The following is a 116,575-nucleotide window of genomic DNA, read 5'->3' as shown; positions in this document are numbered from 1 at the left end:
AATGACGTCCTTGTCCAAGTCCCTGTGTGATGGACTGTATGACAATCAATGACGTCCTTGTCCAAGTCCCTGTGTAATGGACTGTATGACAACCAATGACGTTCTTGTCAAAGTCCCTGTGTGATGGACTGGACTGTATGACAATCAATGACGTCCTTGTCCAAGTCCCTGTGTAATGGACTGTATGACAACCAATGACGTTCCTGTCGCAGTCCCTGTGTGATGGAATGCATGACCTTTCACTGATTTGTCTCCCGTTTTGAGTGTACAAGATTTCTCTGTCTTTTTTAGCGCGTGCAATCTGTCATACCCTAGGGTGTGACAGATTGCACGCGCTCACTTTCTTCACCGGAAGTACTACCGGAACTACTTTTTTTGTTTACATTACGTCGTCTGCTACGTCAACAAACAAATTGTGTACACAATAATACAAAAATCCCCAGCCTCTAAACAACTACAGACAACTGAACAGTTTCCAAAAACAAAAAATGTCTGCCATTCTTTCAAATACAAATGAATCCCCCAACTGTAGGCCTACAACTGAAACTGAGAGCACAGGTGCACCTACCTGCACCGATCGCGACAAAACTGTTCAACTGTCACAAGTAAAAACATCGCACAACAGCATTTCCTTGTGCCCAACTCCGTCCGATGTCACAAGATCGGTGTTTTATGGATCCACAATCAGTGGGGGAACATTTAACATCCATTTCCACAGCCATAATGACAACACAAAGTCGATTTCAAAGCGACCTCGTGTGATTTACTCCGAGTCGGACAGTGATGAGTGAGTGACGTCACCCCACGTGAAATGGATGAATGGAAATGTGTGCATATTTCCCGCGGTTTTTTTGACATGTGTACTTGTTTACAAACAGACGGAGATCGCCGATGGGAAAACACATAAAGAAAAGAGGTGGGAGAAAAATAATCATTCCCTACCTTGAGGGTGTAAAAAAGAAATCTCAACCTTCGGGGGAGATTCTTGAATGTCAAAACCCTCGGCAAGCCTCGGGTTGGACATTCAAGAATCTCCCCCTCAGGTTGAGATTTCTCTGTCACAACCTCAAGGTAGGGAAAGATTCTATTAGTCCAAGTCCCTGTGTGATGGACTGTATGACAATCAATGACGTCCTTGTCCAAGTCCCTGTGTAATGGACTGTATGACAACCAATGACGTTCCTGTCGCAGTCCCTGTGTGATGGAATGCATGACCTTTCACTGATTTGTCTCCCGTTTTGAGTGTACAAGATTTCTCTGTTTTTTTTAGCGCGTGCAATCTTTCATACCCTAGGGTGTGACAGATTGCACGCGCTCATTTTCTTCACCGGAAGTACTACCGGAAGTACTACCGGAACTACTTTTTTTGTTTACATTACGTCGTCTGCTACGTCAACAAACAAATTGTGTACACAATAATACAAAAATCCCCAGTCTCTAAACAACTACAGACAACTGAACAGTTTCCAAAAACAAAAAATGTCTGCCATTCTTTCAAATACAAATAAATCCCCCAACTGTAGGCCTACAACTGAAACTGAGAGCACAAGTGCACCTACCTGCACCGATCGCGACAAAATTGTTCAACTGTCACAAGTAAAAAGATCACACAACAGCATTTCCTTGTGCCCAACTCCGTCCGATGTCACAAGATCGGTGTTTTATGGATCCACAATCAGTGGGGGAACATTTAACATCCATTTCCACAGCCATAATGACAACACAAAGTCGATTTCAAAGCGACCTCGTGTGATTTACTCCGAGTCGGACAGTGATGAGGGAGTGACGTCACCCCACGTGAAATGGATGAATGGAAATGTGTGCATATTTCCCGCGGTTTTTTTGACATGTGTACTTGTTTACAAACAGACGGAGATCGCCGATGGGAAAACACATAAAGAAAAGAGGTCGGAGAAAAATAATCATTCCCTACCTTGAGGATGTAACAAAGAAATCTCAACCTTCGGGGGAGATTCTTGAATGTCCAAACCCTCGGCAAGCCTCGGGTTGGACATTCAAGAATCTCCCCCTCAGGTTGAGATTTCTCTGTCACACCCTCAAGGTAGGGAAAGATTCTATTAGGCCTAGTCCAAGTCCCTCTGTAATGGAATGCATGGTAATCAATGACACTCTTGTCTAAGTCCCAGTGTGATGGACTGCATGACAATCAATGACGTCCTTGTCTAAGTCCCCGTGTGATATGGACTGTATGACAATCAATGACGTTCCTGTCTAGAAGGTATACAGATGTATGATGCAGTTCAATTTATGTTGGTTCTACTGTAACTTACTGTCGATTTGCTTTGAAAGGTGATAATATTTTGAATTGTCTTTGACTGCATTTTTTGTTTTCAATTTGGGAGTAATGACAATATCAAAGCAAATCCATGGACAAGTACAATTTAAATGTATCACATTCAACCATACATGTCTTTATCCTGGTCATTTGAAGCATGGTTTTCAGTTATCAGTCAAACCTTTGATAAAATGTCAGTTTACAAGGGAATACAAATAAAAAAAAAATAATTGGACCCCAACGTCAAATATCAGTACCCTAGTACAATTATAAAGTAATGTCTTAACGCCTGTCAACGCTTGCACCAAAAACTTTTCGTAAGTTTTTGTTCACATAAATATTAATTCAAAATCAATAAAACCAGAGTTAAATGAAATAAATCATACTGTGTTTGAAGTATGGTGTAGCGAGAATTTCAAGTCTTGATCATGACTTGATGAACGTTCTAAATTAACAAATTATCAAAATGAATTTGTTTGAAAAATAACACAAGTTCCACAGCAATATTATATAGAGAATCGATCACACTATTTCAGAAGTTATAAAACTACAAATAACAATTAATGGCTGAATATCAAATTAAAGTGAATATCACAAGTCTTTTTGCATTTGTTTTTAGATAATCCGGATTTCCGTTTTCCGTCTTTGTAAAAAAAATACGTAGGCGTATTGCATAGTAAACGTAGCCATATGTACATATGTAACAGCTGATTTCAATCAGATTGACTTAACATGAACTTAACACCGTCTCAGTAGTTCGTCACAATCGAAAATTTGATCGTGAATTCGGTATTTTGCAAATTCTTTCAAAATACTTCCAGGTAAAGGAAAAAAATGCATATGGTCTCTATACACACACCAAAGATTAATAGATCCTATATTGGGTCCATTCTCTTGTAAAAATATCGATTTGGGTCCACTATCGGCCATTTCGGTAATTCAACTCTAACGACAATCGGGCCGCAATTCGCAAATGAAAAATTAATTTAAAATTCGTAAACCTCTAATATTTTACATATGATACAATTAGGCATTGAAAAACATATATGTGGGTCAATTCTCTGAAAACAATGCCAATTTATATTATAATTAAGCCCCATTTTTCTTCGTTTCGGTATTTGCAAGTCTGCTTCACCTGTGGTCCGTTTCAGTAAATATGTTCGACTTTGCCGAAATAAAAACAAGCTATATAATTGTTCATTTTAAACATGACAACTGCCGACCACACTTATCTAAAAATGTTATTGTTGATATCATCTGAATATTGCCGTAGTTATCTGTCACTTCGATTGTAAACCCATTGCCAAAGTCATGGAAGAATCGACCAATCAAATTTGATTTCCGTAATCTTGCAGTTACCTCCCTTACAACAGTAAATACGTTCCAAGTATCGCCTACAACAACCAATCCCGTCCACATGGCAACAAGATATTATCATTTGCATTTGATTTATTGGTCGTTTTCGTCAAAGGAAAATGGAATATGGAAATCGATGACAATGTTATAACGCTATGACCAGTCACCCTGACCACAAATGCCACCTAGTATCTACCTTTCTCGCAAACATGTACAGTAACCTATAGTATGATACAATGTATCGTCTCGTACCTATAGTAGTATACAATGTATCGTCTCGTATGCCGTTATTGATATTTTTTTTCTCTAAATTATAGAAATACTCATCTAGTTGATAATGATGTAACATTCTAGAATATATATATTACACATTTAAGTAAATCGCGGACATATTTGCAGACCTATGCTATAATGTCAGGCCGTTTTGGAATGAACACGGAAGAGCAAAACTTTCTAAACATGTTTACATAAATATATTGACCTGGAGTTATTCGCAAAGTTCAGGTTCATTTAGTCTTCACATTTCGCTAGCGTTATGTATTTCTCAAATCGTATGCATCTTGAAAACATCTACTGAATACATTTCAACATTTTCGGTAAAACTACTACATAAAACGAAGATGTTTTTGCCAGTAAATTATTTGAAGCGTAAGGCAATGGGGGCAGCCATATTTCATTGAAACAGACAGTAGATGGCGTATTGGTGAATGTGGCTACCAAATATGGTCATATTTCTCAGTCCAGTTCTTGATGGCAATAACCGAACATTAATGTTCGTTTAAAAATTCCCGCCTTATAAATCTGGACCAACCAATTGTACAACAGACATGGAATCAATTAGCACCTTTCAATACAAATTGAAAATTACAGTAGATGTCAACTGCATTGTACTGCCGTTCCGTCTTTCTCTGACTCGTCATCCTAAAGTGTAGGTACCTAGTTGACGATGTCAGCATTTAAATGAATCAAGACCTGGCATGCAGGTTGCGACAATCATCAGGGACTGAAGACCACCAGCATATGAAATCTCAAAGGATTGTACAGAAGATGCAAGATAATAGCAACTTTCCATTTATAGTTGATACAGAGGGATACTTAGATTTCATCGTACAGTTGGTTCATCCTTCTAGAAACACGTCAGTGATGCTGTTTGGGTCTAAATTGTCGATACAGAGGAGGAAACTCAAAATGGACATGAAGAGATAATGCCAAGTTATCAAAGTAAGAACCGGTGTAAAGACAACATAGCCACTAGGTATGATCAACGAGCATCGAACAAGTCTAATTTCTTATAACGTAAGAAACACTGTATAGCTCAACTGCAAGTGAGCATGACGTCATTCCAGGTCATAGGGGTCAAATTGGCTAAATTATTTTAACGACTTATCAATAACCAAGAGGCCCAGAGACCTGATATTGTGGTTGTAGCGTTCTGGGGTGAAGATCTAACAAGTTTGTTCAAATGGACGATTTTGACCTATATTCCAGGTCATGAATCAAATTGACTAAACTCTTTTAAATGAACTCTTCTAAAACCAATTGGGCCATAGACCTGTTTCTTTATTGGGCATGTATCCTGCTGGAGAAAAGAGCTACCAAGGTTGTTCAAAAGAATGACCCTGACCTGATTCAAGGTCACAGGGGTCCAATTAAAATAGGCTACAACCACAAAGTCAGGACGCCTGATATCAGGTCTGTAGCATGCAAGGGTGAATGACTACAAACTAAGACCTTGACCTACAATTAAGTTCACAGGGGTCAAATATGCTGAAAATCATGACTTCCAAATAACCATGAGGTTCAGAGACATGATATCGGACTTGATGTGTGCTTAGATGAAGGGCTACCAAGTTTGTGCAAGTGAATGACCTTGAAGTATAAAAGGTCACCTCCGCGAAATATGCTAAAATCTATTAAACAATTTTTTTCAATAATCTAGATTCTCAAAGACCTGATATTGAGCCAGTAACATGCTAGAGTGATGGGCTACCTAGTTTGTTCAAATGAATGACATTGACTTACATTGAAGGTATCGGGGGTCAAATTGGCTAAAATCTTTAAATGACCTTTTCTCAGTAATCCTTTTCTCAGAGACCTGATAATGGGCCTGTAACATGCTGGGGTGAAAGATTCCATATTTGTTCGAAACAATGACTTTTGACCCATTTTCAAGGACACTGAAGTCGAATGTGTTAAAATCTAAACAACTTCTCAATAACCAAGAGACCAAGAGATTCGATATTACATTTGTACCAAGTTGGAATGAAGGGCTACAGAAATGATTTAAATGTATTGATCTAGTCTATTGTACATGTATTTGAATAGAGTGGTAGCATCTGCATTAATGACTAGATCAACCTTAAAATTGCATTAGAAGCAGGTGATTGATACTGGCCAATTGGGCCTCTTGTTAACATATATAGACGTTACATTTGTATGACCTTGAAAAGGACTGAAAGTGATTAATTTGCTGTTTATTGAAGTTGCTTGTATTTCTGCTTTTTAATATTTTCCTTCTTATAATCTTCACTTCACAATAATTACTAAAATAATTTCAGTTAACCTTTGGTAAGTTCTAGCAAAACCATTACCCTAAACATGTCTGTTGATAAAAATTTGGCATTTTTTCCGGGCTGATTGTCATGAGCTTCCATGAATTATACCGAAAAAAATCTTACTTTATATTATATTATAAACAACCAGAGTTCAAACTACCACTAGCTAGAAAATTATAGTTTTTATTGAAAAAAATATGTTCGAACTATTTGCCTATTCCAACTAAATGTAGGTTTAATGTACTTCTCTTTCCTATTTCCGTTGAAAAAGGTAGTTCTATTGCACTTTGTCATTTCGACTGTTTCAATTACATTTATTTTTTAATATTTCAAGTCCAAATAATGTTGAAATCGTCCTTTCTACGGTTCATTTGATTTTATTGACTTACAGTACTTTCAGTAAGAAAGAAGTAATGACCCAGACAAAGAATGTGACCTTTTGCCCTAGAGGAACCTTGGCCTTCACCCTTGGGTGTATGGGCTAGAAAATGACATGTAACATATTGTCATGCTTTTATTAATGTATCCATGAAAATTCATTACCTACATGTATCAGTGATGAACATGAAGTGAATTTGACCTTTGACATCAAAGTGACCTTAACCTTCAGCATACAAACTACTAATGGTAGACAACAAATGCACATAGCATTGTTGTTGTTCATATATATCGATTAAACTTATTTAACGAAAGTTATGGCATCTCTGGATGGAGGAATAGATAAGCGACAGATAATTGTTTTCCTTTAAACAAAGATTTAATGGTCAGCCTGATCATTACAGAGACTTGCGCTTGGATTTATTTTTTTTCACTGAGGAAGAAGATCGTGCGGGAGATTTAGAATCAGTTGTCACAGTCTTTTTCTGTCTTTTTCCTGTGGTCACCGGAGTTGATTCCTCACCGCCTCCTCTAGCCCGTGTTAATTTTGGAGGCATGGACTGTGCTAACTTTCGTTTTGAAACCCTAATAGCATTTGGGGGTGTCTTAAAACTGATCTCCTCATCTTCACTATCTCCAACAAGTAAAGATTTGTCTGCATTTTCTGGTTCTGATCTTAAAGCCATTTTTGTCTTTGATTTTCCTGACTTTTTAGTCTTGGAATTCACACCCTTTTTAGGCATCAACTTGACAGACGCTTCAGACTTATCCGGTGTTTCAATCATTTCAACGTTATTTCCCTGTTCAGCAGTCTGGTTTGAACTAGACTCTGATTGCTTTGATGCTTTGAGTTCTTCCTTGTTTTTTATAATGCGTGCCTTGTTCTTGGCTCGTTTCTCCTTTATTTGTGTCATCAATGCTTCTTTTGCTCTTCGTTCAAATTCTTCTCTTATCAGCTTCCTGTCTCGATTTCTTTCATGATTTTTTTTCACTTGCACTGCAAGCACCTCGGATTCTTCCTTGAGCTGATCCTACAAGTTAAACAAAAGACAACATAACATCACATATTATGTGGCACAAAGTTCATTTAAGGATTGAATCTTGCTTTAGTGGATTTCATAGTGTGATGAATTGACTTGCTCTTGTGAAAACTTTAATCATCAATTCATTACCCCATGAAATCGACCAAAGCAAGATTAAATCTTTATATTTCAGTTAACATATATTTTTTCCTTAATAATTTAAAGAAGTACAATTCTACAGTTACTAGAACTTGTGCAAGTCTAATGGATTGTGTTGAAAAAGTAGTCTGTCTTGAGAGAGTGTTTTGGATTGCAAAAAAAAATTTGGATAGAAATGGCGGACGAAACACAGTGCTCTGGTCAGATGACCTAAAAAATAATCTTACAAAAAATTACTGAAAATTGGTCTGTTGTTAGGTTCCTCCCCTTCATCTCCAGCGAAAATCTCTAAGTCTATCAAAGTTTCCTACAATCTTTTTATCTTTATTAATTGACAGAAAGTTATGTATATTTACTTACCATGCCAGCAAATTTAAACTCTATTCCTAGAGCTTTGAGCTTCTCTGCCTTTTTGTTATTTTTGGACATGAATTTCTTCATACTCTTCAGCTGATCTTTTTTACATTTGATTTTATTGTAGACATTTGCATCCTTCCTTCTGCTCTGAAATGGCACAACACGCTTACGTGCCCCTTTGAAGGTATCTTGATGTACTCTTTCACTTGGAATAAACTCGCCTGTAATGAGAAAGGTTTATGCTGCTACTGAACTTCAAATCTTCTGTATACTTTTCTCATTGAATACATATATACCATACTGCAAATGTATTTTCCTATAAAAAATTGTACTACAAATGTTGTTTCCCATTGAATATTGTACTACAACTGTATCTTCTGTTGAACATTATACTACAAATGTATTTTCCCATAGAATATTTTACTACAAATTTTTTTTCCCTTTGAACAATGTACTACAAATGTATTATCTTTTTGAACAATGTACTACAAATGTATTATCTTTTTGAACAATGTACTACAAATGTATTTTCCCATAGAATATCGTACTATGAATATTGTTTCTCATTGAATATCGCATTACAACTTCATTTTCTATTGAACCTTGTACTACAAATTATTTTTCGTGGAATATTGTACTACAAATGTTATTTCCCATTCAATACCATACTACAAATGTAAATTCCCTTTGAACAATATACTACAAATGTATATGTATATCTTATCTGAATTTTACATATTTTACAAGCATTTTTTTTTTTTTATATTTTGCATCAATTTTAAAATTGCAATCTCAATAAAAAGTCTGTTGGACAATACTAAATTTTAACATTAATTTCATTAATCTATAAAACATAAATGCTCTGACATATAGGCCGAGTTAAAAATCTGAAATGGATATCTCAAAGGCCTTAAACTGATACATGTAAATAAGCTTAACCAGAATATTGTATAGTGTTTGACAAATTATGCTTCAATCAAAATCTTGTCACTATATATATGGACAGAATATCACAAACGCAAGGAAGTACCCTGGCAGTTATTAATCTACAGTGTATACATACACCTGACAAAAGAATCCCATTGTATGGGAAGATTATAAATAAGATGAAAGGACATTCATACATAGCATACCTACAGTCATCACTTGAAAGGTTAACTTACATTTCAGAAGTCTTTCAAACATGAGGTAGTTATTCATTGTTTCTGCAACAATTTTTGCTACATCTTCGTATAAAAACTCCACAAAGGCGTATCCTTTGCTGTGTCCTGTCTGTAACGAGAAATTTTGCATTAAATTTACATATCCAAATTATGAACTGTGCAGTATTTAAAAACAAGCAAGATTTATTTGTTTTTAGTTGAATGTCATCACAACAGCCACAACTGGTATCCTGTCTTGAAAAAAAAAATTGACCATGAATCTAAAGCCAATTCTTTTATTAAAAACTACACTGTAACAGTATGTGCCAGTACAAAATCAAGGCAATTTCACAGTTTGTTCACTATTTCAAAACAATTTGTCCATCAAATAATTACTTTTTGAGAATTAACCATAACAAAATCAAAGATGTCAAAAAGTGATTCATGGTGGCCATTTCATTAGGCAAACAAAGATGATAACTTGAAAGATGGTTGCAATTGGCTGATAATACTTAAATGCTTTTGAAAAGTCTAGAGTTGTTTTTTTCTTCAAATAAATACAATTTAACTTGTAATTCAAAACTCTGTGATACCTTTTTGCTCCTGGAGAGTTTGAGGCGTGTAACCGAACCAAACTGTTGAAAGAAACTCTTCATCTGTGGCTCATAAAACCCACGAGGAATGTGTCCAAGGTAGATAACTCCTCTGGGGGCCTTACTGTGGTCCTGTAATGGAAACATGAACAATAAACTTGGGTGCTGACTAATCAATTACAGTTGTACATGTGCTGTATTGTAGAAACTGCCTCCTATGAATCTAAGCTTGATATTTGCAATGTACAAGTTTCATTGTGATTCCATCATCAGTAGAGTTGTGTATCGCAAGCTTAAAGATGGGTAGCGTTACGATTCATATCGCGATACAGGGGTCACAATATGACACGTATCATGATATACGAGAAGCTGAAGACCTATCAGATATCTGGTATTCCATGGGCAATGTACAGTAGTCATGTTTGTGTTTGTGGTATTTCTGGAATATTTGAGTCTTTGTCTACAGGTGTTAAAAAAACATATGTTTTGTCTGTTTCCCACAAAGCATTCTTGGATTTATATAATTTGGATTTGGAAGAACTCAAACAGGCAGCTTTATAGGCTGCTGGAACAGCCTTGCAAATTGTCAGCCATGTTGTTTACTACAAAACGTAAGCTAGTCCATGTTGTTTACTACAAAACGTAAGCTAACGTTGGTCAATGGAGATAACTACAAACTTTCAAGTATCGCGATACAAATCAAGGATAGACGATGCATTGATGTACCACTCTGCGATTCAATACATTGATGCATCGGTGACTGAATCGTTTAACCACTTACTAATCATCATGCAGTATACTATAATTAGGATTTAAGGAATTTTTCGATTGCAAAATCCAAATCAATTATATCTAAGAATTTTAGGGAAAGAATGTATTCATTCAACTATATAGCTACCAGACATATTTATTTACTTATATGTCCACTAGCTATAGCAGCTAGCCTCAAAAGCTAATCATGAGTAATAATATCAATACGTTGCCCTATATTTCCTCTAGTCCGACATAGTACACTTGGACATTTTGACATATAAATGTCTGGTCTAGTACACCAGACACATTGAACAATGTTCAAGTCAAGGCATTCTCAATTAGTCCTTCAATGTCTCAATTGCCAACTGAAACAACTTCACTGGGAGCAATATGTGCTTTTATGTTGGTCTTACGCATGATCGGTACTTAACTTTGAGATTGAGTGCATAATAAAACCGCGTTCTTAGATTTTTTAGTAACAAAGCTTTACCTCATTTGGTGTATATATAATAGGCAAGTTTAAATTTGCGTATGATACCGAAGTTGGTGGTTTTCCCCAGTCTGATCAGATAATGATCTAGTTCTCCCTTATCACAGTGCAATTTCCTGTTCAAGTCTGGGGTCAGGGCTAGCGGAAACTCGGGCTAATCACATGGATTCAAACAGACAATAGACATTATAACGAAAAGGTGCGCCAAGTATTCGGCCAGGGTACATCCCTACATGAACAATTCCAAATTCTGCGACACGTTTTGTGTCGAAAATGTTCGACAGCTGACATCAGTCCGATCGGATTTTCGAAAACGGAAAGATAACAGATACTTTGTGGGTTATGTTACCTTTGCTTTGATGTTCTTTACTTTGTTTTCAAATTCGACTTGCTGATCTGCTTCTAAACAAACATTTGGAGGCATTTCGAATATGTTTTCTTCAGGTCCACGTTTCTCAGTGGAGGCTGCCATCTTTGTTTCGTCAAAAAGAACGTGATGCATTGTGGGCGATCTTCTCGCCCAGTCTAGGGGAGACAAATCTTACAGACGCGTCTCTGTAACTTTATGTCCAAGTCTATGACCAATTTAAAACAAAAGGTCGTTGTATAGTTGTATACAATACCCGAAGTTAGAAACGTTATGCTATTACAATACTGCTAAAGTTTCAGCTTCTAATTGTATTTTCAAGTGAAAAAAATGCACAGTAACTCATCTTTAAACGTAATAAAGTAATGTTGTATTACATTAAGATAGTCCAGTCAAGTTAGGGTTTAATCCGAACATAATAAACCTTTGGGAAAAAGCATTTTTCGTCCTAATCAGGGCCAAGAAAATAAGCAAAATTGCTTACTGGATCTACTTTGAATTGTAACAATTAAATCTTGGATATTAATGGGTTTTAGGTGATTGACCAGATTGCAATTAAACCAGTCAATGTATAACACAGATTAGACAAAAAAAATCAATATAGGAACTATATATTGCCTCAAAGAAATAATGCACCATGATTGAATATTGCTAAAAGGCATTCAAATATTTAACATATTGGCTTTAATTGATTGCATTATTAAGACAAAAGATAATCATTGATATAAATACTAACTTGGAATAAATACATTGAAATATGACATTGTATTAAATTTTCTTAAATAAGAGGTTTTGTTTTCCTACAGTGAAATTTATTAACCTTGCAAGTTGGCCTGTGGTGCTGATTTGGAACTGTTTCAAAGTCCATATTGAATGATTTCCCAATTCATGTAACTTGTAAATCAATGATTGCTAAAGCTCACCGGCGCCAGCAAACACACTATGCATTCATTCTTTATGTATGCATAAGCATGTCATTTTGAAATTGTATGTCACATAATATCGCTCCTAGACCTCTAATGGATGTATAAACCAAATAAGAAGGGTGTGGACTTACAAGCTTTCCAAAACTTACCCCCAAAATCTTTAAAGAGGGTTTTTGTGCCAAACAAATTAAGTCCATTAAATGGTAAAATGCCAAAAAAATCACAATTTTTTTCGGCATGATTTTGCCATAACATCACTCCTGGACACCTAATGAATGCATAAACCAAGTTAGAAGGGTGTTAGGTGCATACTTTTGGACTTACCCAAAACATTTTAAACTGGATTTTGGTGCTAAAAAGTTAAGTCCACAAAATGGTAAAATGCGACAAAATCACAATTTTGTTCTGCATGCTTTTGCCATAGCATTACTCCTAGACCTCTAATGAATGTATAAACCAAATTAGAAAGGTGTGAGGTGTATACTTTTGGACTTAGAAGCTTTCCAAAAACTGATCCCAAAAACCTTAAAGTAGGGGTGGGACGCCGACGCCGGGGTGACAGCATTAGCTCTCGGTTACTCGTAACCGGTGAGCTAATAATATGAAAACTGAAAAGATCACGTAACCATTTTCTGTTCATATTCTCCTTAGCAAAAATGACAGCTTGCACAACATATCTGAAAATCATGAAAAAACCATACCCTTTCTGATGTAGATTTGACCGTTCATCAATCTAACAATTTGATCAAACGTCAAACTAATGTTTATGTTGATGTGTGATTATGCTGTGGGGATCTGAACTGCTTCAAAGATATAACCCAGAAACAAAGTCAGGATTCAACATGATTGCATTTAAAGAAAATATAAGTCCTTTGGGGTGGGGAAAGAATCCATGGGTCTATTTTTTTTACATCAGGATTGTGTACATCTCTTGATGCCTAGCAAGACTAATATGATTATGGGGTGATCTGAATGGTTTCAAAGATAAAACAAAAGAAATTAGTCTTCAAGGCTAGAGAAAGACCCCAAACCCCGGGATGTTACCACTGAAATATCAATGTCATACATTGCTTAGTCCCATAGAAGAAGTGATTAATATCAATATTGCCAAATGGACCCCTTTTGGCCCCCGTCAGCCCCACCATTTCTATAATTTTGAATCCCTAACCCATAAGGATGCTTCCAGTCAAATATGAGCAATTTCCATACCTTAGTTTCAGAGAAGAAGTTGTGTTTACATCAATTCAGCCAAATAGACCCCTTTGGGCCCCGCCCCTCAGGCCTACAGGGGGTCAGCCCCACCATTTGTTCAATCAGAGACCTAGTTCTATACTAATTTCCAATTTTGTATCACTAGAAGAAGTCGTTTTATATCAATATAGTTATATTGACCAATTTTGGCCATATTGTATTTTAACTGATATTTTGACATGAACTACCACAATAGTATGGTCCTTGTGATTTATTGGAATTCAGTTAAATTAATAGCTCTTGGCATTAGCAAACGAATATTTTTTCTCGCATTTATGGCCAACAGTAGTCTACAGAGTGCGAGGGAGCGTTATGAAATTGTATGAATATTGAACTTCAAATGTAGTTCATATATTATCTATCAGGTAGATTTGGATTAAATATTAAAATTCTGATTGCTTAATATTGTATTTTCATTTTTATTGGTGTTTTTTTTTATACTGGGGAATAAATCTGAATCCCGGGTCGCAGAGCTCGCTTACGGTTTTTATTTAGTTTATACTAGGGTCGTCATTTGAGGTACCTCGGATTTCTTCATTGGACGAAAACGAAAAATCGAAGTGTCCCGATAGTATGCCTGGCAACGACAAAACAAGATGGCGAAGGTGGTCATTGCGGGTACGAAACTCATTGACATTTCTCTGTTTCTACTATATTTAAGACTGATGATAGACTTCTGTAGGGCAATATTTGAATAAGACTGAGTTCCACTACTTATATTACCGTCTCTTTGACTTTGTTCGTGTTAGTACAGCGTAGGGTGATGTTTGTTATCAATAAGCACAGTCGTCTGAAGTTCTGACAGTAAACTGAGATATAATACCATATAAAAAATAAGAGTATCTACTATAAAAAAATAGTAGATACTCTTATTTTTTATATGGTATTATATCTCAGTTTACTGTCAGAACTTCAGACGCCTGTGCAATAAGACGATTTCATTTCTGTCCGGTCTGTGCTTATTTATGTGTCGGAACGAAAGATGTCACAGCTGTTTTAGAAACCTAAATATTGAATCAAACGAGTTTATCTGAGTTATCATAAATTTTAACGTTACTTTTTCTTACATTTTGCACTTCAATGCTGATATTAGACTCTATGCCTGTATTTGTAATGGGAAGGAGTAACGAAAAACTAGCGAACTCTCCCTCTAACATACACCCTACTAATAGACTAAAGGAATTCTCCCCACTAGACTGAGATAGTGACATGTACTTTCCACTTTTACACTACTCTCTTCCCAAAGTCTTCGAGGAAGCCTCTTAATATCCTATAATGAATATATGTAGTTTAATTTTGATTGGTAAACGGTACCAAATCATAATAAGAAGGAGTAATGAAAAATACACTGTCCATCTACCCGAGTAGATATCCTACCACTTATTTAAAGAGAAATTCCTGCTTGCCTGAGCTAGTAAGATTACCTTATATTCTCCACTTACATACAACGAATACCCATACGCTACCATCTATAATCCCTGCCTTCATTTCATTCCATCCATAAGATTGTCTTCTTGTCTAAATGGCATGACAGTGGTTTTCATTAAAGCATCACTTCAGATATATGAATCATACACTGCAGAGAATTCATTTTTGTCAAAGAATAATTTGTTGCTTTCACTGCTGTCTATATTTGTGCTCATGTTTTCTTATCAATTCCAGGGAAAGCTGGCTGTCCATACTATGCCCGATGTGAGCTCCTTGGAGACAAATTAGCGAGAAACCTCCCAGACTTTAAGCTCCACAAAATTGTGAAACAGAATGGTGAATGGGAGGTGAGATTGTGATTCACATATCAATCAACATCAGTCATCATTTCTGAAGCTCTTTGCTAACATGCAAACATGTCAATGACAAATAATTTCATTCTGGAATTTTCTGTTTCCATTTCAACACTAAGTTATAACATTAAAATATCTAGTGTATATCTTAATTTTCATAGTGTAGTGCAAACTAAATTTTCTATTATGTTGGAAATTCACAAAATGTTAAAGTATTGTTATGTTATTGTATATATATTTATCAGAGACCATTTGCTGCACAAAAGATCATCATTGAAAATAAATTTGAGAGTTTACTGAAATATATGATAAATAGAATCCAACACTAGCATTCATGAAAAAAAACCATGCATTGAATTTGTTTAACTTTATAAAGGCACTGACTCACACAGCAGGAACCTCTCTGACCTTTTACTGATCAATGTTGCATTCGAAATAAGTGAATAAATTGTGTTCTTTTATGACAGAAATGGCTGAAGACAACTTGCAATGAGCGTGGATGGTCCCACATGAAGTCACCAATAGTTTGGAGGGAGTTGATCGATCGTGGCGGGAAAGGTGTCCTGATAGGCGGCGCCAATGAGTTCCAGGAGTATGCTAATGGATATTATGGGATGGAATCGGAACTTCTTAGCTCTGATATGCTTAAAATTTCTAAAGAAAACCACAAATACAAAACAGAATTAGATGAGGAAGATAAGGAAATTAAAGCACAGAGTAAGCCTCTTCATGTATGCATTACTGTAGCTTCAAGCCCTGTGTGTTATGCCATGGTGAATGCCATTGCCAAGGGGGATGTTTTTGGCAGCAAGCAGGAAGTGGCTCTCCATTTATACGATGCAAATGACAAAACGGAAATGTTGGAAGGATTTAAGATGGAGGCAATTGACCTCGCCTATGGACTTCTCAGAGACGTGACAGTCGAAACAAATGTGCGTAAAGCTTTTAGTAACTGTAGTGCAATCATCCTCATGGATGAAGTCATCAAGAAAGAAGAGGAAAGCAAGGATGCATGGTACAAAAGAAATTCAAATCTGTTCTCTGGTTATGCTAAAATTATAAACGATGTAGCCAGAAAGAATGTGAAGGTTCTCCTGACTGGAGATGGACCGGTCAATTTTAATGTGTTTATGATGATTCAGAATGCCCCAGATATACCCCGTCAAAATTTTGCAGGATTGTCCAGGATGCTGGAGAACCACACGAAGGCTGTGATTGCTGAGAAGTTGAAGGTCAATTCTAGCGGTGTCGTGAATGTAATAATCTGGGGCAATGTCAGTGGCGAATACTACATTGATCTTGAAAACAGTCAGGTCCATGGTTACGAGGGGGCTGTTTGGGGACCGCCGTCTTTCTCCTTACCGACAAAAGAGATGATCTGGGACAAGCAATGGATTGCCAAGGACTTCCTTGAACTTGTCACGACAAGGAGAGCTACAATCGAGGGAGAGATGAAGCATGGAATATCCATGTCAAAGGCAGCAGCTATATCCACTATGCTGAGCCACTGGTGGAGCGGGTCTCCAAGTGGACAGACCTTCTCTCTAGCAGTATGCTCTGATGGTAAGTCAAATATGTCGAAATGCTATGTATTTTGAGGGTAAGAATATTAATGTGTGAAAATATGTTAGCTCCGAGGGTAAGTCTAACTGTGAAATGCTAGGTGCTCCAAGGGTAAGTTTAACATGTGGAAATATTAGCTGCTGACAGCTCTGAAGGTAAGTCTAACTATAAAATGTTAGATGCTCTGAGAATAAGTGTTAATGTGAGGAAATGTCAGGTGGACCGAGAGTAAGTCAAACGTATGGAATTTCAGGAGCTCTGAGGGTAAACGAACATACCGTGGAAGTGTTAGGAGTACCGAGGGTAAGTCTAACTTGAGGAAATGTAAGGTGCTCTGAGGGTAAGTCTAACTTGCGGAAATGTTAGGCGCTCCGAGAGTAAGTCTAATATGTGGAAATGTAAGGTGCTCTGAGGGTAAGTCTTACTCGTGGAATGTAAGGTGCTCCGAGAGTAAGTCTAATGTGTGTTTCACTGAGGTTTGGTGATGTAGACTAGATAGAATAAGTGTACTCAATATATGTTTTATAGGACACCTGTTTAAAAAATTGGAAAGTGGAGAAGGAGCCGAGCTATGATCTCTTATACTTATCTTGTGATGCTTTCAAATCCTGATTAATGATTTTCATACCACAGTTAACTTGCATGAATGTCAACAATTTCTGTATTAATTAGAAATATTGTGTTCAATTACATTAAGTTTGATAATTAAGATATATATTAATAGCTCTGTGACCATAGATCTGTAGGTGTAACAGAAATCCCAAACATATTCAGATCAAAATAATGTTGTATAAAGATTTGAGAGATGACCGCTGTTGTTGGAACTTACATGTTTCTCCTTTGTTTGTCAGGTTGGTACGGTGTCCCGGCAGGACTTGTTTATTCCTTCCCGGTAACCATGCATCCTAAGGGTTACTGGTATGTCGTGCAGGACATTGACCTCTCAGACGAGGTCAAAGAAAGACTCAAGGTCGCTGTACAGGTGGGATATTTTATATGTATACACATATATATATATTTACATTGTATATTGAAACAGAATTAACTTTCAAATTACCTATGTTATGTAATTTAAATTTACATTTGAAATCTCTGAAAAAGTAACTTAAGTATTAGAAAACATAAAATTATATATTTTAATGCTTGAACTGATTTACCAAATGTTTCAAACTCAAAGGAAAACAATAATTAACAATTTCTATTGTATATAATTAATAAATTATGAAATAATAATCAAATTCATATTTGATATGCTAAATTAGTACAACTTTGTTTGGTGGAGTTTTTCCACTGACTGTTTCCATCAACCAATTATTTCTAGTAAGGGAAATCATCAATATAAAGACAATCATTATATAAACGGAAATTTGACTTATGATCTGTGAAATAAATAAAATAAAAACAAATGATGGCTGAAACAAATTTAGACATTTACAATGAGTCACAATGCATTTCATTGAAATAATTGCTCCCAGAAAAAAAGTTTTCATGTATTTCATTATGTCAATGTGTACCCAAAGGGGTCAGCTGATGAATGGTATCAAGGGTTTGGTACATTAAATGAGCTTAATAAGCTTTCCCCTCATCTGTTTTGGAATAAAAAAGTGCACCGCTCCACCAGGAATGGCCGAGATTCAGTCATCTTCTGACATAGGTGGTGGGTATGTTAAAGTCTCACATTTTCATCCTTCTGTAATTTAATCAACCTGTTTTTAATTTTCTCTTAGGACTTGATATCAGAGAAGGAAATAATGTACCCACCACCAAAACCTCCAACCCCTTCCCCAGGCGAGGTCAAGGTCACCATTATTGACCCCAAGGAGGAAGCTGCAGCATCTGAGAAAGAGGAAGAAGAAAAGAAAGTTGAGTCAGGAGAGGAAGGTAGGCTCACTGATTAAGACTTCTCAATTCACTAAGATTTTGGTTAAAATTATAAATGTGATGCTTCTTGCTGTGGAACTCTTCTGAACTGGAGGTATTTTTCAGTGATATGATGTAGTAGTCTGTACAAAGATTGTTACTCTGTCTGTCCTACTGGCTTTGATTGTAGTTCTTCCTTCTCAGTTAATCAGTCAGTCCATCCTGCAGCTCTTCGTTTTGTCTGGAGCAAATACATAATTAAATTCAGCTTGTGGGTGCCTAACACAGTAGAGTATTCCATACTGAAATTAGAACTTTTGTTCCATTATTTACAGAGTTGTGGCCCTTTGATGACAATAAATCATTTTGTCTAAATATTCATCTCACTCTTTCACCTATAATAGTCAACGTTAGTACACGGATACATTTACTCATCTCTTGGGATGGCACATTGTGTAACACTGATATCAGCAATTTTTATTATATTACAGGGAGTTATTGCCCTTTATTTCATCAGAGTATTGAATTACTTTCATTAGATTACATTTACTATTCAATAAATACTATTCATGATATACTATAGTTCTGATGATTGTCATAAGGCACCATTACTCTTGGTTTATAATGAATCGTAACATAAAATTGTAACAATGCCAATACTTCTAATGTTTTTTATTAATAGGCAACACAACAGGGACTTCCGATTCAGCTGTAGAGGTAGATTCGTCTACAGAACCAAAGCTGGAGACGATCGTAGAGGAAAAAGGGGCCAATGACAATGTTAATGGTAATGCCGTAGGCAGCAATGAAAATGAAGAAAAGGGAGACAACTCCGGACAGGAAGCTGCACCAACAGAGGAATCGACTGCAGAATGATTAGGCTTCACAAAACAAGCTAAATATTGAGTGTGATACCTGTAAGTGGAGCAGATATTCCCAATCACACTTTCAAGAAGACTTTAAGAAGTTACAATTAGCACCTAATTGACGTGCATGTCCTCGTTACTGTTTTCACCAGACAAATTTATTTTAGAAAGGTTGTTAATATGGAGAAATAAGGTGTGACTTTGCATCGATATTGACTGGCATGCTCAAAGCCTGCATATAGGAGATTGGATACTGTCATTCATATATTCATGGGTAAAGAATTGTTTAATCATGAAATCTCTTTGAGTGTCCTTAGATTGGAAAGATAAAATATGGCATTTCTTCATGTTTAAAACTTGCTTGGTATTGCAATATGAATGTTATTTCGTCCATTAGAAAGGACTAATGCATAGCAGAAAACAAATTTTGTGACATTTTGCTTCTTTTAGAAATGAAAATCATTCTTTCAAACATATTATTTAAGTATGTTGATACTATTGTAAAATAATTGCATATTAAATGTCATGAAAATGAGCAAAGAAAAGAATATACATGAATTGTTGAGTAAATTCCAAACATGATTTTCAAATATAATGTTGAAACTTAAAAAGGGAATTTCATGTTTTAAAAAATGTTCTCGAATTTTTTGTTGTTGAAAATTTGAGAAATATTTCTTTTTTTTTCTGACTGATAAATGTGTACTGCTGCATGTGAATTGTACATCTGTATATAAACTTGTAAGACATGTATATATGTGTACATATAAATGTGTATCTATTGAAGATAAACTTCTCTATTTGTATATTTATCTATACTAAAATCCTAAATGATAAAATTCAAATCTTGTTGATTTTTTTATTTCTTAAAAAGGACTAGTAAGGAGATTTTTTTTTTTTACACAAAATCTGAATAATGATGAATCAACACAATCTAGCTGGCTTTGTCTACATTTCCATATATGGGTTGAGGTGTGGCTTGTTTTTTTTCTTTTTTTTTTTTTTGTGACAGCCATACGTCATTGCCAGTAAGCTAGAGATCAGTTCCAATTCCTATCATGGCACTTGACAGGGAAATATGATTAAATTTAGGGATGTGTTTTCCTCATTCTTTCAAACATATTTCTTCCTCTCTGTAACATGAACCAGCATAAACCAAGATCAGTCTATCAAGTTTTAGTAAGTATTACCAAATTATTGGTAGTTATCTCCCTTTAATAATTCTGTCCTTTGTTTTTAACTGTTACATGTAGCCAATTCTATGCCTAAGATGAAGCAGGTAAAATCTTTGATACAAGGTTGTTATTCAGACATTCTGACAGATGTCTGTTATAGCCTAGAGACATGTATCTGTCAGAAAGATCTGGTGTCATTGTCGGAGGAAGCTCTGGCTCGGATGTAATCGATAGAACTTGACTACATTATAGATTTGAAACAAGTCTTGTGTCATTTTCTTCTGTCAACTGTTCAGATCTCAAAATGTAATACAGTACATCTATGATATTAGCTAAGAATCTTTGATTTATAACATAAAGCAGAGTTGGTTTTTTTTTAATTATTTTATTTCCAAACTATAATTTGTTGAACCATTCAGATATCTGTGATTTACAACCAGAACACAAAACAGTTAAGTACCATAATACATATTTATATATATATTTACATTATATTATATACATGAAATCACATTTTATCAAAATGAATACACAAATTTGACAAGAGACCTACAGGGCCTGTATTGCTCAGCTGGATATAAATGCAATGATAATCGAAAACTGAGAAACACATTTCTACACAAGAGAAAGGATTTCAAAGAATTTGCTCTTTTTCCCTATTGGGCTCGACGTCCAAACCCACTGTTTACAAGTACATGCTTGTACCAGGTATACAAGACTATTTCCCCTTTACTCCAATATGGACCAAATCCTTTCCTTTTCCTACAGAAGAATGATTTTAATATTTTTCTTATATTTTCCATATTGGGCACTGCCGCTCAGGCCTGTGGGAACAGACCCACTGTTTTACAAAAAATTGGTTCCCCTTCATCCAAGAATGCCTCAGACCAAACTTGGTCAAAATCCATTGAGTCGTTCATGACTAGTAGTGAAATAAAGGAAAAATTTGGCAGACACCACATGACAGAATTGCCTCACCATGGCACAAGCACTCGGACAAGTAGGGCAGTCCTACAAGAGTGAGCATGCACCTGTACATGCATTCAAACCCAGCAAGAATTAATCAAAATTTCAAGACCATAAATGCCTTCAGTTAAATAAAGTTACATACATTTACAAGTGTAATTTACATATTTAAGATACTATATATAGAATCATTGTTCACTAATACCATGTCTTAATGTACAAGGTTGTAACATCAATATATAGTAAAGCTCTACCATGTCTTAATGTACAAGGTTGTAACATCAATATAGTAAAGCTCAGTCAATTTTGCCAGGTACTGATTAAATCTGATGAAGGTAACCCTGAACTGTCAAAATTTTGATAAATATTTTCCCTTTAGCCCAATTATGCTACATTGTATAAAAATGGCACTTTGTATTATTTAATGTAATGAGTAGTTATTAACTTAGAAAGACAAGAAAATGTTGATTTAATGAAATTAGAACAGTTAATTGCTCTGTGATTCTGATAATGATTATTTGAAACTAATCAGATTGTTATAGCATATATATATATATAACAAGTGTTTATAAATCATTTTAAAGTCGCTGTATAAATACATTACAGTACTTTCCTAATTTTAGCCAAAACAAAGATATTTTCAAAATTCCTGTACAGAGTCCCTTTTCTGACACAGCTGGCACACTTGTATAAAGACATGTGTTAAGATAAGCTTTGGCCAAAATTATCTATGATTTTTTAAGCATGATTATACTCCACTAAAGATTACCAAGGAATCTTAAGTCTATGAGATTACTGAAGAATACCAAGGAATCTTAAGTCTGTGAGATTACTGAAGATTATACAAAACTAATAATAGAAAAAAAATTCAGATATACATTGTATATTTCAATTAAAATGATGTTGGGGAATCACATGGTCTCCTTTCTGCACTGAGGTGACTGCCATTTTGAGTTTTTGATACTCACCATCTTCAGACCACTTGATTCCCAACCGTTTCCCTAACACATAAGAAATGTGATCAACATCCCTAAACATTTTTGTATGAAATTGAAAAAAAAAACTAGCAAGAAGCTAAAAAGAACAAATTGATTATGAAATCAATTCAAAAATGATCTTCACGCAGAAGAAAAATAAAGAAAAAAAATTTCATACTAAATTTACAAAATAAGTGTAATATTTTGACTGTTTCCTCATGACTCTCTTATAAGATAGGAATCATTTTACAGCCTCTTTTTAATATTAACTGATCAAGATATGTTCGCAAACACTGCAGAAAAAAATGCTATCGACATCATTCTTGAAGTTTGTCATTTTTTTTGGTGATATATATAGGACATATTACATAGTCCTGATGTGGGTATAATCAAAAACAAGAGGCTCATGGGCCTTAACGGTCACCTGAGATTTGAAATATTTCAGTTTATTTAATTGACCCCTTTTGCCCCCCCCCCCATCAAGCCCCTAGGCATCAGTCAGGGCCAACATATGCATATTATCAAACTTTCATTCCATGCTAAAAATGTTAACCAGAATGAATTCCAATAGAAATCAAAAACAAATCAGTCAAAAATGTGATTTCCCTATATAAACTATAGTAAAGTTTAGCCCCACCCCAGGGGCAAACTTGAGACCCTAGGGACTTGAAATTCACAATTTTGGTAAAGAACCTTCAAACCCGGCTATCTATGAAGTGTATTTGATTCCAGTATATCTGAGAGTAGAGAAGAAGATTTTTGAAGTTTAAGTCAATTTGGCCCTTTTTAGCCCCGCCCATCAGCCCCTGGGGGTCAGTCAGGGCCAACATGTGCATGCCATCAAACTGTCATCCCATGCTGACAATGTTTATAAAATTAGAATGAATCCCAATAGAAATAAAATAAATTAAAGTCAAAATGTGATTTCCCTATATAAACTATAGTAAAGTTTAGCCCCTCCCCAGGGGCAAACGTGAAACCCCTGGGTCATGAAATTTACAATTTTGGTAAAGCACTTTAAGACCCTTCCATCTATGAATAGTGTTTGATTCCAGCATATCTGAGAGTAGAGAAGAAGATTTTTGAAGTTTTAGTCAATTTGGCCCTTTTAAGCCCCGCCCATCAGCCCCTGGGGGTCAGTCAGGGCCAACATGTGCATGCTATCAAAATGTCATCTCATGCTGACAATGTTTACAAAATTAGAATGAATCCCAATAGAAATAAAATAAATTAAAGTAAAAAATATGATTTCCCTATATAAACTATAGTAAAGTTTAGCCCCTCCCCAGGGGCAAACTTGAAACCCCTGGGTCATGAAATTTACAATTTTGGTAAAACACCTTAAGACCCTTCCATCTATGAAGAGTGTTTGATTGCAGCATATCTGAGAGAAGAGAAGAAGATTTTTGAAATTTTAGTCAATTTGGCCCTTTTTAGCCCTGCCCATCAGCCCCTGGGGGTCAGTCAGGGCCAACATGTGCATGCTATCAAACTGTCATCCCATGCTGACAATGTTTACAAAATTAGAATGAATTCCAATAGAAATAAAATAAATTAAAGTAAAAAATGTGATTTCCCTATATAAACTATAGTAAAGTTTAGCCCCTCCCCAGGGGCAAACGTGAAACCCCTGGGTCATGAAATTTACAATTTTGGTAAAGCACCTTAAGACCCTTCCATCTATGAAGAGTGTTTGATTCCAGCATATCTGAGAGTAGAGAAGAAGATTTTTGAAGTTTTAGTCAATTTGACCCTTTTTGGCCCCGCCCCTCAGGCCCCTGGGGGGTGGGGACCATATAATTTACAATTTTGGTTGACCTTTAGCCATACAAGCTTCCTGCCAAATTTCATAGAATTTGGTTGGTGGGTTTTGGAGAAGAAGTTGAAAATGTTAATTGTTTACGGACGGACGACGGATGACGGACGACGCACGACGGACGACGGACGACGCACGACGACGGACAAAAGGGGATTAGAATAGGTCACTTGAGACTTTGTCTCAGGTGACCTAATAAAATGTCCATCACATGATGAATAAAAGATAAACCTCATAAACAATTAGAATAAAAAAAAAAAAAAACAACATTTTTACAACGGAAATATCTTTGCATGTAAATGTTAATTACAATTTCAAAAAGAGGAAATTTTTTATGATTTATATCATGATATATATACTGTTATAATACATACATGACTTTTTAGGTTGGGAATATGTGCTGTATGTCCTGGTGATGAGGTCAGACACAATTTCACTTTCATCTGACATATTGTCTTAATTTTCAAATTTTTTCAAATTTTGACTAATTTTTTTTCTTTTTTTTTTGACTGTCATTACAACAATGAAAATTCCTCCAAAAAATTGTTGTGATCTAAATCTAGGATACAATGTAGATAATTTTATTTTATAACTTCACAGTTAAAAAAAAATTATTCTCTGATTCAGTCACCCAAATAAGATAATTACTTGACTTAACGTCTACAGTAATTTTAATCCAGTGGACCGATCAATACCCACATGTGCTGTATGTACATCACGGGGGAATTCGCTTTCTTGCCTGGTATTTGATATTCCTCACTCGATGCGACAAACTCTTTGAAAACATACTCTGAAAAACAGGAAAATATTGGATTGAAACTATGCAAGATATACAATCATTATTCCGTACAGTAATACATGTATACCTGTAATTGTAAACAATAACATATTGTCTGTGCATCTTAATATTGTATCCATGAAATCTGTGTTCTATTTCTCTGAACAGTATCATATCACACAGGTTTTGTGTGGCATCAGAAGACGCCTACAGTACAAATTAGGACCTTATATAGGTCTCTGGCATTTGCAAGTATTTTCAATTTTTGTTTACCGTTTCTTGTCAATGTTCCAACCTTCCATGTCAAGTTATATGTCAACTACCTTGAGCTGTGACATATGTGATATTTGATTTGATATTGTCTTTTCATGGTTACATAACAATAAAATCTGCGAGGTGGATGTGAGGGGGAGGGGAAAGGGAGGGGTCGAAGATAGAGTGACAACTCACGCACAGATCCAGGAAGGGGATATATAAAGCATAATATCTTCAGTAAGATCGAGGTATTTTGTAAAAGGACTGATATTTTTATTACACAATGACTAGACTGTATATACACTGTCAACACTACATCTTAATCAGGTTTTCTCATAAACAATACTAATTAAAAACCACTAAATCAATCTAAATTTCAAACAATCATTACACACACGTCAATCTGTACCATTTAAGTAATTGACAATCAGAAATTATGTAACGTTCACAATCATTCATCAATTCAAAGTTCAATTTTTCCAATTTTTCAACATTATTGATCGGCAATTGTACACATTGATTCCAACAGTTCAGAGACAAGAAATACAAAAATATACATCTTTCATTTCTTAAAACATATTTGCGTTTGGAAAGTTTTATTTAAAGACTCATTAAAAGCTAACCCAATTAATTACACAATTAATTGTATGTACAACTTAAGATATAAGGTATCAAAACAACCAATGACTACTGCTGTTCAGTACAATGCTTATAAATGCTACTATTTCATTGTCCTGCAATAATCCTCCCCACAACCTGGAGTCAAAATTTACATATTGGCCCTGAGGCAAATACGGTTTGCAGACTTTGTGTTTCAGGACAATATCCTTGTAACAGAAGGACAACTGTAATTGTGACTGGTTATATGGAAATCCAACATGGGAGTTTGTCAAAGTCTGAGAAACTGGATGTTATATTCCAATAAAATCTAGTTTTGTAGAATCAGATTCTGTTGTGGACATGTTCCAGGATGAACTGTTAGACCGTGTCTTTACTTTCTGGTAGTACTTTATATTAGCCACGCTGCGAGCCAAAGCTTTGGAAAAGGCCACCTGAAATAAAATCAAAAGACATGCATTCTAAATAAAAATGTTTTTTTTTTTTAATTTTAATTTAAATAACATCCTGTGTTGATTGAAATATATATTCAAACATCTTGTATGTAACCAAGATACCATGACCACAAATCAAACAACTATTCAGCTATAGACCCGCACCGGGTCGCAAACTGTTGTGAGGTAAACCTTGCCAATCTCAACCATGAAGATTCAATAAACACAACATAGACATTCTCTGGCTATAAAGTCAATACTTCTAACGGTTTGATAACTTATTGGAAAGAAGAGGCCCATTGGGCTTGCATCTCTCACCTGGTATTCACATCTTTGATGATTCTCTGCATTTTAGTTAATCAAAAGAACCTTATTCTAGAACTTTCAGTTAATCAGAAAAAGCCCATTGTATGTATTAACAAATTTGACCTCTCTGACCTTGAATATGGTTCAAGGTTATTTCCTTATGCAAATTTTGTGGGACTCCATCCCAGGAATCTATCAGTCAAATATCAAGATTCTAGACTTTTGGGTATGTTAGAAGTTGTTTGAATGTTTAACATGACTCATGCAACCTTGGATATGGGTCACAGCCTTTTCTGTTCACAAATTTCTGTGGGGCTCCAGCACAGAAACCTATCAGTCAAATGTCATGATTATACTTATAGGCCTTTTTGGTTTGTGAAAAGATATTTAAAAAGTTTTTATAACTTTGACCCTTGTGACCAAGGTCAAGGTCATTTCCTTTCCTTTCGCAAAATTGGTTGGGCTCACCCTAGGAACCTACCAGCCAAATATGATTTTTTTAAAACAACAAAGTTGATGCCAGGCGGACAACAGACAGACATCTCACCATGGTGCTAACTCAGACCAATAAAGTGAGCTAAAACATGCCAGTCTGTTCTAGAAGACTTAACACTGATCTCTATCTGCTGTTAAACTTTAAACTTTAAACCACAAAAAACCTCCTTCATTTTTGCATTATCATCAATTTCAAAATAGTAAGCTTAATAGTGGTTCACAAATAAGCCCTAATAATGATATATTTTTACACTAGAGGGTTTTTTTTTTTTGTTTTTTTTTAACGTCCTATTAACAGCCAGGGTCATTTAAGGACGTGCCAGGTTTTGGAGGTGGAAGAAAGCCGGAGTACCCGGAGAAAAACCACCGGCTTACAGTCAGTACCTGGCAACTGCCCCACGTAGGTTTTGAACTCGCAACCCAGAGGTGGAGGGCTAGTGTTAAAGTGTCGGGACACCTTAACCACTCGGCCACCGCGGCCCCTAGAGGGAAGGGGGCTTAGATGTGGATAAGTATAGTGTAGATTGTTACTCTAGACAAGGGAGCTTATTTGAGGATAAATACTGTAAAATGGTACACAAGGGGAGGGGGCTTATTTGAGGATAAATACAGTACTAAACTTTTACACTAGGGGAGGGGCTTATTTGAGGATAAATACAGTACTAAACTTTTACACTAGGGGAGGGGGTTATTTGAGGATAAATACAGTACTAAACTTTTCACCATAGGGGATGAATGGCTAAGTTGAGAATAATACATCTTTAAAGCTTTTGTAAAAGGTAAACAAGTGGGAGGGCTTATTCAAGGATAAGTATAGTAAAAGGTAACGCAGTGGGAGGTGTGCTTATTCGGGAATTAATATAGTCTAAAGGGTTCACAAGGTGATGGCTTTTATTTGAGGATAAACATAGTAAAAGGTACACAAATTGAGGGGGCTTATTTGAGGATAAATAAAGTAAAAGGTACACAAGGAGAGGGGGCTTATTTGAGAATAAACATAGTAAAAGGTACACAAATTGAGGGGGCTTATTTGAGGATAAATAATAAAGTAAAAGGTACACAAGGGGAGGGGGCTAATTTGAGAATAAATAAAATAAAAAGTTACACTAGGGGAAGGGGCTTATTTGATGTTAAATTCATTAAATGTTTACATGGAGGGGAGGGGGCTTATTTGAGGATAAATATCGTAATTTGAGGATAAATAAAGTAAAAAGTTACACTAGGGGAAGGGGCTTATTTGAGGTTAAATTCAGTAAATGTTTACATGGAGGGGAGGGGGCTTATTTGAGGATAAATATAGTAAAAGGTTTCAACACAACAAGGGGAGCTTCTTAGCTGTTGCATTACTACACAAGAATGTAATATTTTTAGATTTGAATGTGTTTGTCTAATACGAATCATCTATATTTAGAAATGATAAATTTAAAAAGCAAAATGTTATTCATGTTGATACGTAAAATAAACTTAGCCTAATGTTATTGTGTTGTGTTACTCAACTATAATAAAACATTAACATATTGTGTTCCATAAAAAGACATCCATCTGACTTATTGTGCGATATAATTTTGCAATTAGTAAAATATTTTAAACAAAGTCATCAATATAATATGCTTGTTGTGATTTTATCCATCATAACAGTAAATATATATTCCTCATTTAACGATTCCAAGTAGTAAATAAAAAGTATAATATTTAGAGGGAAGAACTTTGTCATATTAAGATGCTACTATTTTCATTAGAGACTTGCTGTTACATAAATGTGCAGGTGTACATTTTGAAAAATTCTGACTGCAAGGGGGTTTGTATAAAGACAAAATTCGTCATTTTTTACACATCAGACTTACGTTATTAATAAGCTATGTATATTTATAAATAGATTTATTTTTGATCAATTTAAAACGAAACACCATTTATTCATATGCATAGTGAAATCGACAAAATTATGCAAATTATCCAATACATTAATTTCATGATGTTTTGGAGACACAGTTTATGATTGATGTCCCAGAAAATCTATATATAAAATTAAGATCCCGAACTCATCACTTTGAACTGATGACCACAATCACCTTTTTTACTTTGCCTGTGCTGCGTACTTCATCTTGCGCTTGGTGTTATAGCGAATGTTGTATATACAGCGTGTGAGAGACCTCTGATATTCGTCCTGCAACGGAAACATCGGCAGGTCAAAATCAACGCCAATAAACAACAAACCCTAAAACAACCAACAACAACAACAACAACATTTTCTACCACAATTTATCAACAAACTAAGGGTAGAGATAAGTTTCAATATATGTCGCTCTTTTTTTCATATTTTTCATGATTTCGAAATAAGATATGGTTACATTACTTTCAAAACCTCATCTTTTTAAGTGGTTTATTTGTTCATAAATGTAACAGATAAAAAAAGTACACTCCAGTATTGACCCATTGTAACAGTGATGTGACTGTCGATAAAACAGTGATGTATTCAGTCACAGTGATGTATGCAGATGGTATTTTACTGTGAAATGTTTACAGGGTTTGGGTGGGGGACGACATAATGTCCCAGAAGGTAGAGAATCGTAGATCGAAATCCAGACGAATCTGCCATGGATACATGTGTATACAAGAGGTCTCACCGACAATCCAGGTAATGGGTGTGTAAAACTGTGAACCAAACACAGATACAGAATCACTTGTCGGTCCGATTTAATGAAGAATTGTTGACATGTTTTCAACTATGAAAATGATTTTGTCTTGTTCTTTTTCCCTCGACTAATGATCACTTGAGCATCAATACAATGTACTACACAGTTGTCTGCTTGGCTGTCATGGTATATGGGGATGATTCAATACAAACAGGGGCCAATATTCCTTAATTTAAATAAATTTCTGAACTCTGTAAATCTTTCCTATTGAAAATTAACAAATTTCCCTCAGTAAAAGAATGTTGATGGAACTTTGACAGCTGAAGACACCCAGACCTCGGTCACATTTTACTGACAAGGGCGAACGAGTCAAACGAAGCAAGGTTATGGACGTCGACTCTGTTCCAGTAGACAGAACCCAGCAACTTCCTCACACTTAGGGCTCAACTAAAGGCTAACTCACATGCTGAATCAGGTATACTATAGCATTCCAAAAATTTGTTAACTTTGAAGTAAGACTCTGTATGAAATTTGTTTCTAAGATGATAAGAACTTAGTTCATTGCATTGGTTACCCATGATGCCATCATAAACTATCATGGTTTTTCAATGTTAGAAAATTTCAGACCCATTTTTGTTGTGCTACTTCATTGAATTAAAGGCACAAGTTTGACCATCTTAGCTAATAGGATCCAAGGCAGTGAGAAACACAGTGAAGTACTGGTATACAAATCCTTACCAAGCCAGGGAATACACATCTTTAAGTTTTGGTTTGTGTTGAGAGATTTCCCTTACTCAAAATTTATACGTGTAAGTTGAAGGTGTGTTTCTTATAAAAAGTTTGTTTTTTGTTTAATAAATTTTGTTTACAGAGGTATGAAATTCTAAAGTAATTTGTTTTACATTTAAACACATTCTTTGCGACATGAAGTCTGCAACCTCTGCAGAATCCAAACTTGTATAGTCTATTTGAGTAAGTATGTTATTGAACTGAAGCTCTTTAATCAAATAATTACTTTATACTTAAGATAAAACTACATGAGAATATTAAACATGTATTCTCCTACTCCCACTTTGACAGAAACCATTTCAGAAAATAAACGCAAAAATTAGCCAAAAAATATTAATGTTGAAATTTCTGAAAAACAAAAACAAAATATCCGATCTGACGACACAGCATATAAATATATATATATCCGACTCGTTAAGAATTTCATGCAAAATATTGCATCCTATTATAAATCTATGAATGAGTGATTGACAAACTCTGAATAACTTCTTTAATTTGTGATGTATGGATGGACGAACAGACAGACGGATAAAGGCATAAAGCACTATACATGTACATGTACCTCTAACAAGTTTGTGGTTAGGGACATAAAAACAATGAAAGCAGGCCATAAACAACAAGTTTTATTGGTAATCTGTGTTACATACAGTAGGGGTCTAATACACAGACTCGCCGACACAGAAATAACTACAGCTGGTGTCCATACATACAGTAGGGGTCTAATACACAGACTCGCCGACACAGAAATAACTACAGCTGGTGTCCATACATACAGTAGGGGTCTAATACACAGACTCGCCGACACAGAAATAACTACAGCTGGTGTCCATACATACAGTAGGGGTCTAATACACAGACTCGCCGACACAGATATAACTACAGCTGGTGTCCATACATACAGTAGGGGTCTAATACACAGACTCGCCGACACAGAAATAACTACAGCTGGTGTCCATACATACAGTAGGGGTCTAATACACAGACTCGCCGACACAGAAATAACTACAGCTGGTGTCCATACATACAGTAGGGGTCTAATACACAGATATAACTACAGCTGGTGTCCATACATACAGTAGGGGTCTAATACACAGACTCGCCGACACAGAAATAACTACAGCTGGTGTCCATACATACAGTAGGGGTCTAATACACAGACTCGCCGACACAGAAATAACTACAGCTGGTGTCCATACATACAGTAGGGGTCTAATACACAGACTCGCCGACACAGAAATAACTACAGCTGGTGTCCATACATACAGTAGGGGTCTAATACACAGATATAACTACAGCTGGTGTCCATACATACAGTAGGGGTCTAATACACAGACTCGCCGACACAGAAATAACTACAGCTGGTGTCCATACATACAGTAGGGGTCTAATACACAGACTCGCCGACACAGAAATAACTACAGCTGGTGTCCATACATACAGTAGGGGTCTAATACACAGACTCGCCGACACAGAAATAACTACAGCTGGTGTCCATACATACAGTAGGGGTCTAATACACAGAAATAACTACAGCTGGTGTCCATACATACAGTAGGGGTCTAATACACAGAAATAACTACAGCTGGTGTCCATACATACAGTAGGGGTCTAATACACAGAAATAACTACAGCTGGTGTCCATACATACAGTAGGGGTCTAATACACAGAAATACCTACAGCTGGTGTCCATACATACAGTAGGGGTCTAATACACAGAAATACCTACAGCTGGTGTCCATACATACAGTAGGGGTCTAATACACAGACTCGCCGACACAGAAATAACTACAGCTGGTGTCCATACATACAGTAGGGGTCTAATACACAGACTCGCCGACACAGAAATAACTACAGCTGGTGTCCATACATACAGTAGGGGTCTAATACACAGAATCTCTGACACAGAAATAACTACAGCTGGTGTCCATACATACAGTAGGGGTCTAATACACAGAATCTCTGACACAGAAATAACTACAGCTGGTGTCCATACATACAGTAGGGGTCTAATACACAGAATCTCTGACACAGAAATAACTACAGCTGGTGTCCATACATACAGTAGGGGTCTAATACACAGAATCTCTGACACAGAAATAACTACAGCTGGTGTCCATACATACAGTAGGGGTCTAATACACAGAAATAACTACAGCTGGTGTCCATACATACAGTAGGGGTCTAATACACAGAAATAACTACAGCTGGTGTCCATACATACAGTAGGGGTCTAATACACAGAATCTCTGACACAGAAATAACTACAGCTGGTGTCCATACATACAGTAGGGGTCTAATACACAGACTCGCCGACACAGAAATAACTACAGCTGGTGTCCATACATACAGTAGGGGTCTAATACACAGACTCGCCGACACAGAAATAACTACAGCTGGTGTCCATACATACAGTAGGGGTCTAATACACAGACTCGCCGACACAGAAATAACTACAGCTGGTGTCCATACATACAGTAGGGGTCTAATACACAGACTCGCCGACACAGAAATAACTACAGCTGGTGTCCATACATACAGTAGGGGTCTAATACACAGAAATAACTACAGCTGGTGTCCATACATACAGTAGGGGTCTAATACACAGACTCGCCGACACAGAAATAACTACAGCTGGTGTCCATACATACAGTAGGGGTCTAATACACAGAATCTCTCTGACACAGAAATAACTACAGCTGGTGTCCATACATACAGTAGGGGTCTAATACACAGACTCGCCGACACAGAAATAACTACAGCTGGTGTCCATACATACAGTAGGGGTCTAATACACAGAAATAACTACAGCTGGTGTCCATACATACAGTAGGGGTCTAATACACAGACTCGCCGACACAGAAATAACTACAGCTGGTGTCCATACATACAGTAGGGGTCTAATACACAGAATCTCTGATACAGAAATAACTACAGCTGGTGTCCATACATACAGTAGGGGTCTAATACACAGACTCTCTCTGACACAGAAATAACTACAGCTGGTGTCCATACATACAGTAGGGGTCTAATACACAGAATCTCTCTGACACAGAAATAACTACAGCTGGTGTCCATACATACAGTAGGGGTCTAATACACAGACTCGCCGACACAGAAATAACTACAGCTGGTGTCCATACATACAGTAGGGGTCTAATACACAGAAATAACTACAGCTGGTGTCCATACATACAGTAGGGGTCTAATACACAGAAATAACTACAGCTGGTGTCCATACATACAGTAGGGGTCTAATACACAGAAATACCTACAGCTGGTGTCCATACATACAGTAGGGGTCTAATACACAGAATCTCCGACACAGAAATACCTACAGCTGGTGTCCATACATACAGTAGGGGTCTAATACACAGAAATAACTACAGCTGGTGTCCATACATACAGTAGGGGTCTAATACACAGAAATAACTACAGCTGGTGTCTATACATACAGTAGGGGTCTAATACACAGAAATAACTACAGCTGGTGTCCATACATACAGTAGGGGTCTAATACACAGAAATAACTACAGCTGGTGTCCATACATACAGTAGGGGTCTAATACACAGAATCTCTCTGACACAGAAATAACTACAGCTGGTGTCCATACATACAGTAGGGGTCTAATACACAGAAATAACTACAGCTGGTGTCCATACATACAGTAGGGGTCTAATACACAGAATCTCTGACATAGAAATAACTACAGCTGGTGTCCATACATACAGTAGGGGTCTAATACACAGAATCTCCGACACAGAAATACCTACAGCTGGTGTCCATACATACAGTAGGGGTCTAATACACAGAATCTCTGACACAGAAATACCTACAGCTGGTGTCCATACATACAGTAGGGGTCTAATACACAGAAATACCTACAGCTGGTGTCCATACATACAGTAGGGGTCTAATACACAGAAATAACTACAGCTGGTGTCCATACATACAGTAGGGGTCTAATACACAGAATCTCTCTGACACAGAAATAACTACAGCTAGTGTCCATACATACAGTAGGGGTCTAATACACAGAATCTCCGACACAGAAATAACTACAGCTGGTGTCCATACATACAGTAGGGGTCTAATACACAGAATCTCCGACACAGAAATAACTACAGCTGGTGTCCATACATACAGTAGGGGTCTAATACACAGAATCTCTCTGACATAGAAATAACTACAGCTGGTGTCCATACATACAGTAGGGGTCTAATACACAGAATCTCCGACACAGAAATACCTACAGCTGGTGTCCATACATACAGTAGGGGTCTAATACACAGAAATAACTACAGCTGGTGTCCATACATACAGTAGGGGTCTAATACACAGAAATAACTACAGCTGGTGTCCATACATACAGTAGGGGTCTAATACACAGAATCTCTCTGACACAGAAATACCTACAGCTGGTGTCCATACATACAGTAGGGGTCTAATACACACAAATAACTACAGCTGGTGTCCATACATACAGTAGGGGTCTAATACACACAAATAACTACAGCTGGTGTCCATACATACAGTAGGGGTCTAATACACAGAAATAACTACAGCTGGTGTCCATACATACAGTAGGGGTCTAATACACAGAAATAACTACAGCTGGTGTCCATACATACAGTAGGGGTCTAATACACAGAAATAACTACAGCTGGTGTCCATACATACAGTAGGGGTCTAATACACAGAAATAACTACAGCTGGTGTCCATACATACAGTAGGGGTCTAATACACAGAAATAACTACAGCTGGTGTCCATACATACAGTAGGGGTCTAATACACAGACTCTAACACAGAAATAACTACAGCTGGTGTCCATACATACAGTAGGGGTCTAATACACAGAAATAACTACAGCTGGTGTCCATACATACAGTAGGGGTCTAATACACAGAAATAACTACAGCTGGTGTCCATACATACAGTAGGGGTCTAATACACAGAAATAACTACAGCTGGTGTCCATACATACAGTAGGGGTCTAATACACAGACTCTAACACAGAAATAACTACAGCTGGTGTCCATACATACAGTAGGGGTCTAATACACAGAAATAACTACAGCTGGTGTCCATACATACAGTAGGGGTCTAATACACAGAAATAACTACAGCTGGTGTCCATACATACAGTAGGGGTCTAATACACAGAAATACCTACAGCTGGTGTCCATACATACAGTAGGGGTCTAATACACAGACTCTAACACAGAAATAACTACAGCTGGTGTCCATACATACAGTAGGGGTCTAATACACAGACTCTAACACAGAAATAACTACAGCTGGTGTCCATACATACAGTAGGGGTCTAATACACAGAAATAACTACAGCTGGTGTCCATACATACAGTAGGGGTCTAATACACAGAAATAACTACAGCTGGTGTCCATACATACAGTAGGGGTCTAATACACAGACTCGCCGACACAGAAATAACTACAGCTGGTGTCCATACATACAGTAGGGGTCTAATACACAGAATCTCCGACACAGAAATAACTACAGCTGGTGTCCATACATACAGTAGGGGTCTAATACACAGAATCTCTGACACAGAAATAACCAGTTCCCAGCATCGGGACGACGATATTTACACAGTAATTACATCGCATGTTAATTACATAAGGTGTTACTATGGTTTTCAATGAATAATGATATATACATAATTTTATATACAATATAATGAATTAGGTGGGAATACAACATCCTTTTATAATCAAACTGAGCATTCTGGCCCAGAAGCACCAATCTTGGTGTTTTAACTAAATGCAAAACGCTTTTTAAAAAAAGCAGGAAAGTAAGGTATTATACATCAATTAGCTACGAAATAACATGATGATTGCATCCATCTAAAAAAACTCCACCAATGTATATCAATCAGTGTGAAAGTAACAGTTTGAAAACAAAATAAAACAAAATATTCTTCCAGGAATATAGATTCCCATAGTTTTGCAGTCAACTCAGAATTGAAACAAATTCAGTGAACTTTCTGAAGTCTTTGGATAGATCTTGCATCTAGTTTCACAAATAAGACCCCACATTTTACATAAATTGCTAAGCCATAACTTGGTTGTACAAATGAAATTCTGCCTTTGGAAATAGCTCAGTGTTACAACACTATACTGTAGGTTTACACCAATCTTTACTGTAGGTTTACACCAATCTTTACTGTAGGTTTACACCAATCTTTACTGTAGGTTTACACCAATCTTTGATGTAGGTTTACACCAATCTTTACTGTAGGTTTACACCAATCTTTACTGTAGGTTTACACCAATCTTTACTGTAGGTTTACACCAATCTTTACTGTAGGTTTACACCAATCTTTACTGTAGGTTTACACCAATCTTTACTGTAGGTTTACACCAATCTTTACTGTAGGTTTACACCAATCTTTACTGTAGGTTTACACCAATCTTTACTGTAGGTTTACACCAATCAGTGTTACAACTCTACTGTAGGTTTACACCAATCTTTACTGTAGGTTTACACCAATCTTTACTGTAGGTTTACACCAAACTTTACTGTAGGTTTACACCAATCAGTGTTAAAACTTTACTGTAGGTTTACACCAATCAGTGTTACAACTCTACTGTAGGTTTACACCAATCTTTACTGTAGGTTTACACCAAACTTTACTGTAGGTTTACACCAATCTTTACTGTAGGTTTACACCAATCAGTGTTAAAACTTTACTGTAGGTTTACACCAATCTTTACTGTAGGTTTACACCAATCAGTGTTACAACTTTACTGTAGGTTTACACCAATCTTTACTGTAGGTTTACACCAATCAGTGTTACAACTTTACTGTAGGTTTACACCAATCAGTGTTACAACTTTACTGTAGGTTTACACCAATCAGTGTTACAACATTACTTCAATTAGGGGTTACCTCCTCCTCTACAATTGAGCATTTGTATTGGCACAGCCCTTTAGGCCTTTTGATGTTCCTAAATCTCCTTCAGTCTACAAGGACGAGACAGCTGTTTAATGTAGTTTTATATATGACTCAAGCAATACCAGTATTTGAAGATGCTTTTTGCTGGTGTCTCTTAAACATGTGTAAATGTTTTTAGCCCACTTCAAACAATTCCTCCCAAACGTTAGGTCTTCTGCTACAAAACTCTGTGAAAATTCAGCCTTGAAAAAATCCTCTGGATGACTAACCAACCTTAAAACAGTTGTACTAGACACAATGATGTGCAATGGTCAATGACAATGGCCATTAAAGTGGCACAAACAATTCAATGCTATTTTGAAATGTTACTGTCTAATAACCTTGACCTTTCCTGACTAGTAACCTTGACCTTTCCTGCCTAGTAGCCTTGACCTTTACTGACTAGTAACCTTGACCTTTCCTGCCTAGTAACCTTGACCTTTACCCTAGCCAATGATCATCTAAGGAACATGAGAAAGTGTTTTCATCATGGGTTTTACTCTTGAGTTGCCGTGTTCGTTTATAATAACGTATGTTGTAAGTACACCTTGTGAGCAATCTTCTAAACTCCCCCTGAAAAATATAAGTACCAAAGGTCAGTTGCCAGCAATTATGTAGTCTTACTCAAGTCATAACGAAAATTTAAAAAAATATTGTTTATGTTAAATCAGCACCAATTAATCAAAGTCCTACCATGCAAAGTATTTTCCCTATAAGATGAATAACATTATTTTGATTATTTTTCTTGTAAAAAATTCCCCCACCCTCACCCCACCCCACCTGGTAACAGTTTGTCTCTCTATACCATTATATACAGATAATGAACACTGTATCTACTGCAAGAGATCACAACAGTCACCATGCCCATATATTGATGCATTTTTATATTCCAAGGAAACAGCCCTTGATGGAAAGAGTAATGTCACCCGCACAAATCTTGAATGACATCATATATCACTATACCTCACACAAGAAATAGGGGGAGAGTTCACCAACAGGAATCTATATTGTAATATACCAATATTTTAACAAAACAAATACTGCAATTTTTTAAAGGTAAAATAGACATAATTTAACTAAAGTTTTGTATTGTAGTAAGCATTCAATCTATCATTATGAATCATATTTGACCTCGGGGAAATAATAGTTAACATACAGCAACCGTCAAACCAGAGACTCGAACCCTATTACACTGATAAAGGATTTTACTGGTGCCTTTCAATACTTGCACCAAAACCCTTACATTTAGAAACCAATGCTGAGGCCGATGCCGATGCTGGGGTGACTTCCAAGGTGAGCTTAATGCAATTTTTCTTGATTAAATAGCACCATTGGAATATGTTATGACAAGACCAAAAGTTCTGTACATGACAATTAGCTGATGATACAAACTTGTTGACATTAGTTTGGAAATTTCTTTATAAGAGAATTTAACCACCTGTGATCTCTACATCACTGATAATTAAACAGATCTCATTTCAATTTCACAGGCTTTTGTTTAGGTGTAGAGACTCTGTAATCTTATGGGGACAATATATCAGCCTTGCAATCGCAGTGACATATTCCAAAGTTGTAGGGAGTAGCCCCTGAGATTTTAAAGATGATATCGATGAGTACAGAGCTCTAGTAAGACTTTTGTTCAACAGAACATTGTTTATTTCCTTTTTAAACACAACTAAAATTTGCCACCAGAACTTATTATATACATATACCATTTTTTTTTCAAACGCTGCAATATACCTAATCATGTTGTGGTGTCATCGTTAGTAGCCTCTCAAAACCTTGATTTGTATCAGGATAAAAATGTCCTGAATAGATCTGACTGCCTCAACTGACTGTCAATTTGTATGATAATGGAAAATAACATCTTAATGTCGTCTTGACTATCTGGTAATCAACATGACCAACAAATCCTTCCATCTCGGACTTCAAATCATAACAACCTTGACCTGCAATTCATATGACAAAGGTCACATGACCTAAATTTATGGGATCCAAATTTATATGACAAAGGTCATGACCTAAATTTATGGGATCCAAATTTCTATGACAAAGGTCATGACCTAGATTTACGGGATCCAAATTCCTATGGCAAAGGTCATGACCTAGATTTATGGGACCCAAATTCCTATTGTCATTGACCTTTATTTTATACATCAGAGGCCTTGACCTGAAATTTATGATGACTCAAGTTTTAATTTGATGATTTTTCATGTGGTAATTAATTAGTATTACACATTGAGTAAAACAGGCTCATTGATAACCCAGTAATGTTGGTGTAAAGGCGGATTTGACAGGATAAATTTGATGGCAAAAAGTTGAACATTTACATAAAGTGAAATAAGATTGCTTTGAACAGGATTGTCCATCAGATACCAATCATGAATGATGTTGATAGCAAAACCTTTCTGGCCATCAGAAATATTTTCATCCAGTGAAAAATATGAGCATTTCATTTTAAATTCTTCCAAATCAGAATGTCAATATCATTTTAAGTAGTCTACAATATCATCCTTTTATATACATGTATATTTGTCATGTGGTAGATCTGTATAATATCTTTGTACAAACATATACATTTAATGTATATATATTTTTAATCTGAATCAGCTGATGGAACTAGGTGTCAGTAATAAAGAAAGGGGCGTGATCCTTAAGTCTAAGAGCGGTCTGTGTAGGGTCGGCTTTCACAAAACTCATGTTTAGAGGTGGATGGTCCTTTAAAATCATTTCTTCCGCAGTTTTAATTTGCATCATCATCATTCTATCCACTTTTGGCTTGCTCCTATACCGGATATTTCTCACACAGTGCGAGAGTGAGTTTGCAAGAACACTCTGAAAAATAAACCATAAGGCTTGTTTTACATGTGGGTTGAATGATTATCTAACATGAAGCTACCAGAAAATTAAATAATCTGCCTCAACATGACAGGATTCCTAAACAAATAGAAATAGTTAAGAATGCGAAACCAAACAAGAACATGGACATTTACTGGTCAAAGCTTACGTCGTTATCACATCAAATTGGTACAGCAGGTCAGTGATAGGACATTAATATGGTAAGCCAAAATCATATTAGAAAAAGTAAGTGTTCCTCTATTGCGAACTTCTGCAGAATGATTATTTCCAACCTCCCCCCCCCTATTTTTTTATGCCAGAATACCATGCAAGCCGACCCTACCATTGAGCTTCTAGTTTACTCACGTGACTTGATGGCGTTCGAGATCATTTCAGTAACAAAGACTGACAGACATTTGTATTGTGTTAAAACAGATGTTTTCTAAGATTTACATGAATTGATCATTAGCAAGTGTTTTGCTAATATATTTTATTTCTATAGCTGGTTAAATTTAACGGGGCTAATATTTTGTGGTTGTTCCCGTTAGAACTACCAGGTATCTAATATCTTGTTAGGTCCTGTAAAAATTGTGAATACCTATTTTTGTCACATTTCTCATAATCCTTCAATTTAGCAGCAAAATCATATCATTATATCTTTATATTTATTTCTATCATATACAATATAAACCATAAGTTAGTATCTGTAGTGACTTATACAATAAAAAACAAAGTTCAAAGTTGGACAATACAAATTTAATATTTACAACATCTAAACATTGTATATACAAATAGTATCATAATGCCGAGAAGAAATTCGGGGTCAGAGACATTCTTTCATTATAATTGCACATGTAAAAATAGCTTGAGGACGAAATCTGTAGCTCACTCCAATACAAATATATAAGATAGGTGAGAAAAAAGTCAAATGGCCTCAATAGTTCTTTCCCAATTGTGGTAATAGACAAAAAATCGGATGCAGGGATTGCTGACTTTATGTACATGAATGAGAATCTTCTGTAATCAACATAAAGTATAAGAACTCAGGTATTGAGTATTCTGGAGGGAGTAACAGTATGATGTATAATTTTTGGTTTATTTTTTGCTTTGTTTAACATCCTATGAACAGCCAGGGTCATTTAAGGACGTGCCAGATTTTGGAGGTGGAGGAAAGCCGGAGTACCCGGAGAAAAACCACCGGCCTACGGTCATGTATAATATACGTATATATACCAGATTCAAAGGGCGTAAAAATTATACACTGAACACATCATAATATCTATCTAATCTCCTCTCTTCAAGGAAGAGTGGCTGTATCACGTATAGCGGAGACTCATCTGGATTAAGTATCATATATATAATTGTATACCAGATTAAATGGGCAAATACATTTCACACTGAACACATCACATCAACATTGTATCTATATTCATCCTCCAAGTATTCATAATCTCCTCTTTTGAAGGAATATGCGACCTTTTATTTCACACCCAATTATGTCAATATTGGACGAAACATAGTGCTGAAATTCTGATGCCAATTTAAAATGCCAGAAAACCTCATCAAAATCAGGTTGATCAACTGCTGGGGTTGTTTCAGATAAATGGTACATAGTTCAGAAAATTTGGAGTCTATAAATATAACTTTTTATATTTATTAGATCGAAAAGGTTGTGCCAGACCTCTATTACTCCTGATACAGTTCCTTCTAGTACAAAGCAACATACCTTCTATAAATTAAAGCTCACTGTTTTAATATATATATATATATATATATAAGATCTATATAGGGGATTTCCATATTGAAATATTTGATATCTGCTAAGCAGATTTTTTTATAAGATATCAAATATTTCTGATCCATCAAAGTTCATTACATACTTTTGTGACAAGTCTTTGTTTAGTTTAACATAAAACATTAATGTAAATTTATATATTACAAGTTGAAACTTAAATAGAACAAAATAATATATACACCTTATTCATATTATGTGAAACTTGTAAGAAACAGAAACATAACAGAAATTAATTTAAAATTTTTTTTTTTGAAATTGTGCCTTCCATTCGATCAGTGCCGAGATAATTTGGAAAGGCACTTTTAGGGATTTCAGACAAAGATGCTTTTCTTTTCTTTCAATCATGAAGATTAATTTCCAATCATATCTGATCCAGCTTTATCCAACAGCCTTCAAATGCATGATCAAAGATGTGTCATGCAAGGGGAGATAATTCTTGGATTTTTTTTTTTTCATTTTTTAACATGATGTACAAGACAATAGAAAAAAATCTTTTTATATGTTTCAAATGTATCATATATATAAAGATAGTGGATATATATAACATACCGTCTATTGTATTGTTATTGTATTGTTTAAGCTGTTAATTAAAGTCTTCCTAATTCAATAAAGACAAACTTACACAGAACAATTAGCTATTGTCTCATGATCAGTGAGCGGAATTTTAAACAGCTGTTTTTTAAAATACAATACCGGTTTGGTTAAGTATTGTCCTATCAACAGCTAAGGTCATATAAGGTAGTTAAACTACAAAGTTAACACAAACTTATTGAATGTTGGTTCTTCATTGAATTTTCTTCTGAAATATTCATAGTAAAATCCAATAACTTCATTTTTCAAGTGTCGAACTCACACTGGTGTCAAATCCTATTTGTGTTCACTAATCGTAACTCTCAAACCAGAGTTATAAAAGTTTCCGAAAATCAGGTACTTCTGCCAAAGTTTTTATGTACATCTTGTTTGGAGTGCAACACGGTAAAATTTCTGTGGTCAGTTCGTCATTTCATTTCTTCAATGTATAATGGATTCATTTTGTTATAAACCGGCATTGAGATTAAACTCTCAATTCAACTTGCATTTTCATGACAGCTGATCATGATTGGTCATTTCCTATATACATTTGGACAAGTAGCGGATCGTTTTCTTCCCCAGTCTCTTGAGTGTGGCTTAGTTGTTGTGGAACCTGGGACTCAGTACTTTGCATATGACCTGCTGTGACACCGCTAGCAGCGAGCGAGGGCATGAGAATGTCTTGTTTAGCAAAATTAATCCTTCTAAATTTTTTGCGCAAGTCACGTACTTTTTGTGAGATGCCTCTCGCACAATCCGTCTGAAAAATACACAAGGATAGGAAGTCAGTGAACAGCTTGTCGAGTTTTCTAATCAAAAAGACATTAAAATAAATTAAAACTATGGTCTGTCTTTATTTCCTTCTATCATGCTAATATGTTCAACTTTTGGGGATTCAAAAACAGATAGGTACTTATAAATTATACAGGATGACAGTAAATCATGCTCAGTATTGAGTTTGTGATTTTTTAAGGTATTTCTCATCAATAACAGTTTTTATAAAGAAAGATGCCTATGAATATATATATATTTAATGCAGAGCTATTTCCCTTTTAATACATATTTGAATGCAGAGTTATTTTCCCTTTTAATACATATTTTAATGCAGAGTTATTTCACTTGTAATGCAGAGATATATCCCCTGTGTGATTTCGTTGTACAATAGTATATACATAAAGTAACCCTCACCCCACTCCAACTCTAATATCAATCAACAAGAACAAAATGCTTGATACAATTAATTACCCTACTGATTAAGTAATTCAAAATAATACACAGTGTGCTACAAACAATTGGTTTTTTTTTGTTTTTTTGTTTTTAATCCCCAAATAGTAGAAACAAAATTAGCAGTATTCTATCACACGATTAAATCTATTTTGTTCAAACTCCCAGGAAAATATGTCAGGAAACCTCAATACAACAGTACACAGCATGGTAACAATATCATCAGTCATTATCCATTCTGTTACTGTAGAACCTCGGAGGCAGAGATGAGGATTCTGTAAACAATTCAAGTGAATCAAACTCTGTTGCTTATGTCAACAATCCATATAAATTGGTCACTGTCATTTATGCTGTTGTTTATGTGTTAACTATCCATGTAGATTAGTCAGTTATTTATGACTTAGCAATCCAGGTAAATTGAGTACTGTTGTTTACGATTTAGCAATCCAGGTAAATTGGGTACTGTTGTTTACGATTTAGCAATCCAGGTAAATTGGGTACTGTCGTTTACGACTTAGCAATCCATGTAAATTGCATGGTTACTGCTGTTTTCGTAAGCAATCCATGTAAATCGGTCACTGTTGTTTATGTAAGCGATCCATGTAAATCGGTCACTGTTGTTTATGTAAGCGATCCCTGTAAATCGGTCACTGTTGTTTACGTAAGCAATCCATGTAAATTGGTCACTTTGTCGTTGTATCACCCACTGATAGTTGTTTTCGTGCTTTCCTACGGAAGTTACGCACTCTTTGGGAAACAATTCTAGCAAATTCCCACTGAAATGAGAACAATCCTATCTGTTAGTTTGATAGCCTCCATTTTAAACATTTAACTAAAGTCACTGTGGATCCTAATAGAACTTAAATATTCAGATTAATTTGACATATCTTCATTGAAGATCCTAACTTACATCTCGGACAAAAAGTAATAACAATCAATTGAAAACAATAATTGTTAACTGTTGTATATTTCTGTACAGTACCCAGAAGTTACATACTTTAACCAACTCCCAAAAGGTTGGACGTCTCTTGATCTCATTTAAATTTAAAGTGATGCATTCTCAAACAATCTATTGTAGTCCACCTGGTATTGTTGTTTTCATTTTTATAAACGAGTCATTTTTAGGATGATAATATTATTTTCATTTCTTGGTGTTAGACTGTATTTTCATATTGTCCGTAATATCAGATATATTTCTGTGAGAAGCAGTGTACAAGGTAAATTCTTGTTCAGTATAAAATTTAATTTGTGAATACAATGATTTTTTTTCAAAGAGACCTCAATGACCTTTGACCAAAAAAATCCACTTTAACGTGGAACCCAGACATCAATAAAGAAGCTCCCTGTAATTGGGACAAATGTTATGATCTGCTATTTTAAAACTACCCTGTTACTATTAATAGACTGGCGGATACAGAATTGGACAATAAGCTGGAACACCAAGCGTTTGAGATAACAAAATTTATTCAAAACATTACAAATGGAACAAAATAGGAAACATTTACAATACGAATATTTTTGTCAGTTCACTGTACATTATACAAAGTAGTATACTGTACATTATATAAAGTAGTATACTGTACATTATACAAAGTAGTATACTGTACATTATACAAAGTAGTATACTGTACATTATACAAAGTAGTATACTGTACATTATACAAAGTAGTATAAGATATAGATTATACATGTCAAAACACCTATACATGTAATTTATAACCTTAAATTTTACTCCTGAACTGTCGGCTAAAATAAAACAAAACAATACGTAGATAGTATATAATAACTATTTATATAGTGTCAGATGTCTATGAATGTTTCACATTTTCTTCTTCTGACAAAATTATTTTCTCTATGACTTATATTATATTACAGAATACACTACTAATGATTTGGTGAAGGTTTCTCTTTACAAATAAATATCAATGTTAATAATATAGTTTAAATTTTTCATTTCTAGAATCCTGCAGAACTGTTAATGCATTGCATTGATCAAACCATGAAGTCAAACAACAGTTCTAGTGAACAAGTATACCTTGTACAATTTAAACCTTTCACGTATAACAACAATGAAATCGAGGGAAATGGTCAAATGAATACAACACACAGCAGTAATTTAATATTATTGTCACTATATAATAAGTTATGTTGATATATTTCTCATGTACTCGGATGAAAATGATTAAATGATTAATGTTAAATTAACACTTTTATTATGATTCCTCAATGATCCTGATAAGAAGTCAATAACTGTATACAACGATTAACACCATGCTGGTGATTCATCAGTATCATATAGATATTTAACGAGGATTTCACACAGGTCTATGTGATGATATCAGGCCTGGTAAAATATCCAACACAGATATAGTACCCTGTTTTCATACATCACATGCCTTTGGTGATGAAATATGCATCATCTTAAGAACTTGTCAACTGCACATGTCGACTTAAAAAAAAAAAGGAAAAAAAAATTTGGTATAAAAAAGATGATAATACGTAAGCAGTAACTGATTTCCGTAACGAAAGCCACACCCCTTTTTACTATAGGAAGACCTGTACATACGGAGCAACATGTCATATTAATAGTATTTGATGAGTAATAAAATATATTGTATGTACATGTATACAGTACAAAACCAGACAGACTTAGGACTCTATCTGAATACATCTGGAACGCGATTCGCGATTCTGGGTCAATTCTCTTTCGTCAAATTGCTGCTACAGACAAACTTAATACTTAATTAAATTGTAATAAATTTACTATGTGTGGTATATGGTACACAGATATTTACAATTACGATTACAACTTTACACATAACGTGGATTATTTAAATACACGGCATCTTGTGACATACAATAAATATTTTTCTTCAAAATTAAATATAAAATTAAGAACAGTAGTTCAACTGTCCCATGACAAGGGGTACTTGTAACACCTGTTTCACAAATGTCATCAATAATAATATTTCATTGGAGAATAAATATGATTTGAGTCAGCTTAATTAAAGTTCAAAATGTTTTTACAGGAGTCCTTTGAGGAAAGGGGTGTCTTGGTCAAGTGATTAAAAACTTATCTTATAAATCAAAACCAGAGGGTCTTAACATTTTGTTTAATTTTGTATCATAGATATTCAGATTGTGAATTAAATATAAACCTTAAATATCCACCTTCACACTCAATTACATTACTGGCTGTCATTCCAGAAAACTTCCTCCACATATTACAACACCTTCAAAATCAACTTTCCAAAATTCCAAAATTTTCTTCCCTTTTGAAGTTTGTTGGCCAAATTGCAAAGCCTTTTTCAGGTAATTATTTTGTTATTTTCTGTAGACAATGTAGACATTCTGAGAACTGGGAGCATGCTGACTGTTTCACAAAGAAATCTGAGAATCTGAGAAACTGAAGTCAGGTCGTTTTAAAACTGTACCTATGGTCTGGTTTTACTGCACACCTGCAGAGTCAGCCGAGGCCGAGGTTTCAGGAGTAGTTAAAGATTTGGCCAGATAGTGTTGCCGGCTACGAAATTGCTTACGTAAGTTGCGCACTTTTTGGGAAACACCTTTAGCAAACTCCCACTGCAACGAGAACAGTTCAGTGTTTTAAAATGTGTGCCATATAAATTTTCAGACCAATATATATAAATATATATAGACAGATAGAGAAGAATTTAACCAGTTTCCACTTCATAACATTCTGTTCACCTCATAACTAGGATATTCAGCAGACAGAAAAAATAAAACAGTGTTTCATATTCTATTGAAAAAAAAAAATTGAGATATTTTCAATCCATGCATTTTTCATCAGAGACATCACAATGCATTTAACACAACATTGTGACAACACAAATTCTGAAATAACGGAAACCTACATTCACCAGCTGCTGTTAAATGTCTGTTTCAAGCTTTAAGACGATATTACATTGACAACAGGATAGCTACATGGTCAATATCTTTATGCCATTAACATGTTTAAATGTCTAACAGTCCAGTAAATATTGACTATTATAAAGTGGTTGTATTTCTTTTACTGAATTATTCTTTTTATTATTCATGTTCCTAATGAAAACTGTGTAATTAGAAAACCTGTATAAACCAGACCTTTACTAGGTCACACTGTAGACATTTCTATGTAAACTGAGCCTGCGTAATCAGAAAACCTGTATAAACCAGACATTTACTAGGGCCTTTAGTAGACATTTCTATGTAAACTGAACCTGTGTAATCAGAAAACCTGTATAAACCAGACATTTACTAGGTCCCACTGTACACATTTATATGTAAACTGAACCTGTGTAATCAGAAAACCTGTATAAACCAGACCTTTACTAGGTTCCTCTGTAGACATTTCTATGTAAACTGAACCTGTGTAACATGAAAACCTGTATAAACCAGACCTTTACTAGGTCCCACTGTAGACATTTCTATGTAAACTGAGCCTGCGTAATCAGAAAACCTGTATAAACCAGACATTTACTAGGGCCTTTAGTAGACATTTCTATGTAAACTGAACCTGTGTAATCAGAAAACCTGTATAAACCAGACATTTACTAGGTCCCACTGTACACATTTATATGTAAACTGAACCTGTGTAATCAGAAAACCTGTATAAACCAGACCTTTACTAGGTCCCACTGTAGACATTTCTATGTAAATTGAACCTGTGTAATCAGAAAACCTGTATAAACTAGACCTTTACTAGGTCCCACTGTTTACATTTCTATGTTAACTGAACCTGTGTAATTAGAAAACCTTTATAAACCAGACCTTTGCTAGGTCCCACTGTATACATTTCTATGTTAACTGAACCTGTGTAATTAGAAAACCTGTATAAACCAGACCTTTACTAGGTTCCTCTAGACATTTCTATGTAAACTGAACCTGTGTAATCAGAAAACCTGTATAAACCTGACATTTACTAGATCCCACTACATTTCTATGTAAACTGAACCTGTGTAATCAGAAAACCTGTATAAACCAGACCTTTACTAGGCCCCGCTGTATATATTTCTATGTAAACTGAACCTGTGTAATTAGAAAACCTGTATAAACCAGTCCTTCACTAGGTCCCACTGTATACATTTCTATGTTAACTGAACCTGTGTAATCAGAAAACCTGTATAAACCAGACATTTACTAGGTTCCTCTGTAGACATTCCTATGTAAACCGAACCTGTGTAATCAGAAAACCTGTATAAACCAGACCTTTACTAGGTTCCTCTGTAGACATTTATATGTAAATTGAACGTGTGTAATCAGAAAACCTGTATAAACCAGACCTTTAATAGATCTCACTGTAGACATTTCTATGTAAACTGAACCTGTGTAATCAGGAAACCTGTATAAACCAGTCCTTCACTAGGTCCCACTGTATACATTTCTATGTTAACTGAACCTGTGTAATCAGAAAACCTGTATAAACCAGACATTTACTAGGTTCCTCTGTAGACATTCCTATGTAAACCGAACCTGTGTAATCAGAAAACCTGTATAAACCAGACCTTTACTAGGTTCCTCTGTAGACATTTATATGTAAATTGAACGTGTGTAATCAGAAAACCTGTATAAACCAGACCTTTAATAGATCCCACTGTAGACATTTCTATGTAAACTGAACCTGTGTAATCAGGAAACCTTTATCAGACATTACTCCTTACACATTATATTGATTGATACAACAAATGGAAATAATTCAGCACGTGTCAAAGAAAACTCTATTTTTAATAAAACGTGTTATTTCTCAAATATAATCCAACTAGTCTAGACGTTCAAGATTTACAATGTAACTAAGGGTCGATCACGATCGCATTAAACGATCGCATTAAGTATCACCAATGATTGGGTTCTTGTTTTTAATGAGTCGACTTGGTTGACACCTCTACGTGCAAAACTTCCATCAGGCCCAATATTGGAGAATATATACACCAAAGGGAAGTAATTCAGGATCCGTCATTTTTCAATGAGTAGGTCATCTTCAAAATTAAATCATTGTTTCTCTTTACAATCATTATCTATCCTATCTTCATATACAAGAGTCAAATCTCACAATTCAGTACCAGCAAATGATGCCATTCCTATGGAGTCGACAAAGCATCTCTGGTTTTTTTCCAAATTATCCAGTATCACAATATTTATATGAATCACAAACACATTTTTAATAACAAATCAGTTCAGTTTTTAGGTGTTAGATAATAAATCAACACTCCGTTGTTTCATCTTGCTTCGAAAACGAAGGTTTCTGACTTTTTGGGAGACGCAAGTCGCGAAATGTCTCTGAAAAATAAATAGAAAATTTTTAAGAATACTTTTAATTTAGACACCCAAAATGTTTTCTGTCTAGAGATTCCAGTATATTTGGAAATAACTGCAGCTATTCTAATTTTTACAAACTGTTTTCGTGTATACCCTAAGGTAAATCATTTTTCTTCTAGATCTGGACCCAAGAAAACTTTGCAGTATAAAGTACACCAGCACTTTATCCTGAAGATTCATCTTTCACATCCATCTTAATTTCAAATTTGTGTTTATATCATGTACCAGGTATGTAATATTTTTCTCTCCATGATTAAGTTTCTCTTTATATCATGTATCAGGTATATATTATTTTTCTCTCCATAACTTAAGTTTCTCTTTATATCATGTACCAGGTATGTATTATTTTCCTCTCCATAATCAAGTTTCGCTTTATATCACATACCGGGTATGTATTATTTTTCTCTCCATGATTAAGTTTCTCTTTATATCACATACCGGTTATGTATTATTTTTCTCTCCATAATTAAGTTTCTCTTTATATCATGTACCAGGTATGTATTATTTTCTCTCCATAATGAAGTTTCTCTTTATATCACATACCAGGTATGTATTATTTTCCTCTCCATAATTTTTCCTCTCCATAATCAAGTTTCTCTTTATATATCACATACAAGGTATGTATGATTTTCCTCTCCATGATTAAGTTTCTCTTTATATCACATACCGGGTATGTATTATTTTTCTCTCCATAATTAAATAAGTTCATGTTGTCAATTCTTATTGAAAAAGTCATAAGCTCACTGGTTAACAGGTTTATTGTCAGACAGGCTTTATGTCATATATTGTTAAAATCAGTTTCCCAAAACGATAATAATTTCCCTAAACAACAATAATATTGGTAAGCTTGTAGAAATTGTATCTTCAACTTCCATGAGGACAAAATTAAAAGATATATGAAGAATATATATAATATATTAATGGACTTAAAAGTCTATTTTTACAAAACCATGTTTTCTGATAATGTCACTTTCTCCTTTATATCACATTAAATGTATGTTCTTATTGTCAATAACAGGTTTCTTATAAATCACTGACGAGATCGTTAGTATATATGTTTAAGAAATTTACCTTTCACCTATTTGGGTCATAGAGAAATCCACTGAAGTTTGAAGAGTTGCCGAACTTCGTTTTTTTGAGAAGTACCTAATATCTCGGATTTTGTGGGACACCGATTTTGAAAAAGAGCTCTGAAAAGGGAAAGGGAAGTATATGATTACATATCTACCTTTTTTACGAGAACATTTCATAATCTGACAAAAATGGGAAAATGACATGACGTAGCTTTCAATACATACTGGTATTTTCTGAAATTATATTGCATATAGATATATATTATGATAATCTTATTATGTAACATTTTAAAACTTGCACAGGAACACTAATATACAGTAGAACGCCAGTATACACAGAGTGTTATTTTTACTTCAGCATATTTTAGATAAACATTTTACTACATGACTAATAAGTCAGAGTTTAATTTTTCAAATTCAACTGATGTTCACTTTTGAAGTCATTTGGTGTCTGGACCTGTTTGTTGAGGAGTTTATCATCAAAGCAATGCTCATATCTTGAAAACGTGTCAATTGGTATGACTTTAAAAACTAGATGATAAAATTAAGTCTATCTTAACTTGTTGAATCCAGAAATGGTAGAAACCAACAGCTCAATATCATCAGTCAAGCTATCAACCCAATAAACCATGGACAATATATTACAGAGCTGGTTATAGAAACCAAAAGCTTATAATATCTGATGTCCAACTTTTTAACCCATAAACCATGGACAATATATTACAGGCTAGGCCTGAGAAGAAACCAAAAGCTCAATACATAAATGCCAACTATTAAACCCATAAATCAAACACATTTCAGAATATTACAGGCCTGGGTTTTTTTCAGGCCTGTTTTTTTTAAAACATGCAGATTAACAAATTCTTCTCAAATTCTTTTTTCCCTAAACTTCTTGAACCCACAGCAAGATGTTTTGAATTACACAAACCCTCAATGCTCCACGAGACAAACAATTTATATGCAACAGCACCTGACGTTTTATCTATTGAAATATTTCTCTTTATTTATCGTCATTTCAAGATGATATTTAGACAAATGCTATTATTAATTTTCCGAAATTTTACTTTAAAATAATACCTTTGAAACTTGACCCAGCTAGTACAAATTAATAATGAGAGATTTTTGTTGAATCCACTCTTAACCTTTCCATATGTAAATCTTGTATTGAATTCATCCAAAATATGTCACACATACAACAGACTCTGAAATCAACAGGATTACAGTAATTTTATTTTCAACTCAAGTTTTTTTTTACATACAAACAGTACTATATATATATATATATATACATTTATTTACATTTTACCAGTGAACGATACAGACAATACTAACGATGACAAATGCTTTACAGATTACCAGTAATTAAAGTAAATCAGTAGATTTATTGAAAAGGTAGGTGTTGTTTTCTAGTTCAGTTCAAGTGAAAACAAAATCCAAAGTACTTTAAAACATATACCAGGTGATAGTATTTTCTGTATAACATACAGCCGGGATAACTTGTTAAATGGCGTGACTGAGAATAATAGTGAATATATATCAATCCACAAAATGTCTATAATGCCCTCTGTACTCATGTCAAGTTCATTTCAATGTTTAAGTTACTGGTTATAATATATCCCCCCCCCCCCCCCCCCCCCCCATACTTCTCAAGAAAAAGCTACAAATATTTTCACCAGTCAAAATTAAGATAACTACCGGTCGACCATTTTGTTATCACCCCCGACTCGAAATTGAAGGGGGAAAACCCAGACATATAGAAACCTTTTTTAAACTTTTCTCTGATATTGTTGGATTCAATACAAACTGAAATGAAGCCAAAAATCACACAAAAATGTTCTATAAATAGTAACAGTGACCTTGACATTTAAAACACAAACACATCCGAGGTATTTGTTGTAAACTGGACTAGTACATACAAAAACATAATGGAAAAAGTGATTTTAATTTTGTATAAAATTTAAACGGAATGAAAAGACACACTGCATGCATAGGTCAACAATATTCTGTATTTCTATTTTATCTTCATTTCTACTATCTTACCTTACTAAACAAAACAGAAAGTAATCAGATCATAATTCTCACAATTTCCATTGTTGAAGTGATATATGAAGGACTATGTTCACATGTCGTCATTAAATGATGTCATTTTGTCTAACGTCACTGTATCCTTTACACTTCATGACTAAAATCCCCAGTACAGGCTGAAAAAACCTGACTTACAACATGACGAAAATTCCCAGTACGGGCTAAAAAAAACTGACTTACAACAATCAATGTAGTCATGCTGAATAAAAGATGAATATCCTCATGGTAGAATATATTGATGAAAATATTGAAATAAAACGATGATTTTTGTTTATTTCTACAAACTAAAAACCGAAGACAACAGTTTCACACTTAATTAAATAGCAACAGACCCTTGCATCCACAGATACCAACTCATCTGAGGCAAGATCTGTTGGGGTCACAGATACAAACTCATCTGATCAGGCAAGATCCGTTGGGGTATGTCCCTGGCCCCTTAATTAAAACTGCAGGGAGGACATTTATCATTAGGTCAGCGGCAATAATACCGAAGATTTCATCTTTTTTAAAGTAGAACAACATTTTAACCATATATTGTGCACCAAGAAATCAGTATCACTTTCGTAATTTATCAGAAATTTTACACGTACATGCCTTTTCCCAATCAATGTTTTTTTGTTGTTAATTTCAAAATTTCGGAGCTTTATCATATCGCTGTGCTGCCTAGCTTTCAAAATTATAAAAAGTTCAGGAGGATATATATCAAAACACTACCAGCTTATTACCATTCTTAAATAGATTTTCAAACTTAGGTAATATCATAATATTATTGTCTGACAAATAAATATAAAACATTCACAATTTCAGAAATCTTGGATAAAAATTTAATGCCATATCAGGATATATAAGCATATTTTTCTTAATAAATACAGATTAAAAACCAAAATAGTAATACAATTCAGGATAAAATGATAAAAACATCTTTTTAAAACCTTAAATAAAACACTATGGCATAACTTTCCATAACTCACAAGTTCACATTCATATCATCGATAAAGTAACAGGATGCCACGAACTTCACAACCGCCAGCTGTTATAAATCACATCCATTTCAATACATCATGATTGAACAATCTGTCAGTTTTTTTTATGCTCAATAAAATTGCATACACTACATACATAAATTGCATCAACATTCCTTCAAGATATTTTCCATCGCCACAAATTTACAAAATTTGAATACTTGGATCTAAGATAATCTAACATGGCAGAGTCTGTTGACACCAGCAGGGACAAGAATGGATATCAATATTGTTTGACCTCCAATCAAAATGCGTACGTACTACAACTTAAAAATAACTTCACTTAGGAATCAGTACCTGTGATCAAACAGCACACAGACTATTCCCAAAGGGATATTCACATACTCTATCTCCTCGAGGCTTGGTGAAAACAAAGCACAGAGAAGTCTGTCGAATATTTACAAATGTACACCGACTCAGGAGTTCTGTAACCATTAACAACTACTGGGAGTACGATCCAGATTCCATTTCACCAGAAATAACGTTATCATTATTTTTGAGCAACAAACCCTCCATTTCCACTGCGTTTTGCACCATGATCTTGCATTTCTTCTTGTTGCTATAGCGAATATTGCGGATACTTCGAGAGAGTGTTTTTGCAAAAAAACTCTGAAAAAAACAAAAAGAGTTTTGCACTATTCTTGAAAAACGTTTCTTAACCCGTAAAACAACATTTCTTTTTTTACTCTGAAAAAAAAAATCCCCCATTGCCACTAATTAATTTTATTGTAAGCAGACTAAATTGAACACTGATTTATCATGACAGTGGTTAATAATCATACAAAATTCTACACTCCTCCTAAACAATCAGGTTGGGTAAATATCATCCACATTTCCACCTCAGAAACATTTCATTTATAATACAAACAGAATTGCAATATACCATCATAAGGATGGATCCATATGAGCACTGCATAGATTAATAAATAAATTTCCAATAGTCCATATTCCAGAATGTCCAAATCCTTAACTTCAAAATGTCCAAATCCTTAACTTCAAAAATGTCCGAATCCCAATGTTCAAAAGGTCCAAATCCCAATACTCAAAATGTCCAAACTCCAAAACACAACACATAAATTTTCCTCTAGTACAGACAAATTGTTTAATTCATGGTTCCAATCTCGGGGATATAATTCTGCTGCTTGGCTAATTTCCTTGTTTTCCACCTAAGGTTGCGAACACTTGCGGATATAGATTTTGCCAACACACTCTGAAAGTAAAATAAGAGAGTTTTGGAGAAGAGTGGAGTTGAGCAATCAGAAATATGTATCATAACCTTAACAAGCAGAGCCCTAAATCACAGACAATCCACCATCACCAACAGGAATCAATGCTATCTAGGTATTTACACTGGATGGAGAATTAACACAGGCAAAAATCCACATGAAACAACACGATAGAGACAGAAGATCTGGTGATATCATCGAGACATTTTACCACTATGAGCTGATGGGTTAAAACAAGACAGTATTAAGAAATCTTAAATCTAAATCTGACAAGAAAAATGTTCTGTAAGTGTACATGTGTCACCTTAGAATCATACAAAGTTTACGTGTACATCAGTCAAACATTGAATATACTCTATATTGACCACCTTAACAAAAAATAGTTACGTTTGTTACAAGTTATATTTCTCAAAACCAAACATTGAATATACTCTATATTGATCATCTTAACAAAAAATAGTTACGTTTGTTACAAGTTATATTTCTCAAAAAAAAAAAAAAAAAAATTAAATCTGTAAAAAGTTTTCTTCTGAAAGTATTATTACAATTTTCAGTATTATCATATGATAAATTAAAACCTTGCGATTACCAAATTTACATATCTTTTTTTAAGATTTCATGTTTTGTTTTAAAAGCCACACTTTTCTTCATAAGACATACAAAGGAAGTGACAGCATGAATTCTTATATTTAATTTCTAAAGATATGTTTTTGGAATTTTATAACAAAGGGACAATTGGTACTTCTCTGGGGTTTAGCTAATAACAAATACTTCATTTATAAGAGACAATTAGTACCTCTCTAGAGTCTAGTTAACAAGCAATGCTTCATATGAATTAAGTGCTTTTCTTTTTGCTCTCCATCTCATTTTTCTGACACTTGAGGAAACGGATTTGGCAAAGACACTCTGAAAATACACAAGGATAGAGTGTTTTATTGGAACATCACAATAATTTTATTCATGGAGAAAAACCCTAATTTGGAAGAAGTTTTTTTTAATTTAAACTGTACATGTACCATTAAACATAGTGGGACTCAAAAAGACACCAAATCAGAGTCAGAAACATGAGATTTCTGTTTCTTATGATACTGTCTGGTACATTTTTATGATGTTTTTAATAGTTTAGCTATGATAACTACTGGTCAGTGGTATGATAATATTTTGTTCTAGGGTCAACATTTTGTGCAGAACTTTCTATTTGTAAGGATTACAATTCTCTGTGGGAACAGTGATGGGCATATCCATCATTTGCAGTGCTTGAATCTTTGCTGACAATGTTTCTAAATTATCAACATAATAATGTTTAAGTGAATATTTTTTCCCCAAGACATTAAAAAATATAAACACAAGTATGATGTATCTAAATATATTGTAAATCACAAAGTTGTCTTGGTCAATATCATTTTAAGATGTCTATTTCACCATATATCTCAAACATACTCATTCAGTCACTAACTTCCAACTACATTGTAATTTGGAGTTTGTTTCAGTGGGAGTTGTCTCCTATAAAGACATTGTCATCTTCAACAATACACTGTCATAAAATGTCAATGTCATTGATTATATTTTACACATGTATGCTGTGTAACAACTTTGTGCAATATTGGTATATGATCATATAAAAATCTCATTTCAGGAATGATATCAATGCCAAGTAAAAAAAAAAAGTCTAAAATAACACTTTTAAGAATGTTTGTCTTCAGCCCAAAATTCTCTTCTCACACCAGTCATTTACACAAGACTTTCTTTACTTCATCCATCACTCAGTACTGCACAATATTAAACTGAACATTTAGAGACAATATGAATACTTAACTCCTCAATAATAATACCTGGTAACTATGAAGTAAACAATAAATAAACAGAAATGATGTCATCAAGTGACATTATTTGTCCGAGTCTTCATAGACAATTTAAAACTTATTTCTAGGACCAGTACAGACATGCAGATGTTTTATAAACTACCATCATTTTGTACAACAGAGCGCCACGGTAACACAGATAGATATTCCTTCTAAAGTATCAGTTACTGAAGCCATTCCTTTTCTGCCAGCGGATGTTGCGAATTTTCTGTGACAAGGTCTTAGAAAACAGTGTCTGGAATGAACAGCACAAAAAAGTGGGATCAGTTTGAATTATTTGAAAATTGGAGCGTACATATTTATCAATGTATGAAAACTGAACTTGTAACCAATTGGAGCGTACATATTTATCAATGTATGAAAACTGAACTTGTAACCAGAGAAAAAAGTCATAGAAGTACTTGTATAACAGTCTAAATTTTTAATTCAACAACTGCAGTTACGTGAGCTTTGGAATTCAATCTTTATAATTAAAGGATGGCATGTCCAAAACTGTGTGTCACAATAATTTGACGTGAAAAAAATTGTCACAGTATTCTTATATTGTACCGTATTTGACCTAAGGGCGCAGGGCGCGGGTAATTGACAGTGGGGGCTCCCTTATTAAGATTAGTTATACTGAAGTTTTATGAAACAGACTATACCTTATAGCAGAATACCTATGGCTGTGGAAACGGTAAAATATTTAGTCATAAAAATATTCCAGATGAAAATATCTATTCATTATCATATATTAAGCTTAAACATCACTTGAATATTCCTGTAAACTTGTAAACCATGCCAGCTGATCTTTAGACCAGAGAACGTGTGTTCCACCATTTATGTTCAAATGGAACTCTTTTGTGTTCTATTTATAGACACAGGTGATTTCCCAGATCATATCAGACATCGTTTTCTTTGACCTAATAATTGATTTACAATGTCTTTTACTAGCTTTCTGTTCTGAACAAAAGTTATTTATCAACAAGAATGAAGTCTTTTACTTTATCTTCAAATAAAGATGGTAAGTTATTATTTGTACGTGTGTTTAGTTTCAGGTGCTCTTTGCACTGACATGTCATCTGTAGGAATAGACAAAATGTGGCGAAAACTTGTATTCCAATTACTTAATTTGCTGAAGAAAATTGAACACATAAAGTAGCAAAACATTTCACAAGAACGCCATTTTGACACTCAGTCAAAGATTTATTTCCTTGAAAAAAGGTAGGGGCGCCCTTATTAGGTCAAATACGGTATATGTTTTTATGGAAACATTGCTTAATGAAAAGCAGAACTTGTTCATTTTTCTCTTGTCAGATCTTTTCAGTTTCATTCCCTCAATCCGCAAACATAGTCACTGATGGACATTGTGTGAAGTGTTAGGCATCAGACTGATGGTACGTACAAGTCACAAATATCACAAATCTATAGCGAGTTCTCTAGACGACTATATCCGTGGCCCAACTTAAATGATCTGGAAACCTCTTTAAACCAGGTAAACACTTCACAGGAGAAAACCTTGGTATACATAATGCTATCAGGTAGAGTGAACATCTCTGTGGAAATGACATCACAATCGCGGATTAAAACACATAGCTAGGCAAGAGTTCAGTCCATAGTGACTTCAAATTGTCTCCTAATAATCTTGATTCCATGGAGGTCTGGCTTCCGCACCAACTTGCGCATATTACGAACTTTTTGTGAAACACACTTTGCGAATTCAGTCTGAAAGAACAAATAAGTTCCCTTTACAAATGTACACAAGTCGGAGAAGTAAAAGCCAGACCACCCAAATTTTATGTACCATCTAAAACAGATTTTTTTTCTATTTATAATCATATTCTCAATGAATTTCCTCCAACAGCTTTCATGCTAAACAGCCCACAACTACCTACAGTAGCTATAATACTGGAACTGCCTATAGATCTAAATCTGTGGTCTTACAGGAGAGTCCTGACACATCTTTAATCTTTAGTTACTAGTAATATTTTAAAATTATCAACAGTATCCACTATATATCCTTTTTCTTTTTAATTTTTTCAAAATCAAATTTATTGAATGATTTTTACATAAACTAATATTAATAATTTTACAGAATAAGATTATTGTTCTCTCGTTTTAAGATATTAAAAGGTTCTGTTGTAAATTTTCTATCCAATGACAATTACTGATAGTCATGCAGAAGAAAATGTTCTTATTAACAATTCCACGTTGAATTGATTTTTAAATTGACATTTTGTTACCATGTAAACTCAAGATTGTTTAGCACTTGCTTTGGGTTTAGATTTAACAGAGTGATTTTATTTGTACAAAGTCTTAACCAATAAGATCCTAATTACCCAAGCTTTAAATATTGGTACGTTTTACTATAACTAGTATAATACCCAACCATCTATTGTCCTAATCCTTTTGCTGCAACAGGTCTCTTATTCTGCCATCGCGCAGTCCGAACTTTCTGTGACACAGTTTTTGCAAACACGCTCTGGAAAAAGGATAGAAAAGGATTTTTATGGCTTTCTTCAATTAGATTTATTTTAGAAAGAGTTTAAAAACTTGTTTAAATTTGCGTTAAGAGTTGGGTTTTTTCATCTCAGAACTTTTTTGATCAATTTATATAATCACTTTGATAATATATCCAATGGAACCTGAAATTGCACTCAAAATCCTTTTCTATTTGATAATAATGGAATCACCTTCTGACAGATGCAGCCTTCATAATTATGAAACAATCAATGATTGCGAAAGCTCACCGGCGGCAGCAATCACACTATGCATTCATTTTTTATGTATGTATAAGCATGTCATTTTGAAATTGTACGTCACATAATATCGCTCCTAGACCTCTAATGGATGTATAAACCAAATAAGAAGGGTGTGGACTTACCAGCGTTTCAAAACTAACCCCCAAAATCTTTAAAGTGAGTTTTGGTTAAAAAAAAGTTAAGTCCACAAAATGGTAAAATGCAGAAAAAATCACAATTTTTTTCTGCATGATTTTGCCATAACATCACTCCTAGACCTCTAATGAATGTATAAACCATTTAGAAGGGCATGAGGTGTATACTTTTGGACTTACAAACTTTCCAAAAACTGTCCCCAAAAACTTTAAAGTGGGTTTTGGTGCCAAAAAAGTTAAGTCCACAAAATGGTAAAATGCGAAAAAATCAAAAAATTTTTCTGCATGATTTCATTCCTAGACCTCTAATGAATGTACAAACCAAATAAGAAGGGCATGAGGTGTATACTTTTGGACTCACAAGCTTTCAAAAAACTTACTCCAAAAACTTTAAAAGTTTTGGGGTGGGACGCCGACGCCGGGGTGACAGCATTAGCTCTCGGTTACTCGTAACCGGTGAGCTAATAATTATATCTTTTTTCCACTGCATGCATCATGGTTTTTGATAACAAACAAATTTAATTTGGATTGCCCATGCTACCGTACTGGTCACACCGCTGATGATACATTATTTTGCCTCTGGTTTCACAGTTGAAAATACATTATACATATAACATCAAGGCCTCAATACATCATATATCTTGTCACATCAAGGCACCAATACATCACGTATCTTGTCACATCAAGGCCCCAATATATCATATATCTGGTCACATCAAGGCCCCAATACATCATATATCTGGTCACATCAAGGCCCCAATATATCATATATCTGGTCACATCAAGGCCCCATCACATCAATATCTGGTCACATCAAGGCCCCAATACATTATATATCTGGTCACATCAAGGCCCCAATACATCATATATCTGGTCACATCAAGGCCCCAATACATCATATATCTGGTCACATTGAGGTCCCCAATACATCATATATCTGGTCACATCAAGGTCCCAATACATCACATATCTGGTCACATCAAGGCCCCAATACATCATATATCTGGTCACATCAAGGCCCCAATACATTATATATCTGGTCACATCAAGGCCCCAATACATCATATATCTGGTCACATCAAGGCCCCCAATACATCACATATCTGGTCACATCAAGGCCCCAATACATCATATATCTGGTCACATCAAGGCCCCCAATGTATCTGGTCACATCAAGGCCCCAATACATTATGTATCTTGTCACATCAAGGCCCCAATACATCATATATCTGGTCACATCAAGTCCCCAATACATCATATATCTGGTCATATCAAGTCCCCAATACATCATATATCTGGTCACATCAAGGCCCCAATACATTATGTATCTTGTCACATCAAGGCCCCAATACATCATATATCTGGTCACATCAAGTCCCCAATACATCATATATCTGGTCATATCAAGTCCCCAATACATCATATATCTGGTCACATCAAGGCCCCAATACATTATATATCTGGTCACATCAAGTCCCCAATACATCATATATCTGGTCACATTGAGGTCCCCAATACATCATATATCTGGTCACATCAAGGCCCCAATACATCATATATCTGGTCACATCAAGTCCCCATCACATCATATATCTTGTCACATCAAGGCCCCAATACATCATATATCTGGTCATATCAAGTCCCCAATACATCATATATCTGGTCACATCAAGGGCCCAATGCATCATATATCTGGTCACATCAAGGCCCCAATACATCATATATCTGGTCACATTGAGGTCCCCAATACATCATATATCTGGTCACATCAAGGCCCCAATACATCATATATCTGGTCACATCAAGTCCCCATCACATCATATATCTGGTCACATCAAGGCCCCAATACATCACATATCTGGTCACATCAAGGCCCCAATACATCATATATCTGGTCACATCAAGGCCCCAATACATCATATATCTGGTCACATTGAGGTCCCCAATACATCATATATCTGGTCACATCAAGGCCCCCAATACATCATATATCTGGTCACATCAAGGCCCCAATACATTATATATCTGGTCATATCAAGTCCCCAGTACATCATATATCTGGTCACATCAAGGCCCCAATACATCATATATCTGGTCACATCAAGGCCCCAATACATCATATATCTGGTCACATCAAGGCCCCAATACATTATATATCTGGTCATATCAAGTCCCCAATACATCATATATCTGGTCACATCAAGTCCCCAATACATCATATATCTGGTCACATCAAGGCCCCAATAAATCACATATCTGGTCACATCAAGGCCCCAATACATCATATATCTGGTCACATTGAGGTCCCCAATACATCATATATCTGGTCACATCAAGGCCCCCAATACATCATATATCTGGTCACATCAAGGCCCCAATACATCATATATCTGGTCACATCAAGGCCCCAATATATCATATATCTGGTCACATCAAGGCCCCAATACATCACATATCTGGTCACATCAAGGCCCCAATATATCACATATCTTGTCAAATTAAGGTCCCACTATTTTTTGCATATAATATTGTTTGGACACCAATTGATGTTTTATGTTAAATCATCTTTAAGTGTGTTGAATATCTTAATACACATATCCACATGTAAGATCAACAGCCATGCCTATATCTAATGTAAAACAATAGCTATAGCCTACTAAGTAAAAGTACACACAAAATAGAAAATGGTAACTAAGCCTTCCTGTATGTTCTTTAACATTTAATACCAAAGACCCATACAATTATTTTTACTTCAAAACTTCACAGAATTGTAAGGTCTTCAGTATAATGGATATTCATCATAGAATTGTAAGGTCTCCGATCTCTGGTATAATGGGTATTCATCATAGAATTGTAAGATCTTCGGTATAATGGGCATTCATCATAGAATTGTAATAAGGTCTTCGGTATAATGGGCATTCATCATAGAATTGTAATAAGGTCTTCAGTATAATGGGCATTCATCATAGAATTGTAAGATCTTCGGTATAATGGGCATTCATCATAGAATTGTAATAAGGTCTTCGGTATAATGGGCATTCATCATAGAATTATAAGGTTTCCAGTATAATTGGCATTCATCATAGAATTATAAGGTTTCCAGTATAATTGGCATTCATCATAGAATTGTAAGGTCTCCAGTATAATGGGCATTCATCATAGAATTATAAGGTCTCCGGTATAATGGGCATTCATCATAGAATTATAAAGTCTTCAGTATAATGGACATTCATCATAGAATTATAAAGTCTTCAGTATAATGGACATTCATCATAGAATTGTAAGGTCTTTGGTATAATGGGCATTCATCATAGAATTGTAAGGTCTCCGGTATAATGGGCATTCATCATAGAATTGTAATAAGGTCTTTGGTATAATGGGCATTCATCATAGAATTGTAAGGTCTTCGGTATAATGGGCATTCATCATAGAATTGTAAGGTCTTCAGTATAATTGGCATTCATCATAGAATTATAAGGTCTCCAGTATAATGGGCATTCATCATAGAATTATAAGGTCTTCAGTATAATGGGCATTCATCATAGAATTGTAAGGTCTTCGGTATAATAGGCATTCATCATAGAATTATAAGGTCTCCCGTATAATGGGCATTCATCATAGAGTTATAAGGTCTCCGGTATAATGGGCATTCATCATAGAATTATAAGGTCATCAGTATAATGGGCCTTCATCATAGAATTGTAAGATCTTCAGTATAATGGGCCTTCATCATAGAATTATAAAGACTTCGGTATAATGGGCATTCTTCAGAGAATTGGCTCATAACTATTCCTCAACATCCATTAAAATCTGTACATATCGCAGCAGGCTTTATAACGTATTTCACGTCTTGAGTCCAACCATTGTTGTCTTCATATTAAAAAATTATTATAATATTTATCATATTCATTAACTACAAGTTTACTTTAAATCACTGTCTATGTTAAATAGTCACTCAAAGAAAGGCAAATTCTTTTATATACATAATATTGATTTGAAGCAGTTCATCATGTGTCTGATAATAATGTAGGAAACTTTTTCATGGTCTATGTTATAATCACTCGGTTCATCATTAGTACAAATATCACATCACTCATCAGTGTATTCACAAAGTAAACTTTGGGTGTATAATTACTACAGCTTCAACACTTTTACATTCATGAAGACTGCAAAATACCATGGAACCTTGAAATGTTTTGAAATTTTTTTTTTAGTGGTAATCTCCGAAAAAATTTTAACACTAAACACTGCACAAAATTGATTGTGCAAATAGCAGATTCTTATTGTTTAATTTCTGTTAATATATACATATATATACAGGGATAACTCTGGCTCTTAAAACCTATGGGAGATTTTATGAGATTAGCAAAATTCCTATGAGATTTGTCTGTATAAAGAGGTACAATTTTGAATTTTTAATGAGATTTTTTTGAAAAACATGGGTAAAAATCCTCAAATCTCTGCCCAAAGTGATCCCTGTATATAGCTTAAAATTATACATTTTCTTCAGCACAAAAATCATAGTTCCACTGTATCATTAAAGCATGATAAAACATGTAAAAGTTATTTCTTATAAATTAGTGAATTATTTACATACATTGTATCTCAGACATCAAAAATGTCCGATATACCAGCAATAAAAGCATAATAAGGACCGACAGCTCAACTTCACTGATATCAACTTACCTTGCTTCATATGTGTATGTAAAAGTTTGGAGTGTTGCCAAATATTAACCTTATTTGACAATGCTGAGCGCTGTGTGTGATGTGTGCTATGTAAAGGTAGTTCCCTACTTATTGTTAAATGATTGTATTAGAATAAAACAAAGGGCCATAACTCTGTAAACATATCATGTGCACACTAATTATACTGTATATGCTTGTATACCATATTATGTATACCACACTTTGCCATTCCGAAACGAAGTGTGAGTTTCCAACCAAAATTTGACATTCACAGACCTGTGAAACAGTTTTAAATATATAATGATAGGTGCCATTGCCTTTAATTTCTTGAGCATAAACTTAATGAATAAAGGCCCATAACTCTCTCTATATATATGTTGGTCTGGATTACGACTTCGGTTTGCTACAACATTATATCACAAGTGTTACTGCCAAGGGCTTTTTCTCACTGCTTTGCAAAAGGGCCTTTTTGTTTCATTTGGGTAAGAATTTTGGTCAATTGGGAATGGGCCCCATTAACGGCCCCAAAAAGCCCCCAGAAAAAGCCCTGCTGGTAGACAAAATCTGAATTCGAAGGACCCTTTTAATTACCTATAGACAGAAGATATCTGATGACTAGTGACATGTTCAAACTTTAAAGATATGTGTAGTTAACCTAATTATAAGTCTCTTATATAACTAGAGTATTTTTACAAATTCTAACTATCATAATGTTGATGTTGGTGCTACTTTTGAATTTGCTTGTATGAGAAATAATTTACCATTTAATTTGATTTTATAAAATTGGCATTAAAATTTTGGGCACATGAGTATTTGTTTCTGTTTTTTTTTTTCTTTTGCTAGACCAGGATTCCATTTAATAGTAGCTCCAGTTTATAAATAAAATAACAGATGAATTCAGCTTTATAAGAGTGTATATATAATAACACAGTGAAGTAAAAGATCTGTATTAATGTGTCAATAAATTTAACTACTAAACCAGGTCACTGATGTTAGGCGAGATGCGTGTGTGTGACATGTCACCAACACTAATTACGGTTCTAAGTAAAAATGAAATGTGTGTAAGCCTAAAGCTGACCCTGGATTTTAAGTTTATGGGTAATACTAGATAGGATATATAGATATAGGGAAAAAATTGATTTATTCTATTTCAGAAATATCATTAATTTTATTTTAAGAGTCGCTTTCATAAACTTCTGTTGTAATACCATATTGTATGTTTTCATAAAGACTAACACAGTTATAAACATGAAACAGAAGACTTTGTAATAGGCAAAATACAAATCTACTTATATTATATTGTTATAATCTAAAGGTTTCTCCGGGTCTGTATCAGGCAAACACTATTTACATCTTGTGTATGATTGATGTTTAAGGGCCTCAACTCCGGTCTCCATCATGTATTGAACAATAGCTGTGGTAGTGTATATATATATATATATATAGGTAATTAAGTTATAAAGTTGAACTGCCAGTCCGATCAATTAAACACTAGATATTCCATCAACATATGGGTGTAATTCAAGGTCACATCAAGGTCATTCTCAGGAAAAATCCTTAAGACATTAAACAGCCTGGTACCTTAGTGTATACATTAATCCATCAAACAAAACTATTATTTTTTGCTCTGATAATTATTGGATGGAAAATTGAAGAATTTTTGAAACAGAAAACATAAATTGAATTTCTTATGAAAATTAATGTGAAAATACAGAAAATCACAGATTGATTTTCTGGTCATTCTGAAGTGATTTTATACAGTATTTCAGACATTTTTACATAACATGTACAATAGCATTGCTGGATGACACATGTACACCAAATAGATTCATTTTAATTTATATTTATTCAGTTCTAATAAGATAATCTCCAAATATGGTATCCAGGCTGCAGAATGTCTTAAATTTTATCAGTACAAATATCTTTTTTAACAGATCTAGATCCAACAAAACTTAAAATCCCATGTGCATCTCAGTAAGATTTTCAAATAACAATTCATTCCCTTATTTTTCTTATTATCAGATTACACACCTGTAGAAGAATGTGATGTGACCTTTTGTATTTCATTTCCTCATCTCCACCTATAACCCCCGCCCAAAGACCCAAATATGCTTATTTTAAAAGGTTTTTTTTCAAAAAAATTTCCAAGTTCTGATGCCGACAGCCCAGGTTCCACCTATAACCCCAAACCAAGGTCCCGCCTATAACCTCCCTCCCCAGGTTCCACCTATAACCCCCCCACCCTAGGTTCCACCTATAACCCCCACCCTAGGTTCCACCTATAACCCCCGCCCCAGGTTCCACCTATAACCCCGCCCCAGGTCCCACCTATAACCCCCCACCCTAGGTTCCACCTAAAACCCCCCACCCTAGGTTCCGCCTATAACCTCAAACCAAGGTCCCACCTATAACTCCTGCCCCAGGTCCCATCTATAACCCCTAACCCAGGTTCCGCCTATAACCCCAAACCAAGGTTCCATCTATAACCCCGCCCCAGGTTCCACCTATAACCCCGCCCCAAGTTCCACCTATAACCCCTGCCACAAGTTCCACCTATAGCCCCTGCCCTAGGTTCCACCTGTAAGCCCTGCCCCAAGTTCCACCTATAACCCCTGCCCCAGGTTCCACCTATAACCCCCGCCCCATGTCCCATCTATAACCCCCACCCCAGGTTCCACCTATAACCCCCCTCCCCAGGTTCCACCTATAGCCCCTGCCCTAGGTTCCACCTGTAAGCCCTGCCCCAAGTTCCACCTATAACCCCTGCCCCAGGTTCCACCTATAACCCCCGCCCCAGGTTCCACCTATAACCCCTAACCCAAGTTCCACCTTTAACCCCCAACCAAGGTTCCACCTATAACCCCAACCCCAGGTTCATGATCAACATATAACCCCACCCCAAGTTCCACCTATAACCCTTAACCCAGGTTCCACCTATAGCCACCACCCCTGAATCCACCTATGACCGCCATCCCATGTTTGACAACTTATACATACATGTTTGACAACTTATACTTACATCTAACTACAGAACCAGCACATGTATGTCTTCCTACCATCAAACCCCCAAAAGATTTAGTTTTTTCTTTTAGATTTCATTATAAAATGTTATCAGCACATCATTAGCTCCCTGCTCCCATGTACATCAGTCATAACTTGACAACATGTTGACCTCTGACCTAAAATATCTACTTATTTGAAGTTGTCTCTGAATTTGACCTGGTTATCTCACTATGTAAATTTTCAATCATTTAAGTAACACTAAACAATGACCTTTGACCATGGTACCCCAGAAACGATCTTTTCTCAGACGTGTTCTCATCCTTCAGTATATTGATGAAGTATGTGACTAAAACCTATTACCAAGTAGTTACTGTATAGTAATTAAAATTTTAGCTTGGTATTAATTTTTGCATTATATTTAATTACTTCCAATTTAGCGAAATTAAATCCCTCATGAATACAGTAAATTCCAATATTTTCAATTTCTGCAAAATGCGAATATCCAAGTTACATTTTACTTTAACCAGTGGTTATTAGTGACAATACTATAAAATTTTATTTTAAATGGTGACAAATCCAGTTACTGAACTCCATACAATACAGTGTGCTGGAATGAAATTCGAGTAACACTCACACTAAGTAAGGACTAGTAATTTGACCCCCTATCTGGTGCTCTAGGACATATGTTGATGGAGGTTCTAGTGTTTTACAAGTAGCAAGGAAAACTGTGAAAGAACTTACCCATGGATTAGGCCCTCGATTCGTTCCTATACATGGATATCGCAGATAAAAGGCTTTACTGAACAACTGATAGTCATGTTTGTGTGGGACTCCTTTCGACAGCATATGATACGCACATCTCGTGATAATCTTGGACCACATATGTCGTGAGGGGGCAGCACCGTCTTCTAATACTCGTCGCACTAAGGGATCTTCGAATTTCGGTAAATCAACTTCTTGTTCGCCTACAGTGTAAAGACCTTGACCAAAGCCGAGAGGAGTCATGCCACCAGCGCCGGGGTTCTGTTGTGGGGAGTATGCCTGTCCTTGATTAAAACTTGCTTCGCTGTCCGATAAACTGTTGTCGCCCATCATATACATCTGACTGTTCTGTTCATCTGTACCTGCAATATACAAAGTTTCTATAAGTCACAGGAGGTTGAATTAATTTCTATAAAGTTGCAAAATTATTAATCTGTAATTAAAACCATAATAGCCCGATTAGTGATTCTCAAGCTCATCCAGTAAAAATATCTACCAAACTTTAACCACACAATTCTACTATGTGTGCCTGTTACACAAGAATAAAAAATGTAGAGAACTTCAGCTGAAGTATAACATCAACACAGTAGAATTCTGCTTTTAATAAATTGATGAAAATCGAATTAAATTCTTCATGTACATGAACCTAAATGAACCTATCTAATTGGATCACCACATAAACAAGATTCGATCTGTAAACAAGCAGTGACGTGATTAAGCAGCAGTAAACTGACATGCTTGGATAAGTTTGGTTTGGATTAACATCCATCAACAAAACAGTTATTTAGGGATGATACCTGTTAGGAAACAATCGTCGAAACCGTCGTTAACTTCTTGTTTGATTTCTGTGGTGGATGGATCAATGGAGGAGGAGGTTTCCATAGGTGTTGACCCTCCCGGGTCACTAGGCCTCGCTACATGGAGTGCTACTGGTACAGGCATCGCGACGGGCTGCTCAGACAAACCACTGCTGGATGCTGGGTGGTTCTGAGACATGTTTTGTGACGACTCATTTCTAGCACTCATTAACAATTCGGGTCTAATACTGGGTGGTGGTGGGTCGTAAGATGATTCAGATTCTTCTGGAACTGATGCACGGGATAAGTCAACCATGGCTACCTGTCTTTTGGGTGGGGAATCTTCTCGAGGAGGACGCGAGAATGATTCCTGATCATGTCCCTCCTGTATAAAAGATGACCCTGTCATGCTCCCAGCTGTTATAAAACCATGACTGCTTTCTTGTTTTGATGTTACTGTGGATGAAACTAGAGGTCTACGGTGGCGCTGAAGTCCCCTGCTAGCAGGATGCGTTATCTCTACAACATCATCATCAACATTTGACGAATCTTTGCTTTGAAAAACTTTGTCCATTTCTTTGATGTCCTCTGCTGTTAGGTCGGTAGCAGGTTCTAACGATATAACTTGCGGCATCATGTCTTTATTACCTCCCCTTGAACTGGAATTTTGTACATTGTCCCCTACATTAAGAACTTCGTTTATATATGATTCATTCCCTTGACGCCGAAAATGCAAATTTCTATTTCTTTGTTGCTGCCGCTGAAATGTGTTTTGGTTTCTTCTTTGCTGTATCTGATTTGAGTTATCTGCCCTTGATTGTCCTGGATTGTTAGAGGTACACTTTGGACAGCTTGGTGGCTGAGGGGCCACATCATTGCCCGCATCATTATCATCATCCGGACTTAACCAACGGGGTTTAGTTGTTTTCTCATGATCTACAAAATTCAAACACGCACTTTCATATATCAAATTTAATATTTATCATCAATATATCTGAAAACAAACATTCTTCTTGACAATTAGGAATGGAACCATTTTGTCCCATTTTGGGGGAAAATGACAAATTTAAAAGTAACCTTTCAGGAGTAAACTGAAATGCATAGATATTTATAATTTCCTTTGGAATTTGACCAATATATTAAATTAACCTCAGAAGACTACAGAAAAGACCTTGGAAACAATGTCATTGCTTAGGAAAAAGGTCCAGGTACACGATAAACTCACCTAGCACCATATAGCCCTTAATTTTGTATTCAGACAGTTTAAGGTCGAGCCACATGACAAATTGTGTGAGGGTCCATGGCTGGGCTTCCTTCACCATTAATGAGAAATCCTCCTTAATTTTGGACAAGTCCAACATCTTGTAGTTTTGAGGTTGTATACTGAAGTTAACAAAAGAAAACAATTATTTTAATATGATTTTTGATGTAACATTGACTTCATATAAAATATCATTATTAAGAACAAAATATAATTTCTACATTACTATAGACTACAGTACAACAAATACTTCCATGTTGGCTTTATTGTCTACTCACATATCATATACAATTATTTAGAGCTAGCACACTGTGACACAGGTGTCTGCATCTGGTTAGTACGTATTGATAGAACAATAATTAGCTCCTACTATGATATAGTAGTAGAAGGGGCTAATATTTTTTTATAAATACTGACCAGATGCAGACGACTGTGGACCTAGAATTAAAGGACATTGTATCAGAATATGCAACAGGTATATGTATTCTATATTTTAATTTTAATTCAGTTTCAATTTGTCTTTCCAGTTCAGTTGAATTCAATCCACAAAGTGCAATATCTATATATGTGCATGTATAATAGTATAAGTTTAGTGGTACTGTAGGATGTTCACTCAGATTCCCTGTGCCATTGACCACTCAATTTGTAAGCTGTATTGTTAATTATTCAGCAGTATCTCTTTTAAGTACTACTTTTGACAATCAAATTTCCTCTTTTTGTGTGCGTGTGAATTTTGAATGACTGTTGTGGGATTTTCCCATATTTCCTTAACTGACTATCAGCCCTGTAGAAACATATCCTGATTAATACAACATGGAACATCCAAATAAATTGATTAAATCAGAGGATATGTCAATGTTACCATAGTATGGACTTTATACACTTGAGTTTTGTTTACCCCTACCTGTCACATGTTAGGAGGTGTAAAGTACAGTGATCACCACGGGCTGTTTTACTATGGAGCAGCGCCATAGTAAAATGTCTACCCGCCATAGTAAAATCATGTAGCGCCATAGTAAAAAAAAATCTGCCCCGCCGATCTTCGTATTCAAAACTCTGTTAATCCCGTGGTGAGCCCCAGATACCGCCGACTGTGTAGTGTTTTACTGACTGCAAAGGTAAGAGCTTGAGGCCAGTTAATTACCTGTTCACACGCCAGGGCGACTTTTGACACTTCATTCAATGACCTGGACGTCCAATACCCCGACGAATTAACCGATGTAATTATATCAATCATACCAATATTAATTGATGGCTTAATTGATCAGGCCACGAACCGCGTGTTTGTGTTTTGACAGCGGTCGATCTGTGTCGAATAAAGGCTTCAATGGCTTCGACAATTAAAGTCAAACGCATATATGACCCCGATTACTTTATAACACACGTGACATGGATGTTGCGTTTGTGAAGAAATGAGGAGTTTGCAAAACGAAAGTAACATGAACTGTAGAACAAAAAGACCGATGATTATAATTTCATTCTGTAATCATGAAGCGACAACTAAAGCAGCAGTCTATTGAATCATTTTTCGAGAATTCGCCGAAACGACAGAAGGCTTAGCCCGGTCTGTTCACCGACAAAGTCAAAACACAGATCGTCATTTTTACTGACTGAATGAAGAAATATTTATGGCTAAAGTACCACGAAGATGAAGGTAAGTTATTTAGGTGTCAAATGGTTACTAAAATGTATTTTGTATAATATAAATCTCTTACATGTCATAATAAAAAATATAATTTTTAAATTATTTTTTTTAAATGTTATTGGCTAGTTTGTATATGACTGATTTATAAGCCTGTACATATTTAATGTAAACAAACTTAATAGTTGATATTTGATAAAAAAATGTATTATTTCCAAATTTCACATTAGTGACTTATATACTGACTTTGTTTAATCATAAAACCAAAAATTAAAATTAATTCTTTTTCAATATTTTCAGTGATTAGGTCCTAAGTATTTACCTAGAGTGAAAGTTTCATGTTTAAACATTTCATTAATTTATTTTTATTAACTTTGAATGTTTCATTTGATTTGTAGGCATGTTTTGTAAACAGGACAGCAGACCTATGGACACAGATCAGAAAAAGAAATATCACCATCACCACATTGTTTGATCCTGAGGACAATGAAGTGTGAAGTTGGGCTGTAAAAAAATGGACAATTTGTGTGTGAAAATGACTGACAATTGTGAAATCATATTATATTAGTGCTGTGACATTACATATTGTTATTGTGTTTAGTGTGATATCATAGTGCTTATTATTTTAAGAAACTTGAGCTTTGGAAGTGTATCAGTAACATTTAATTGGTAATCTTAAAGAGAGATAGAGAGAGACCATGAGTCTGAGAAAGTCTGAGTTGGTAAAGAGAATGAAGAATGAGCAATGTATTAATTTAAGGATGTACAAATATGGATGAGTCAGAGATTGGTAAATGCTGTATTTATTTTTCTTACATATTGAATAAATAAATTCATATTACCATGATTAAAATAGTTTATCATTATTTCTCAAAACAATTTCTAAGGGGATATAAATATAACTACTGTTCAATAAATCATCTTCCTAAAAATGAAAAGGGACATAACTCATGTAAACAAATTATCTCCCTTTAATTAATTAATAATGGTCTTGCGGCGCGCTGGGAAAATGTCCCCGCAGGTTCCTCCATAGTAAAATCTGAAGCCATGGTGATCCCTGAAGTAATCGCAGAACTCAAGCGTACGCAAAGCCATGGGTGCCTCAGCAGCTGTGAAGAGAACAGCCAAATGCAGTGGCCATGGAGAACAAGCTAAGTAAGGGTTTGCTGTCCCAACAAGGCATGGTGGTTTTCCTCCATCTTAAATATGGTAAACTATCTAGCTAGCTGGTAATAGTAGTAATGGAAATTGGTTCCAAAATCAGTATCAATCTTTAGTTTCTTATAAACAACTTATCATTAAAGATCAATAATATAATGTAATTACACAATTAATATGGTAGCAAAAACTTCCCAAATATATGGGTTTATAAATCAGACAAAGCAATCAGACAAAGCATTATTAACGGAAAAGAGTTGGGAATTCATGTTCGTATGTATGCAAGTGTCATGTTGTAAACGTATACGTAATGTTGGTAGATTTCTTTATCATGACTTTGGAATTATATGTAAAGTGTAGTTTTAAACATAATTTGTATCCAGTTTATAGTGTTATGTCTGTTCCATTTCCTAATCACTGATGTAGAGCTGCTGATTTCATTGAAAAAACGGTAGGTTGAGTTACCTCCCCCTAAGCATACATTACGTAATGAGGTGAAGATTTGTAAGCGTTCTTAATTAGCAATTGGAAATGTGCTATAAGGGACAAAATTCGTGTTTTGGGGTAAATAAATATTTCATTCATCCATATATGTAAGGTAGGTAATATGTCACACGTCGCCCACTTTATTTTGTTTGCACCAAATAATAGTGACACCAAACAGTGTCAGAGAATTCCACATTTTCATATAGAAGTGCGCTCTGACCCTATATACACCAGACATGTTGTCAGGGCCAGAGGTACTCCAACAATGTTTGAGGTTTTACACGACAAGATACTTCTGACAGGGGTGTGTAACCTCTTACCTGCTTATAGCTGATTTTCCCTGATGCTGACGATGACATTTTCAAAGTTTGTACTTTGAAAAAATATAGTGTGTCAACGGACATTTAAATGATCAACAGGGTCCAATATATATTCCTTTCCATAATTTAATGATTAACCGAGAAGAATTTCGTAGCAAATACACAAATTATCAAGTTTTCTTCTTCCGAAGCTAAGCAGAGCTCAAGTAGACAATACTGCCGGAAGTGAAAGTAAAAATACCATGTGATTTGCCTGTTAATACAAAAATGGATTACAAGATATGCCCTACCAACGGAATAAAATCTGTATCATTTCGCTCTGTTTGAAATACCCTCCATTATCAACCTTTAGGCAGCCATTTTTAAAAACCGACCAGAAAAGTGCTACAACGACATGGACATGTATTTTGTGTGTTCTGTACTGGATTATACTATATATTTGTGTCTGCGACATACAATTGGGATATATATTGCATGCCGTAAAAGGAGAAAAGACATCATTGTAATGACATGTCAACCACTTAAGTGGTTATTTCAAGCACATTTCGTTATTCCAAGAGGTCGCAGTCGGCAAAATCATATCCGATAGAAAAAGTGCCCACCAGCTGCAGCCTCTTATCATGACTTATGTTATATGGGTAGGCCAGAGGAAACTCAGGCTAGACATCATTCCCATTAATATGAAAGGTTTTATGTTAATAACACCTTTCTAAAACTGTCTTGAGGCGATGTATGGGGATTAAGGATAAGTTAGTTAGTTACTGGTTACATGATCGTGGAAAGTTTGGACTACGCGCCCGACAGACCGGCCGGCGCGGGGGAGGTGTGTATTCCACACAAAGAGCTCGAGTAGTTGATTCCGAGACAATATAAAATTCGAAGGGAATCTAAGAAAATCATTTAGCGAAACAGTTATGATGAATAGCAAACTGCATATTACTATTTACAAAACCATTGACTCGGGAGTGCTATGTATCGAAAACTGCACAACGAAATCCGGAGAAAATATTCATGACGTCACTGTCTCATCACGAGGCATGGCTATGTCATTACATCAAAAAATAAACGTATTGTCAGCCATTCCCGCATGATCTTATGGTGCATTGGGGAAAACATATTCTTATAATTCAGCTTACACATAAAAGGTAGACAGATTAGGCACGACTTCCTTGAAAATACCGCTTCTTTGGTGGACTTCCTACAGCGAACAAAAAGGTACGCTAAAAATGTTAATTACTTCCGGTTACTATATAATTCCCAAACCGATAGGTTAGCTTGGTTCCGGAAAATACAGGACCCGCATTTTTTATGGTGTATGCATCTATATTATTTGCTATTCATATTGTATTTTTCATATTATTTCTCTTTATTCTTATATATCTTCATCATTGATACTAACTTTTGATATTGCTGTTGTATAATTGTTATTCGTAGTTAATTGTACAGTATATCAGAGTTTCGACAACATGCTAAAATAAAGTCCGCACCGCGTCATAATAGACCATACTATAAGAATACATAAACAATAATAATAACAAAGATACACTAAGTATATTGAAAAATTCGCTGGGAGAAGCTCTAGTGCATAAAGTGAATTGCGGTACCAGATTGTACATTATCTATTTATATAATATAGGCTCAACATTAATTTGATTGAGAGGATCACGCAAAAGGTTCACATATAGACATGTAACTGGGGATAGTATATCTCTACCATAGTAAGACTTCATTCCTGCTCTCCGTGAATATCAATTAGCTGTCTGTAAAATGTTTCATTATATTTGCTATAAATATAAGTCCTTTGAAGTTTAAATCTTTAATTTGAATATACCCTATATCACTTAACAAGGTTTAAACTTTATTTACTTTACAACAATTGCGAAACAAGTTATATCAACTTATATTAAGCATGCTTGTTGGCCCGGATGGAAGCGCGCGAGGGGTCTTACTGTGGAAGAAAACCCGGGAAAAACCCAAATGGTCGGGCAGGTGACCCCGGTGTCTTCTCACTTAGGCAACATTCTGAATTTTGAGGTATACAGGTAAAGTATTTTGTTGGCCAAGTGATACTAGGTGTGAAAGGTAGAACAATAGGAGATTATTACAGGTAAGGCTATAGACTGCTTCATAAAACTTCAAACTTTAATGAGTATGTCATCGTGATCTATTTCTATTGGGTTATTTCTTATTTATTTCAATTTCAACAGACCAAAAGGTCCAATTACAGCATTGATAACAAATTGATAAAATATACCATAAGAGTAAATAAAATGCATAGTAAGAACAAATACGGTATATAAATATCTTACACATGTAAAACAGAATTAATGTCTTAAATAAATATCATGTAAGACATTAAAAACCTGTCAGAAACATGCCCAAGATAGTTAGAATTAATTTGGACATTTTCTTTATTAATCCGGCATTTACAGGGATGAAGCAGAGTTGAGCTACTCAACCTTAAAAACCGACGTGGAACTAAAAAGTTAATTTCTCCTGTGAAATAACTACAAAGTTCAATCAAGTAGGCTATGTATAGATTTGAATAAACATATAAAATATATGAATTTACGTCTACATTCCAGACAAGGAAAGTTTAATTGTGTACACATTTGCAAGTAAGATAGGCTATTATAGTTTAATTTTGATTTAATGCAGAAACTATAAAAACTTTCTCTGTACTACTTCAACCTGGCGTATGAGTGGTGTTTGATATGGTGACCATATTTCAGAGCAGTATTCAAACTGAATGCGTACCATACTTATGTACAGAGAGCGGATAACAGACGCGTTTGTAAATGGACTGCAAGTACGTTTTAAAAACCCAAATTAAACATGTAATGAAAAGTTCTTCTTCACGGCAACATTGCTTTACTTCATTAAGAAACACGCCCGCTGCTAGTATGATATAATTTTATAAGTACTGGTATGCACGGAATGGATTTCATTTGGTTTCTTTTCTAAATCCTTTATTTGCAGAAAAAAATACGTACACACATATTTAAGGGACAGTGATTAAAGACAATTGTACTTAATACATTTTTTATTAAAAGCACAATTTAAACTAGAAACTAGAGATTAAGCTATGTTTCATAATACATGTCGATTAAATAAAATTGGATTTACCGCAAACATTATGAAGATTTATTATGATAAGTAGCCTACACACATTCATTTAAATCTTTATTATATAAGTCATTTAATTTTAAAACTTTTTTTTAATATTTTCTTTCATGAAAAGTAAGAACATACTATAGCTGAAACTCACTCAGGTGTAAAATTTGACATGTTGGCCAGGTAATACAGGTAAATTTCAGAATGTTGGCTAAGTGAGAATGAACCGTGACCCCATACCTTTTCACGTCATTATGTGATCGGAGAATCGAACCCCGGCCGCCTAGGTGAAAGGCAAGTGTGTTGCCACTGTGCCACCCGATCACCCAAATTCAATTCAATTTTATTCCAGGGGCCTTACAGCCCAAAGGTTTACATTAATGAACATGTTGTAATAAACATAATTTCACATTTGGAGAGTGGTCGATTGCGACGTAAACACAATTTTAAATATATGTTCTTATTAAATATATGTTCTTATTAATTATTCAAGTATTCTTTGAGTCAAAGTATTACACAAATATTGTGAAAGACACCGATATGTATACTTTGCATATAGATAGATATTTATGTGTACAGTCTGCAGTACTTGTTGTTCCGACTGGAATAAACATTACATCAATACATCTCAATAGAAATGAAATATAATATTTGAAATGAACACAAGTATTTACTTACAATGCTTCTGACCTTCGTTTATATGCAAAATGAATAAATTTTCCAAGATTACTTAATTCTTTGACATTTTTCACACTCATGAGTTGAATAAGTTTAAGTTTAGGTGTTTAGCTAAACCACCTGTGACAGAATTATATACTCCGTCAGCTAAGTGCTTCTATCTTCTTAAACAAGTATCCTCAGTAAAAATGATAAACTTGCGAATGTGAGTGATTGGAAGTGTGGACGATTTTTTGTTGTTGAGTGTATTGGTGTAACGGTTGAATGTGTTTTGATCTCAATAAGCCATTTCCCAATGATATATATGTTTTAAGATATATCCACAAATTACAATCACAACATGGGATCATCGCAAGCATACATTAGAGAAAATTAATTTCCAGGATTTCCGAAAGGGGGAGGGGTCCAGTAATTTATTGATAATGCGAGCGCCATAGGCGCGAGTCGATTTTTTTTTGGCGAGGGGCCGCCAGGCATTTTTAAAGCTATAAAAAAAATATGTTCCTCCTCAGGGGGATGGGGGTCATGGGGTCATGGGGGTGAGGGCCCGGGGTGGTCAATTTATTGATAATGCGAGCGCCATAGGCGCGAGTCGATTTTTTTTTGGCGAGGGGCCGCCAGGCATTTTTAAAGCTATAAAAAAAATATGTTCCTCCTCAGGGGGATGGGGGTCATGGGGTCATGGGGGTGAGGGCCCGGGGTGGTCAGGACCCCCCCCCCCCCCCGTTTGATACCCTGACATGATCATTGTGGAAGTCGTCTATCAGATGATATGAATACCTGGATCGCAATGTATTTACATACAACATTAAAACTCTCCCAAAATATATAAAACTAGATTTTTATGGTTATATTTCCGTATGGATATTATTAAATTATTAATGCATTTTTATTTTAAACGCAGTTCTCCCGAAAGCTTATAGTCTAGTTCAATGATGTTTCGTGATTTTGAGCTGTTCAGTTTAAATTCGTTAGTGCTATAAGATTAAATTATATATATTTCCATAATTGTGTACGAGGATTTCGGATGTATCCATGCGGGCTTGCGTTGAATACTGGTGTCCTCCCTTTTCGACATTGTGTATGTTTTGGTTTATTGACAGTTAAATAATTTCCAGTTACTATCAAGTATCTAATACATATATTAAAACTGGCAGTGTACATTTTTTCTGTTATTTTAGTGCTCTATATCTGGCATATTTCGCAACATTATACCGGAAGTACTATTTGCTGCGGTCCTGTATATCTCTCCAAGAAAAGCATGCGCACATGGAGGGGATAGACAACACGTTTCAAGTTTCTCCATATAAAAATTGTATTTTTTACGTAACTTCTTATTATTCGTCTAGAAAACATAATGGCAGACACAAGTCTTGACGACTTTTTCGCGAAGAAAGACAAAGGTAAAAAGAAAAGCAAGTCTAAAACGACACCGAGTGATATACTGTCGAAGCATGACAATTTCGTCAGTGGAGATGATACGACGAAAGTGAAGAAGAAAAAGAAAGAGAAAGACAAACAGAACGCTGCCACGTCAAATTCAGATTCAGGAAATACAGGAACTGCTTATCCTAGAAAGGTATAGGATGTTTGGTTATATTCTATTCCCCGTCAATTGTTTACTTTTCGGCCCACCATCTGGTAGGTCGAATTTGACAGCCGGTTATAATATTTACCTAACAGTTTCATTTTTATGTGTCACGAGTTTTTCATGGAATTAACTTAAATGCTTATAAGTAATGTAATATTAACAATTATTACGTCATAATATGACAAGAAATGACGTCATATACGCACTTTAATTATGAGTCAAAATTAGGGACAATTAAACCAGAGACCTATATACTAGGGATTCGCAACAACCGCTTTTCTCGCAGAGTCACGACCTCACCTATTGTTCTCATAACCGGAGGTATATTCAGCACGAGATCTAGCGAGACCAAGCGCTGCGGCTGCGCAATAGGTGGATATCGGAGTTGTTTATATTAGTGACATGTGCCGTGCCAAGAGATGGCGACGACTGTCTGTGCACATGTGTCACCGCGTTTGGCCGAGATAACTTCACACTGGCGATAGTTATACCTATGCACTGTAATGTATATCGGCAGATGTGAACAACGATATTTAAGTAGTGTCTAACCGAAAAAAGCACCATTTTTCCGTTAAAGATTCATATAGAAACATATGGAAAATGTCGTCCGATTTTCTGCCATTAGACGATGATCTAAATTTAGATGTATAGAGAAATATACTGACGACGATTCTTATATTTTCGATAGTGATACTGACTTCAGTCAGTGCTTCCCTAATTATACCGGACTCTTACAAGAGGAAATATAATCACCTGTGTTATTTTCTTTGTATCTAAATACACTTTATTAATGACAACTGTCCAAGTATTGAATTACAGATGCTTGATCTTTTCTTGCTAATGTATACCGACGACATGGCTTTATTTGTTAACTGCCCAGAAGATTTACAAATTATGTTGGATTCTTTATATGCATATACCATAAAATGGAATCTGGAGGTCAATGTTGATATAACTAAAATCATGGTGTTTAGAAATTGTGGACAAATAAGAAATAATGAGCCATGGAAATATAATAATGAATAATAATGACAATATAGAAATTGTTGACAGTTTTAAATACTTGGTTATGCTGTTCAACTACAATGGGAAGTTTTACAAAACACAAAAACTCTCTTAGAAATCATTGCTTGAATGTAGAAACTTATTGTTCTATTTTTGATTCGTATGCAAGTAGTATTTTACGTTATGCATCGGAAATATGGGGATTTCATAAAGCACCGGATGTCGAAAGCGTACATTAGAAATTCTGTAAAAAAAAGTACTTAACTTAATAAGGTGCCTAAATCAACTTGCAATGACTTCGTTTACTGTGAATTGGGTAGATTACCATTAACTATTATGAGAAAATTAAGAGTGTTCAAATATTGGTGAAACAGTCGGATAATCTGGTATTGAAAACATGTCTTGATGAAATGGTAAATGAGAATGACGTGTGGATATGTGACATTAAGAATGAATTAGCCGCTTTAGGTATTGAGTACATGTTTTATTCTAATTCACCAGTAGACTATGCTTTTAAAAGCATTGAGCAGAGATTGACCGATGTTACAAAACAAAACATGTTAACAGATATCTAGTTCGTCGAAAGGTAGATTATATATCGATATCTGATAGATAGCCACTGTGTACAGTTTTAAACCTATAGAAACTAAATATAAATGTATGTGGAGCATCCTCACACAAATTAAATATAGAAATAGGTAGACATAATAATATTACCCAAAGAAATAGAACCTGTAACAATTGTGATTTGTGTGACATCGAGGATGAGTTTCATTTTATTTTGATATGTCCATTATATACAGGTCTGAGGGTAAAATGTATAAAACAATATTACTACAAATGACATTCTGTTTTTAAATTAATCCAACTATTATCTGTTAATAATGTTAGAGAGTTGTCAAATTTAGGTTAATATCTATACTTGGCTTGCAAAAGACAAAATTTATTAGTGTAGATAATTTTATATTGAACAGTTTTCATGTACATGTATGTAACACTGTCATAAAGCTGACCGTGTTTCAGGCGTACCTTCAATATGGCGTCTAAACAGTAGGAGCAGCAATGCACTATGGGATAAATTACCCGAACTTCCGCTCGGCGGTGACGTTTGGTAAGCCAAAGAGCTTGTTGCGAATCCCTAGTCAGTGATTTTTTTAGGGTCGATTTGGGGCCGAATTTCGGCCCCTTCCCCTAGAGAAATTTTGTTGTATTTTCCCAATTTCTTGCTCATATTTTCCCATTCAGAAAATATCCCTTCATATTAATTGGTATAAAGAAATGCCGACCAAAATGTATTTCACAAGAAATTTTCAACGCTGGTGTTCTCGTTCTATGTTGGTCGCGTTCGATAACGCAAATTCCCGTGCTTTCTGTTTCCGTGTCTGAAACGATGTCGTTTTCCTCAATGTTTCAAATCGAGCGCACCGCGAAAGTCTGTGTCGATCGAGTGTTTTAATCGCACACGTGTCTCACATATGCTATGACAAGCGCTTGAAAGTTTAAGATCATGTAAACAAGAGTCGCACAACACGAAGTATTATGTCAAAAGACTGACAAAAAAGATAGGAAAGGCCTTACGAAAGTGAGTGACTTCTTCAAAAAGTCTTCCGGCGGCGATATACCAAACAACCCGTCAACCAATGAATCATCATCCAACATTGAATCTGTTTTATCAACCGTCCAGACGGAATGTTTACCCGTAGCAAACGTCAATGTACATGTAACCCGCGACGAAAATCTGGTATTAACTTTATCGGAAAAAAAGAGGAGCAGCGTCGATAGATGAACATTTAATGCTGCCAAATATGGATCTTCCTTCTCTTGTCTTTATCACAGTAGTGTGACATGTGGCTACATGTGCAAGTACTGAGAATTGTTTGAGAATTGTTTATTTTTTGGTGCACATTTGAGTTGTAAGCCATTTGTTACAAAAGGGTATAAAACTTGGGACACATCCTTCAAGAAAATTGAAAAAACATGACAACTGGCCTGGACTCTTTGGTGGACATGTTCAAGGGGCAAAAAACAAGGAAAATGGCCCTTTAGATAGCTATTAAGAATCATTAGGCCAGATGAATGTTGAAAATTTAACAGATAAATAAATATATGGACGTGTTATTGACTTTTTTTTCATTTAAAACCAACACCAAATTTTCCCAATTGGGGAAAAATGCCGCTGTATGTTCCCAATTGAAAAGGTACAGGCCCCTGTAAAAAAGGATGAAAAAATCACTGCTAGTATATAGGTCTCTGATTGAAGCAGAGACCTATATACTAGGGATTCGCAACAACCGCTTTTCTTGCAGAGTCACGACTTCACCTATTGTTCTCATAACCGGAGGTATATTTAGCACGAGATCTAGCGAGACCAAGCGCTGCGGCTGCGCAATAGGTGGATATCGGAGTTGGTTATATTAGTGACATGTGCCGTGCCAAGAGATGGCGACGACTGTCTGTGCACATGTGTCACCGCGTTTGGCCGAGATAACTTCACACTGGCGATAGTTATACCTATGCACTGTAATGTATATCGGCAGATGTGAACAACGATATTTAAGTAGTGTCTAACCGAAAAAAGCACCATTTTCCCGTTAAAGATTCATATAGAAACATATGGAAAATGTCGTCCGATTTTCTGCCATTAGACGATGATCTAAATTTAGATGTATAGAGAAATATACTGACGACGATTCTTATATTTTCGATAGTGATACTGACTTCAGTCAGTGCTTCCCTAATTATACCGGACTCTTACAAGAGGAAATATAATCACCTGTGTTATTTTCTTTGTATCTAAATACACTTTATTAATGACAACTGTCCAAGTATTGAATTACAGATGCTTGATCTTTTCTTGCTAATGTATACCGACGACATGGCTTTATTTGTTAACTGCCCAGAAGATTTACAAATTATGTTGGATTCTTTATATGCATATACCATAAAATGGAATCTGGAGGTCAATGTTGATATAACTAAAATCATGGTGTTTAGAAATTGTGGACAAATAAGAAATAATGAGCCATGGAAATATAATAATGAATAATAATGACAATATAGAAATTGTTCACAGTTTTAAATACTTGGGTATACTGTTCAACTACAATGGGAAGTTTTACAAAACACAAAAACAGGCAGAAAAGCTTTATTTTCTCTGACAACTTCTCTTAGAAATCATTGCTTGAATGTAGAAACTTATTGTTCTATTTTTGATTCGTATGTAAATAGTATTTTACGTTATGCATCGGAAATATGGGGATTTCATAAAGCACCGGATGTCGAAAGCGTACATTAGAAATTCTGTAAAAAAAAAATACTTAACTTAATAAGGTGCCTAAATCAACTTGCAATGACTTCGTTTACTGTGAATTGGGTAGATTACCATTAACTATTATGAGAAAATTAAGAGTGTTCAAATATTGGTGAAACAGTCGGATAATCTGGTATTGAAAACATGTCTTGATGAAATGGTAAATGAGAATGACGTGTGGATATGTGACATTAAGAATGAATTAGCCGCTTTAGGTATTGAGTACATGTTTTATTCTAATTCACCAGTAGACTATGCTTTTAAAAGCATTGAGCAGAGATTGACCGATGTTACAAAACAAAACATGTTAACAGATATCTAGTTCGTCGAAAGGTAGATTATATATCGATATCTGATAGATAGCCACTGTGTACAGTTTTAAACCTATAGAAACTAAATATAAATGTATGTGGAGCATCCTCACACAAATTAAATATAGAAATAGGTAGACATAATAATATTACCCAAAGAAATAGAACCTGTAACAATTGTGATTTGTGTGACATCGAGGATGAGTTTCATTTTATTTTGATATGTCCATTATATACAGGTCTGAGGGTAAAATGTATAAAACAATATTACCACAAAAGACATTCTGTTTTTAAATTAATCCAACTATTATCTGTTAATAATGTTAGAGAGTTGTCAAATTTAGGTTAATATCTATACTTGGCTTGCAAAAGACAAAATTTATTAGTGTAGATAATTTTATATTGAACAGTTTTCATGTAACACTCTCCTGTACACATCTGTAGTTGTTTAATGTTATATATCTTATATACCTATAGGCCTTAGAGCTCATCTGCACCCACCACTAGACCAGTGATTCGTTGATTTATTTCACCAGCAGTTTTACAGTATAAAAACCACCATTAAAACTATGCCTTTTATCTTTTTTTTGGAGATATTTCTTGTTTATTAGACAAATGCTATAGCAAAAGTCTTGAGTAAAATGAAAAAAAAAAACCACTGTTATGTTTGATGATTGATATTATTTTATTATTTAGTATTGAAAACTTTGATAGTGCTTAGGTCATGTACCCATGGTAGATCTTTTCTTCTTTGGCTTTCTGAAAAAAAAAATCAAGTTTAATAAGTATTGATACATTATGGTATAGAATAGGCAGAGAAGCTTCTATAAGATTTAAATTTGAAACATTCAAATTTCAAATACCCTGCAGTAAATTCATATACCCCAAATGTTGATTAAACAGATTCGTAAATTCAAAATTAACCTAAAAACATATATATCTAAATATGAATGGACCCATTTAAGTTTAATTAGGGAATGAGGACACACCTGAGGGATTTTTGTCTTCCAGAGTACAGGTAAATATTTAGATTGTATACTGCACAGCATGCCTTTAGTGAACTCTAGTATTTTGGGGAGATGGACATGGCCAGCCTCAGGACAGGTGTTGACAATGAGACACACCTGTTTATTCATGTATATCTCAAAGGTAATAAAGGTGTGGTCAATGTCCCTATGGTTTGGATGGAGTGGGGGAGCCCAGGTGATCACCATGACAATATTTTTTTCTGTAGACCCAGAAGTACAGGTACATACAGGTATATACTCTACATATATTCTGAATGGACCCCCCTTTGAGTTTATTAGGAGATGCCCCATGACCAGGTGTTAATGTTTTTATCAAAGGTGAGGTGTGATCAATGCCCCAAAGGTTGGGGGGGGGGGGGGGGGGATATATATCGGTCATAATGGGGAAAAAAAAATATATATAACCTTTTGATTTTATTAATTTCCCACACAATACAATAAAATATATACCGCAGTATTTAATGTTTTGCTATGTGCAAAAGATATCATAGCTATTATATTCCAACACACTCATTCCTCGATCAATCCCTGCAATTCTGTATCAAATATCTGTTTTGAAACACTAAATAATTTACAAAAAGTATAATATTTAATTTAATTTACATTAGACTGATTTATACTTTTTTCAATTAGTTTCAATTAATGCATTTCTTTCAATAATGGCTTTATTATTCATGAGATCAATGTTAACAGAAGTCATGATTATACTATATAAAATTCTACAGATTATAGCTATCAAATCACTAATCTAATTATAAATATGATATTAAAGACAATGAATTACACAACAAATTTGACTAAACGCGATACAGTAACTATCGAGCAACAATTATTTGAAAACCATTTTGAAATTGGTCAATAAATAAAAAAGGAGTTAATTATATAAACTGAAACCATGTAGCACTGTCCTTAACACCAGCCATTCACAGTATAACCATAATTTGTTTTGTTTACTTATTTTCACTGGGCAATAACTAAATATTCACAATGAATTACACAACAAATTTGACTAAACGCGATACAGTAACTATCGAGCAACAATTATTTGAAAACCATTTTGAAATTGGTCAATAAATAAAAAAGGAGTTAATTATGTAAACTGAAACCATGTAGCACTGTCCTTAACACCAGCCATTCACAGTATAACCATAATTTGTTTTGTTTACTTATTTTCACTGGGCAATAACTAAATATTCACAATGAATTACACAACAAATTTGACTAAACGCGATACAGTAACTATCGAGCAACAATTATTTGAAAACCATTTTGAAATTGGTCAATAAATAAAAAAAGGTGTTTAACAAGTAAACTAAAACCATGTAGCATCGTCTTTAACACCAGACATAAGCTAACCAGCGTGGTAATCGCCGTGAAAAGAACGGCCACATATGTGCAGTCTTCCGAACATAAAGTACGACGGAATACGTTTGAAACACTAGTTTACATAAAAATAATTGCACTTACGTTTGATTCCCGTGATTTGTTATCGGACAATAGTCTTCTATGAGCTGTCATAAAGCTGACAGTGTTTCAGGCGTACCTTCAATATGGCGTCTAAACAGTAGGAGCAGCAATGCACTATGGGATAAATTACCCGAACTTCCGCTCGGCGGTGACGTTTGGTAAGCCAAAGAGCTTGTTGCGAATCCCTAGTATATAGGTCTCTGATTAAACATAACAATAAAGAAGTCATTAATTATGTAGGGAGCCTACTCCAACAATGTTAGAGGTTTCACACGGCGAGATACTTTTGACAGGCGCCGTTTAACGCAGTCGGCAAAATCAAATGTGATAGAAAAAGAGCCGACCAGCGGCCTCTTATCAGGTCAGGGGAAACCCCGAGATCGGCGTATAATACCTCGATCGGCCTATTATACGCCGATTGAGGTATGGATTTGTTACTAAAAATAGCTCAAATCAATTTAAACTCATCTTTTTAAAATTTTCTATCCAAGTCGCATGAATTTATGACAAAATAGATAATATTTTGCTGAAATATGTTTAATGGAAGCAGTGGCTACTTAGAAACTTGATGCCGCCGTAGTAACACTACCATCGTAACATAGGCCATATAGACCGGAAGTATTACATCTGTTTTCAGTTCTTTCCCGCACTCAAATAAATTTAATTTTTGTATTTGTATAACGTTTAATGCCTAAATAAATGCGACTTGGATAGAAATTTTTAAAAAGATGAGTTTAAATTGATTTGAGCTATTTTTAGTAACAAATCCATACCTCAATCGGCGTATAATAGGCCGATCGAGGTATTATACGCCGATCTCGGGGTTTCCCCGACCTGCTTATGTTATAGGAGTAGTAGTGAGCCTAGCTGTAGATTAGCAACTGTACTAGAAAAGTGACAAATTCAAAATTGTTGAATGCTTTTCCACTACAACAGGTTTTGAACTTCTACGGAACGTCAGGACAGTCTTGATATTGGGAGACATCGTTGTATTTTACAATTGAGTGCGCATGCACCCTTTTGTAGAACTTGGAAATTTCAACTTTTGGTAAATTTTACTGAAAACCACTTCGCTTTTGCATATTATCAACAATATCATTTTGGAAGGTTTAAATATAATAATATAAGCAGAGGTGCAGTTTCAATAAAATGGACCTGAATCCGAAATGTTATAAAAGGCACACTTCTTTTCAAGGGAGATTCATACGTGAACATTAGTTTCTGTACCTGCAGATCTGAAAACGCATATAGTAGGGCAAATTTAGATAAATGTGCCATAGGAAGCCGCGATAATTGTGTCCACATGTACATAAATTATTGTGTCCACATGTACATAAATTTTTAAAAAGTCAAAGCTAGCAAGCCGGTAATTATATAAAATGAAAAGTTTGAGGTATATTATAAGGGTGCACTCAATCGTAAAATACGAATAAAGTTAATGTTGACTTTGGTTGGAAAAAATAGGCCATTTTCAAAATAATCTTGTGGCCGTTCTGTTAAAGATATCGAAAAACTAAACGGACCGTTTTCTTCAAGAAACGTATATATATACCTATAACTAAAATGCATCTCTAATTTTGCTTCCACCTCACAGATCACGGGGCCGCGGTGGCCGAGTGGTTAAGGTGTCCCGACACTTTAACACTAGCCCTCCACCACTGGGTTGCGAGTTCGAAACCTACGTGGGGCAGTTGTCGGGTACTGACCGTAGGCCGTTGGTTTTTCTCCGGGTACTCCGGCTTTCCTCCACCTCCAAAACCTGGCACGTCCTTAAATGACCCTGGCTGTTAATAGGACGTTAAACAAAAACAAACCAAACCTCACAGATAACATTCATTGAATACTCTACATGTCCGAAGGCTCAAAACTTCATCAAAGGGACACGATTATTTGCAGGCAACATGATATGATGAATATTGAATTGGACTATATGGGCCACTGTGTGTTCATTAGACATAATACAGTTTGCACTGAGAAATAATGAAATTCAACAATTCCCTGAAATGAAGCAAATGCTAAAGACAAAAAATTATTTCACCTATAGCTAGCTACTTAATTGAATTGGTTATCCATTTTTTTGCGATCTGAACACATAGATGTGGTTCAGGTGCACATCACTGCACCTAAAATTTGATAACATTATATATATAAGAGATTTACTACAATATTGCAATTGTACCATGTGAGAGTGAAGTCGTGATGGAGTACAGATACAAGAATCTTTATTTAAAAGTCGAGCATGTTTTATGTGTAACATATTTAGCTCTGAAGAGCTGGTTTTTGACATAGTGTGCTTGTGAGTCTATATTACTAACCGTGGTATTCTTCTATGGAATCAAACACTAATGTATAATCAAGATTATTTTTCCAGCAATTGGCTTTTTCGGCAAGGTTGAGGTTAATTAAAAAAAATGGTTGTCACAAATTGGTTTTAAAATTATATTAAAACATAATGCACAAATACTTCATCACTACATAGTTTGATGTTTAAAATTAATTCTTAGAACAGTATAGAGAGCTCGAGCTACATCAATATTTCAGTAGAAATAGATCCTTCATTGATTAATATCTAGCTAATAATGACATATAGGTCAGGATATTGATATACAAATGTATATATATTAACAGATTATCCAGATCAGTTGGCAACATCTTGTATGCGTGTATATAGTTTCTGATTAGTGTGATCCGCAACAGCAGTCGATACCTGATCAAAGTTATTTGACTGCTTTTATTTTGTGAAATCATCATTCACCAATTAAAAGTGATCATGATAGCTATATAGGATTTCAGTATTTTCCATGTTTGGAAGTTTTACAATACTAGTAATTACAATCTTTCTAACTTTTTAATAAAATTTATGCCTCCTTCACAAAATAGTTGGAGGCATAAGTGTTTTCTTGTTTGTCCTTCTGTTGGTCCACCACAGATAATTGAGATTTGATTTTGATTTGCATTGTAGGAAGATGAAGAGTGGGTAGATTTTGTAGATGAATCTGAGAAGGACTACAGTGGATTGAGGATACAAAACTTGCAAATCTCTCAGTAAGTGATTGCCGATAAATAAAACTCACAGTATTAAGCAATCTGGTGCAAATGATGATTGTTTAACAGTTCATTTTTCTAGTCCCAAGTTTTCTCTAGGCCCACACTGCTACCAACCCTTAAACATTTTGACAAACAGATTTCTATTGTAGCTGGATCTGTAAAATAACCCCTGTATTGGAGCGGGAGGAAACTAGCTGGTCATCATTTTTGGTGTTTTAACAAAACCATTTGATGTAGAATTTTTCATGCCTGTCAGTTTTGATCTGCATTATAATGCCCCTTTCTCAATTCTGTATGTTATTTTTTCCCATGGCAATAAAATTTCCAAATTTCCAACAGGGCCGTGGTCATTTCCCCAAAACGGCCAGGAAAAACACTGATGAAATACAACATTATTTGTAACCAACTGATGATTAATTTGTTTATACAGCAAAGAAGGAGAAGATTTAGAAGAAGATGATAAAGACAATGACAAAGATGACGACGGAGAAAGTGGAGAGAGACGTGATCTATCGGGTCCATGGAACGTATCCCAATCAAGTCGACCTCGAGTGGAAGGTAACAAATTTCTCCTTCCTCTTATAATTACAGCCCAGTAATAAATTCCATTAAAACATTACTAATAGCCCAGTAATAAAGTCCATTAAAACATTACTTATAGTCCAGTAATAAAGTCCATTAAAACATTACTAATAGCCCAGTAATAAAGTCCATTAAAACATTACTAATAGTCCAGTTATAAAGTCCATTAAAACATTACTTAAAGTCCAGTTATCAAGGCCATTGAAAAATTACTTATAGTCCAATTATAAAGTCCATTAAAACATTACTAATAGCCCAGTAATAAAGTCCATTAAAACATTACTAATAGCCCAGTTATGAAGTCCATTAAAACATTACTAATAGTCCAGTTATCAAGGCCATTAAAGCATTACTTATAGTCCAGTAATAAAGTCCATTAGAACATTACTTATAGTCCAGTAATAAAGGCCATTAAAACATTACTTATAGTCCAGTTATAAAGTCCATTAAAACATTACTTATAGCCCAGTTATCAAGGCCATTAAAACATTACTAATAGCCCAGTTATAAAGTCCATTAAAACATTACTAATAGCCCAGTTATAAAGTCCATTAAAACATTACTTATAGTCCAGTTATAAAGTCCATTAAAACATTACTTATAGTCCAGTTATCAAGTCCATTAAAACATTACTTATAGCCCAGTTATCAAGGCCATTAAAACATTACTAATAGTCCAGTAGTAAAGTCCATTAAAACATTACTTATAGTCCAGTTATAAAGTCCATTAAAACATTACTTAAAGTCCAGTTATCAAGGCCATTAAAACATTACTTATAGTCCAGTAATAAAGTCCATTAAAACATTACTTATAGTCCAGTAATAAAGTCCATTAAAACATTACTAATAGCCCAGTTATAAAGTCCATTAAAACATTACTTAAAGTCCAGTTATCAAGGCCATTAAAACATTACTTATAGTCCAGTAATAAAGTCCATTAAAACATTACTAATAGTCCAGTTATCAAGTCCATTAAAACATTACTTATAGTCCAGTAGTAAAGTCCATTAAAACATTACTTATAGCCCAGTAATAAAGTCCATTAAAACATTACTAATAGCCCAGTAATAAAGTCCATTAAAACATTACTAATAGCCCAGTAATAAAGTCCATTAAAACATTACTAATAGCCCAGTTATAAAGTCCATTAAAACATTACTAATAGCCCAGTTATAAAGTCCATTAAAACATTACTTATAGTCCAGTAGTAAAGTCCATTAAAACATTACTTATAGTCCAGTTATAAAGTCCATTAAAACATTACTTATAGTCCAGTAATTAAGTCCATTAAAACATTACTTATAGTCCAGTAATAAAGTCCATTAAAACATTACTAATAGTCCAGTAGTAAAGTCCATTAAAACATTACTTATAGTCCAGTTATAAAGTCCATTAAAACATTACTTATAGTCCAGTAATAAAGTCCATTAAAACATTACTAATAGTCCAGTAGTAAAGTCCATTAAAACATTACTTATAGTCCAGTTATCAAGTCCATTAAAACATTACTTATAGCCCAGTTATAAAGTCCATTAAAACATTACTAATAGCCCAGTAATAAAGTCCATTAAAACATTACTAATAGTCCAGTAATAAAGTCCATTAAAACCTTACTTATAGCCCAGTTATCAAGGCCATTAAAATATTACTTATAGCCCAGTTATAAAGTCCATTAAAGCATTACTTATAGTCCAGTAATAAAGTCCATTAAAACATTACTTATAGCCCAGTTATAAAGTCCATTAAAGCATTACTTATAGTCCAGTTATAAAGTCCATTAAAGCATTACTTATAGTCCAGTAATAAAGTCCATTAAAACCTTACTTATAGCCCAGTTATCAAGGCCATTAAAATATTACTTATAGCCCAGTTATAAAGTCCATTAAAGCATTACTTATAGTCCAGTAATAAAGTCCATTAAAGCATTACTCATAGTCCAGTAATAAAGTCCATTAAAACCTTACTTATAGCCCAGTTATCAAGGCCATTAAAATATTACTTATAGCCCAGTTATAAAGTCCATTAAAGCATTACTTATAGTCCAGTAATAAAGTCCATTAAAACCTTACTTATAGCCCAGTTATCAAGGCCATTAAAACATTACTTATAGCCCAGTTATCAAGGCCATTAAGACATTACTAATAGTCCAGTTATAAAGTCCATTAAAACATTACTAATAGTCCAGTAATAAAGTCCATTAAAACATTACTTATAGCCCAGTAATAAAGTCCATTAAAACATTACTTATAGTCCAGTAATAAAGTCCATTAAAACATTACTTATAGCCCAGTTATAAAGTCCATTAAAATATTACTAATAGCCCAGTAATAAAGTCCATTAAAACATTACTTATAGCCCAGTAATAAAAGTCCATTAAAACATTACTTATAGCCCAGTTATAAAGTCCATTAAAACATTACTTATGGCCCAGTAATAAAGTCCATTAAAACATTACTTATGGCCCAGTAATAAAGTCCATTAAAACATTACTTATGGCCCAGTAATAAAGTCCATTAAAACATTACTTATAGCCCAGTTATAAAGTCCATTAAAATATTACTAATAGCCCAGTAATAAAGTCCATTAAAACATTACTTATAGCCCAGTAATAAAAGTCCATTAAAACATTACTTATAGCCCAGTTATAAAGTCCATTAAAACATTACTAATAGCCCAGTTATAAAGTCCATTAAAACATTACTTATAGCCCAGTAATAAAGTCCATTAAAATATTACTTATAGCCCAGTAATAAAGGCCATTTAAACATTACTAATAGTCCAATTATAAAGTCCATTAAAACATTACTTATAGTCCAGTTATAAAGTCCATTAAAACATTACTTATAGTCCAATTATAAAGTCCATTAAAATATTACTTCATCATTACTGACATCATTCTGAATAGATACCTTTAAGTAATGATATCAGGTTTTTTTTTTCACTGTTGGGATGGATCATTTTTTGTCTCATTTTAGGACATTTCAGGAGTAATTTTTGAATTTAATAATAAGATACTATATATTTTCAGTTGGGAATGTTGTCATGGAAAATTCAAGGAAGTGTACTTTTTAGTGGTACATGAATTATATACACAGAATTGCACATTGTAGTACATAGTACATAAATTATAGACATGGCAATGTACATTGTCATAACTACATATATAATTACATAACTGTAAATGTACATTGTAATGGTACATTAATTATGTAAACAAAACAAAAAAATTTACAATAGTTTCCAATACCAAATTTGATATATTTATAGGATTTTCATTTTGTGTTACAGTTGTACCAGAAGCACCACCTAAACCAGCTGAGGAACCATCTAAAGAAGAAGCTCCTAAAGCCCCTACAAAGTATGTGCCTCCTGGGGCCCGTGGGTCTCAGGCTTCAGGTGAATCTGGCATGGGTTCAAGGGCAGCCATGATGAGGAGGAAGAAGGGTGCACCAAACCTTAAAAGTGAAGATGACTTTCCAACACTTGGGGGAGGTGCACCAGAGGTGGCATCGTGGGGTCCAACAGGGTGAGGAAAACAGTCATTGTGGCATTTTAATAGATTTGTTCGCTAAATAGGTGTTTTATAGGAGGAAGTATTTATCCTCTCGACTTCTATTTTAAGTTTTCACATCAAGTGTGTTTTGACAAGTTTATGTTTGAACTGGAACGTACACATGAAATTCCTATGACAAGTTTATGTTTGAACTGGAACGTACACATGAAATTCCTATAAAATTAAAGACATTAGAATGTACATTTAATTAAATTTAAATTTAATTTCAGGTCTGGAAATTTTGAGCGTGTCCAAGGTGGAGGAAAACAAATGGATGATCCGTCAAAAGTGAACATGCAGCTTTCACTAGGAAACAAATATGCTGCTTTACAAGACTGACCCTGTGCCAGTGTAGATTGCTTCTTTGTTGTGCTGCATTGTGGCACAACTGATGGGCATTTTGACGCTGATGCGTCATGACAGTTCTGTTGATCAATTTCCATGGTAATGTTGCTGGTTCATTGCCATGGTGATGCTCTGATTCATTGTTATGAGTATGTTGCTGGCTCATTGTCATCATAATGTCATTGGCTCATTACCATATTGTGATGCCTTTGGTTCATTTTCATGGAGATGCCACCATGTCATCATAATGATGCCACTGGTTCCTTATCAGAGTGATTTCACTGGGTCATTGTCATGGTGATGTCACTGGGTCATTGTCATGGTGATGTCACTGGGTCATTGTCGTGGTGATGTCACTAGTTCATTGTCATGGTGATGTCACTGGGTCATGGTCATGGTGATGTCACTAGTTCATTGTAATGGTGATGTCACTAGTTCATTGTCATGGTGATGTCACTGGGTCATTGTCATTGTGATGTCACTGGGTCATTGTCATGGTGATGTCACTATAGTTCATTGTCATGGTGATGTCACTATAGTTCATTGTCATGGTGATGTCACTGGATGGTTATCAAATGATGTCTCGGTTATCCACTGTGTATCAGATCAGCGGTACTGCTAGAACGTGATGATGGCATCTTGGTGACAATTTTAGTAATATAAACAGCCTATTATCCTATACTGAGAAACTGACTACACTGTTAGTGCTATCTGGTTTGAAGATTTTAAATTCACCCAGAACATGAATTGTTGATTGATAACATTGTCATGTTGTTAGATACATTCTGAATGTCTAAACAATTGGCAAATCATTAAATCGTGCTTCATGCTTCTAAAGATTACTCAAAAATGTTATGTAAAAAGAAAATTTGAAATTTACCCATGTTTTGCCTTTTAGGGACAGAATTTTATTTTGTGTATAATTACTATAGAATACTTATAGGGTGCTAATTTCCTCCGTAAGTGTGAAGTGCTGAATGAATACATTTGTGTGTGCATGTAAAATAAGGTTTACATTGTACATAGACACTGAAAAGTGTTTTTCTGACTCACCAATATAAGGCTCCTGGGTATGTACATGCATGTTTGCTCGACATGTTTCAATTTGTACTAGGCTAATCGTGGATGATATATTTAACACAAGGTTGACAACTTTAGCACATCTTATATAAAAGGTAAACACTGTCTTTATGGTATGTCTATTTTGTTGTCAATTATTGGTAATTTCTTTAACAAAAATTAAAACTCCTACTTGTCCGACTTTATTTCTGTGATGGAATGTGATTATAGCTGATTTAGTAGCACATCTAGCCCAAAGGGCCTGTGAGCTTATACCATGGTGCAGCGTCTTGTGTCAATATGTCAACTTTCTTGAGTGAAAGGGAACCAATTTTGTATAAACAGTGGGTCAGAAATAAAAATTGAATCAACTGACGTAAGGTGAAGGTCACCGGATAAGAGGTAAAGGTCAAATATAGTATGTTTTCAATGATTAACATTTTGTTATGCAATTATGAAGCAATGCTTGTTGAAATTAAAAAATGATTTTGTATCTTTTCACTAATAAACATTTGGTGATAACATAACAAGATAATTTGCCTGGAATCAATCACCAAGTCAACTGACTGAATGTCCAGGTTGTAGGTCAAATTTACTGTGTCCAAAGGTTAAAGGTGAAAGTCATAATTTGTTATTTTTCACTAATAAACATTTTGTCATGACATACAAAGTCCATATGTCAAACTGAACCACAGAAATGATAGCTTCTTGATGATTGTGGGGGATTTATAGCCATATGATGGCACCCTTGTTGACTTGTCAGTAGTCTAGTTTGCTTTGAATTTTCTTTGGAACCATAACGCCAAATTAAGTTAAAGGGGAAAGTTGACAGAAATATATGGTACTAAAAGCTGATCCCAAACTGGGAAAACAGTATGTAATGTAACTTCTGAGTGCTACTGAATATCCAGGTGAGCAGTACAGGCCCTATGTGCCTCTTGTCTCCAGAGACCTTTGCCATAAATCCATTTAAGTGAAACATTGAGATGTACCCAGTAGATAAAGCCATCAGTTTTATCTCTTCAGGTATATTAACAGTCCTTAGACTAATTCACTTTCTGAAAGAAGTGGTTATTTTGTGGATTTTATTTTGGAACTGGTTCTTTGTTTACACAGAAAGTGTTTCTTGTAGATGTACATGAAAAATCAGTATTGAGGAATATTTGAGATGAAATAAAATTTGTCATATAATGGAATTCTCACATAAAATATAAACCTGTTTAAAAATGTCCTTTTGGACACAATGTCAGATTTAAATAGATACCCTCAACCCTCCAGTGACCATTACTTTAAATTCCAGATGTTTTCTCGTCTGTGAGAGGATGGATATCAATAACTGTTTTGTGAAGTGTTGATGAGAATGTTAATATGACAAGCATACCTCTGAGAACTTGGAGCCTTCAGGTGTTATGTCCTTACCTGACCTATACACCGGGTATTGTGTATTTCTGTTTAAATCGGTCAAATCTGTCCCACCCATCTGGTCATGTTAATTACAAATATTACTGCTGTTTTTGTTACGCTATATTTTTTTCATTACATTTTGTCATGTCGGGTTAGGGTCCATGTGGCCTGAAAAATTTTTCTGCATATTTTGTCTTAAAATTTTAAAAAAATAGTAAATATGTTTAAAGCAACAAATGATTCATCTAGAAGATGAGTGTTACAGTAGATTGTTTTTCTTCAGAATATTAAAATTTATATTATGTTTAATATTGAGGAGTTCCATATAACCTGAATCTTGACTACAATAGAAATATTTGCAAAAACAACCAGGTACAGTAGCATAAATTTTAAAGATAAATCTTGATAGTGTACTGGCTAAAATTGGTGTAATTGATTGAAGTTCCTATTTTTAGAATAATTGGTTACAGTAGATTTGTGTATTAGTCTCAAAATGTTCACTTGTAGCTTACATTCAGATTATCTAATGAATCTAAAATCACCCAAAACCAAGAACTAAAAAAATCAAATGTATTCTAAGGATGTATGGTGCCTTAGTTATTTTCTATCTTCTTTCCAAAAGAGCTACACACAAACAAATATGATGTCTTAAAAGATTCATAATAAGGATTAATTTGAAATAATCAGTGATGACATTTTCATAATTCTCTGGATTTTCACACATTGTGGTAGTTCTGAAAATTCAACAAACATCAAGGGAAATAACTGTTTCTGAAAATTTGTTTCATTTTAATCTATAAAGGTAGAAGGTGCCCAAAGTTGATAAATGAATACTGGTTTTTGTGCCATAAAAATATTTGGCATTCTGCTGCACTAAAGGTACATGTAAAATACATTATTGCAAAAGTAAACAACAAAAAATGAGGTATATTCGGGTACTTGAAAATTGTTAGTTTTTGTGCATGTGATTATTTGAAATAACATCTGTGTTATAAAGAAGCTTGCAGGTAATCAGTATTTAAGTTGATAAATATAAATTTTTATGATATGGTTTGAAGTATTTCAAAGGAATATCCACATTTAGTGCTGATTAATTATGATTATTAAAGATAAGTCTATCATTTGAGGTTTAGTGTTGTTTATTAACTGATATAAGAAATTAATAAGAATTGATCATATACATTGTACCTAAAACAGGCACACTGGAATGTTACTTCTACTTTGCAGAAATTGTGATCTTTAATTTCCTTTCTGCTTGACCACCAGGATAGGATCATATTAATCTTGCTGTTGGTGACATCTGAAATGGTACCAAATATTTGTTTAATATAGTCTCTTTCAAAGATATCAGGATACACCAGAATTCGTCTTGGAGCACTTACGCTGCAACCACACCGCTACGTGATTAGGGTACTACACTTTGATATGTCAAATTCCCCTTCAACAATTAATAGGACAAACATCGGGTAACTATTCTGTAGGTTTAGGTAAAAATGTTTATACTTCAATGTCCGTTAAAGAAAATTGGGAGATTTCCCAGAAAGAACAATTTGAACTTAAGAATGAAGCGAATAACATTTGTGGATAATTGTACACTGTAAATAAGAAACTACCAACCTGTACTAATTACATCAGTGCTTTATTTATATACAAGAGTTTAGGTTAACAACATTGTACATTAACTCAATACACATGTAACAGAGCCATGGTTAATTAAATTTAAATCACTGCCTCCGCTAGGGATCAAACCCTGGCTTACTAGTCTTACGCTCAACCGATCGAGTTAAAGAGAAGATCTCTCAAGCTGAGCGGTATATTGCGACTAGTATTTACCAGGGTTACACACATTTAACCATTTACAAAATTTTCAAGAATGTAAAATGCCCCGACAGGAATCCAAACAGGGTAGTCAATGAGATAACCTACGACAGTGAAGCATGCTCTGTCACCTGTGTTACACCAGAGACGTGTATATCACGATATACATGTCTCTGGTTACAGGGACTGTATTTTACACGGTACAAATCCATACGGATTGGATTATTTACACAACAAATAATTCAGAAAAATTTTAATCCTGAAATATCCATCTCTGCCAGAGGTTGAAGAAATTTCAGCTCTGCTGTTTTTTAGTGTAAATATATACATATATATTCAAATTTTGGGACACACTAATGACAGGAACCAAACAGCTGGCATACTAGTGATAGGAACCGAATCGCGGTGAAGGTACATTTGATAACCTAAGTTAATATGTTACTCAATTAAATTCATATACATAAACAGCACAGAATGAGATCATTTTGCTACCATGTATCAAACTGTTGAAAGGCAAACAATGTATTTCGATTGAAAAATTCAGGCTCTTATTCAAGATTACTATTGTTATTTTGGTAAATAATAAACAATGCATCCAGTTTGTAATAAATGGAAAATGTTGAATAATGTATTGAAAATTATAAGTCTCTTAGATGATGCAAATCACGAGCAGTCATGACTGAAGCTATTGTCATGATATTGTCGTAAGTGATTTTATGATGGTGATCATGATATCAGTTTGGTTTCCAAAATTGACATCTGAGCTCCATATTGGTATGAAATAATGTTTGGCATCTGCTAATGTAATGTTGGCAAGATTTTTTTTCAATGGATGTTGAGTCTTAGATCATCTAGATATTGAATGCAATTTCAGATCTTAATTAGATTAATAAGATTGAAGTTGTTGGTAAAATAATTCCTTTTAAGCAGTAAAACTCATGTAAACATTCATAAATTCGGTGGGCTTACATTTTACAAGAGGTATAATTTGTAAGTTTTTGGTTTGAAAAAAATACAAGAAAATAAAGTAAGTATCCAATTATTGATTTAAACTGAACTTATTTTATAGGAAAACCTGTATAAACTGAACTTATTTTATAGGAAAATCTGTATAAACTGAACTTATTTTATAGGAAAACCTGTATAAACTGAACTTCAACATGCTCCCACTATGACTATATACATTTCAGAATCTATGTAAACTGACCCTGTTTTATCCGAAATTTTGTATAAACCAAGTTTAAATTAGGTCCCAATTTGTAAACTCAGAAAACCTGTATAAACCAGTCCTTTACTAGGTTCCTCTGTAGACATTTCTATGTAAATTTAACCTGTGTAATCAGAAAACCTGTATAAACCAGTCCTTCACTAGGTTCCTCTGTAGACATTTCTATGTAAACTTAACCTGTGTAATCAGAAAACCTGTATAAACCAGACATTTACTAGGGCCTTTAGTAGACATTTCTATGTAAACTGAACCTGTGTAATAAGAAAACCTGTATAAACCAGTCCTTCACTAGGTTCCTCTGTAGACATTTCTATGTAAACTGAACCTTTGTAATCAGAAAACCTGTATAAACTAGACCTTTACTAGGTTCCTCTGTAGGCATTTCTATGTAAACTGAACCTTTGTAATCAGAAAACCTGTATAAACCAGACATTTACTAGGTCCCACTGTAGACATTCCTATGTAAACTGAACCTTTGTAATCAGAAAACCTGTATAAACCAGACATTTACTAGGCCACGCTGTAGATATTTCTATGTAAACTGAACCTGTGTAATCAGAAAACCTGTATAAACCAGACCTTTACTAGGTCCCACTGTAGACATTTCTATGTAAACTGAACCTGTGTAATCAGAAAACCTGTATAAACCAGACCTTTACTAGGTTCCTCTGTAGACATTTCTATGTAAACTGAACCTTTGTAACCAGAAAACCTGTATAAACCAGACCTTTACTAGGTCCCACAGTAGACATTTCTATGTAAACTGAACCTTTGTAACCAGAAAACCTGTATAAACCAGACCTTTACTAGGTTCCACTGTAGACATATCAGAAAATCTGTATAAACCAGACCTTTACTAGGTTCCTCTGTAGACATTTCTATGTAAACTGAACCTTTGTAACCAGAAAACCTGTATAAACCAGACCTTTACTAGGTCCCACAGTAGACATTTCTATGTAAACTGAACCTTTGTAACCAGAAAACCTGTATAAACCAGACCTTTACTAGGTTCCACTGTAGACATATCAGAAAACCTGTATAAACCAGACCTTTAGTAGGTTCCACTGCATTTCTATGTAAACTGAACCTTTGTAATCGGAAAACCTGTATAAACCAGACCTTTACTAGGTTCCTCTGTAGACATTTCTATGTAAACTGAACCTGTATAAACCAGACCTTTACTAGGTTCCTCTGTAGACATTTCTATGTAAACTGAACCTTTGTAATCGGAAAACCTGTATAAACCAGACCTTTACTAGGTTCCACTGTAGACATATCAGAAAATCTGTATAAACCAGACCTTTACTAGGTTCCACTGTAGACATATCAGAAAATCTGTATAAACCAGACCTTTACTAGGTTCCACTGCATTTCTATGTAAACTGAACCTTTGTAATCAGAAAACCTGTATACACCAACCTTGAATTAGGTCCCACTTTTCACACCCAGAAAATCTGTATAAACCAGACCTTTAGTAGGTTCCACTGCATACATTTCTTAAACTGAACATGTGTCCTAAATATGACACCTAGAGTTATTCCAGGATTGACGGCTTGCACTATTTACAATGATACACGTTTATTTGAAGGTGATCTTGTTTTCTTCCTTTGTCAGCTGTTCATGGTTGCCTTTGTTTCATTGGAGTTGTCTTCCCTTTCCCTTTAATGACAAAACAAAACATTTTCACTTACATGAGCATTAACTCCCTACAAGATATATGTTAGTTAATATTGACACCAGGTTAGTAAAGTAGTGTTGGATTTAACTAATTGGGTTACAAATTATGCGTAACTGTTGTGTCAAGTATTTTTAAATGCAGTCGGAAAATATTCAGTATTTTCCTTTGGGGCTCTGCCTCTCAATACCATTAGGAGAAATTTAACCTTCCTTTGAATGACATCTGATTACCTTGTCCCAAAGATCACAGGGACTTGGCCTGAATTTCCAACCTTACATGTGTATAAATTATAGTATCTCACTGATTCTATACTATACATAATGACCATAAGTTGAGACTTTGCATCAAGTCCCTGTGCCAAATAGGCTTAATACAAATTTGGATTGAACATTCTTGATTTGTCAAGGGAAATAGCTTCTAAATATTTAATATCCAACTTTTTCACATATTGTATATGGCCCCAAAGGGCTGGGATTACAATTTGTATGTTATAGATATAATTCCTCCAGAATTAGTCCCCACTAGCAGAGGGTGAAGGCAAATCCTGGTAGTATGATTGTGTTTGCATTTTCATTCTAAGCAATCCACATTTTGACAAAAGAACTGTCAAAATAGCTTGGAATTCAGTCCAATATGACGGCCGTACTTACTGCTCATCATACATCAGTCCATGGGGCCCCCAGCTGTCATAATTGTCGAGGAAAGGCATGGTCAGATAGGAGCGATCGTATGTAAGGAAGAAGTAACACCAACAGGTATGGATGTTTGGAGGATCAAGTTTCCTGCCATTGTGATCTTCTGTCAGCTGAATTATTATTTGCTTTCGTCGATAAAAATCTGGGTGTCCTTCAAATCCATCCAAGAAACTAAGCATTTCCTCATCAACTTCAAATAATTCACCATGCACTTTCTGAAAATAATGATTTTGATAATCGTAAGATAAAAAAAATATACGTAGTCATAAAAGATTATATCTGTATATATAACGACTTGTTGTCTATAGCGCCAGGAAAACTGCAAAAGCTCAGACAGATAGAGCGTTGGCCTGTGTAAGTTTCTGCAACCTCACATGACATAAGTCAGGCCTCCTACATATGTTCAGATAGGTAGCCACCAACTACTACAAGGAAACCAAACCTAAAATGGCCCTATTGCTGTTCATTTAGTGGAAGCCTCATATCTCAAAATGTAATTATTTATATTTCCAAGACTTTTATAACCATTGTTTTATTGAAGAATTCTCCCGGTCTAATATAGGTATCACTTCTTACTTTGCCAGTTCCCTCCACAGACAACATGCAGGGCAAGTTCCACGAGGCAGCCGCTATCACCAACGGGTACGCTTTTCCCGTGAGGCCCTTCCCCATATACGTCACTTCTCCATCGAATATTTCCTCCATCAGTTTGTTGTTAGGTTGGCCTCTCTTTAGAGTCCCATACACAAATATTTTGGACTTACTTTTCGACATAATCCTTGTTTTAAACTTCAAATCATGACCGACTGATTCGTTATCTAAAAGTTATACACGTAACGCCGGACAGGACTTTCGGAAGAGTTCAACTTCCTACATAACTAACACACAGCTGTTTTAAGTCGTTCTGTCACTCTGAACTACACATCTTTAGAGGAGTGAACTAAGGATTCAACATGCCTTTGGTCAACCCATGTGGATCTGCTTAACGACGCAGAAAGAAGGGACTTAATTCTTGTTTTGTATTCAGCTTTCGGTTTACCTATATTTTACACTGTAAGCGTCAGGTGCGAAGATTAGTTGTGGTCAGTTTAAGTAATCTGGTATAATCTCACAACGTCTGGTGACAAATGAAAAGCTCAGGTCACCAGGATATACAAAGATCAAATGTGGGTTAATCCTTCGAGTAAAATCGTCCACAGGGACTTGTGTAGTATGCGTTCGCCGAAACTTTCTGTCTAATGTAAAAATTAAATTATCTATGCAGTCATGTTTTAACGTTATCAAAAGCTATATATATTTATTTTTTTATTTAGAATTTTTACCTTACCTTTCGGATTTCCGTACGTTGGGCTTGTAGCATTAATCGGTGTAATGAGTAATTACTTTGTAGTTTCAGAGACCTATATATAATAATAATTAATTTTAGTATATAAGTCTCTGGTAGTTTTAACTATTTTTATTATTATTTTTTCACACTGTACATCATCGGTTGCTCTTCTTATTTAATATTGTCTTTTCTTTTAGATACCACACGATCCCCAATAACAAATTTTACGCTTGATTAAACACATAAAAACTAGATGTGACTCAGCTGTCTTTAATCCAAGCCCGTGTGTGATGGTATCGCTATAAATAAATATTTGTACCTCAAGAGGTTACTATATAAGTAGCATTTTACATCCATTATAAATGGGTAACATATAATCCCTTAACACCAGCTGATACAACAATGCTTACAAGGGCTAATCAATTTAATTACCTAGGGGTTACAATTAATTTCAGCTCGTAAAACATGGATTAATAAATTAATACAAAATATTAATCTGTAGTAACTGCGACCTAAGGTAGGGTTTATGTTATGTTATGATATCGACTATGAGTGACATTTACAGACAGATCTCCTTGTGGTATAGATATCGACTATGAGTGACATATACAGACAGATCTCCCTGTGGTATAGATATCGACTATGAGTGACATATACAGATCTCCCTGTGGTATAGATATCGACTATGAGTGACATATACAGATCTCCCTGTGGTATAGATATCGACTATGAGTGACATATACAGATCTCCCTGTGGTATAGATATCGACTATGAGTGACATATACAGACAGATCTCCCTGTGGTATAGATATCGACTATGAGTGACATATACAGATCTCCCTGTGGTATAGATATCGACTATGAGTGACATATAGACAGATCTCCCTGTGGTATAGATATCGACTATGAGTGACATATACAGACAGATCTCCCTGTGGTATAGATATCGACTATGAGTGACATATACAGACAGATCTCCCTGTGGTATAGATATCGACTATGAGTGACATATACAGACAGATCTCCCTGTGGTATAGATATCGACTATGAGTGACATATACAGACAGATCTCCCTGTGGTATAGATATCGACTATGAGTGACATATACAGATCTCCCTGTGGTATAGATATCGACTATGAGTGACATATACAGACATCTCCCTGTGGTATAGATATCGACTATGAGTGACATATACAGACATCTCCCTGTGGTATAGATATCGACTATGAGTGACATATACAGACAGATCTCCCTGTGGTATAGATATCGACTATGAGTGACATATACAGATCTCCCTGTGGTATAGATATCGACTATGAGTGACATATACAGACAGATCTCCTGTGGTATAGATATCGACTATGAGTGACATATACAGATCTCCCTGTGGTATAGATATCGACTATGAGTGACATATACAGAACAGACAGATCTCCCTGTGGTATAGATATCGACTATGAGTGACATATACAGATCTCCCTGTGGTATAGATATCGACTATGAGTGACATATACAGACAGATCTCCCTGTGGTATAGATATCGACTATGAGTGACATATACAGATCTCCCTGTGGTATAGATATCGACTATGAGTGACATATACAGACAGATCTCCCTGTGGTATAGATATCGACTATGAGTGACATATACAGATCTCCCTGTGGTATAGATATCGACTATGAGTGACATATACAGATCTCCCTGTGGTATAGATATCGACTATGAGTGACATATACAGATCTCCCTGTGGTATAGATATCGACTATGAGTGACATATACAGACAGATCTCCCTGTGGTATAGATATCGACTATGAGTGACATATACAGACAGATCTCCCTGTGGTATAGATAGATATCGACTATGAGTGACATATACAGATCTCCCTGTGGTATAGATATCGACTATGAGTGACATATACAGACAGATCTCCCTGTGGTATAGATATCGACTATGAGTGACATATACAGACAGATCTCCCTGTGGTATAGATATCGACTATGAGTGACATATACAGATCTCCCTGTGGTATAGATATCGACTATGAGTGACATATACAGATCTCCCTGTGGTATAGATATCGACTATGAGTGACATATACAGATCTCCCTGTGGTATAGATATCGACTATGAGTGACATATACAGACAGATCTCCCTGTGGTATAGATATCGACTATGAGTGACATATACAGAATCTCCCTGTGGTATAGATATCGACTATGAGTGACATATACAGATCTCCCTGTGGTATAGATATCGACTATGAGTGACATATACAGATCTCCCTGTGGTATAGATATCGACTATGAGTGACATATACAGATCTCCCTGTGGTATAGATATCGACTATGAGTGACATATGGTATAGATATCGACTATGAGTGACATATACAGACAGATCTCCCTGTGGTATAGATATCGACTATGAGTGACATATACAGACAGATCTCCCTGTGGTATAGATATCGACTATGAGTGACATATACAGATCTCCCTGTGGTATAGATATCGACTATGAGTGACATATACAGATCTCCCTGTGGTATAGATATCGACTATGAGTGACATATACAGATCTCCCTGTGGTATAGATATCGACTATGAGTGACATATACAGATCTCCCTGTGGTATAGATATCGACTATGAGTGACATATACAGATCTCCCTGTGGTATAGATAACGACTATGAGTGACATACAGATCTCCCTGTGGTATAGATATCGACTATGGAGTGACATATACAGATCTCCCTGTGGTATAGATATCGACTATGAGTGACATATACAGATCTCCCTGTGGTATAGATATCGACTATGAGTGACATATACAGATCTCCCTGTGGTATAGATATCGACTATGAGTGACATATACAGACAGATCTCCCTGTGGTATAGATATCGACTATGGGTGACATATACAGATCTCCTGTGGTATAGATATCGACTATGAGTGACATATACAGACAGATCTCCCTGTGGTATAGATATCGACTATGAGTGACATATACAGATCTCCCTGTGGTATAGATATCGACTATGGATGACATATACAGATCTCCCTGTGGTATAGATATCGACTATGAGTGACATATACAGACAGATCTCCCTGTGGTATAGATATCGACTATGAGTGACATATACAGACAGATCTCCCTGTGGTATAGATATCGACTATGGGTGACATATACAGATCTCCCTGTGGTATAGATATCGACTATGAGTGACATATACAGACAGATCTCCCTGTGGTATAGATATCGACTATGAGTGACATATACAGACAGATCTCCTGTGGTATAGATATCGACTATGAGTGACATATACAGATCTCCCTGTGGTATAGATATCGACTATGAGTGACATATACAGACAGATCTCCCTGTGGTATAGATATCGACTATGAGTGACATATACAGACAGATCTCCCTGTGGTATAGATATCGACTATGAGTGACATATACAGACAGATCTCCCTGTGGTATAGATATCGACTATGAGTGACATATACAGACAGATCTCCCTGTGGTATAGATATCGACTATGAGTGACATATACAGATCTCCCTGTGGTATAGATATCGACTATGAGTGACATATACAGATCTCCCTGTGGTATAGATATCGACTATGAGTGACATATACAGATCTCCCTGTGGTATAGATATCGACTATGAGTGACATATACAGATCTCCCTGTGGTATAGATATCGACTATGAGTGACATATACAGATCTCCCTGTGGTATAGATATCGACTATGAGTGACATATACAGACAGATCTCCCTGTGGTATAGATATCGACTATGAGTGACATATACAGATCTCCCTGTGGTATAGATATCGACTATGAGTGACATATACAGACAGATCTCCCTGTGGTATAGATATCGACTATGAGTGACATATACAAGATCTCCCTGTGGTATAGATATCGACTATGAGTGACATATACAGATCTCCCTGTGGTATAGATATCGACTATGAGTGACATATACAGATCTCCCTGTGGTATAGATATCGACTATGAGTGACATATACAGATCTCCCTGTGGTATAGATATCGACTATGAGTGACATATACAGACAGATCTCCCTGTGGTATAGATATCGACTATGAGTGACATATACAGACAGATCTCCCTGTGGTATAGATATCGACTATGAGTGACATATACAAGATCTCCCTGTGGTATAGATATCGACTATGAGTGACATATACAGACAGATCTCCTGTGGTATAGATATCGACTATGAGTGACATATACAGATCTCCCTGTGGTATAGATATCGACTATGAGTGACATATACAGATCTCCCTGTGGTATAGATATCGACTATGAGTGACATATACAGATCTCCCTGTGGTATAGATATCGACTATGAGTGACATATACAGACAGATCTCCCTGTGGTATAGATATCGACTATGAGTGACATATACAGACAGATCTCCCTGTGGTATAGATATCGACTATGAGTGACATATACAGATCTCCCTGTGGTATAGATATCGACTATGAGTGACATATACAGACAGATCTCCCTGTGGTATAGATATCGACTATGAGTGACATATACAGATCTCCCTGTGGTATAGATATCGACTATGAGTGACATATACAGACAGATCTCCCTGTGGTATAGATATCGACTATGAGTGACATATACAGATCTCCCTGTGGTATAGATATCGACTATGGGTGACATATACAGACAGATCTCCCTGTGGTATAGATATCGACTATGAGTGACATATACAGACAGATCTCCCTGTGGTATAGATATCGACTATGAGTGACATATACAGATCTCCCTGTGGTATAGATATCGACTATGAGTGACATATACAGATCTCCCTGTGGTATAGATATCGACTATGAGTGACATATACAGATCTCCCTGTGGTATAGATATCGACTATGAGTGACATATACAGAAGATCTCCCTGTGGTATAGATATCGACTATGAGTGACATATACAGAATCTCCCTGTGGTATAGATATCGACTATGAGTGACATATACAGATCTCCCTGTGGTATAGATATCGACTATGAGTGACATATACAGATCTCCCTGTGGTATAGATATCGACTATGAGTGACATATACAGACAGATCTCCCTGTGGTATAGATATCGACTATGAGTGACATATACAGACAGATCTCCCTGTGGTATAGATATCGACTATGAGTGACATATACAGACAGATCTCCCTGTGGTATAGATATCGACTATGAGTGACATATACAGATCTCCCTGTGGTATAGATATCGACTATGGGTGACATATACAGACAGATCTCCCTGTGGTATAGATATCGACTATGAGTGACATATACAGACAGATCTCCCTGTGGTATAGATATCGACTATGAGTGACATATACAGACAGATCTCCCTGTGGTATAGATATCGACTATGAGTGACATATACAGACAGATCTCCCTGTGGTATAGATATCGACTATGAGTGACATATACAGATCTCCCTGTGGTATAGATATCGACTATGAGTGACATATACAGATCTCCCTGTGGTATAGATATCGACTATGAGTGACATATACAGACAGATCTCCCTGTGGTATAGATATCGACTATGAGTGACATATACAGATCTCCCTGTGGTATAGATATCGACTATGAGTGACATATACAGATCTCCCTGTGGTATAGATATCGACTATGAGTGACATATACAGATCTCCCTGTGGTATAGATATCGACTATGAGTGACATATACAGACAGATCTCCCTGTGGTATAGATATCGACTATGAGTGACATATACAGACAGATCTCCCTGTGGTATAGATATCGACTATGAGTGACATATACAGATCTCCCTGTGGTATAGATATCGACTATGAGTGACATATACAGACAGATCTCCCTGTGGTATAGATATCGACTATGAGTGACATATACAGATCTCCCTGTGGTATAGATATCGACTATGAGTGACATATACAGACAGATCTTCCCTGTGGTATAGATATCGACTATGAGTGACATATACAGATCTCCCTGTGGTATAGATATCGACTATGAGTGACATATACAGATCTCCCTGTGGTATAGATATCGACTATGAGTGACATATACAGACAGATCTCCCTGTGGTATAGATATCGACTATGAGTGACATATAACAGATCTCCCTGTGGTATAGATATCGACTATGAGTGACATATACAGATCTCCCTGTGGTATAGATATCGACTATGAGTGACATATACAGATCTCCCTGTGGTATAGATATCGACTATGAGTGACATATACAGACAGATCTCCTGTGGTATAGATATCGACTATGAGTGACATATACAGACATCTCCCTGTGGTATAGATATCGACTATGAGTGACATATACAGATCTCCCTGTGGTATAGATATCGACTATGAGTGACATATACAGATCTCCCTGTGGTATAGATATCGACTATGAGTGACATATACAGATCTCCCTGTGGTATAGATATCGACTATGAGTGACATATAACAGATCTCCCTGTGGTATAGATATCGACTATGAGTGACATATACAGATCTCCCTGTGGTATAGATATCGACTATGAGTGACATATACAGATCTCCCTGTGGTATAGATATCGACTATGAGTGACATATACAGATCTCCCTGTGGTATAGATATCGACTATGAGTGACATATACAGATCTCCCTGTGGTATAGATATCGACTATGAGTGACATATACAGATCTCCCTGTGGTATAGATATCGACTATGAGTGACATATACAGATCTCCCTGTGGTATAGATATCGACTATGAGTGACATATACAGACAGATCTCCCTGTGGTATAGATATCGACTATGAGTGACATATACAGACAGATCTCCCTGTGGTATAGATATCGACTATGGGTGACATATACAGACAGATCTCCCTGTGGTATAGATATCGACTATGAGTGACATATACAGACAGATCTCCCTGTGGTATAGATATCGACTATGAGTGACATATACAGACAGATCTCCCTGTGGTATAGATATCGACTATGAGTGACATATACAGATCTCCCTGTGGTATAGATATCGACTATGAGTGACATATACAGACAGATCTCCCTGTGGTATAGATATCGACTATGAGTGACATATACAGATCTCCCTGTGGTATAGATATCGACTATGAGTGACATATACAGAAGATCTCCCTGTGGTATAGATATCGACTATGAGTGACATATACAGATCTCCCTGTGGTATAGATATCGACTATGAGTGACATATACAGATCTCCCTGTGGTATAGATATCGACTATGAGTGACATATACAGATCTCCCTGTGGTATAGATATCGACTATGAGTGACATATACAGAGATCTCCCTGTGGTATAGATATCGACTATGAGTGACATATACAGATCTCCCTGTGGTATAGATATCGACTATGAGTGACATATACAGACAGATCTCCCTGTGGTATAGATATCGACTATGAGTGACATATACAGATCTCCCTGTGGTATAGATATCGACTATGGGTGACATATACAGATCTCCCTGTGGTATAGATATCGACTATGAGTGACATATACAGACAGATCTCCCTGTGGTATAGATATCGACTATGAGTGACATATACAGATCTCCCTGTGGTATAGATATCGACTATGAGTGACATATACAGATCTCCCTGTGGTATAGATATCGACTATGAGTGACATATACAGATCTCCCTGTGGTATAGATATCGACTATGAGTGACATATACAGATCTCCCTGTGGTATAGATATCGACTATGAGTGACATATACAGATCTCCCTGTGGTATAGATATCGACTATGAGTGACATATACAGACAGATCTCCCTGTGGTATAGATATCGACTATGAGTGACATATACAGATCTCCCTGTGGTATAGATATCGACTATGAGTGACATATACAGATCTCCCTGTGGTATAGATATCGACTATGAGTGACATATACAGATCTCCCTGTGGTATAGATATCGACTATGGGTGACATATACAGACAGATCTCCCTGTGGTATAGATATCGACTATGAGTGACATATACAGACAGATCTCCCTGTGGTATAGATATCGACTATGAGTGACATATACAGATCTCCCTGTGGTATAGATATCGACTATGAGTGACATATACAGATCTCCCTGTGGTATAGATATCGACTATGAGTGACATATACAGATCTCCCTGTGGTATAGATATCGACTATGAGTGACATATACAGATCTCCCTGTGGTATAGATATCGACTATGAGTGACATATACAGACAGATCTCCCTGTGGTATAGATATCGACTATGAGTGACATATACAGACAGATCTCCCTGTGGTATAGATATCGACTATGAGTGACATATACAGATCTCCCTGTGGTATAGATATCGACTATGAGTGACATATACAGATCTCCCTGTGGTATAGATATCGACTATGAGTGACATATACAGACAGATCTCCCTGTGGTATAGATATCGACTATGAGTGACATATAGACAGATCTCCCTGTGGTATAGATATCGACTATGAGTGACATATACAGACAGATCTCCCTGTGGTATAGATATCGACTATGAGTGACATATACAGACAGATCTCCCTGTGGTATAGATATCGACTATGAGTGACATATACAGACAGATCTCCCTGTGGTATAGATATCGACTATGAGTGACATATACAGACAGATCTCCCTGTGGTATAGATATCGACTATGAGTGACATATACAGATCTCCCTGTGGTATAGATATCGACTATGAGTGACATATACAGATCTCCCTGTGGTATAGATATCGACTATGAGTGACATATACAGACAGATCTCCCTGTGGTATAGATATCGACTATGAGTGACATATACAGATCTCCCTGTGGTATAGATATCGACTATGAGTGACATATACAGATCTCCCTGTGGTATAGATATCGACTATGAGTGACATATACAGACAGATCTCCCTGACATATACAGATCTCCCTGTGGTATAGATATCGACTATGAGTGACATATACAGATCTCCCTGTGGTATAGATATCGACTATGAGTGACATATACAGAATCTCCCTGTGGTATAGATATCGACTATGGGTGACATATACAGACAGATCTCCCTGTGGTATAGATATCGACTATGAGTGACATATACAGACAGATCTCCCTGTGGTATAGATATCGACTATGAGTGACATATACAGACAGATCTCCCTGTGGTATAGATATCGACTATGAGTGACATATACAGACAGATCTCCCTGTGGTATAGATATCGACTATGAGTGACATATACAGATCTCCCTGTGGTATAGATATCGACTATGAGTGACATATACAGATCTCCCTGTGGTATAGATATCGACTATGAGTGACATATACAGATCTCCCTGTGGTATAGATATCGACTATGAGTGACATATACAGACAGATCTCCCTGTGGTATAGATATCGACTATGAGTGACATATACAGAATCTCCCTGTGGTATAGATATCGACTATGAGTGACATATACAGATCTCCCTGTGGTATAGATATCGACTATGAGTGACATATACAGACAGATCTCCCTGTGGTATAGATATCGACTATGAGTGACATATACAGATCTCCCTGTGGTATAGATATCGACTATGAGTGACATATACAGATCTCCCTGTGGTATAGATATCGACTATGAGTGACATATACAGACAGATCTCCCTGTGGTATAGATATCGACTATGAGTGACATATACAGATCTCCCTGTGGTATAGATATCGACTATGAGTGACATATACAGAACTGCCTGTGGTATAGATATCGACTATGGATGACATATACAGACAGATCTCCCTGTGGTATAGATATCGACTATGAGTGACATATAGACAGATCTCCCTGTGGTATAGATATCGACTATGAGTGACATATACAGATCTCCCTGTGGTATAGATATCGACTATGAGTGACATATACAGATCTCCCTGTGGTATAGATATCGACTATGAGTGACATATACAGATCTCCCTGTGGTATAGATATCGACTATGAGTGACATATACAGATCTCCCTGTGGTATAGATATCGACTATGAGTGACATATACAGACAGATCTCCCTGTGGTATAGATATCGACTATGAGTGACATATACAGATCTCCCTGTGGTATAGATATCGACTATGGGTGACATATACAGATCTCCCTGTGGTATAGATATCGACTATGAGTGACATATACAGATCTCCCTGTGGTATAGATATCGACTATGGGTGACATATACAGACAGATCTCCCTGTGGTATAGATATCGACTATGAGTGACATATACAGACAGATCTCCCTGTGGTATAGATATCGACTATGAGTGACATATACAGACAGATCTCCCTGTGGTATAGATATCGACTATGAGTGACATATACAGACAGATCTCCCTGTGGTATAGATATCGACTATGAGTGACATATACAGATCTCCCTGTGGTATAGATATCGACTATGAGTGACATATACAGATCTCCCTGTGGTATAGATATCGACTATACAGACAGATCTCCCTGTGGTATAGATATCGACTATGAGTGACATATACAGACAGATCTCCCTGTGGTATAGATATCGACTATGAGTGACATATACAGACAGATCTCCCTGTGGTATAGATATCGACTATGAGTGACATATACAGACAGATCTCCCTGTGGTATAGATATCGACTATGAGTGACATATACAGACAGATCTCCCTGTGGTATAGATATCGACTATGAGTGACATATACAGACAGATCTCCCTGTGGTATAGATATCGACTATGAGTGACATATACAGACAGATCTCCCTGTGGTATAGATATCGACTATGAGTGACATATACAGACAGATCTCCCTGTGGTATAGATATCGACTATGAGTGACATATACAGACAGATCTCCCTGTGGTATAGATATCGACTATGAGTGACATATACAGACAGATCTCCCTGTGGTATAGATATCGACTATGAGTGACATATACAGACAGATCTCCCTGTGGTATAGATATCGACTATGAGTGACATATACAGATCTCCCTGTGGTATAGATATCGACTATGGGTGACATATACAGACAGATCTCCCTGTGGTATAGATATCGACTATGAGTGACATATACAGACAGATCTCCCTGTGGTATAGATATCGACTATGAGTGACATATACAGATCTCCCTGTGGTATAGATATCGACTATGGGTGACATATACAGACAGATCTCCCTGTGGTATAGATATCGACTATGAGTGACATATACAGACAGATCTCCCTGTGGTATAGATATCGACTATGAGTGACATATACAGATCTCCCTGTGGTATAGATATCGACTATGAGTGACATATACAGACAGATCTCCCTGTGGTATAGATATCGACTATGAGTGACATATACAGATCTCCCTGTGGTATAGATATCGACTATGAGTGACATATACAGACAGATCTCCCTGTGGTATAGATATCGACTATGAGTGACATATACAGACAGATCTCCCTGTGGTATAGATATCGACTATGAGTGACATATACAGATCTCCCTGTGGTATAGATATCGACTATGAGTGACATATACAGACAGATCTCCCTGTGGTATAGATATCGACTATGAGTGACATATACAGACAGATCTCCCTGTGGTATAGATATCGACTATGAGTGACATATACAGATCTCCCTGTGGTATAGATATCGACTATGGGTGACATATACAGATCTCCCTGTGGTATAGATATCGACTATGAGTGACATATACAGATCTCCCTGTGGTATAGATATCGACTATGAGTGACATATACAGATCTCCCTGTGGTATAGATATCGACTATGAGTGACATATACAGACAGATCTCCCTGTGGTATAGATATCGACTATGAGTGACATATACAGACAGATCTCCCTGTGGTATAGATATCGACTATGAGTGACATATACAGATCTCCCTGTGGTATAGATATCGACTATGAGTGACATATACAGATCTCCCTGTGGTATAGATATCGACTATGAGTGACATATACAGATCTCCCTGTGGTATAGATATCGACTATGGGTGACATATACAGACAGATCTCCCTGTGGTATAGATATCGACTATGAGTGACATATACAGACAGATCTCCCTGTGGTATAGATATCGACTATGAGTGACATATACAGACAGATTTCCCTGTGGTATAGATATCGACTATGAGTGACATATACAGATCTCCCTGTGGTATAGATATCGACTATGAGTGACATATACAGACAGATCTCCCTGTGGTATAGATATCGACTATGAGTGACATATACAGACAGATCTCCCAGTGGTATAGATATCGACTATGAGTGACATATACAGACAATCATATCAGAATCATATTATACATAAGATGTTTCCACCCCATTTGAGTAGGAACTTGTATGGTAA

General features: G+C 35.4%; 5 protein-coding genes and 3 long non-coding RNA genes across 39 annotated transcripts; 4 read left to right on the top strand and 4 right to left on the bottom strand.

Moving 5' to 3' along the window:
- Positions 1-6,945: 6,945 nt before the first annotated feature.
- Positions 6,946-11,592, bottom strand: LOC117322417 (MKI67 FHA domain-interacting nucleolar phosphoprotein-like). Its single transcript, XM_033877322.1, has 5 exons — positions 11,451-11,592; positions 9,859-9,990; positions 9,287-9,395; positions 8,127-8,344; positions 6,946-7,616 (listed from the first exon to the last, which is right to left on the bottom strand). Exons 1-5 carry the CDS (start codon positions 11,571-11,573, stop codon positions 6,984-6,986), a joined length of 1,215 nt encoding a protein of 404 aa, XP_033733213.1. The 5' UTR covers positions 11,574-11,592; the 3' UTR covers positions 6,946-6,983.
- A 2,578-nt stretch (positions 11,593-14,170) lies between these two features.
- On the top strand, positions 14,171-20,557 carry LOC117322416 (putative malate dehydrogenase 1B). Its single transcript, XM_033877320.1, has 6 exons — positions 14,171-14,263; positions 15,308-15,420; positions 15,894-16,989; positions 17,841-17,971; positions 18,717-18,870; positions 19,532-20,557. Exons 1-6 carry the CDS (start codon positions 14,242-14,244, stop codon positions 19,723-19,725), a joined length of 1,710 nt encoding a protein of 569 aa, XP_033733211.1. The 5' UTR covers positions 14,171-14,241; the 3' UTR covers positions 19,726-20,557.
- A 4,545-nt stretch (positions 20,558-25,102) lies between these two features.
- Positions 25,103-76,145, bottom strand: LOC117322409. 25 transcript variants are annotated; one of them, XM_033877295.1, is made up of 7 exons: positions 76,047-76,145; positions 71,269-71,426; positions 70,044-70,979; positions 69,226-69,608; positions 51,724-51,842; positions 49,541-50,613; positions 48,920-49,248 (listed from the first exon to the last, which is right to left on the bottom strand). In XM_033877295.1, the coding sequence occupies exons 2-6, from the start codon at positions 71,402-71,404 to the stop codon at positions 50,553-50,555; spliced, it is 1,635 nt and encodes a 544-aa protein (XP_033733186.1). In that variant the 5' UTR covers positions 71,405-71,426; positions 76,047-76,145; the 3' UTR covers positions 48,920-49,248; positions 49,541-50,552. The 25 variants fall into 25 exon arrangements, with proteins under 25 accessions (XP_033733205.1, XP_033733188.1, XP_033733204.1 ...); XM_033877313.1 differs by lacking the exons at positions 48,920-49,248; positions 49,541-50,613; positions 51,724-51,842 and adding exons at positions 26,632-26,731; positions 29,602-29,696; XM_033877300.1 differs by lacking the exons at positions 48,920-49,248; positions 49,541-50,613; positions 51,724-51,842 and adding exons at positions 45,097-45,113; positions 47,772-47,919.
- LOC117322413 lies at positions 31,563-34,394 on the bottom strand. Of its 3 annotated transcripts, none has more exons than XR_004531544.1 (3): positions 34,287-34,394; positions 32,678-34,223; positions 31,563-32,432 (listed from the first exon to the last, which is right to left on the bottom strand). It is a non-coding gene; the product is annotated as an uncharacterized LOC117322413 (long non-coding RNA). The 3 variants fall into 3 exon arrangements; XR_004531545.1 differs by having other exon boundaries at positions 32,678-34,013; positions 34,224-34,391; XR_004531543.1 differs by having other exon boundaries at positions 32,678-34,391.
- Positions 37,050-37,865, top strand: LOC117322415. 2 transcript variants are annotated; one of them, XR_004531548.1, is made up of 5 exons: positions 37,050-37,099; positions 37,192-37,478; positions 37,536-37,638; positions 37,673-37,752; positions 37,787-37,865. It is a non-coding gene; the product is annotated as an uncharacterized LOC117322415 (long non-coding RNA). The 2 variants fall into 2 exon arrangements; XR_004531547.1 differs by having other exon boundaries at positions 37,536-37,695; positions 37,730-37,820.
- LOC117322414 lies at positions 72,240-73,794 on the top strand. The gene is made up of 2 exons (XR_004531546.1): positions 72,240-72,958; positions 73,345-73,794. It is a non-coding gene; the product is annotated as an uncharacterized LOC117322414 (long non-coding RNA).
- A 3,789-nt stretch (positions 76,146-79,934) lies between the features above and the next one.
- LOC117322407 (protein CDV3 homolog) lies at positions 79,935-98,525 on the top strand. The gene is made up of 5 exons (XM_033877289.1): positions 79,935-80,281; positions 90,377-90,459; positions 90,893-91,020; positions 94,332-94,569; positions 94,827-98,525. Exons 1-5 carry the CDS (start codon positions 80,060-80,062, stop codon positions 94,933-94,935), a joined length of 780 nt encoding a protein of 259 aa, XP_033733180.1. The 5' UTR covers positions 79,935-80,059; the 3' UTR covers positions 94,936-98,525.
- A 501-nt stretch (positions 98,526-99,026) lies between these two features.
- Positions 99,027-103,838, bottom strand: LOC117322408 (gamma-glutamylaminecyclotransferase-like). Of its 5 annotated transcripts, none has more exons than XR_004531542.1 (5): positions 101,801-102,060; positions 101,500-101,700; positions 101,302-101,449; positions 100,719-101,251; positions 99,027-100,644 (listed from the first exon to the last, which is right to left on the bottom strand). XR_004531542.1 is itself a non-coding variant. In XM_033877291.1 (5 exons), exons 1-3 carry the CDS (start codon positions 103,595-103,597, stop codon positions 102,061-102,063), a joined length of 507 nt encoding a protein of 168 aa, XP_033733182.1. In that variant the 5' UTR covers positions 103,598-103,838; the 3' UTR covers positions 99,027-100,940; positions 101,485-101,700; positions 101,801-102,060. The 5 variants fall into 5 exon arrangements, 3 of the variants coding, with proteins under 3 accessions (XP_033733182.1, XP_033733183.1, XP_033733181.1); XM_033877291.1 differs by lacking the exon at positions 101,302-101,449 and adding exons at positions 102,779-103,038; positions 103,400-103,838 and having other exon boundaries at positions 99,027-100,940; positions 101,485-101,700; positions 101,801-102,109; XM_033877292.1 differs by lacking the exon at positions 101,302-101,449 and adding exons at positions 102,779-103,038; positions 103,400-103,838 and having other exon boundaries at positions 99,027-100,792; positions 101,485-101,700; positions 101,801-102,109.
- Between the last annotated feature and the right edge of the window lie 12,737 nt (positions 103,839-116,575).

Source organism: Pecten maximus, chromosome 2 (genome assembly GCF_902652985.1).
Source record: "Pecten maximus chromosome 2, xPecMax1.1, whole genome shotgun sequence".
Taxonomy (NCBI): Eukaryota; Metazoa; Mollusca; class Bivalvia; order Pectinida; family Pectinidae; genus Pecten; species Pecten maximus.
This window is presented reverse-complemented; position numbering and strand designations above follow the sequence as displayed.

Coding starts and splice junctions, on each gene's coding strand:
- LOC117322417 (XM_033877322.1), bottom strand. CDS start 11,573: ATGGCAGCCTCCACTGAGAAACGTGGACCTGAAGAAAACATATTCGAA. Junction 9,991..11,450: donor TAAAGAACATCAAAGCAAAG/GTAACATAACCC, acceptor TTTCCATTACAG/GACCACAGTAAGGCCCCCAG. Junction 7,617..8,126: donor AGTTTAAATTTGCTGGCATG/GTAAGTAAATAT, acceptor TTTAACTTGTAG/GATCAGCTCAAGGAAGAATC.
- LOC117322416 (XM_033877320.1), top strand. CDS start 14,242: ATGGCGAAGGTGGTCATTGCGG. Junction 14,264..15,307: donor GGCGAAGGTGGTCATTGCGG/GTACGAAACTCA, acceptor TATCAATTCCAG/GGAAAGCTGGCTGTCCATAC. Junction 15,421..15,893: donor AACAGAATGGTGAATGGGAG/GTGAGATTGTGA, acceptor CTTTTATGACAG/AAATGGCTGAAGACAACTTG.
- LOC117322409 (XM_033877293.1), bottom strand. CDS start 71,404: ATGTTGGACTTGTCCAAAATTAAGGAGGATTTCTCATTAATGGTGAAG. Junction 70,980..71,268: donor TAAGGGCTATATGGTGCTAG/GTGAGTTTATCG, acceptor TGAATTTTGTAG/ATCATGAGAAAACAACTAAA. Junction 69,609..70,043: donor CGACGATTGTTTCCTAACAG/GTATCATCCCTA, acceptor TGTATATTGCAG/GTACAGATGAACAGAACAGT.
- LOC117322407 (XM_033877289.1), top strand. CDS start 80,060: ATGGCAGACACAAGTCTTGACGACTTTTTCGCGAAGAAAGACAAAGGT. Junction 80,282..90,376: donor GAACTGCTTATCCTAGAAAG/GTATAGGATGTT, acceptor TTTGCATTGTAG/GAAGATGAAGAGTGGGTAGA. Junction 91,021..94,331: donor AAGTCGACCTCGAGTGGAAG/GTAACAAATTTC, acceptor TTTGTGTTACAG/TTGTACCAGAAGCACCACCT.
- LOC117322408 (XM_033877291.1), bottom strand. CDS start 103,597: ATGTCGAAAAGTAAGTCCAAAATATTTGTGTATGGGACTCTAAAGAGA. Junction 103,039..103,399: donor CTGTGGAGGGAACTGGCAAA/GTAAGAAGTGAT, acceptor CATTATTTTCAG/AAAGTGCATGGTGAATTATT. Junction 102,110..102,778: donor GGACTGATGTATGATGAGCA/GTAAGTACGGCC, acceptor TTGTCATTAAAG/GGAAAGGGAAGACAACTCCA.